This window comes from Hordeum vulgare, chromosome 5H, assembly GCF_904849725.1.
Source record: "Hordeum vulgare subsp. vulgare chromosome 5H, MorexV3_pseudomolecules_assembly, whole genome shotgun sequence".
Classification (NCBI taxonomy): domain Eukaryota; kingdom Viridiplantae; phylum Streptophyta; class Magnoliopsida; order Poales; family Poaceae; genus Hordeum; species Hordeum vulgare.
Genome location: NC_058522.1, coordinates 137,345,913 through 137,490,091, shown reverse-complemented (window position 1 = coordinate 137,490,091; position 144,179 = coordinate 137,345,913).

Below are 144,179 nucleotides of genomic sequence, written 5' to 3'. Positions count from 1 at the left end.
GATCAAAGAACACCGCATAAAATTGTATCACTACAACTATGATTTCAATGGAACATATTGAACCAATCAGATTTTCCAGATTGTGGAACACTATTCCAATCAGATTGTGTTCCCTTCAACTAATCAAAATTGTTTCACTACAACTATTTGAAGCGAACCAACTATGATTCCAATGGAACATATTAAACACTAGTTGATTCTAATATGATTTTTCAGATTATGGAACACTATTCCAATCAGATTGTGTTCCCCTTCAACTAATCAAAATTGTTTCACTACAACTATTTGAAGGGAACCAACTATGATTCCAATGGAACATATTAAACACTAGTTGATTCTAATATGATTTTTCAGATTATGGAACACTATTCTAATTACATTGTGTTCCCCTTCAACTAAACAAAATTGTTTCACTACAACTATTTGAAGGGAACCAACTATGGTTGAAACAAATGAACTTACAATGTCATTATCTTGGATCAAAGAAAGCCTCAAAACTTACCTCGCCCATTGGAAGATCAAGACATGGAGTGCAAAGCATAGTTGGATGACGGCAACACCGCTTTGATCGGCCGTGTACTCCAGATCAAGCCCCAAGAACTTCTCATGATCCATTGCGGCGTCAAGCCATTTTTCCTTCAACTGTTCAAGAAAAAACGGCACCTCCCTGCTCTCGTTCGTGTACACGACATCGAGCATGGTTGTGCCATGTGCGAGCACCTTTTGAAAGCGAGTTGGCATGGTGGAAGAAGAAAAGGGAAGAAGAGAGGAGAAGAACAGAGAGGGAGAGCAAGAGAGAAGAAGAAACAGAGAAATGGAAACTGTGCTTCGGTTCGTGCTTTTCATCGCCCGAAATGACGCGGGATGCAAACCGTTTGGGCCTTTAGTCCCGGGTTGAGCCACCAACCGGGACTAAAGAGGTATACCAACGGTTGCCACCACTACGGCAGGCCACGTGTTAGGCCTTTAGTCCCGGGTTGAGCCACCAACCGGGACTAAAGGGGGATACGAACGGTTGCCACCACCACTGCCCGCCGTGTAGCCCTTTAGTCCTGGTTTGGGACACGAACCGTGACTAAAGGCTCCTTACGGGCCGGGACTAAAGCCTCGAGGGAGGCATTGAGAATTGGGGCGACGTGGCCGGGCCTTTAGTCCCGGCCCAGAGGCAGGCCGAGACTAAAGGGTCCCGGCCAAAGGCCCGTTTTCCACTAGTGATTATATGTCCGTATATTCATCAAAATTGCATTGAACTTGACTATGTCATCCTCATGCATGTTAAAACCACTTACAACGATGTTTGCATTAAAATTGCCTAATGCCATATAAAACGGTTTATATTTTAACTAAATAATCATAGCTCCGAATAAAATGAACTATATGTAAATTTCTTAGAAAATGTGTAGAATAACACGGTGCAATTTTTTTCCTATTTAACACGGTTCTGAAACAAATTCAAAATTTACATATGGGGTCATTTTGGAAATGCTATATATTATTTCCGATCTTATTTAATAAGCCTGAATAGATAGTTTAATTAAGCTTCACCTTTGTTCATGATAACTAACATTTAAACTTGTTGGATAACTAAATGATAGTGAACTAAATAATTGAATGTGGAGTTTTGTTAATATGCAACTGGTTGCATATTGTGTTGGGAATATGCCCTAGAGGCAATGATAAAATAGTTATTATTATATTTCCTGTTTCAAGATAATCATTGATTAACCATGCTATAATTGTATTGAATGAAAGCATAGATATATGTGTGGATACATAGACAAAACAATGTCCCTAGTAAGCCTCTAGTTGACTAGCCAGTTGATCAAGGATAGTTAAGGTTTTCTGACCATATACAAGTGTTGTCATTTGGAGAATGATGTGATGGACAAGACCCAAATTATGAACGTAGCATGTGATCGTGTCATTTAGTTGCTATTTTTTCTGCGTGTCAAGTATTCATTCCTATGACCATAAGATCATGTAACTCACTGACACCGAAGGAATACCTTGTGTGTATCAAACATCGCAGCGTTGCTGGGTGACTATGAAGGTGCTCTATAGGTATCTCCGAAGGTGTCCATTGAGTTAGCATGGATCAAGACTGGGATTTGTCACTCCGTGTGACGGAGAGGTATCTCAGGGCCCACTCGGTAATACAAAATCACATATAAGCCTTGCAAGCAATGTGACTCAAGTGTGAGTCACGGGATCTTGTATTATGGAACGAGTAAAGAGACTTGCCAGTAACGAGATTAAAATAGGTATAGAGATACCGACGATCAAATCTCGGGCAAGTAACATACCGAAGGAGAAAGGGAATGTTATACGGGATTATATGAATCCTTGGCACAGAGGTTCAACCGATAAGATCTTCATAGAATATGTAGGATCCAATATGGACATCCAGGTCCCGCTATTGGATATTGACCAAGGAGGGTCTCGGGTCATGTCTGCATAGTTCTCGAACCCGCATGGTCTGCACACTTAAGGTTCGATGATGTTTTAGTATAGTTGAGTTATATGTGTTGGTCACCTAAGGTTGTTCGGAGTCCCGGATGAGATCACGGACGTCACGAGGATTTCCGAAATGGTCTGGAAACGAAGATTGATATATAGGATGGTTTCATTTGGTAACCGAAAAGATTTCGGGCATTACCGACAGTGTACCGAGAGTGACGAATGGGTTCCGGGTATTCACCGGGAGGGGCCCACCCACCCGGGAGTGAGCCCAGTAGCACTAGGGTGGCGCACCAGCCCTTAGTGGGATGGTGAGGCCAGCCCAAGTGGGCTATGATGCAACAAGGATAAAAAACCAAAGGAAAGAGGGAGGTGGGAAGGAAGGAGTGGACTCCTTCCCCCAAAACTGAATTGGGGTGGGAGTCCACCTCCTCCCTTCGGCCGGCGCCCTTGGGGCTCCCTCGAGCCCCAAGGCTAGCCCCTCCCCTCCTCCTATATATATTGGTGGTTTTAGGGCTTTTGAGACACAACTTTGCCACGTGCAACTCAAACGTATACCACGTAGTTCTTCCTCTAGATCGGATTTCTGCGAGGCTCGGGCGGAGCCCTGCAAAGGTAGATCATCACCATCACCGACGCGCTGTCACGCTGCCGGAGAACTCATCTACTTCCTCGTCTCTCTTGCTGGATCAAGAAGGCGGAGATCGTCATCGAGCTGTACGTGTGCTGAACGCGGAGGTGCCGTCCGTTCGGCGCTAGATCGGAACGGATCGTGGGATAACGGTGATTTCAATCACGAAGCTGTACCACTACATCAACCGCGTTTCTTAACGCTTCCCGCTTAGCGATCTACAAGGGTATGTGGATCCAATCTCCCTCTCGTAGATGAACATCACCATGATAGGTCTTCGTGTGCGTAGGAAATTTTTTGTTTCCCATGCAACGTTCCCCAACATATTGAACTTCATTTAAAGTGTAGTGTTTGATTGTTGCACCTTGCCATGACATGCATATTTAAATATACATGAATCATTCTTGTTTGTGCATCATATCATTTGTATGTTGTAGTGTTTATGGTGTCATTTGTATGTTTCCGTATTTACTTCTCCTTGTTAGAGTTCCAAAAGTATTTCGTAGTGTGAGGATTCGTTTGACTATGTCTTGTTCATATTCTTCATGGATTCGATCTTCTTCCAAGCAGGATTGCAAGCAAGGTGACCATTACCTTGGATATCACTACTATGATTGCTATGTTAATTACCTCGTTTCTATCACTATGTCTTGCTACCTACCACTTGTTTGACAAGCCTCCCAAAATGCCATGATAAACCTCTAACCATTCACCTTTCCTAGCAAACCATTGTTTGGCTAAGTTACCACTTGCTTAGCCCCTATTATACTGTTGCTAGTTGCAGGTGCAGTTTGTTCCATGCTGGAAAACGGATATCTTGGGATATCACACTATCTTGATTATTTAATTAATTCATATATACACTTGGTAAAGGGTGGATGGATTGTCCATCTTGCTTGCTGTTTTGTTCCACTCATGCCACCCTAGTTTTCATTATACCGGTGTTATGTTCCTTGATGAGCGCTTCTAACACATGTGGGGGGTATTATGGACCCCTCATCATTCGTCTTAGGGTTAAAGTCCTCCAACAAGGAAACATTGGTACTACATTTCCTTAACTAATAAAACTTGCATAGGGAATGATCAACTCGTGGATAATTAATAACCACCAGGGCCAATGCTCCTCATGAGTGTTGGTCCAAATACCTACCAGTTGGCGGTGTCGTCTTGGTGTAACTCGTGTATCTCGCCATCATCTAATTCACATAGACGGTTGTGTCCTAAGAACGGGATACACGGCTCCTATCGGGTTTGTGGACACACCGGGTGGTGTTGCTGGTTTATTTTTACCTTTGACAAGTGGCTTGTCCATCGGGGTTCCTTAGCATCGTGCTATCATGTTGTGAGATTTTCCATCGGATATGTGTGGAATTTATGATGGACTACTTGGAATACCCCTGCAGGGTTAGATCTTTCAGATAACCGTGCCCACGATTATGTGGCTCTTGGAAATTTTTAATATCCTGTTGTAGAGAACTTGACACTTAATCCAATTAAGATACATGAACCAAGAAGATGAACACGATGGAGTTATGAATGGATCATAAGTAGGTGTTCAGGATCACTTCTTGATCATTACTAGTTCATGGCCGTTTGTGTGTAGATCAGTCAACTTATTCTTGTACTCATAAGTTAGCCACATATAATGCTTGGTTCTTGTTGCAACCTCATCACTTGACCATACCTCACCCATTAAAATTTTCTAGTCTTGATACCATTGGTAATGAGATTGCTGAGTCCCGTGGCTCATAGAATACTACAACAATAGGTGCACACATATAGTTAATGTGATTATTTGATGTGAGAGCGATGATTGTTCTATTTGGAGTTCTTCTTATTCTTCTTCTTTGATGATCATAGGATGGGTTCTGGTTTGGCAGCCTAGGAATAGCAGGGTGGAAGTCATCTTCTTTCATTTGTTTTCATTCGTAGTTGGATCCTGGTCTTGTTTATGATGATTGCTATGTATTGATGTATCACGATATTCATGTTCTAGCATGTGGCAAGTGTAAGCCAGTATCTTGTATTCTCTTCTCTTCAGTACATGTATTTGTAACTATATCCACCTTGTTAAAGCATCTCCTATATGAGGTTCTATCCCTTTTGAGACTTTCAAGTTTTTCAGTGATAGGACCGCATATTGGGTGTTACTTTATCTCTCCTTTTAGATCTTCAATGGCATTTTTGCGTGATCCTTCTCACATGATTGGGATCCATTCGATGTAATCGGGGGGTATGTTTGTTAGGACATGATGAATTGTCAATTTATGACCAGATTGTTCGTTGAAATCAATTAAATCTTTTAAGGTTTTTTAGTTGTATAATTCAATAGCTTTGCATGCTCTTCCATCCTTCTACCTTCATTGGACAAGCTCACTAGTTTCTACTTTAGAGGGAGTGGTTCTTTGTAGTGGGGTCACTCTTGTGCTGATCTAACCCAGTGATAAAAAGGGTCAAGATATGTATAGTATCGTTGCACTAAGGGAAAAACGATGGGTTTTCATCATATTCATTGTGTCCCTCCTGTCTACATTATGCCATCTCTCGTATTGGGATACTCTATCTCTTGAAAACTTAATTCCTTGATATGCATGCTGGATAGCGGTTTTGGGGAGGAATATTAGTAGTAGATGCAGTTGGCTTAGTGGTCTACTTATCACGTACTTAATGCATATATGATATTATGCCATGAATGTGTTGAAAATATGTCCTGGAGGCAATAATTAGTTGGTTATTATCATATTTCCCGGTTGATGATAAATGTTTATTATCCTTCCTATCATTGTATTGATTGGAAAGTTAGATGCATGTGTGGATACATAAACAACACTATGTACCTAGTGAGTTTCTACTAGATTAGCTCATTGATCAAAGATGGTTAAGGTTTCCTAACTACAGACATGAGTTGTCATTTGATAACAGGATCAAAACATTAGGAGAACTATGTGATGGAGAATACCCAACCATAAGTATAGCATTTGATCATCTCACTTAGTTTGTTGCTACTCCTTTCTTCATGTCAAGTATATGTTCCCAAGACCATGACCATTAGATCATGCAACTCCCTGACAACGGAGGAGTGCCTTTTGTGCATCAAACGTCACTTCGTAAATGGGTGTTCATAAAGGTGGTCTACAGGTATCTCCAAGGGTTTCTGTTGGATTGGCGTTGATTGAGATTGGGATTTGTCACTCTATATGACCAAGAGGTATATTGGGGCCCTCTCGGTAATACAACATCACAAGAAGCTTGCAAGCAATGTGACTAAGGAGTTAGTCATGGGATCTTGTATTGTGGGGACCGTGGTACCGGGGGTGCCCAGGCCCGTCGGCCTGCGGCCCCAGGCGCGCCACGAGTGCGCAAGCCTGGCTTGGCCCGTCGGCAGGCCCGACAAGGAAGACCCTTGCGAGGGCCCTCACCTCGCGAGGCGACCATCTGAGGATCGTTGCTAAGGACCACAAGAGGGTGTTAGCTGCAAGGATACGCCCTGAGGACACCCCTGAGACTCTCACAGGGCGGGCCCGTCGAGGACGGCCTCACAGGGCCCCACAACCCTGTGCCATGTGTGCGTGATGCAGGTTAAGCAAGCGGGGCAGGAGCGGTGCTAGCGGGCATGGGCAGGAGAGATTTCCACATTGGTGCCAAGGAAGCGGGGCCAGCTGGCGGGCTCCCAAAGCAACTCCCCAAGGTTTCCTATTTGGTGCAAGAGGACCAAGGCTGGGGGCTCGGCAGGACGGGGGTCACCCCCGAGCCCACCAGTGCGTCACAGAGAAGGGCTTTTGCAGGCGAAGGCCACGTTTATTAGGGCGGGCCGCAATCATGTCCCCTTTCAAAATGGCGTTGTGGCGACCCTTCCCACCGAATGTGTTTTCGAGGGAAGAGCACCAAGGCCAGCATAAATAGAGCCCCAGACTCTACAACAGGGATCTGCTCCCCAATACCTTCACTAGGGCAAGAACCCATCGTTCTACTCGTCTTCCACCTCAAGCAATCTAGCCAAGCAGGAGTAGGGTTTCACACTGCAAGGTGGCCCGAACCTGGGTAAATTGCTCATGTGTTCTTGTTTGCCTTCCTTAGCTCAAGTCGTCGGAGAGACGCCGTGAAGTTGAGAGGTAGAACAGGGTAGGAGCGCGAACACACCCGAGAGTTCAAACCTTTCTATGTCTGCGGAGCCCCAATTCCGACATTTGGCAAGCCGGGTAGGGGTGCACAGCTGTCCTCCGTCTCGAGTTTCTTCTCTAGCTCCATCGAACCCATACCCGATGCCCGCCGGACGTGTCCCAAGCGCTCAGTGCCACACAACCGTTACTGACACACTAGCGTCATGGCGACCACTATCATCCCCGTGCCACCCGGGTAGCAGGGCTTCTTGTGTCCCTCGGTGTGCCAAGGAAGTCGCCTCGTTGTGTCTCCCGCGGTGTCTGCCTCAGCCGACGTTCAGGTGGGGGATCTGAACACGCTAGACGGGCTGTTCATGGCGAGCAAACAGCTGTGTCACCGCCCGACGGCCGGAGGGTAAGAAGCTAGGGCGGACCCCATCGCAGCTCATCACAGTCACCAGCCAGGAGGGCCTTGGCACCCTACGTCCCGCTTTGGCCCCCAGCGCCAGAGGTGGGGGGCTCGTCTGGCGAGCCGCCTCCACTCCCGCACGGTGGCTCGCTCGGTCCTCAACCCAAGGGGCCCTAGTAGGTTCCGCCTTGCACCGTGCTCGTGGTCCTCCGGGTCCCGATGACCGGCTTCAGGCCATCGCTGGGCCCTTGCGGTTGCGTGCCAGAAGGGGCCAACGAGATGTTCTGCACCCATCACAAGATACACACCCACAACGTGGAGGACTGCCAGGCAATCGGGACCTCCCACAATAAGCGTGCCGCTCGACACCGAGACCGCGCCCGCCCTGCCGAACATGGAGGTGATTGTGCGGTGGCGGGAGGGGCAACGTCAATAGGTGCTGTCGACAGCCCCGCGGAGACAGCAGAAATAGTCTTCCCCAAGACGGTGCTCGGCGCGCGTACTCCCATGGCATGCGCCGCCACGACAGTGCAGCCCTGCCACCACGACCATGCCCCCCGGGAAGAGGGGAGTCGCACCGGATGCTGGTGTCTTGGGCCTTGTGCTCCAAGCCAGTGGTCGCCCCTTCGGCGTTAGAGTCACGGTGTGCCCATGTCAGATTGGGCTCGGGGGCTCCAGTATGGAGCCACCAAGTGTGGTCAGTATGATGAGGGGGTGGCTGGGGGCCCCGTGGAGGCGCGCCCTCTCGCTTGCCCCCACGGGCCGAAAGATGCCGAGCACCGAGGGCATGGGAGTTCGCCGCTCAGGAGATCAACAAGCTTCAAGGGGTGTGGGTCACGTGCACTGATGGGGTCATAGTCCTAGGGTAGGGTCATAGGCCTGTCCTACAGGTCCTACCCAAGGACTACCTCACGCAAGGGACAGGACCTTAAGTATGCCCGACTGTATTAAGGTGCCCCCATCATCCAGTCGGTAATGGGCCCAGAATCATCCAGTCGGAGACTAAGACTCGGAGGACACCGGACCTACCGACTGGATACACTCGGTGCGTCGTAACCTCCCTGGAGGGAAACTGCCGTACGTTTCCGGGTGCATTAACTAGCATTTATAGCATACGTTACCTGTAACGCATGCATTCAATCGCCACTACTCCACCCTTGAATTAGAACCGTTGTGGAGGGCAGCGCACTCTATATAAGCCTCCCTCCCCCACTGGTAAAAGGGTTAGAAAACATTGTACTCCATATTACACTCGGTAACAAGCTCCAGGAGCAGTGAGACGTAGGGCTATTACCTCCACCGTAGAGGGGCCTGAACTCATACAACCTCGCCGTAGCTAGGACTCTGCCCATCTCATTCGTACACTACACATCTACTGTCAGGCTTATACCCATGACAGTTGGCGCCCACCGTGGGGCAGGCGTCTAAGCGACTTCCGGCGAGTTTGCGACTACTTCCTTTCGTCATGTCGTCCGGTGGAGTTTCGAGCATGGATCACCAGATCCTCTTCGGTGCTCTCTCCTTCGTCGTCGATGATTCGGCGTGGCTTCGGGAGGCACCCCTTGACGTCGAGGCGCTTCCCCGTCGCGGGGCCACGCACTTCCGAGCCGGCGCTCGCGGCGTTCTTCTTCTCCAACAATCGGCTCCATTTCCGGATTACACCCTCGTCACTCGCCGCAATAAGCGGTCCCGCAGTCCGTGTCTCCAACGTTGGGTGCAGCATGCCCGAGTTAGCCAGATCGCGTCCTCTCAGGTGGCAGTTTTGGAGTCTGTTGTAGTAGCCCCACGCTCCCAGTGCTCGGACTCGGTTCCGACTGAGCTTCATACCGAGTACGTGGTTCGTGGGCCTGCAGCAGAAGTACACATGGCCCACTCCCATGAAGATCCTCGTCAGGCCGACCGAGGTGAAGTTGGCGAAGCATCCGGTGCGCGTCGTCCGCCTCGTCGTTCTGCCAGCCGACACACTCGGCGGAGCAACGTGGAGGTGTTCCGCACACCTCTCCTCAACCTGGCCGCGGCTGCCCAGATTGCCGATTCCCTCCAGCCGACTGATTCAGAGGCAGGAAGGGGAATCGAACAAATCCGAGCCCTGTTGCGCACGGCGCAGCAGCAGAATTCGGCAGTCTCCCAGTCACACAATCGGATCCACAATAGTTCCGTCCATGCAAACACGCATAGATCGGTTCACAGCCCTGGATCTCATCAGTATCGCCATCGCTCACGCACCCCTCCGCGGGGTGGGCCCTGCGGGTCCCGGCATCAAGATGATCGGCATTCAGTCGGCGACACTTACGACCCAAGACCCGACGCAAGGGTCCGAATCGCTCAGCGAAGAGTCGACAGAGGTCGAGCCCACCGCGATGGCCGCGATATGGACCGTCCGAGTGGAAGCAGGGCCATCGTATCTGGCCCCGAGTGTTTTAGTCGAGCCATCCGCTCGGCTGATATCCCGCCCAACTTCCGATTGGCTGCGGGAATCGGTAAATTCTCAGGGGAGTCCAAGCCCGAAACATGGCTAGACGACTACCGAGTGGCGGTCCAGATCTGAGGAGGAGACGACCATGTCGCTATGAAGCACCTCCCTCTGATGCTCGACGGCTCGGCCCGAGCTTGGCTGAACCAGTTGGCCCCCTCAAGCATTTACAGTTGGGCAGATCTAGCCCGAGTGTTCATCAGAACCTTCGAAGGAACGTGCAAGCGCCCAGCAGGTCTTGTGGAGCTTCAGCACTGTGTCCAGAAGCCGAATGAGTCTTTGCGAGACTTGATCCAGCGATCGACGACTCTTTACCACACGGTGGAGAACGTCACCGAGCATCAAGCAGTGTGCACCTTCGAGGCAGGCGTGCGGTACAGGGAGCTGTACTTGAAGTTTGGTCGAACCGGTGACATCTCCATGAGCAAGATGATGGAGATAGCAACTCGCTATGCAAATGGCGAAGAAGAGGACCGCATCCGGAGCGGCAAACACAAGATAGTCGGCGATGCCGACGGAGGTAACACTCGGAAGCAGAAACTGAAGGTTCCGCCCACACCGCAAGCAGAGGCTGCAGCTGTAACCAGCGCCAAATTCAAGGGCAAAGGGAAAGCGCAGTTCACCCCCAAGAAAAAGCCTTTCAACAATCCCATCCTGGACCAGCCTTGTCCAATCCATACGAAGATGGATGAGGAAGGTAACCCCATATACGCGAAGCACACCACTCGGCAGTGCCGTCTCCTGATCTAGGGGTTCAGCAAAGGGCAGCCGAGTGAGAAGAATCCTGAACAGGATGAGGAGGACAAGGAGGATCCGTTCCCCCAAGTCCATGCAACCCTCATGATCTTCGCTGACGTCGAAAGCAAGAGTCGACTGAAGCTAGTGAACAGAGAAGTCAACATGGCCGTTCCGACTGCCCCCAAGTTTCTCAAATGGTCTCAGACTGCGATTACCTTCGATCAGTCGGATCATCCAACACATGTCCCCACCCCAGGAAGGCAGGCTCTGGTCGTCGACCCGGTGGTGGAAGGAGTCCGACTGCGCAAAGTCCTAATGGACGGCGGTAGCGGGTTGAATATTATGTACGCCGACACTCTCAAGGGGATGGGCATTCCGATGTCCAGACTCAACGAGAGCAATATGCAGTTCCACGGAGTCGTCCCAGGGCGGAAGGCCAAATCACTCGGCCAGATCGCATTGGAGGTCATCTTCGGCTCCGACAAGAACTTCCGCAAGGAGAAGCTCACGTTTGAGGTGGTGGACTTCCAGAGCGCTTACCATGCAATTCTGGGCCGCCCGGCATATGTGAGTTTCATGGCACGACCGTGTTGTGTGTACTTGAAGTTGAAAATGCCCGGTCCAAAAGGCGTTATCACCATCACCGGCAACCGCCAGCGAGCCGAGGAGTGTCTGCAAGAGGGGTCGAGGATCGCCGACCAGCAGATGGCTGTACTCGAGCTCGAAGAGTACAAGAAGACAGTCGACCCTGCCGACTTAATGCGCTCAAAGAAGCCAGCTTCTGAGTCCGCGTTCTAGTCGGCGGGAGAGACTAAGAAGGTCAGCATCCAACCGACGGACGAGTCTGCCGCCCCGACGAACATCTCCACCACCCTGGATCCCAAAATAGGAAGCCGAGCTCACCCAATTCCTCCGTGAGAACTGGGACATCTTCGCATGGAAGCCATCTGACATGCCGGGTGTACCTAGGGAGTTGGCTGAGCACCGACTGCATGTGGATCCCGCTGCTCGGCCCGTCCGAGAGCGCCTGCGCCGGTCCGCCATGCACAAGAGGAAGGCAATCGGAGAAGAGGTGGCTAAGCTGCTAGCTGCCATATTCATTCGCGAGGTTCACCACTCCGAGTGGCTCGCCAATGTAGTCATGGTGCCCAAGAAGGACAAGTCACTCCGAATGTGCATTGATTTCAAGCACCTCAATAAGGTATGCCCGAAAGACCATTTTCCGCTCCCCGCATAGATCAAATTGTCGATTCGACTGCGGGGTGCGAGCGTTTATCATTTCTTGATGCCTACTCGGGTTATCATCAGATCCGTCTGTATGGTCCCGATGAGTTGAAAACAGCTTTCATCACCCCGTTTGGGTGCTTCTGCTACATCACCATGCCTTTCGGTCTGAAGAATGCAGGAGCTACCATTATGCGCATGATCCAAAAATGTCTCCTCGACCAGATCGGTCACAATGTGGAGGCATACATGGATGATATCGTAGTCAAGTCCCGCAAAGGTTCCGACCTGCTGACTGACTTGGCAGAAACATTCGCCAACCTTCGTAGGTACGATATCAAGCTAAATCCCGCCAAGTGTTCATTCAGTGTTCCCAGCGGAAAGTTACTCGGTTTCTTCGTTTCCGAACGAGGGATCGATGTTAACCCCGAAAAGATCGGGACCATCGTCCGAATGGAGAGGCCGGTCAGAATACACGATGTTCAACGACTCACAGGTTGCTTAGCAGCTTTGAGCAGGTTCATCAGTCGACTCGGTGAAAAACACTTCCTCTGTACCGACTCATGAAAAAATCAGATACCTTCGAGTGGACAGACGAAGCCAAGTCGCGTTCGACGACCTCAAAGTCCTACTTTCCACCCAGCCGGTTCTTACTGCTCCACTCAGTAAAGAGCCCCTTCTTCTGTATATCGCGGCTACAAATCAAGCCGTCAGTACTGTTCTTACAATCGAGCGAGAAGAAGAAGGCAAAGCATACAAAGTTCAGCGGCCAGTGTACTACGTCTCCGAAGTCCTGACACCTTCCAAGCAGAGGTATTCCCATTATCAAAAGCTTATCTATGGGATCTATATGACTGCAAAGAAGGTGGCTCATTATTTCCAAGACCACTCGGTATCTGTCGTTTCTGATGCTCCATTGTCGGAAAGTCTCCACAATCGGGACGCATCAGGCCGAGTGGCGAAGTGGGCGATGGAGATGCTGTACTGCGACATCAAGTTCGGGGCCAACAAAGCTATTAAGTCTCAAGCCCTGGCTGACTTTATAGCAGAATGGGTAGAACAACAGCAACCGACTCACATCTACTCGGCTCATTGGACAATGTTCTTTGATGGGTCTAAGATGTTGAATGGATCCGGCGCTGGTGTTGTGATCGTATCACCAAAGGGTGACAAGCTCAAGTATGTGCTTCAGCTACACTTTGATTCCTCTAACAATGAGGCAGAGTATGAAGCTCTTCTCTACGGATTGCGCATGGCCATCTCACTCGGCGTCCGTCGCCTGATGGTCTACGGCGATTCAGATTTGGTGGTCAACCAAGTGATGAAAGAGTGGGACGTAAGGAACCCCACTATGACAACCTACTGCAATGCAGTCAGGAAGCTGGAGAAGAAGTTTGAAGGTCTAGAATTTCATCATGTTCCAAGACTGAAGAACCAAGCGGCGGACGAGTTGGCGAAGCTCGGATCCACTCGGAGACCCGTCCTGAGTGATGTCTGCCTCGAGCACCTCCATCTTCCTTCAGTCAAAGAAGATCCCTTCACGGAAGAGCCAGTACAACCCAAGAGCGCAACAGACCCGACTGAAGTCGATGTGCCTGCTATGGTTGATCTGGTCACAGAGATTCTGGTAATCATTCCCGATTGGACTGTGCCGATTATGGCATATATCCTAAGACAAGAACTTCCAGAAGATGAAGTCCAAGCCCGACAAATAGTTCGCAGGTCGAAGGCGTTCACTGTCATTGACGGTCAATTGTATAAGGAGAGTGTTTCAGGCGTTCTCCAACGTTGCATTTCCCCAGAGGAAGGGCAGTTGATCCTAGAGGATATCCACTCGGGAACCTGCGGCCATCATGCTTCTTCAAGAGCAATCGTCGCCAAGGCGTTCAGGGCTGGATTCTTCTGGCTCCAGGCTAACGAAATGGCCAAAGCTATGATCGATCGATGCGAAGGCTGCCAGTTCTACTCCAACAAGTCCCACAAGCCAACATCTGCACTAAAGACAATCCCACTTGTGTGGCCGTTTGCAGTTTGGGGATTAGACACAGTCGGACCATTCAAGATAGGCTAAGGAGGCTACACACATCTGTTGGTGGCAGTCGACAAGTTTACAAAGTGGATAGAAGCCAAGCCCATCAAGAAACTCGACGTCTCCACAACCGTGAAGTTTGTCACAGACATCATCTCCAGATTCGGAGTGCCTCACAGCATAATCACGGACAATGGGACAAACTTAGACTCGGACAGATTCAAAGGTTTCTGCGCGAGTCAAGGTATCCGAGTGGATTTTGCTTCCTTAGCACATCCGCAATCCAATGGACAAGCTGAGCGTGCAAATGGACTTATCCTTCAAGGTTTGAAGCCTCGACTCTTGCGGGAGATAGGACATGCTGCTGGTGCGTGGGTCACCGAGTTACCTTCAATACTTTGCGGCCTCCGCACCACTCCGAACAGATCAACAGGGCGATCACCGTTCTTCCTTGTCTATGGAGCAGAAGCGGTTCTTCCGAGTGACCTGCTTCACAATGCCCCGCGAGTCGAACTCTTGTCCGAAGCCGAAGCAGAACAAGTAAGGCAAGATGGAGTCGATCTTCTAGAGGAGGAGCGCGAGATGGCACTTACTCTTCAACAATTTATCAGCAAGATCTGCGACGTTTTCATGCACGACATGTCAGAAGCCGCACGTTCCAGGATGGCGATTTGGTGCTCCGAGTGGATCAGCAAAGACCACACAAGTTGGCTCCGGCCTGGGAAGGTCCTTTCATCATTTCAAAGGTGCTGAACAACGGGGCATACAGACTCTACAACATTCAGAAGGAGACCGACGAACCCCGCGCGTGGAACGGAGACCTCCTCAAGCGTTTCTATACGTGATCGCCGACTGAAGCAGTGTAACGAACAAGTTTTGGAGAAATAATATACAGGCATTTCAATTTCTTTTGCAGATTCAGAGTTCTTCTGTGGTTGCAGACTATGATCACAAAAAAAAAACTTAGCTGCGATCCCGAATCCCCTAAGTAACACCTACCTTCGAGTGTGCACTTCACGTCGCACTCGGGACTTAGCTGCGATCCTGCATCGCCTAAGTATTAACTTCTCCGAGTGTGCACTTCACGTCGCACTCGGGGACTTAGCTGCGATCCCGAATCGCCTAAGTAACACCTTCCTTCGAGTATGCACTTCATGTCGCACTCGGGGACTTAGCTGCGATCCTCCATCGCCTAAGTATTAACTTCCTCCGAGTGTGCACTTTACGTCGCACTCGGGGACTTAGCTGCGATCCTGCATCGCCTAAGTATTAACTTCCTCCGAGTGTGCACTTTACGTCACACTGGGGGACTTAGCTGCGATCCTGCATCGACTAAGTATTAACTTCCTCCGAGTGTGCACTTTACGTCGCACTCGGGGGCTTAGCTGTGATCCTGCATCGCCTAAGTACTAACTTCCTCCGGGTGTGCACTTTACGTCGCACTCAGGGACCTAGCTGCGATCCTGCATCGCCTAAGTATTAACTTCCTCCGAATGTGCACTTTACGTCGCACTCGGGGACTTAGTTGCGATCCTGCATCGCCTAAGTATTAACTTCCTCCGAGTGTGCACTTTACGTCGCACTCGGGGGCTTAGCTGTGATCCTGCATCGCCTAAGTATTAACTTCCTCCAAGTGTGCACTTTACGTCGCACTCGGGGGCTTAGTTGCGATCCTGCATCGCCTAAGTATTAAATTCCTCCGAGTGTGCACTTCACGTCGCACTCGGGGACTTAGCTACGATCATGCATCGCCTAATTATTAACTTCTCCGAGTGTGCACTTCACGTCGCACTCGGGGACTTAGCTGCGATCCCGAATCGCCTAAGTAACACCTTCCTCCGAGTGTGCATTTTACGTCGCACTCGAGGGCTTAGCTGCGATCCTGCATCGCCTAAGTATTAACTTCCTCCGAGTGTGCACTTCACGTCGCACTCGGGGACTTAGCTGCGATCCTGCATCGCCTAAGTATTAACTTCCTTCGAGTGTGCACTTCACGTCGCACTCGGGGACTTAGCTGCGATCCTGCATCGCCTAAGTATTAACTTCTCCGAGTGTGCACTTCACGTCGCACTCGGGGACTTAGCTGCGATCCCGAATCGCCTAAGTAACACCTTCCTTCGAGTGTGCACTTTACGTCGCACTCGGGGGATTAGCTGCGATCTTGCATCGCCTAAGTATTAACTTCTCTGAGTGTGCACTTCACGTCGCACTCGGGGACTTAGCTGCGATCCTGCATCGCCTAAGTATTAACTTCCTCCGAGTGTGCACTTTACGTCGCACTTGGGGGCTTAGCTGCGATCCTGCATCGCCTAAGTATTAACTTCCTCCGAGTGTGCACTTCACGTCGCACTCGGGGACTTAGCTGCGATCCTGCATCGCCTAAGTATTAACTATCTCTGAGTGTGCACTTCACGTCGCACTCGGGGGCTTAGCTGCGATCCTGCATCGCCTAAGTATTAACTTCCTCCGAGTGTGCACTTCACGTCGCACTCGGGGGCTTAGCTGCGATCCTGCATCGCCTAAGTATTAACTTTCTCCGAGTGTGCACTTTACGTCGCACTCGGGGGCTTAGCTGCGATCCTGCATCGCCTAAGTATTAACTTCCTCCGAGTGTGCACTTCACGTCGCACTCGGAGACTTAGCTGTGATCCTGCATCGCCTAAGTATTAATTACCTTCGAGTGTGCACTTCACGTCGCACTCGGGGACTTAGCTGTGATCCCGCATCGCCTAAGTACTAATCTTCCTTCGAGTGTGCACTTCACGTCACACTCGAGGACTTAGTTGCGATCCTGCATCGCCTAAGTACTAATCGCTCCTCCGAGTGTGCTCTATACGTTACAATCGGGAACTTAGCACTAATCATGAATCACCTAAGTCCTAATATTCTACGAGTACACACTAAGTGTTCAACTCCAAACAACATTCAAGCAAAAGAATAAGTGTTTTCATTGTGACTACCAGCAGTCTAGAAACGATAACGGACTCGGTGCGGATCAAGCTTACCCGCACCGATCTAAAAGTATGACGGCCAACAGAAGTGGCCAGAATATCTTACAGACAAACACTCGGCATACCGAGGATAGAGTTCGATCATGAGTCAGCTAGGCCCGCGTCAGGACTGGAGGGTTCCACAAAGGTATCCAGGTCGATTCCATCAGCAATGCGGGTCGCAGTCTCCAGGAATGTCTCCATGAAGTCTTCGAATTGAAGCTTCTTCGTGTTGGCGACTTTCAAGGCTTTCAGCTTATCTTCCCGAACTTCTTTGCAATGGACTCGGACCAAGGACAGCGCCACATCAGCACCGCAAAGCGCTGCCGATTTCTTCCAAGATTGCACTCGGCTCGGCACCTCCTCCAGTCGGCTCGTTAGGGTCTCCATCTCCTCCCGCGACTCGTCTTCCGGCCAAAGTTCCTTGTTAATTCGGCCGACGACTTCTCTCAGTCGACCGATGAAAGGACCTACTTTGCTAGCACGGATTTGTGCTCGAAGCAGATCCCGATTGGTGTCCTCACCGAGTGGAACTTTGTCCTTAACAGACCGTTCCACAGCCGTCGTTTCAGCTTCAGGGTCTCCGCAAAACTCTGCCACCAACAAGCAAGCAGGCAATGAAAACCGAATGTACGGCACACGATAAAGCCACTCGACAAAGCATAAGACTTACCAGCCAGACAAGTCATCATTTGCTCAGCCCAGTCGGTGACATGCTTCTCTTGAGCTATGCACCTTTTGTTCAGGACGCCCATCTGATTATGCAGATCGGTCCTATGTTTCCTCATCATCTGTGTCTCCGCCGTCAATACCCTGTTTGCCTCCCGAGCTTCTTCCAAGGACTTTTCTCGCGCTTCCAGAGCGTCCTTCATACCAGCCATGGCAAGCATTGCAGCTTCCAGTTCACCAGCATATTGATTCCTCTCCGCTCTGAGGGCTTTATACGAAGTTCCCATTTCACAAGTTTTCTGCACCAAACAAACAAAGGGCGGTCAGCAAGTTTATCAGTTCACACACTAAGTTTTTCAGACGCCTGCCGACGCAAGTAGTCGACAGCGGTCTCGGGGACTACACCCAGTGGGTTCACTGAGAGTGACCCCACTGACACGCACCTCAAGCAGGTCCGCCCTATTGAGGTGCATGTTTTCACCTACGCCTCCGAGGCTAAAACTACTCGACTTGTGTGTAGTTTACTCTAGAGACTCTTACCGCAAGAGTGCTCCGACTGCAGTAAATACTCGCACTCGGAATTCTTGTCTACGGACACGATAAACATAAAGGCCAAACGTATAAAGACAACTGTCCGTGCAAGCACTCGACAGAAGTCTCGGGGACTACACCCACTGGGTTCACTCGGAGTGAACCCATTGCAAGCTACAGACAACACCCAGTGGGTTACAGAAGAAAAGGAAGTACTTACTAGGTTACTTACTCGGATGTCATCGCGCAGCTCCAAGCTCCGCCGATATAAAGCTGCAGCGGAGTCATAAACCCTCTTGGCCTCTCTAGCCATCAGCTCCGCCTGAACCATGGTCCCCTTGACTGCTCCCACCTGCTCCTCCGGGACACACCGAATGTTGAATTCGGCGTTCGACGAACCGGGAATCGGGGGGAGATCCTGGTTCATCCCAAGGTTCGCCCCAGTAGGTTCCTCACCCGTCAGCGCCGGTTCAGTCGGTGGAGGCATTTCGTTTGGTAGAGCGTCGGCGGCAAGGGCGACGGCAGGAGGAGCAGCCTCAGGGACAGGCTCTTCGACGGGCTCCGCGGTCGGGTCAGCTCTCCCCCCTGACAAGACGAATAATGCAGTGCTTCAGAAGAAGAAAGAGATGGCGCAGTCTGCAGGAATAAAATACCCGACTCTCCCACAACGTACCTGGTTGTGATGAAACGACATTGTCTGCGTCCATGGGGTCGTCCCCTTGGCGAGCCGGCGAGGTCGCAGAAGTGGCAACCCTGTCGAGTGAAGACCATTCTACTTGTAAAACAAGAGTTCACTCGGTCAACAGAAAGGACCGAAAACTAGATTCGCTTACATGGAGGTGACGGGGATGGCCACCCTCATCCACAGTAGAGCCTTCCGAGGTTTAGACCCGCTCGATTTGGGCGCCTTGGAGGTCTGGCCCGCAGGTTCAGCGGCTGCGTCCCTGGCTCTTTTGGTACCTCGAACACTCGGTGCAGCCGGGGAAGCAGGCGGGACACTCGGCGAAACAGGGGGAATTGAAGGGACGGCAGACTCTTGCGGACGCCTATTCCGATGCTCTGGCCGCGGAGGCGGCGAGTCTGGCTCTTTATCCTTTTCCTCTTCCTCGCTGTTTTCCTCCTCCGACTCTCTGCTGTCGAAGATGTATTCGTCGCTCTCCACGCTTCCCTCCTGGCTGCCTTCTTCATCTTCCTCCTCCAGTTTCCCGCTCGAGACGGGGGAGAACCAGTTGGTCCACGCCTGCATGAAGTTCAGTCGAAAACGTTAAGCATCACGCGGAGATATAAATGAGTTGCTGAAATCAAGGCAGTTCAACGCAGTCGGCTAATGCTACTCACCTGATTCGATGGAGGGTTGTCCGCACTGTAAGGCGTCACTCGGCGGGCCCCCTTGGGATTCTCACAGGGACCCGTGATTTGGAGCACCCCTGAGGTCACCTTCTCCTCGAGAATGCCCTCCACGTTGGTCCGACTGGAGTCCTCGGGTCCTGCGTAGTGCCACATAGCGTGGTGGCGGGCTTGCAGGGGCTGGATTCGCCGACCGATGAAGACTTCCAGCAAGTCCATCCCAGTGACCCCCCTCCTAACAACATCCGCGAGTGCCTCAACCAAAGGCTGGATGTCTTTCTTCTCCGCTTTCGAGAGAGCGAGTTGCTTGGGCGGAGCAGGGCGGTCTAGACGGAATGGAGGCAGCCCAGTCGATGCGTTCGGACAGGCTATGTCCTGGCAGTAGAACCACGTTGACTGCGAGTTCCTAACCGACTCACTCAACTGCAGAGCAGGGTAAATACTCCGATTCTTCTTCTGAAACCCTAAACCCCCACAGAGCTGGAGGAGATGCGTCTTGTCATCCGATTGACTAAGACGTTTTATGGTTTGGGAGCGGACGGAAAAGATGTGTTTGAATAAACCCCAATGGGAAGGACAACCAATAAAGCATTCGCATAAAACGATGAATGCAGAAAGGTGTACGATGGCATTCGGAGGGAAATGATGGAGTTGTGCACCAAAATGATTCATGATACCCTTGAAGAAAGGGTGGGGGGCAGAGAGAAACCTCGGTGAATGTGGCTGAGGAGCAAGACGCGCTCCCCCTCCCGTGGCGCCGGGTCAACCTCGTCGTCCGCCGGCAACCTCCAAGACTTATGCACGAGCTGGCCGTGCTCTACCAGCTCCAGCAGGTCCCCCTCCGTCACTGTGGAGGGGAGAAATTCTCCCTGGATCCATCCCGCTTGCAATGGCCGCTGCCGATGCTAAGCAGCCGCCGCCTTGCCCTTCTTCTTCCTTGCCTCCATCTTGCTGGTCTGGCCCTTGGTCATGGCGGCGATGGCGAGCTTTCGAGAAGGATGGGAAGGGAAAGGTGTATGAGCGCAAGAGGTGGCGAGGGAGACGGAGCAAGCAAGAGCAGAAGATTCGGCGAGCGTAACCGAAGGGTCTCGTCGGCCAGAGTTAAATAGAACACCGACTAGGTCGCTGGCGAGCGGGCCCGAAATCTTATCCGCCCAACCAGCCGCGGCAATATCGGCGGAAGAGTTGAAGGCGCGAGCATCGAGGAGTCAGGCGCTACTCGAGCGCGCTGACGTAGCCCCCGCTAAGCGCGCGGAACCCGAAATTTGAGATCCCGGAAAATCCGCCGCTGTCAGTTGACCGGTCGTGTCAAAAGATGCCGCGAAGGCACTCGGTTCCCAACAGTCCGTTCCGCAAAACACATTCACTCGGATCATTGGCCAGGAGAGATAGAATGGATAGAGGCAAGCAGCGCCCAAGCCGAACCTAGTCCAGTCGGATCTGAGCATCGAGCACTGCTTTGACGTTTCAACCCCAATCCATTCGGGGACTAATGATGGGGTCATAGTCCTAGGGTAGGGTCATAGGCCTGTCCTACAGGTCCTACCCAAGGACTACCCCACGCAAGGGATAGGACCTTAAGTATGCCCGACTGTATTAAGGTGCCCCCATCATCCAGTCGGTAACGGGCCCAGAATCATCCAGTCGGAGACTAAGACTCGGAGGACACCGGACCTACCGACTGGATACACTCGGTGCGTCGTAACCTCCCTGGAGGGAAACTGCCGTACGTTTCCGGGTGCATTAACTAGCATTTATAGCATACGTTACCTGTAACGCATGCATTCAATCGCCACTACTCCACCCTTGAATCAGAACCGTTGTGGAGGGCAGCGCACCCTATATAAGCCGCCCTCCCCCACTGGTAAAAGGGTTAGAAAAACATTGTACGCCATATTACACTCGGTAACAAGCTCCAGGAGCACTGAGACGTAGGGCTATTACCTCCACCGTAGAGGGGCTTGAACTCATACAACCTCGCCGTAGCTAGGACTCTGCCCATCTCATTCGTACCCTACACATCTACTGTCAGGCTTATACCCACGACATGCACCCTGCGAGGTGTCGAGATATCGCGGGCTCGTGAACCCTTAGGAGTCAGCAGCCTCGGGATTCAGCCGTCCCTCACTGCGGGTAGATCCCCGAGGCACGTAACGACAAATCGCTTGACGCACCTGCGGTTTGGCCGCGAGGTGACTTTTAGGGTTATTCGGATCAAGCGGTTCCTAGTATTTTGCATCGCCCCAAACGGGTGTTCCCTGAGTATGTAATGAACTTGATTAACCTTCACTTGAGATGGTGTCCTTTGTGTGAATCTTAAGCTTTAGTGTCAAGTTGCCACCATGCAACGGAACTCTTCAGGCCACATGGGGCGTGATGGCTCTCACGCTTGGACCACGGGAGCGCAGCGCCGACATGCACATGTTCCATGCCGAAGCGCATGGAGGCGCCCAAGGCGAGCCTTCTGCGGATGGCCCCCTTCAGAAGCGCCCATGTCCCCAGGCTTGATGCCGTAGGCCTGGGAATGGAGAGTGGGTGTTGGGGATATTACCTGCGGTATGACCCGCCCTATTGGGCCGGGTCGGGAAAACGGCGACTCATATATACATGACCAATATAATCCTTGGTTTGGGCTTGGGGCGTATTGAGAGATTTTGTCAGAAGACCGCCAGAGCCCATGAGCCGGATGGCGGTTCAAGATTTACAAAGGAGATAAGTCGCTAAGGAGTCTTCCTTGGCTTGGTGAACACGACGACTTAGAGAGAAGGAAGGCCACGATTTGCAACGTGGCCATGACTTTGTAAACCTTGGGGCCTCGACCTGTATATAAAGGCGAGTCTCTCGGGCAGATAGATCACGTTAGAAATCATCGAGAGCTAGGTCAGACGAGTTATGCCCTCCTTGTAATCGAATCCACCATCAATATACACAAAGCAGGACCCATGCTTTTACCTCCAGACGAGAGGCCGAACCTGGGTAAATATGAGTCTCGCTTCCGCTCACCCCCTTTGAGTCGCCACCAAGGTGCGATGGCTCCTTCACTAAGTCCTTTCACGAGGACATCTGCTGTGACAAAACCACGACAGTTGGCGCCCATCGTGGGGCCTGCGGACGGTGGAGTTGAGTTCTCATAAGGAGCCCTTCTAGGGTCAGGAAGCTATGCGGTCGGTATCATGTCGAAAAGCCGCCGTGGAAAATACTCGCGGTGGGGGCCTGAGGTCGATTCAATCAAATATGTATACAGGGCCCCCTTCGTCAAGATCCACGTCTTCATCGACAAGATTGGGGCGCCCGTACCTGAGCCGGACACCTTCACCGACATCGTCGAGCCGGCCCGGTACGCCCATCCCACCAAACATCAGGTGAGGGGACGCCACGTTCTCGTTGGTTTTACGCAGGGAACCAACCTCCCAGACGGGTCGGTAATCGAGGAGATCACCGCCGTAAACTCGGATGACGAGTCATCCATGGGCGACACAGATTCAATCTACCCTCTCCACGAGGGACAACTCTGAGGGTTACCACAAGCAGTAACTTATGAGGACTTTGCGGGGCCACACCGACAAGTCGCCATCTACATGGCGGGGGCAGCGCCGCCTCAACGAAACTCGGCGGGTAACAATGAAGCTGGCACGTCGAGGAAGACTCCGGCTCAAGCCATGGGTGACCTGGCCGTAGAGATGGCCAAACTCATGGCAATCACTGTGACGGCGGAGAACCAGGAAACGGTCAACGCCAAACTCACAAAGCTAAGGGAGGATATGACCAAAATTCAGCGGGACGTAGAAGCGGAAGCCGCGAGGATAGCAACACAGCAGGCCTAGATCGCCGCGGAGACAGAGCGCTTGAATACAGAAGGCTAGCGGGTTGAGCGACAACAGCGTGCCTCCGATGCGATCCATGAGAGGATACATCACAGCCGCTTTAAACCCAACTCGCCTCTTCGATAGCCAGCGTACCCCCGGGATGGAACCTGATCAGCCTTGGCAGGTCGCCCCACGAGGCGACCCGGCTCGGCCACCGCCTAACCCGCAGCCGCCTCAGCCAACGGAGGCCCGTGCGCCCCATTTTCAAACACCATGGGGTCACTTCTCGAACCCCTTGGATAACGTATTGGGGGCAACCCACCACCTGGAATCTCTCCCGATTCACGGAAACTCCCCGGCTGAGGTGGAGGCGAGGAACGCCATCGAGATGCTGAAAACATCAGTTGTGCAGCATGCACAGCATTCACATAGCCGCGACCGTCTACACTCCACGCCTCAGGCGAGTCACACCAGGAGTCGCCATGATGACATGCCTACGGTGACCAGTGAGCAACGACGCTTGCCGTAGACCAATATGCCCGGGATGCTCGATACACGGGCTCAAGATCTTGTGGATGCGGCACGAGCTGCCCGCTTGATGGAAACAGCAGCTGCGGCGGGTTAGGGCTATCCGGCTTACGCCCTGCCTCCTCCCACATTCACCGAGATAGGCGGTAGGCACGTCGGGGTGGCCTGTCTAACGCCCGCCCTCCGTAACGAGCGTATGCTGAAGGATTTCAAAGGACCACGGAAGTTACCGAATTACACACCTGGGTCGTGGATTGAAAGTTACGAGCTTGCAATGGACACGCTCGACGTGAATGAGGCGGTCTCCGCTAAGTATTTCACCATGATGCTTGAGGGAACGACGCACACGTGGCTGAAAAACCTGCCGCCCAATTCCATCAACACCTGGTCCGAGTTGAAGAAACGCTTCATAAAAAATTTCCGAGGAACCTGTAAACGCCCGATGACCATCGTTGACCTACAGGACTGCGTCCAACGCCCGGATGAGTCGGCCCATCATTGTACGCACTGGGTTGCAGAAGTCATTCATTCATCAGATGGCATCTCGGCGGCTCAGGCAGTGCTAATTCTGGAGAAAAATTGTCATTACGAGCCTTTGGTGCTAAAGCTTGGGCGACTCAAGCGTAAGGTGCAAGACATGGGCGAGTTGATGGACACCCTGACCAGGTACGCCAAGTCAGACGACACTAAAGATCCTAGGGAAGATGATGACAAAGTTAGCACCGCCAGGAGAAGCGAGTCGTCAAAAGGGCACTCCCAGTTCCAAGGGCAAAGCAACCACAATCACGCGGGACAAAGTAAGAGGAGACAGCAGGAAGGCATCACAGACTTCGTCGCTAACAGTAACGCTGGCAATAGGAACCAACGCCAGAAGAAGAGGGACTTCAGTGGGAAGAAACCACGAAACTATCATGAGATGCTCAAAGGCCCCTGCCCGCAGCATGCTACAGCCGAAGGTCCGTCTACCCACTCTTGGGAGGATTGCTATGTGATGGAGGAATTCCACGCTGAGGCGCTCAAAAAAGGTCAGGGAGCTAAGCAAGGTGGACATCAGGAACAGTTCGGCACGCCCGGGCCACATCGAAGCTCGTTCAATGGGTTTCCTAACCAGGGCCCGCAGGGCGGGTCACAGTCTAATGTCGGGCAGTATCAGGTTCACAACAATCAGCGGTACAACGTGCAGGGTATGTTTCAGCAACCACCCCCGCAAGGTGATACCCAGCGGCATGATGACAACGGCGACTTTCAGAATAATCCTAAGCAGTTGAACAGCGGGCAGTATCACGTCTTCACCACTGGCACATGGAAACGGGACCGGAAAGTGAAACACAGAGCTTTTAGCGTGGTTGAGCCGGCGCTCCCTAGGTACCTCAATTGGTCTGAACAACCTATTATCTGGAGTAGGGAGGATCACCCGCCACGGGTTGATAATCCCGGCGACTTGGCATTGGTCGTAGCTCCCTAGGTCCGAGGCTACACCCTTTCCAAAGTCCTTATGGACGTCGGCATGATACGCCTCCGTCGTATCTACTTTTCCGAACTCTTTTGCCCTTGTTTTGGACTCTAATTTGCATGATTTGAATGGAACTAACCCGGACTGACGTTGTTTTCAGCAGAATTGCCATGGTGTCGTTTTTGTGCAGAAATAAAAGTTCTCGGAATGTCCTGAAAATTTACGGAGATTTTCTCTGGAATAAAAGAAAAATACCTACGCAAAGATCCACCGGAGGGGGCGTGCCAGTGGGCCACAAGCCCACAGGCCGCAGCCACCCCCTATGGCCGCGCCATGCAGGCTTGTGGGGCCCACGTGGCACCACCGCCCCCAAACTCAGCTCTATATCTTCCATTTCGCCTGGAAAAAAATCATAGAGAAGGTTTCATCGCGTTTTGCGATACGGAGGCGCCGCCACATCCTGTTCTTCATCTGGAGGGCAGATCTGGAGTCCGTTTCGGGCTCCAGAGAGGGGAAATCGTCGCCATCGTCATCATCAACCTTTCTCCATCAACTATTCCATGATTCTCTTCCTGGTTCATGAGTAATCTCATCGTAGGCTTGCCGGACGGTGATGAGTTGGATGAGATCTATCATGTAATTGAGTTAGTTCTTGACGGGGATTGATCCCTAGTATCCACTATGTTCTAGACTGATATTGCTACTACTTGGCTATGCTTAATGCTTGTCACTAGGGCCCGAGTGCCATGACCTCAGATCTGAACCTGTTATGTTGTCGCCAATATATGTGTGTTTTAGATCCTATCTTGCAAGTTGTAGTCACCTACTATGTGTTATGACCCGGCAACCCCGGAGTGACAATAGCCGGAACCACTCCCGGAGATGACCATAGTATGAGGAGTTCATGTATTCACCACGTGTTAATGCGTTGGTCTGGTTCTTTATTAAAGGAGAACCTTAATATCCCGTAGTTTCCATTAGGACCCCGCTGCCACGGGAGGGATGGACAATAGATGTCATGCAAGTTCTTTTCCCTAAGCACGTATGACTACATACGCAATACATGCCTACATTAGATTGATGAACGGGAGCTAGTCACATATCTCTCCGTGTTATAACTGTTACATGATAAATCACATCTGTCATACTCATCCTCACCGATCCACTGCCTACGAGTCTTTTACTACTGGTTCTCAGTACGTTACTTTGTCTAGGCTTGTCCCTTGCTACAAAAGGGATTGGGCCACTTTGCTACTGCTGTTACGTGTTACGTTGATGCTGCTGCTACTGCTGTTCCTTGCTACTCCGCTACTACTTGTGGCAAAACTCTGTTCGAGCCTTAGCCGGGGAAGCATTCTTCTCAAGAATAATCCCCCGTCAATGTGTTGGCGCCATTGATACAACAGTTAGGAATAGTCTGCCTTGTCAACAGATCGTTTCTGGCACCGTTGCTACCATACTACTTTGCTACTGATACTTTGCTTGTAGACACTAATATTTCAGGTGTAGTTGAATCTGATACATTCAGCTGCTAATACTTGAGAATATTCTTTCGCTTCCCGTCTTGGCGAATCAACAAATTTGGGTTGAATACTATACCCTCGAAAACTGCTGCGATCCCATACGCATGTGGGACATCGAGGCTTTTTCTGGTGCCGTTGCCGGGGAGGCACAACTATATTCTCTGAGTCACTTGGGATTGACGTCTGCTGATCACTATGAGGAATCCGAAAGATCCAAGAACTAAAATCCTACCTTCCACTACGAGGAGAGGTAAGGAACTGCCATCTAGCTCTGCACTTGTTTCACTTTCAGTTTTGAGTAAGTTTGCGACTTCACCTCCTGCTAGAAATCTTGATATGTCGCCTGTGCTTGATGATGCTCCTTCTACTGCCCATGATGCTATGCTTGATACTATGCCTGATGATGCTATGCTTGATACTATGCTGCTATGCCTGATACTACTTTGCCACTTGGTGCATTCCTTGATGCACATATTGCTAGAGTTGTTGCTAGATGTGATGATACTTATGAAATTGCTGATACTATTGAAGTAGAACATGCTACTATGCATGAATTGCCTGTTATGCCTGATACGCGCTATGTTATGGAGGGAGAGATAGCTGAGGATTTTCTTCCGTGTAAGGATAGCTATGATGTTGAGAAACTTCTGCGCAAGTGGAAAGAAAAATCTCTGAACGCTAGGATGAAATACGACCCGAAGTTTGCTACTTCGCCTATCTTTGTGACCGATAAGGATTATGAATTCTCTTTCGACCCTGAGTTAATCACTCTGGTCGAATCTGATCCTTTTCACGGTTATGAGTCTGAAACGGTTGTAGCCCATCTTACCAAACTGCACGATATAGCCACCCTATTCACTAGTGAGGAAAAGATCCGCCACTACTATATGCTCAAGCTGTTTCCTTTCTCGCTAAAGGATGATGCTAAGACCTGGTTCACTTCTCTTGCTCCTGGTGGTGTGCATAGCCTCTAGGATATGGTCTACTACTTCTCTGAAAAATATTTCCCTTCCCATAAGAAGCAAGCTGCCTTGCAGGAAATATACAACTTTGCTCAAGCTGAGGAAGAGAGGCTCACACAAGCTTGGGGGAGGCTCATCCAGCTACTGAATGCTTTGCCTGATCACCCTCTTGAGAAGAATGAAATACTTGATATCTTCTATAATGGACTTACCGATGCTTCCAAAGACCACTTAGATAGTTGTGCCGGTAGTGTTTTTAGGGAACGAACCGTAGAACAAGCTGAGATTCTATTGAATAACATCTTGTGCAATAAGAATGCTTGGACTATTCCCGAACCACCTCCTAAGCCAACTCCGAAGAAAAGAGGCATTATATTCCTTAGTCCTGAAGATATGCAAGAAGCCAAGAAATCTATGCGAGAGAAAGGCATTAAATCTGAAGATGTCAAAAATCTACCACCTATCGAAGAGATCCATGGTATCGATAACCCGATACAGGTAGTAGAAGTAAATTCTCTGCGTAGGTTTGATGAGAGTGATATTCCTTTTGATAAACCTGCTAGCTTATGCATGGATAAATTTGATAACTTTGTTGCCAAACAACAGAGTTTCAACGATTATGTTAGCATACAATTGGAAAAGAATGCTCGTATGCTTAGTCATTTAAGTGCTTGTGTGGACAGAAATGTCAATGATCTTAAGCTTTTGAGTAAACATGCCTCTATGGTTACTACTCTGGTAGAACAACTACTTAAAGCTCAGAATGACTTGCTCAATGATTTGAATGACAACTCCGTCAGAGTCGTTACTAGAGGCAGTAGAATGACCCAGGAACCTTTGTATCCTGAGGGTCATCCGAAGAGAGTTGTACAAGATTCTGAAGGAGTTAGCACTGATGCACCTAGTCATCCTAGAAAGAAGAAGAGAGATGATAGGAACCTGCACGCTAGCAACCCTGTTGTTGCTACACCTGAGAGTCCAAACGATGCCTCTGTCTCTAATGCTGAAACACAATCTGATGATGAACATGAGCCTAATGATAATATCAATAGTGATATACATGATGATGCTCAACCTAGCACCGAAAAGGATGTGAAGATTGAACCTGTTGATCTTGATAACCCACAGCCTCAGAATAGAAGATACGATAAGAATGACTTTGCTGCTAGGAAGCATGGTAAAGAAAGGGAGCCATGGGTTTAGAAACCCATGCCATTTCCTCCCAAACCATCCAAGAAAAAGGATGATGAGGATTTTGAGCGCTTCGTTGAGATGATCAAACATGTCTTTCTGCAGATGCGTTTGACAGATATGCTCAAAATGTCTCCGTATGCTAAGTACATGAAAGATATTGTGACTAAGAAGAGGAGGATATCTGATCTTGAGATCTCTGCCATGCTTGCCAATTACACTTTCAAGGGTGCAACTCCTAAGAAACTAGGTGATCCTGGTGTGCCCACTATACCTTGCTCCATTAAAGGCAACTACGTTAGAACTGCGTTATGCGACCTTGGAGCTGGTGTTAGTATTATGCCTCTCTCTCTTTATCGTAGAATTGAACTGGATAAGTTGACACCCACCGAAATCTCTCTGCAAATGGCCGACAAATCAACTGCTTTCCCTATCGGCATTTGCGAGGATGTGCATGTTGTGGTTGCTAACACCACTATCTTAACAGACTTTGTTATCTTGGATATTCTTGAGACCGATGCCATGGCTGTCATCCTCGGAAGACCCTTTTTAAACACAGCAGGGGCTGTTATAGATTCCAACAAAGGCAATGTCACTTTCCATGTCAACGGTAATGAGCATACGGTGCACTTTCCGAAGAAGCAATATCGAGTACATTGCATCAATGCTATCGAGAAGACTTCATCGATTCTTATTGGGAGCTTTGAGTGCCCTATTCCTCGTGTCAAGGTGAAGTATGATTTGCTTGTTGGGGAGATACACATCCCCATTGAGGTGACTTAGTGACTATTCGAAAATTCTCCGTTCTCTTTTGCGATTCGAGAAAGTTTTGTCGAGGGGATTTGATCAACCCCATTGACCGATTTCTTTCGATGACCATGAGATGGATGAATCGAGGAGTCACAAACCTCTGTTCCAAGCTGTCACTTTAGGTTGCTTAGAAGAAAAATGATAGGGTTAGTTTAGTTTTCCCTGTTTTCTGTCTTAGCGTCCGGTGGAAAAGTACCCCGAAAATAAAAGTTCTCTGAACACTGTGAAAATCAAGTATGATTTTTTCTGGAATATTTGAAAAATACTGGGACAAAGAGTATGTCTGGGGGCCACACCAGTGGGCCACAAGCCCTAGGGGCGCGGTCACCCCCCTAGCCGCACCACCCAGGCTTGTGGGGCCCACAAGCACCCCCTCCACTCATTCTTGCTCTCATACGCTTCTTCTACCTCCAGAAAAAATCGTTTCGCAGCTCAAACCCGTGTTCTTGCTCCTCTTGCTGGGATTTTCGATCTCTTTGCTCAAATCACCGTTCTCCGAACTATTTTGGGGAAATTACTCATTGGTAAGTGACTCCTCCATTGGTCCAATTAGTTTTTGCTCTAGTGCCTTATACTCTGCGTATTCTTGTTGCCTTGGTGACCATGTTCTTGAGCTTTGCATGCTGATTCTAGCTGGTCCCAAGTAGTTTTGATGCGTAATATGGTATCTAGGCACTTGTGGGAGTAGTTGCTACTAGTTTAGTTGAGCCTTGTTCAATTTTCCTTTGGGTCACTGAAAATTTCAGAAAAGGAAGATGTTCAAGAGAAACTATCATGGTGGTTCCTCAACCAAGAGAGGTCTCCGCCTTGCGATTCGGGAGCCTGATCCTTACCAACCTAGGGACGCGCAAGTACAACCATGTGAATGGCCTTCTGATGAATTTATGATTGAGGCGGGTTTCAAATATGAGTTTGATGCATTTGTTCGCAACGTCGGACTCGAAGAATTCATTCCGGTAAATGTGAACAGTATGTTGATCTCACTACCTCTTTTGTTCGTAGATTCAAATTTTCTGCTAGCCGTGAGCCGTCGGTACTGTTTGATCTCTATGATAAATCGTATACCATGGATTTAGAGGATTTCAGTAGAATTTGCAAAATACCTATTTGGGGTAACCTCAATTATCCTTCTAAATCTTTGGTTAGAGATTTTTGCGCTGGTATTACGGTTGGAGAAACTAGAGACATTACACAAGCTACCATGGGGAGTATTCATTTTCCTGCCTTGCATTACTTTGCCCTCTTCATAGGCGGATGCATTAATGGCAAGATTGAGCATTGTCACCTCTGCGCACCCGACCTTAGTATCCTTAAGAACGCAGTGATGGGTGACAAAAGCTTAACATGGGAGATATTATAGCAAGGAAGCTGAATAAGAATGCTATTGAAGGGGATTTCTTTGGTGGGATCTATGCCACTCGCATGGCAAATTTTCTTGGAGTACCCATCCGCGAAGGAGATCCCCCGCTCCATACCGCTTTCCTTGACCGTGTCGCTTTGACACGCTACCAATTCCTTGAGAGGGATGATGAATCCCTCCTATACCGATTGATATTTAACCGACAGCATGTTTTCCATATTACCCTTCCTGCTCCTACCTTCTTTGACTTTCGGGTAAAACAGTGATATTACATAACCAAAGGAGAGGCAGAGGAGTATAAGAGGGAGGCGACGACTGCTCGTCTCCATGAGGCAGCTATTCAGGCAGTGGCTGCAGCGCTCCCATATAACCCCGATTATGATTTTGGGTTTCTCCAGGACCATCCTTGGGAGTAGACCAAGTTAGGCCAAAAGCCTAAGCTTGGGGGAGTACGTGTTCTCACTGATTTTACATTCTTGCTTATGCTTTCACTTTGTTAGCCGGTGTTCACACTTTGCCACTGTATCATCCATGTTAGTTTATTTTCTTTTTCTAATTTTCTTTTCGTGTGTCTGTCTAGTTTGAAAAAAAAAACGAAAAAGATTTTATTTTTCTTCTTTTGCTTGTTGGGAGCTTTCCCATGTAGATAGTTTTCTTTTTCTTTGGGTCAAGGTAGAAGATATTGGTTACAATGTTTAGTGGCTCTTGCATGCATGCCTGTTTAGGTTTCAAAGAGCCCTATTACTTTGTCTTCTCCTTTGTGTTTGCCTGCAGATTCCAGCTTTAGTCCAATGCACAAGCACTCTTATTATTGTTCACATCATTCGGTTGTGCAAGTGAAAGGCAATAATGACGATATATGATGAAGTGACTGCGCCTGGAAAACCTGGTATGAACTCGATCTATTTTGTTTTTGTAAATATAACTAGCTCAACATGCCTGATTCAGCTTTGTTGTGAGAGAAACATGTTTGCAATGACAACTTAGAGATAATAGTTGCTTATGCCATGCTTACTTAGCTAGGAGCTTATAATGGTTTGTCTTGGTTGCCCACATGAATGTTGAGATGACTATGATGTAGTATGATAGGATGGTATCCTCCTTTGAATGATTCAAGTGGCTTGACTTGGCGCATGTTCAGGCATGTAGTTGAAACAAAATCAACATAGCCTCTATGATATTCATGTTCATGGTGATTTATGTCCTACTCATGCTTGCACTCAATGTTAGTTAATCTCAATGCATTTTGATGACTGTTGTCGCTCTCTAGTTGGTCGCTTCCCAGTCTTTTGCTAGCCTTCACTTGTACTAAGCGGGAATACTGCTTGTGCATCCACTTCCATAAACCCAAAGTTGTGCCATATGAGTCCACCATACCTACCTATGTGCGGTATCTACCTGCCGTTCCAAGTAAATTTGCATGTGCCACTCTCTAAATCTTCAAGAAATAATCTGTTTTGCATGCCCAAACCGTTCATGTGGTGACAGGGGGCTATTGGTATCTTCCATGCTAGGCGTGTTATCCTCGATATGTGTTTATTCACTATCATTCACGAGAAAGGGGCCGGTAATTGGAATTCCCAGTTCCATGCTCAAATCGAAAAGATAATTGCAAACAAAACTCCCCCAGGATTGATGTTGGTATGGATGGTACCCGATGATTCAGCTAGCCGTGGAGTGTGATTGATTGGTGGTGGGGGAGTCGCAACTTTACTTTTCTGTTTGGGAACCGCCTATAGCATGTGTAGAGTGGAAGATGTTGAGAACTCTTAGTCATTGCATTGACAATGAAAGCATGCCACCCAAAATTATTATCTCTATTTTAAAAGCTTGAGCTCTGGCACCTCTACAAATCAATACTTCCCTCTGCGAAGGGTCTGTCTATTTATGTTCCTGTTGAGTCATCCTCCTCTTACAAAAGCACCAGTTAGAGAGAACCTCTGTCATTTTTATGTTTTGTTTTTAAATGTGTTGAGTATGACTATGACTGGATCTTCGTTGCCATGAATTACAATGTTTAGTCAGCCCTTGGTCTTTGAAGGTGCTCTGCATTTATGTTTTGTGGTCTCAGAAAGAGCTAGCGAGATACCATCTATTCGTACTGCTTCATGTTGTTTTGATTGAAGTGTTGACACTTGAGGCTTATTATTATTTGCTCGCTAGCTGATTATGCCATTGATATGAGTTTACCATGAGACCTAGATGTCATTTGCTTATGTGGTTTGCCTGTGATCTTGCTGAAACTCTAGATATGAGTTAGACATAGTTGCAACAACAAGATCAAACAGAGTTTGTCAAAGTTTTTCTGTTGTCTCTTTCAGTTTGTCAACTGAATTGCTTGAGGACAAGCAAGGCTTTAAGCTTGGGGGAGTTGATACGTCTCTGTCGTATCTACTTTTCCGAACTCTTTTGCCCTTGTTTTGGACTCTAATTTGCATGATTTGAATGGAACTAACGCAGACTAACGCTGTTTTCAGCAGAATTGCCATGGTGTTGTTTTTGTGCAGAAATAAAAGTTCTCGGAATGTCCTGAAAATTTACGGAGATTTTTTCTGGAATAAAAGAAAAATACATGCGCAAAGATCCACCGGAGGGGGCGTGCCAGTGGGCCACAAGCCCACAGGCCGCGGCCACCCCCTATGGCCGCGCCATGCAGGCTTGTGGGGCCCACGTGGCACCACTGCCCCCAAACTCAGCTCTATATCTTCAGTTTCGCGTGGAAAAAAAATCAGAGAGAAGGTTTCATCGCGTTTTGCGATATGGAGGCACCGCCACATCCTTTTCTTCATCCGGAGGGCAGATCTGGAATCTGTTTCGGGCTCCAGAGAGGGGAAATCGTCGCCATCGTCATCATCAAACTTTCTCCATCGAAAATTCCATGATGCTCTTCATCGTTCGTGAGTAATCTCATCGTAGGCTTGCTGGACGGTGATCAGTTGGATGAGATCTATCATGTAATCGAGTTAGTTCTTGACGGGGATTGATCCCTAGTATCCAGTATGTTCTAGATTGATGTTGCTACTACTTGGCTATGCTTAATGCTTGTCACTAGAGCCCGAGTGCCATGATTTCAGATCAGAACCTGTTATGTTGTCGCCAATATATGTGTGTTTTAGATCCTATCTAGCAAGTTGTAGTCACCTACTACGTGTTATGACCCGGCAACCCCGGAGTGACAATAGCTGGAACCACTCCCGGAGATGATCATAGTATGAGGAGTTCATGTATTCACCGTGTGTTAATGCGTTGGTCTGGTTCTTTATTAAAAGGAGAACCTTAATATCATGTAGTTTCCATTAGGACCCCGCTGCCACGGGAGGGATGGACAATAGATGTCATGCAAGTTCTTTTCCCTAAGCACGTATGACTACATACGGAATACATGCCTACATTAGATTGACGAATGGGAGCTAGTCACATATCTCTCCGTGTTATAGCTGTTACATGATGAATCACATCCGTCATACTCATTCATCACCGATCCACTGCCTACTAGTCTTTTACTACTGGTTCTCGCTACGTTGCTTTGTTTAGGCTTGTCCCTTGCTACAAAAGGGATTGGGCCACTTTGCAACTGCTCTTACTTGTTACTTTGCTGCTGCTGCTACTGCTGTTCCTTGCTACTCCGCTATTACTTGTTCCAAAAATCTGTTGGAGCTGTAGCTGGGGAAGCATTCTTCTCAAGAATAATCCCCCGTCAACGTGCTGGCGCCATTGATACAACAGTTAGGAATAGTCTGCCTTGTCAACAAATCGTTTGTGGCACCGTTGCTATCATACTACTTTGCTACTGATACTTTGCTTGCAAACACTAATCGTTCAGGTGTGGTTGAATCTGACACATTCAGCTACTAATACTTGAGAATATTCTTTCGCTTCCCGTCTTGGCGAATCGACAAATTTGGGTTGAATAGTCTACCCTCGAAAACTGCTACGATCCCATACGCTTGTGGGACATCACGGCAGCAGCATTAACATTTTATATTTCAACGCCTTTCAGCGGATCAATTTCTCAGAAAGTGACTTGATGCCATCTTCCACGGTCTTTCACGGCATTGTTTCGGGTAAGTCGGCTTACCCTATTGGGCGAATCAAAGTTAATGTTGCTTTTGGCACGGAGTCCAATTACAGGAAAGAATCCCTCATGTTTGAGGTGGTGAAGGTCAAGAGCCTTTACCACGCGCTGTTCGGAAGGCCGGCTTACGCTCGTTTCATGGCCCGCCCATGTTACGTCTACCTCAATCTCAAAAGGCATGACCCTAAGGGGACCATCACAATTAATGAGGACAGAAAGATAGCTTAAGAATGTGAGGAAGGAGGCGCGACTTATGCCGAGTCGGCTTGCGCGGCCGAGGAGCTCAAGTTTCACCAAGCCAATGTTGACCCGGCAGATATGACACCGCTCAAGAGACCCACAATCGATTCAGAACCTCCCCTCAAGATTAAACCGACGGATGATATGAAGGTGATAGAGTTCACGCCTGGCGACTCATCCAAGCAGTTCACCATTGGGACGGGCGTAGATCCCAAATAGGAAAGCGCACTCATCGAATTCATCCGTGAGAATTGGGACCTCTTCCATTGGAAACATTCGGACATGTCTGGTGTGCCGAGGGAATTCGCTGAGCACCATCTTAATATTGATCCTAAAATAAAGTCGGTTCGACAATATCTTCGCCCGTTTAACGAAGAACGATGTAAGGCAATTGGGGAGGAAGTCGCTCGGCTTTTGGCCGTTGGGTTCATCATCGAGGTTTTCCATCCTGAATGGTTGGCTAACCTGGTCTTGGTGCTCAATAAGAAAGGCACTTTCCGCATGTGCGTCGATTACACCGACCTCAAGAGGGCCTGCCCAAAGGACCCTTTCGCCCTCCCTCGCATTGATCAAATCATTGACACTACGGCGGGTTGCGAGCAATTGTGTTTTCTAGACGCTTATGCAGGATAGCACCAGATCAAGATGGTTGTGGTGGATCAGGAGAAAACGTCATTCATAGCCCCCTTTGGAGCCTTTTGCTATCTATCCATGTCGTTCGGGCTCAAGAGCGCCGGGGCAACTTATCAGCGTTGCATCCAGAACTGCCTACACAGCCAGATCGGGCGCAATGTTTATGCCTATGTTGACGATATCGTGGTCAGATCCCAGAAAAAAGAATCACTTTTGGAGGACCTCAGGGAGACTTTTGATAATTTGCCTGTGTACCACATGAAACTCAACCCGGCCAAGTGTGTTTTTTGTGTTCCTGTTGGAAAGTTATTGGGTTTCCTGGTGTCAGAACGAGGCATCGAAGCTAACTCGGATAAAATTGAAGTGACCACTTCGCTAGGCAAGCCGACCAATATCAATCAAGTTCAACGCATGGCGGGTCGCATTGCGGCTTTAAGTCGGTTCATAAGTCGCCTTGGGGAGAAAGCCATCCCTCTTTATCAGCTGCTCAAGAAGACTGATCGATTTGTTTGGACAGATGAAGCCAACGAAGCTTTCGAAGCCTTGAAGCAACAACTAGCTAAGCCGCCCGTATTGGCTGCTCCAACTGACAAAGATCCTATTCTCCTATACATCGCGGCCAATTCTAAGGCGGTAAGCATGATAGCGGTCATCGAGCGCAAAGAAGAAGGAATGGAATACCCGGTTCAACGACCAGTTTACTTTATCAGTGAAGTCCTAACCCTCTCCAAACAGCTCTATCCACATTGGCAGAAGTTGGTCTTCGGGGTGTTTATGGCAAGTCGGAAATTGAAACACTACTTTCAAGAGCATCCTATCATGGTGATCAGTTCTGCACCCCTCGGTGATATCATACAGAATCTGGACGTGACTGGACGGATTGCTAAGTGGGCCATTGAGCTAGGTCATCACCATGTGCGATATACCCCTCGCACAGCCATTAAGTCTCAAGCACTAGTGGATTTCATCAACGATTAAACCGAGTTACATATTCTAGAAGACAGACCTGATCACACGTATTAGACTATCAATTTTGACGGGTATAGGCAGCTGGAAGGCTCGGGGGTTGGCGTGGTGTTGACTTCGCCTCAGGGTGACAAGTTTTGCTATGTCCTCCGACTCATGTTCCCATGTACCAACAATGCGGCGGAGTATGAAGCCTTGCTCCATGGGTTGAGAATCGCCAAAGAGATGAACCTCAGCCAGGTTAGATGTTTGGGCGACTCAGATCTAGTGGCACAGCAAGTTTCTGGCACATGGGATTCCAGAGATCCTCTGATGGCGTCCTACAGGCGTGCTGTGTCAGATGTGGCAGGACATTTCCATGGCTATCAGGTTGATCACATTGATCGGCGGCTCAACGAGGCATCAGATGCTCTCTCACGACTTGGCTCGCAGCGTAAGCCGGCTCCTCCTAACGTATTTTTGGATGTATTGCATAACACATCGGTAAAATTACCTTCAGAGGAAGACTTGGCAGTTCCTGATCCCGAGTCTCAACTTGTGGTGGTTGTCTATGCTACCCCGGATTGGGCGATCCCCTACATGGCGTATCTGGTGCGAGGCGAGTTACCTACCGACGAGTTGTTGGCCAGCCAAATCATCGGCCGATGCAAATCCATGATCATCCATAAAGGAGAGTTACACAAGTGAAGCACTTCTGGAGTTTTTCAAAAGTGTGTCTCTTCTGAGAAGGGGTGTGCGATTCTTAATGAGATTCATGCGGGCGACTGTGGTCATCACGCCGGGTCACACTCTCTGGTACCCAAAGCCTTTAGCATGGGTTTTACTGGTTGACAGCTCATGCAGATGCTCAGGATATAGTTCGCCGATGTGATGGCTGCCAAAACTTTGGACGTCAGATGCATGTGCCAGCTCAAGAATTACGGATGATCCCAATTACATGGCCGTTTGCGGTGTGGGGGCTGGACATGGTTGTCCCTTTCAAAATGTCGTCCTATAAAAAGACTCACTTATTGGTGGCAGTTGACAAGTTCACCAAGTGGGTTGAAGCAGAGCCGGTTAGCAGCTGTGATGCAGACACGGCCGTCAAGTTCTTGAAAAAGTTGATTTTTCGCTTCGGTTATCCTCACAGTATTATTACTGACAATGGCACTCACTTGTCAAAAGGCGCCATGCAAGAGTTTTGCGCAAGGGAGCACATTCGGCTTGATGTTTCTGCAGTTGCACACCCCCAGTCCAATGGACAGGCTGAAAGGGCGAATGAAGAAATATTGCGAGCAATCAAGCCCCGACTTATGGCACCTCTGGAACGTACCACGGGCTGTTGGGTTGAAGAACTCCCTTCAGTTTTATGGAACATCAGAACCACCCCGAATCAATCTACTGGTTTCACACCCTTTTTCATGGTCTACGGAGCAGAGGTAGTACTACCAAGTGACATCAGACACGATTCACCACGAGTCGTTGCCTATGTGGAACAAGACAACGAGTTGGTATGAAAAGATTCGTTGGACGCTTTGGAGGAGGAGCGTGATTTGGCCGCGTCACGATCGGTGATTTATCAACAAGACTTGTGACGCTACCACAGCCGTTATGAAGATATTCCAAGGCCAACAACAGAGGTTGAGACAACTCGCCCATGGAACATCGCCCACTTGCGGCCATACTATACTTAGAGCCACTGGCTCCTTACCTATGTTTACAATTTTGAATTTGTAATCCTTTATTTTATTTATAAAGCAATAAATCCGGCGCCCACGAACTTCGGGGTCCTTTGCCGTTTCAGCGTCTTGAAAGCATGAGTTTTTATTGTTCTACCAGTCGTCCAAGCATGGACGCTATCAGCATCAAAGAGCATAAGTCGCCACGTCGCTCTTATTTTAAAACTGGATGCTGATACACCAAAGAGGACCAAAGTTGCCACGCTGCACAGTTCAAACATGGGCACCTTATATGGTTTTGAGAATTAAGACGGCTTACTTGGGGGCTACTAGCTCCCAAGTCGTTTTGCAGTAAGAGCGGATACCCTTCTGCAATCCTATGTCTGGGGTTTCTCTAATCATAGGTCACTTGGGGGCTTCCACTCACTAAGTTCAGCGTGAATACCCTCTTGGCTAGCGAAAAATTAACGCATTACAATGGTTATATTGGACTGTGTGTTTGACGACTTGCCCTATGGTCCCATGTACTCTTGGTGAGTCAATCCACTTTTGGACCCTGAACTTTCCTTGGTTAAAACATGAAAGGTACTCGCGAGAGTCGACGCATGGAAAATAGACAAACCATGGGTTCACTGAACCTGCTTCACCGAAGCTTGACTTGCGCCTGATCAGCCGGTCTAAACAAATAAAGGTTGTTGGAAAAGCCTTCTTGGGGTAGCACTAGAGTTTTGCAAACTCGTCCTATCCCGTCGTAACTCATTGAGCCGACGAACTTTATGACTATGTTTGTGGCATCGCCCAATGGTTTCAGAAAATTTCTATAACCCGTTGCGACTCACCGAGCCGGCTTATTGTTTATAACCCGTCGCGACTCACTGAGACGGCTTATTGTTTTCTCTGATAAACAGGGCAAAGGACACTTTTTGTCAAGACATGACAAAGCATTGGGAAATGCGATTCATATTAATGAAGGCTGAAATTTCCAAACACAAATTGCAAGGTATGGTTATCATACTATTTTCCTGCATCCTAAGACTATTACATGGCTCACCAGGCCATACTGGGCATCATATCCCGGTTAAAAAGGGATCAAAATATTCTTGGAGAATTGATTTCATGACATGTCAGTTCAAGCCGCCTCCGGGTCACCCTGCTTCGAGCTTTCGCCGTCTTTGATCTGTAAGTCGCCGAGTTTCCAATTGCAATTGGTCAAGGTGACGAACTCGTCTTCATCACTCAAGATGGCGGATAGATCAACGTCAAAGTCAAAGGGATTCTTACGGCGTTGTGGAGTCAGGCTGGTGACTTCATACGAAGGAGGACTCACCTTTTTGTTGCTTTCATCATAAGCCGCCTCGTATTTGCCTAAGTCTAGGCTAGCTGCTAGCTGAGTCGCCGTGGAGCGAGACTCTTTCACACAACGATGATAGTCCTCCTCGGTGAACTCCGATGCATCATCTTTTAACTCTCGAAAGCCAACAGCTACTTCCTCCGGCTTAAGTTCGGGAGCATAGGCCAGACACCGGCTTAGGGTGGTTAGTGCTCCTTTGCGGGCGGCTGACCTTTTTAATTCTTCTACCTAAGGCGGCAATGTTGACATGCAACCCAGCATGTGCTTGATGGATTTTATGAGCTCCCTGTTGCCCATCACGACCTTCATAGTCATCATGCCTCCCGTGTATAACTACTCTGTGAAAGTATAAATTGCCTTCAGCTTCAGAATACAGTCATTTTGCAGGGTGGCGGCTCATGGACCTACGAATGGCAATGTGAGATAATTAGCATTTGCAATATGCTTTGCAGCATTTTTCAGAAGAAGGGAATTGACCCTTACCAAACATGGATTGGATCATGTTGGAGATATGATGCTTTAAGCTGGAGAATTCTTGAAGAGCGGCTTTTAGCTTTTCTTCGGCTTGTTCCGCCCGTTTCAAGATGGCGGCTTGTTCAGCATGGGCCTTCTCTTCAAACTTTTGGTGTTCAGCTTTTATCTTCTCCATATCAGCAAGGGCTAGACGAAATTTTTCTTTAGACTTAGCCCGAGCATCCTGCTGTTCGGCTAAGCTTTCTTTTAAACCGACCAAGGATGAATCGGCCCGAGTTAAGGATTCCTGCAAACAAAAATTGGGGAAGCAAGTTTTAGGACCATTACAAGCAACATCCCTGACACTTGGGGGCTAATGTATGACTTAATTCTTTTCAAGTCATACCATCATTCAAGACCCGACTCATCTTTCAAAAGATGATCTGGCCCTTGGGGGCTACATGTTGAAGAAATTTTATATTCAAAGAGCCGACTCATCTTTCAAAAGATGATCCGATCCTTGGGGGCTATAGGTTGAAGAAATTTTATATTCAAAGACCCAGCTCATCTTTCAAAAGATGATCCGGCCCTTGGGGGCTACAGGTTGAAGAAATTTTTTATTCAAAGACCCGACTCATCTTTTAAAAGATGATCCGGCCCTTGGGGGCTACAGGTTGAAGAAATTTTACAAGATCCGGGTCATCTTTTAAAAGACGACCCGGCCCTTTGGGGACTATAGGTTGAAGAAATTTTACAAGACCCGGCTCATCTTTCGAAAAGATGACCCGACCCTTGGGGGCTACACATTGCTCGGTGATGCAAAAGTACGATTCATCATGGATGACCCGGCTTTTTGAGGGCTAATGGGAGGATATATTCATAAAGATAAAGATGGCATACCTCATGTTTAACTCGCATCAAGTTAGCCAGGCTTTTCTCCATCTCACGGCTTGCTTCCAGGTAGCTCACAAAACCGGAATATAACTCTTCAAACTCCATGTTTTCATAATGAGGAAGTTTCAGCTTGGTAGTATCCTTCTCTACAAATGTTTGGGTATCTTTTAGCGTATGTGTGGTTAACACCGCAGTTGCAGGTTTAGAGTAACCAATACCAGGAACAATGACTGCGTCCGGATCTTCAGGCGTCTTAGCTGAACTGGGCGGGTCGATGTTTTCAATCACCTCCTTCTGAGGGCTTGAAGGCTCGGCCCGAATATCAGGAATGCCATCAAAAGTATCGCCCTGGATTTCAGTTGGATCTTCTGGAGCCTCTGGATGGAGGCGCCTTTACAAGACATTTCAGCAACTTTGGGAGCTGAAGATGAGTCGCAAGTCTTCCTCTTCTTTTCTTGCGCTCTGAGAAACAAAGGTACCAATGTTGGAACAAAAGACATTGATGATTGAAAGAACATGTTAGTAAAGATATTTACCCCTGAACACGAATCATCGGGGGGAGAGTCGACATTGCTTATTCGCCGGACGAAGGAGGTGAAACCTGATGAACAAGAATTCAAGGATTGAATAAATTGCGAGAATATCTTACACAAGAAGGAAAGGATACTCGCGAAAACATACCTCGCTTTGCCATTTTCGACCAGTTGCTCTTTCAGGTAAGCCAGACACTAGGTCTCTAGAATGGCTTCGAGTATGGCGTTTAGGTGTGTAACTTGCCTTCTTCAAAAGGAAATTGGGGTCCAGATGAGCAACCGGGCCTGGCCGGCATGGGGAGGGAAGAAGTTGAGTCGGAAGAAATGGATATTACCTCGACATCTTCATCCTGGCTCTCATAGTCATCATCCTATAAACAAAAGGCGGTAAAGCGTAATACAAGTCAAAATGAAGCAATAAAGACGAGGAATTTTACCTCTGACTCCTCTTCAATAGCACGAGACTCGCCAACGACAGATGACTCTTTGGCTGCAGCTTTTCCTTTGCTCTTCTTCTTGTTCTTCGTCTTGGAGGGAGGTTTGGTTGTCTTCTTGACGATAGTGTTGTTTCTCCGGGTACAGAACGCCGAATCCCTCTGATTAAACATGATGAAAGGCTCAGAACCATAAATATAGATGAGTACATGAAAGAGTTACATTTTGGAGCTGGGTTGTTTACCTCTCGAGCCGGGTTGGTGATACAGAAGGGTTTGAGCCCGATTTTGGAGCAATTTTCAATAGGCTCGCCACATAGCGTCTTTATGATATTGACAATGTCTTCTTCCGAGAGCCTTACATTTTAAAAGCATTGGGGGTGGTTCAAGTTGCCATCATACTCACACATCAAACCATTCCGACGGCTTAAGGGTAGAATCCTCCATTCTACCCAACAGCGGATTAAGTCGATGCCGGTAAGACCGTTGGTGGTAAGAACCCTCAGCTTTCCAAAGATGGGAACGAATGTGGCTTCTTCTTTTTCAGTCAACTTTTCAGGCAACTCGAAATCCATAGGTAGGCGATCTTCCCTGAAGCCTGGCAGAGGGTTCTCGTTGGGTGGAGAAGTGTCACGGCAGTAGAACCAAGTCTTCGCCCAGCCATTAGGATGACTAGGCAAAGTGACTGCCGAAAACCCGCATTCACGACGCCGCTGAATATTGACTCCCCCAGTTCTAAGCTAGTGTCACATCCCTGGTATTCCCTGTTAGGGTTTAACAACTTGTGTCATGTCTTCTTTCATTGCATCCAAGAAATGTAAATGAACCCAAAGGAAGTGGTGAAATCCAAAGCAAAACCCTAGCCACTCCTTATTCAGAATAAATCCAACCATTGTCAAAATCAATGAATCCAAAATGGCCATAAGAAAAGTTCATCTTTTCTGATATATATATAGAAAATAAGATATCACAGATGAAACCTATTTTCAAAATACTATTGGCATTTTAAATTTAAGTTAAAAGCTACTGAAATCAATTATATATTTGATTTCAAATAATTCAAAGTTTCCAAAAATGTTAAAAACTTTATGAGTGGTTCGAAATATTCCAGCTAACACTCTAGTATTTTTCAAACTATTTTAGGAATAGTTTGGAGCCAAAAATAAAACAAAACAATATCACAAATAATAAAACAGAAATAGAAATGAGAAAAAAGGGAAATAAGCTTACTTGTCGCACACCTGAGGCCCAGCCCACCTAGCGCATGTCATCTTCCTCCATGCCAGCGAGCAGCGGGAGGTGGCCGCCGCTCGATCCGGCACGGCCACGCACATGTGCATCCGCCTGGCTGCTGCGTCGCGCTGGCACAACGGGGATAAGCTCCCCGAGGCCTCCCCATGCTCATCCCCTCCTAATTCCCCCATGTTCTCTCTATCCCTCTCAGCCGCCATGACCGCAAGCTCAAGCTTGAGCTCGCCGTCACTCCTGTCCCTCTCCCTCTCTCCTAAACCGCGCAACAGCTTCGCCGTGATCCGCTGAAGCTCTCCAGCTAGTCGCGCAACGCCGAGAGGCTCTGAAATGCCGTGAATCCATCGTCTTCTTCCTCGGGTCACCGGAGCTCGCCTTCGTCGTTCTCCCTCCTCAGGCCATCCCCGCGCCCACTCTCGACGCCTCTGCACTCCCCGTGATCTCGGGGTCCTTTCCCCTAAGTTTTCCCCCTCGATCCCTTCCTCTAGGCCTCGATTCCACCCCAGCCCGACGAGATCCGCCGCGGGACTTCGTCGCCGGTAGCTCTCCGGTGATCGGCTGGTCATTCTGAGGCCACCAATCGGTTCAGTGCGTCAAGTAGATGCCGTAGGAGCCCAGTCCCGCGCGTGATGCCCTCTGTTTCGATGACCCCGATGATGCCCGAGCTTCGGCCGCCGCCAAGCTCGTCGCCGGCGTCATCTCTGGCCATCTTAGCCTCGGGTCTTTGCAGAAATGGAACCGCGGCTGTGCGCTGGTTCGTTTGGTGCCCTCCGCCGTGCATTTGGTCGTCGGAGATGCAATCCCGAGCCCCTCCGCTGTTCTGGTGGTCGCCGGAGGCTCACCGCTGGCGAGATCGACCTCGCCGCCGGTGGAACTGACCCCCTTGAGCCTATGACAGGTGGGGCCAGCCCCGAGGCTAATTAGGATTAGTCTAATAAAAACGATTAATTAAATAAAAACTTAAACAGACACTGACATGTGGATCCAACCCTGATAATTAGTAAATTAAGTTAAATTTAAACTAAAAACTGGCCAGAGTCACTGACCAGTGGGTCCCCCTGGTCAGGTTTGACTTTCAACGGCCAGTTGGACTTGCTGATGTCATGCTGATGCAATAAAGACTTTTCTGTTTAAAAATAATTCCAGAATAAGTTCATAACTTTGGAAATTCATAGAAATTTGAATATAACTCCAAATTTGACAAATAATATATGTAGATGGATCAGAAAAATTCAAGGAATCCAATGGTGCTATTTTCATGCATGAAAAACAAAGTTATGAAACAGCATCAGGTCAAATCATTTAAAAGGATTTGATAAATTATAATTCAAATGATGTTTGAATTCTGATTTCAAATCAAGATCACCCCAAAGGGTTCTGCTAGTCATTTCAAACCATGCTACATTGCATTTCATGCATCATTTTGTTGCATATGTTTGATATTGATTGATTGTTGTTATTCCGGTAGGCTCCGCCCCTCCGGATACGTCTGATTATCCGATTGATGGTTATCACCCCTCTGCTGAGCAACAAGGCAAGCAACCATTTTGATCATCCCGATAAATCCCATGTTCTCGCTCCTGCTCTTATTTATTGCATTAGGATCAAATGCTTTATCTGCTCTTGCCACGTTAGTTGAACCCACTTCCTTTGCATGACCTCTCATTGTCACGGTAAATAGGTGAACCTTGCAACCTAGCATACCTGGTAGATGCTTGAGCCATCATGTGCCTTATCCTGCTATGCATGATATGCTTAGAGTTGTGTATGGTCTGTCATCTGGGTGATGAACAGGATCGTGAGAATGTGTTCAGTAGGTAAAGGTCGTATGTTGAACCTGATTTGGTAAAGGTACCGGTGAAATGCTATGTAGGAGTACATGGCGTGTTGTTTCATTGGAACTGTCCTTAGGAACTGAGTTCCGTGTATGTAATCCAAGACGAGATACTACCACATGTTGGGCCCTGAAATATGACCCCGCTCGACTTATTAATCGCTTAGTACTCGGTCCAGGAGATGCAAGTAGTTTTTGGTGTTTATAGTCATGCTGGAGGCCGTGCGTAGCGCTGACCTTAGAGGTGGGCTATGATGCGGTAGACAGTGGCACGGTGTACCAGGTGGCACCCGGATGGTGGGCTTGGGAACCCTGCGCACATCGTTTGGGGCCGTGGCGGAAGCCTCGGCTGGACTTCCGTGCGGGTTACCCTCAGATAGGCGATAGACCTGGACTAAGTATTAGCGTGGTTAACGGTCGTGGCCGACTCCCTCGCTGGGCTTCCGCTTGAAGGTTGCCGAGGTGCATGACGTGCACATGGCGATAAGTGGCGAGAGCGTTTGTGAAGAAGTACACCCCTGCAGGGTTATGATCTATTCGAATAGCCGCGTCCGCGGATATGGACTACTTGGAAACATATGTTGTTCATAGACAACTATAATGGCTACTCATAAAATTGTCAAGATAAGCGTGAGTGTCGTGGACGGCATTTCTGTAGGGAGACGGAATGATTCCACGATGGAGTATTGTTGTGGTGTTAGTGGACTCGTGTGCGAGAAATCAAAGTTGTCAAAACTATTTGAAAATGCAAGTTGCCTAGCCAAGAGTCAAATGTTGGCTTTCCGCATGAAACCCCACAACTCCTTGATGATACATTGCATGAGTAGATAGATTATCCTAAAGTCTTGCTGAGTACTTTTGTACTCATGTTTGCTTAATAATTTGTTGCAGAGGTTGTTAATGACCCTAATGGAGGGTTCTACCTAGACATCGACGACGACGAGTAGCTGGTATCCCAGCTACGATTTGGCCCTAGGATGGATCTGTAGATAGTCAGGCCAGGTGCCTTTGTCTTTCCATCTGTCTGTACTCAGACAGTTTTAAATCTTTCGCTGGCTTGTAAGACTTGTGTGTATGAATTATGATGATGGGTCGTATGAATTATGATGATGGGTCGTGAGGCCCCTATCTGTGTAATATTATGTGTGAGGCTCTTCCGAGCCTTCTAAATAAAGTTTGTATGTTTATGGTTATGTTGTGATGCCATTGATGTATCTATGCATATCGGTATGCCATGCGTACGTATGTTCTACTTGATATGTATGGGGTTCGAATACCTAGTCGTATGCCTTAGTAGCACTCCTTACGGGGAAATGCCCCTTTGTGATTCCATCGAGCCATGGTAGTTCGCTACTGCTCCGGACACATTGGTTGACCGGCATGTGTCCTTCTTAGTTGTTGTGTCTGTCCCTTTGGGAAATGTCACGCGTATGTAATGGAGTCCTTGTAGCTTGCTACGACTCGTCTACATTCGTTGATGACCGACACCTGCTTTGCTGGGTCATGTATGCATGTCCATGTACGGATCTGCCACTTTAGTTTATGACTAGACCTGTCGATCCGGGTTCTTTGACATTGGATTGCTAGAGACACAATTGCATACGCGAGTCAAAAGGCGCAAATGGTCCCGGCTAAGGTAAGGCAGCAGCCGTGGGGACAACCATGCGTGAGAGCGCAAAGAGATGCGATGTGTTACAGGCTGGATTCCTATGGCTTAGGATCGGGGTCCCTACAGCTAGGTCCATGGGGAAATTCTGTTTTGCAGTTCAGATAGAAAACATTCTGGAACAATAGCACGGTGGGCTCGATTTACGGATAAGCTTCACAGAAAACTTGAAACTGGCAAAGATTACTGATGGAATTTGGTCCCAAATCTTGAGGATGAAGGTGGAAGAAATGTAACGCCCCGGACACACCCGCCGGCGGTCGTTACTCTTGGGGGGGTCTAGACTGGCCCCACATATCAATACTAGTATTTTCTACGCACTTTGTCCTCACTCATGCGCACCCGGGATCAACTTCCCAGTTGGTCACCCATCCTAGAACTACTCCAAGCCAAGCACGTTTAGCGTAGGAGTTCTGTTCGAATGGGCTCCCAGAAATGAAGGAATTCCTTATTGATATGAGTAGTCTATCATCCCTAATAAGCCAGGCTATCACATACACCACCACTCAGAGGAACCGACGTCCTCCTCGGGCCACAGGAGCGTTCCCTCTTGGTACAAATGTCTGTGCATCTAGTCCAGTACATGTACCATGTCGTGTGCCACGACGGGTCACAAACGTCATGAACAACATGACCGCACACCTGTCCGCAAACATCTGTGTAACCGCGATGGTCGGCTCTGATACCAAACTTGTAACACCCCGGACACACCCGCTGGCGGTCGTTACTCCTGGCGGGATCTAGACTGGCCCCACATATCAATACTAGTCTTTTCTGCGCACTTTGTCCTCACTCATGCGCACCCGAGAGCAACTTCCCGATCGGTCACCCATCCTAGAACTACTCCAAGCCAAGCATGCTTAACCTGGGAGTTTGTTCATGCTTAACCTGGGAGTTTGTTCGAATGGGCTCCCAGAAAAGAAGGAATTCCTTATTGATATGAGTAGTCTATCATCCCTAATAAGCCAGGCTATCACAAGAAATGCAGGGCGTCTCTAATAAACTTTGAGCCGGGCGGCTTGAAACCTCGCTCCAAGTGATCAGCAAACACGACTACCTCTCCTTCGGCGGGTTGGGGAATTGTTTCCCCGAAGGCAGTCCGCCACCCAATAACTTCCTTGGGATCTAGATTACCCGTTTTTACGAAGTTGTCAAGATAGGCATCATTGACCTATGTTGGCAGCCAGTTGCATTTCGAGATAGCACCCATAACTACAAAAGGAAAGAGAAGGGCGGGTTGTCAGGAACTATGGAACGGCGACACGCCAGCCAAAATGATCTATGGTATATCTACCGGGATATTACAAGTCGCCAGCTAAATAATCAACGATGTATCTACCGTGATATTCTAACTCACCATGGCAAAGGAGACGGGTTACAGTTCTAAAAGGGTTTCTCCTTAGGGATATTCTCGATTGGAGGACAAACATGTTTCTAATGTTAAGCAATAATCTATGGATCTACGGGCGTTTTCAATGGAGGAAATAATGTTGGCTGAAGGATCGAACACCGCAGAACGACACTATGAAAAATGGTGTGTAGATCTATGAGCGATGGAGGAACAACAGATTTATAAGGGAAATGATGAAAACTACCACGATTATCATTTCATATATGGGTCTATGATACCGCATCAAGATGGGCTAAAAGCGAGAGATTGCGGTGTTCATGGAGTTCGTGTGCTGACCTAAGAAGTACAAGGATTCGGATCTACTCTTAATGGGAGAAGGGGATTTATGTGAAGGAAGGAGATGCCAAGCGAGGATCGAGGAAGTCCCACGACGGCGACCGTGCCCTCGAATGGCTCGGGAAGCGGCTGGACGGCAACGACCTGCGACGAGGTTTCGGCTGCGATGAAATGGTCGAGGTGCGGCTGGAGAAGACGACGCGTCTGAAAGAAGTAAGTGGGGGTAGGTGGCATTGCCTTCCCACTCCCGCGCGGCTATTTAAAGGCCCAAGGCAAGACAAGGAAAAAGCAGTAGACGCGGAAATCGAGGCGACGGATTGAAACCTGGAGATGATGGCGCCTAAATTTTCAGGATGACAAGATAAGGACGAAAAAGGATCCGTTAGAAAGTGATGTCATTTGAATTCCTGGAATATTGGAGAAGGTGACGTCGACGACAAATGACCTGGCGACTCAAGCAAATTGAGGAAGCTGGTGGCTTGTTATTCATTGAAGGAGAGATGGAAGTGAGATGACTCGCCGAGGATAAGAGTGAAGATTTGTTGGCATGAATAAATTCAAGTCAAACTAGGGCCTAATGTTGGGGATATTACCTGCGGTATGACCCGCCCTATTGGGCCGGGTCAGGAAAACGACGACTCATATATACATGACCAATATAAGCCTTGGTTTGTGCTTGGGCCGTATTGAGAGATTTTGTCAGAAGACCGCCAGAGCCCATGAGCCGGTTGGCGGTTCAAGATTGACGAAGGAGATAAGTCGCCGAGGAGTCTTCCTTGGCTTGGTGAACACGTCGACTTAGAGATAAGGAAGGCCACGATTTGTAACGTGGCCAGGACTTTGTAAACACTGGGGCCTCGACCTGTATATAAAGGCGAGTCTCTGGGGCAGATAGATCAGGTTAGAAATCATCGAGAGCTAGGTCAGGCGAGTTACCCCCTCCTTGTAATCGAATCCACCATCAATATACACGGAGCAGGACGTAGGCTTTTACCTCCACACGAGGGGCCGAACCTGGGTAAATCTGAGTCTCGCTTTCGCTCACCCCCTTTGAGTCGCCACCAAGGTGCGATGGCTCCTTCACTAAGTCCTTTCACAAGGACATATGCCGTGACAAAACCACGACAGTGGGGGACCCTTCAGAAGCATCCATGTTTCAAGGCATGACGCCGCACGCCTAGAGATTGAGGGTGGGGCCCCCCTCAAGATCGTCCATGTCTGCAAGCCCCGCGCCACTCGCGTGGAGACGAAGGGTGGGAGCTCGGAGTCAAATTATCGGAAGTCTATCCGTGACACTCTGACGTAAGAATGAGTGGGTTGTATACGCCCAGAGCCTCCTAAGTGTAAGCCCACGACAATCCGCGTCGTGGCATCGGTGGAGGGATCCTCCCATGCCCAATTGGAAGTCCCTATGCTCATTTTTGGCAGAATGACTGTCGAACTACGACTATGCCAACACCCTAGTGACGGCCCCTTGAATCACGCCTGGGGAACGATCGAAGAAGACGTCCCATGGGCCTTAACTAACAGTTCTTTTAGGTTGACCCGTGCTGGATACAATACTCACATTTATTTCTAGGTTGACCCGTGCTTGACATGGCAACCGCTTTTCTTCCTATCTTTCTTCAACTTGTCATCGATCTCACCATGCTGACCCGTGCTAGATACGACAGCCGCACCTCTCCTTTTTGGGCTCGCAAACAAGTTAGCCTTGGGTTTTTTAGTGAAGGTCTTGGTCTTCTGGTTTTTTTGGAGTTTCCATGGTTTTCTCTCTTCTTACCATGCCCACACCCGACGGAAGACTCATCATCATGCTGGGGAGAAGATGACGAAGATTTCCCGCCGTGGCACGCGCCTACCGGCTCTATAAGGGCCTCACGCTCACGAGGGTTGTGCAGGGTGTCTTGGCATGGGTTTGCCCTAGTGTTGTTGGGTGCCTAGGGAACTGGGTTCTGGCTCGCAGGCACACTCCACGTGCGCGTCACTTTTTCAAGGCCCTAGGGGCCTATACTTCTCGCGCAACGCCCAGATGTAAGCGGACAAGCGCACACCATCGAGACAAGGGGTCTTCTCCGCATGACCTCCCTCTAGGGGCCTCACGAGGCGGGCCCCGCAATCAGCAACCACTCGCGTGATCAGCCCATGTGAAGAAGGCAAACCCTTGAGCATTGTGCCTTGGGAGCCCTCATACCCACGCTCGGGGGCTGGGCCCGAATGGAGTGAGGTGTTAGAGTGACCATGGATGATGTGTAAGCTCGATAGGTACTACCAAGGAGAAGTTTATTTTTGACCTAAAATAGCGTTCAAATCAGTTTGACGTGTGAAGGATATAACCCCTTTTACATGCCCCACGGGGCCAGCGTGTTGCATTATAGGAAAAAGAAGGTGACACAAAAGAAGGATGATCGAGTTCTTGAAGCACCATCGCGAGGCGACTCGGGCGGGGCCCTTGCAAGGGTATCAGCCTCGCGGGGCCGTGATACGACTCCATCGTATCTAATTTTCCAAACTATTTTGCCCTTGTTTTGGACTCTCATTTGCATGATTTGAATGGAACTAACCCGGACCGACGCTGTTTTCAGCAGAATTGCCATGGTGTTGTTTATGTGCAGAAATGAAAGTTCTCGGAACGTCCTGAAAATTTACGGAGAATATTTCCAGAAAATATGAAAAATACCTGCGCAAAGATCCACTGGAGGGGACGGGCCAGTGGGCCACAAGCCCTCACGCCGCGGCCTCCCCCCTGGTCGCGGTGACCAGGCTTGTGGGGCCCACGTGGCTCTGCCGCCCCCAATTCCAGCGCTATTTATTCCCTTTCGTCCCGGAAAAAATCAAGAGAGAAGATTTCATCGCGTTTGCAATACGGAGGCGCCGCCACATCCTGTTCTTCATCTGGAGGGCAGAACTGGAGTCCTTTTTTGGCTCCAGGACAAGGAGATCGTCGCCATCATCATCATCAACCTTCTTCCCTCTCTAATTCCATGAAGCTCTTCATCGTTCGTGAGTAATCTATTCGTAGGCTCGCTGGACGGTGATGAGTAGGATGAGATCTATCATTTAATCGAGTTAGTTTTGACGGGGATTGATCCCTAGTATCCACTATGTTCTGAGATAGATGTTGCTACTACATTGCCATGCTTAATGCTTGTCACTTGGGCCCGAGTGCCATGATTTCAGATCTGAAATTATTATGTTGTCACCAATATATGTGTGTTTTATATCTGATCTTGCAAGTTCTAGTTACCTACTATGTGTTATGATCCGGCAACCCCGGAGTGACAATAACCGGAACCACTCCCGGTGATGACCATAGTTTGAGGAGTTCTTGTGTTCACCAAGTGCTAATGCGTTGGTCCGGTTCTTTATTAAAAGGAGAATCTAAATATCCCGTAGTATCCATTTGGACCCCTCTGCCACGGGAGGGATGGACAATAGATGTCATGCAAGTTTTTTTCCCTAAGCACGTATGACTACATACGGAATGCATGCCTATATCACATTGACGAATGGGAGCTAGTCACATATCTCTCCATGTTATAACTGTTGCATGATGAATGGCATATGACAAATCACCGATCCATTGCCCACGAGTTTCTCCCACTGATGTTGTTACTTGCTTTGCTCTGCTGCTGTCACTACTGTTGCTGCTACTGTTACTTGCTCTCCTACTGTTACTACTGTTGCTGCTACTGTTACTTGCTGCTACTATTACTTGCTTTGTCCTGCTGCTGCTGCTACTACTGTTGCTACTACTGTTACTTGCTGCTGCTGTTACTTGCTACTGCTGCTACTTGCTACTGTTGTCATTATTGATGTTCCTTGCTACTGCTGTTACTCGTTACACTGCTACTAGCTACTACAATACTTTTCTGGCGTCGTTGATACAACCGTTAGAAATAGTCTGCCTTGTCACCAAATCGTTTCTGGCATCGTTGCTATCATATTACTTTGCTACTGATACTTTGCTTGCAGACACTAATCTTTCAGGTGTGGTTGAATCTGACACATTCAGCTGCTAATACTTGAGAATATTCTTTCACTTCCCATCATGCGAACCAACAAATTTGGGTTGAATACTCTACCCTCGAAAACTGCCGCGATCCCACACGCTGGTGGGCCATTGCAAGACAATTGCTAATTGTTGAGCAACTGGAAGCAACTCTTTTCTGGCGCTGTTGTCGGGGAGGCATCAAGTCAGGAATAGTTGCACGTCAACAACATTTTTCTAGCGCCGTTGCCGGGGAAGGATAGCTATATTCTCTGAGTCACTTGGGATTTATATCTGCTGATCACTATGAAGAATCTGAAAGATCCAAGAACCAAAGTCTTGCCATCAACTACGAGGGGAGGTATGGAACTGCCATCTAGCTCTGCACTTGATTCACCTTGAGTTATGAGTAAGTTTGCGACACCACCTACTGCAAGAGATGCTATGCCTGATACTGCCAGAGATGCTATGCCTGATACTGCCAGAGATGCTATGCCTGATACTGCTAGAGATGCTATGCCTGATACTGCTAGAGATCCTTTGCCTGATGATGCTAGAGATGCTATTTTGCCTGATGATGCTTTGCTTGATACTACTAGAGATACTACTTTGCCTGATATGCCACTAGGGGTATTCCTTGATGCTCATATTGCTAGAGTTACTGCCAATGCTCGTGATGCTTCTGAAACTGCCGATACTATTGAGATAGAACCTACTTTTGCTCCTGCTAGATATAGCTCTCCTAGATATGAATTGCCTGATATACCTGAGGGTTATGTTATGGAGGGAAAGATAGCTGAGGATTCTCTTGCGTGTAAGGATGCCTATGACGCTGAGAAATTACTTCTCAAGTGGAAGGAAAAAACTCTGAAAGCTAGGATGAAATACGACCAAAAGTTTGCCACTTCACCTATCTTTATCACCGATAAGAATTATGAGTTCTCTGTCGACCCTGAGATAATCTCTCTAGTCGAATCTGATCCTTTCCACGGTTATGAGTGTGAGACGGTCGTAGCCCATCTTACCAAACTACACGATATAGCCACCCTTTTCACTAGTGAGGAGAAGATCCGCTACTACTATATCCTTAAGCTGTTTCCTTTCTCTCTAAAGGATGACGCTAAAGCCTGGTTCACTTCTCTTGCTCCTGGATGTGTGAGTAGTCCCCAAGATATGGTCTATTACTTCTGTGAGAAATATTTCCCTGGCCATAAGAAGCAAGCTGCCTTGCAGGAAATATACAACTTTGCTCAAGTCAAAGAAGAGAGTCTCCCACAAGCTTGGGGAGGCTCATCCAGCTACAGAATGCTTTGCCTGATCACCCTCTTAAGAAGAACGAGATACTTGATATCTTCTATAACGGACTTACGGATGCTTCTAAAGACCACCTAGATAGTTGTGTCGGTTGTGTTTTTAGGGAACGAACTATAGAACAAGCTGAGATTCTACTGAATAACATCTTGATCAACGATAATGCTTGGACTATTCCCGAACCACCTCCTAAGCCAACTCCTAAGAAAAGAGGTATTCTATTCCTCAGTCCTGAAGATATGCAAGAAGCCAAGAGATCTATGCAAGATAAAGGCATTAGATCTGAAGATGTCAAAAATCTACCACCTATTGAAGAGATCCATGGTCTCGATAACTCGATACAGGTAGTAGAAGTAAACTCTCTGCGTAGGTTTGATGAGAGTGATATTCCTTTTGATAAACCTGCTAGCCTATGCTTTGATGAATTTGACAACTTTGTTGCCAAACAACAGAGTTTCAATGATTATGTTAGCAGACAATTGGAACAAAGTACTTGTATGCTTAGTCATTTAAGTGTTTGTGTAGACAGAAATGTCAATGATTTGAAGCTTCTGAGTAAACATGCCTCTATGATTACTACTCAGGCTTAAATCTCAGAATGACTTGCTCAATGAATTAAATGACAACTCTGTCAGATTCATTACTAGAGGAGGCAAAATAACTCAGGAACCTTTGTATCCTGAAGGCCATCCTAAGAGAATTCATCAAGATTCTCAAGGAATTAATGCTGGTACACCCAGTCATCCTAAGAATAAGAAGAAGGATGAAAGAAACCTACATGTCAGTTCACCAAATACTGTCACAACTGAAGAACCAAATGATATTTCTGCGTCTGATGCAGAAACACAATCTGGTGATGAACATGAACCTGGTGACAATATGGACAGCGATGTTCATAGTAATGCTCAACCTAGCAATGATAAGGATGTGGAGATTGAACCTACGATTAATCCTGATAACCCACAACCTAAGAGATACGATAAGAATGACTTCACTGCTAGGAAGCATAGTAAAGAAAGGGAGCCAAGGGTTCAGAGACCTATGCCCTTTCCTCTTAAGCCATCCAAGAAAAAGGATGATGAGGATTTTGAGCGCTTTATTGAAATGATAAACCCGTCTTTCTGCAGATGCGGTTAATTGATACGCTCAAAATGTCTCCATACGCCAAGTACATGAAAGATATCGTGACTAATAAACGGAAGATACCAGATCTTGATATCTCCACCATGCTTGCCAATTACACTTTCAAAGGTGGAACTCCTAAGAAACTTGGTGATCCCGGAGTGCCCACTATACCTTGCTCCATTAAAGGAAACTACGTAAGAACTGCCTTATGTGACCTTGGAGCCGGTGTTAGTGTTATGCATCTCTCTCTCTTTATTGTAGACTTGAACTGGATAAGTTTACACCCACTGAAATTTCTCAACAAATGGCCGACAAATCAACTGCTTTCCCTGTCGGCATTTGCGAGGATGTGCCTGTTGTGGTTACTAACACCACTATCTTAACAGACTTTGTTATCTTGGATATTCCTGAGGACGATGCCATGGTTGTCATCCTCGGAAGATCCTTTTGAAACACTACAGGGGCAGGTATAGATTGCAACAAAGGCAATGTCACTTTCCATGTCAACCGTAATGAGCATACAGTGCACTTTCCGAAGAAACGATATCAAGTACATTGCATCAATAATATCGAAAAAACTTCATCGATTCTTATTGGGAGCTTTGAATGCCCTATTCCTCGTGTCAAGATGAAGTATGATTTGCTTGTTGGGGAGGTTCATATCCCCATTGACATTACTTAGTGTCGATTCAACAATTCTCTGTTTCCTTTTGTGATTTGAAATTTTTTTGTCATGAGGATTTGATCAACCCCATTGACGGATTTCTTTTGATGACCATGAAATGGATGAATCAAGGAGTCACATACCTCTGCTTGAAGCTTTCACTTTCTGTTGCTTAGAAGAAAAATGATAGATTTAGTTTAGTTTGACCTGTTTTCTGTTTTAGTGTCCCGGAGAAAGGTACCCAAAAAATAAAAGTTCTTCGATGGTCGTGAAAATCAAATATGATTTTTTCTGGATTTTTTGAAAAATACTAGGACTGAGAGCTGGCCTCGGGGCCATACCAGTGGGCCACAAGCCCTCTCGCCGCGGCCTCCCCCCTGGTCGCGGCCAGCAAGCTTCTGGGGCCCACAGGGACCCCCTCCACTCATTCCAACTCCCATCCTCTTCTTCTACCTCCAAAAAAATCATTTCGTGGATCAAACCCGTGTTCTTGCTCATTTGGCTGTGATTTTCGGTCTCCTTGCTCAAAGCACCATTCTCAGAACCGTTTTGGGGAAATTACTCCTTGGTAAGTGACTCCTCCATTGGTCCAATTAGTTTCTACTCTAGTGCTTAATCCTTCACGTATTCTTGCTACCTTGGTGACCCTGTTCTTGAGCTTGAAATGTTGATTTTATCTGGTCCCAAGTAGTTTTAGCGCGTGATATGGCCTCTAGGCACTAGTAGGAGTAGTTGCTATGAGTTGGGTTAATCCTTACTCACTTTTCTTTCGAGGTCTCTAAAAATTTCAGAATTTTTCAGAGTTAGAAAAGGGAAAAGATGAGGAGGTTCTTGAGAGGCTCTTCAAGCCGTAACCCCAAGGAGGATGAGAAGAACCACCCCAAGTACGTGGTTCCTCGAGTCACAGAAGTTCGAGCGTGCGAGTGGCCAAGTGATGAATTTTTGCGCGCTGCTGGTCTTTATGAAGACTTTTATTACTTGGTGGAGAACGCAGGTCTTACCGCGTTCGTTGAAGATAAGTGCCCACAATACCTCCTCCTCACCAATATTTTTGTTCAAAGCTTCAACTTTTATCCGAGGAAGAATCCTCCTATGGTTGAGTTCATGTTATACGATATCCCCCAGTGCATGACACTACAGGATTTTTGCAATGTACCAAATTACCTTATGTTGGGGAAATTCATGATCCTCGTCCACGGGACTTGGAGGATTTCATAGGTACTATTGTTGTTGGAGAGGAGAGAGGAGTGTCTCGCGCTAGAATTGCTAGCATACATTTTCCTGTGCTTCGGTACTTCTCATTATTTGTGGGAAAATGTTTGATTGGCCGTGGGGAGGCTGGATCACTTAGCTCTCCAGACCTTGCGGTTTTGCACGAAGGCCTTTATAACAATAAGACTTATAGCCTAGGTGATATAGTAGCTCAGCGGTTGAACACAAACCGTTCCAAAGGTGTCGTCTATGGAGGTATCTATGCTACTCGTCTTGCTAGACACTTTGAGATACCTATTAGACTTCGCGAGGAAGAAGAAATGCCTCTTCCTGAATAATATCTAGATTATGACAGCATGGTTCGCCATAATTTTCTGGATAGAGATGCTAGTAGATGGATGATTTATAACCTGGTATTTAGTCTGGGTACTCGAGAGACTATTACTTTGCCTGATCCTTCTTTGTTCAACCTTTATGTAGGCAGGTACACTATTATGCCCTCAGACATCTACGCATATTGGGGCTTCGCCCAACCACAGGTGCCCAAGCTCGAGCCGCCAGTCGAGTACCAGACGCTAGTTTATAAGTGGGACCCAGAGGAGCTCACACAGCAGTGGCATCCACAGTCCGCTCCGGAGTATCCCGGAGCTGGTTATTTCCCTCCTTGGGAGTAGATCAAGCTAGGCCAAAAGCCTAATCTTGGGGGAGTACGTGTTTGCACCAACTTTACATTCATGCTTATGCTTTCACTTTGTTAGTGGGTGTTTACACTTTGCCACTGTATTATCCATGCTAGTTTATTTTCTTTTTCTTGTTTTCTTGTTTTGTGTCCTTTTGAGAAAACCCAAAAAGATTTTCTTTTCTTCTTTTGCTTGTTGGGAGCTTTCCCGTGTAAATAGTTTTCTTTTTCTTTGGGTCAAGGTAGAAGACCATGGTTACAATGTTTGGTGGCTCTCGCATGCATACCTGTTTAGCTTTCAAAGAGCCATATTACTTTGTCTTCTCCTTTGTGTTTGCCTGCAGATTCAGCTTAGTCCAATGCATGAGCACTCTTATTATTGTTCACATCGTTCGATCGTCCAAGTGAAAGGCAATAATGATGATATATGATGAAGTGACTGAGACTGGAAAAGCTGGTATGAACTCTATCTATTTTGTTTTTGTAAATATGACTAGCTTTTCATCCCAGATTCAGCTTTGTTGAGGGAGAACCATGTTTGCAATGACAACTTAGAGATCATAGTTTCTGATGCCATGCTTAATTAGCTAGGAGCTTATAATGGTTTGTCTTGAGTGCCAACATAGATTTTGAGATGACTATGATGTAGTATGATCGGATGGTATTCTCCTTTGAATGATTCAAGTGGCTTGACTTGGCGGATGTTCATGCATGTAGTTGAAACAAAATCAACATAGCCTCTATGATGTTCGTGTTCATGGTGATTTATATCCTGCTCATGCTTGCACTCAATGTTAGTCAAACTCATTGCATCCTGATGACTATTGTCGCTCACTAGTTTGTCGCTTCCTAGTCTTTTGCTAGCCTTCACTTGTACTAAGCGGAATACAGCTTGTGCATTCACTTCCATAAATCCAAAAGTTTTTCCATGAGAGTCCACCATACCTACCTATTTGCAGTGTCTACCTGCCGTGCCAAGTAAATTTGCGTGGGCCATTCTCCAAACCTTCAAGAAATAATTTGTTTTGCATGCCAGAACCGCTCATGTGGTGACTGGGGGCTATTGGTATCTTCCATGTTAGGCATCTTATCCTCGACATGTGTTTATTCACTGTCATTCACGAGAAAGGGGCCGGTAATTGGAATGCCCAGTTTCACGCTTAAATCGAAAACATAACTGTAAAACAAGACTCCCCCCGGATTGATGTTAGTATGGACGGTACCCGAGGATTCGGCTAGCCGTGGAGTGTGATTGATTGGTGGTGGGCGAGTTAAAACTTTACTTTTCTGTTTGGGAACTGCCTATAGCATGAGTAGCATGGAAGATATTGAGAACTCTTGGTCATTGCGTTGACAATGAAAGCATGCCACCCAAAAGTATTATCTCTGTTTTTCAAGCTTGAGCTCTGGCACCTCTGCAAATCAATGCTTCCCTCTGCGAAGGGCCTGTCTATTTATTTTCCTGTTGAGTCATCCTCTTCTTATATAAGCACCAATTATAGAGCACCTCTATCATTTTTATGTTTTTCTTTTGATTGATATTGAGTATGACTATGACTGGATCTTTGTTGCTATGAATTACAATGTTTAGTCAGCCCTTGATCTTTGAAAGTACTCTGCATTTATGTTTTGCGGTCTCAGAAAGAGCTAGCGAGATACCACCTATTCATATTGCTTCATGCTTGTTTTGATTGAATTGTTCGTATCTGAAACTCATTATTATTTGCTAGCTAGATGATTATGCCATTGATATTAGTTTACTGTGAGACCTTTGTGTCACTTGCTTATGTGGTTAACTTGTGATCTTGCTGAAATTCTGGTTATGAGTTAGACATAGTTGCAACAACAAGATCAAATAGAGTTTGTCAAAGTTTTTCTTTCTCTTTCAGTTTGTCAACTGAGTTGCTTGAGGACAAGCAAGGTTTTAAGTCTGGGGGAGTTGATACGTCTCCATCGTATCTACTTTTCCAAACTCTTTTGCCCTTGTTTTGGACTCTAATTTGCATGATTTGAATGGAACTAACCCGGACTAACGATGTTTTCAGCAGAATTGCCATGGTGTTGTTTTTGTGCAGAAATGAAAGTTCTCGGAACGTCCTGAAAATTTACGAAGAATATTTCTGGAAAATATGAAAAATACCTGCACAAAGATCCACCGGAGGGGACTGGCCAGTGGGCCACAAGCCCTGACGCCACGGCTTCCCCCCCTGGCCGCGGCGACCAGGCTTGTGGGGCCCACGTGGCTATGCCGCCCCCAATTCCAGCGCTATTTATTCCATTTCGTCCCGGAAAAAATCAAGAGAGAAGATTTCATCGCGCTTGCGATACGGAGGCGCTGCCACATCCTGTTCTTCATCTGGAGGGCAGATCTGGTGTCCGTTTTGGGCTCCGGATCAAGGAGATCGTCGCCATCGTCATCATCAACCTTCTTCCCTCTCCAATTCCATGAAGCTCTTCATCGTTCGTGAGTAATCTATCCGTAGGCTCGCTGGACGGTGATGAGTAGGATGAGATCAATCATGTAATCGAGTTAGTTTTGACGGGGATTGATCCCTAGTATCCACTATGTTCTGAGATTGATGTTGCTACTACTTTGCCATGCTTAATGCTTGTCACTAGGGCTAGAGTGCCATGATTTCAGATCTGAAATTATTATGTTGTCACCAATATATGTGTGTTTTAGATCCGATCTTGCAAGTTGTAGTTACCTACTATGTGTTATGATCCACCAACCCCGGAGTGACAATAACCGGACCCACTCCCGGTGATTACCATAGTTTGAGGAGGTCATGTGTTCACCAAGTGCTAATGCGTTGGTCCGGTTCTTTACTAAAAGGATAACCTTAATATCCCGTAGTATCCATTTGGACCCCGCTACCACGGGAGGGATGGACAATAGATGTCATGCAAGTTCTTTTTCCTAATCATGTATGACTACACACGGAATGCATGCCTACATCATATTGACGAACGAGAGCTAGTCACATATCTCTCCGTGTTATAACTGTTGCATGATGAATGTCATCTGACAAATCACCAATCCATGGCCTACGAGTTTGTTCCACTGCTGCTGTTACTTGCTTTGCTCTGCTGCTGTCACTACTGTTGCTGCTACTGTTACTTGCTCTGCAGCTGTTACTACGGTTGCTGCTACTGTTACTTGCCTTGTCCTGCTGCTGCTGCCACTATTGTTGCTACTACTGTTACTTGTTGCTGTTGTTACTTGCTACTGCTGCTACTTGCTACTGCTGTCACTATTGATGTTCCTTGCTACTGCTGTTAGTCGCTACACTGCTACTACCTGCTACAATACTTTTCTGGCACCGTTGATACAACCGTTTGAAATAGTCTGCCTTGTCACCAGATCGTTTCTGGCACCGTTGCTATCATATTACTTTGCTACTCATACTTTGCTTGCAGACACTATTCTTTCAGGTGTGGTTGAATCTGACACTTTTAGCTGCTAATACTTGAGAATATTCTTTCACTTCCCGTCGTGCGAACCAACAAATTTGGATTGAATACTCTACCCTCGAAAATTGTCGCGATCCCACACGCTGGTGGGCCATTGCAAGACAATTGCTAATTGTTGAGCAACTGGAAGCAACTCTTTTATGGCGTTGTTGCCGGGGAGGCATCAAGTCAGGAATAGTTGCACGTCAATAGGCCCGCAGAATCATACATTGTTGGGGGCTTCGTGGCGCCTCCGATGACTTCACGGGGAGGATGGCCAAGGAAACACGAGGCTGGAAGATGCTCGAGGTTGGCCGGCTCCGAGGCATGGGCCATAGCCCGTAGGCCCGACCCCATGTGTGACATCTTATCGGGGTCTTCAGCCACTTCACCAAGACCTCCGGGGGTAGGGCCCTCATGCGGGGCCAAAGCGCGACCTAACGAGCATGCAAAATCTGGATCAGGGCGCCTTGCGGCGAGGCCCCTTGAAACAAGGCACAATGCGAAGCAACCGCCTATCTAGGCAGGGCTAGGTACTGAAAAGTGCTCGGGGGCTGATGGCCCGCGGCCCCGATGCGCGTCAAGTATGGGGGCTCAGGAGCCGCATGTTGTGGGCCCTCGCTGGCCAGCGCACACGAAACGCACGAGGAAAAATGGAAGACCTCACAAAAGGGACAGAGGCACTCCAAGGATAACAAGCAAACGCTACTCAAGTCGAAAGTATGTCACAAAATGTGTGACCCCCCTGGGGCCAGGTGGTTCTTTGGTGCCACAAGAAAAGTTGGGAAATCTTAATTAGAGGAGGCGTCATCTTCCTCGTGGCTATGAGAAGCCGCGGCGCCAAGGTTGTCTCTCCCCTCAGAAGGCACCGCTTGGATGATCCGCCCGACCAGCGACTACACATGCTTGTGAACCTCATCCCTGATGGGGCTCCAGAGCTCCGCGAGCACCTTCTCCATCGCACGGGGAAGGTCCAATGCGGGGTCATGGCGGCGCAGATTAGAGAAGACGTGTGTGAGCGCGTTGCCCGGTAGATCGCTGGCGCTGGACACGATGTCTTCCTCCACCTTGGAGACGCGTGACTCTAGCGCCTCCACCATCTTGAGGAAGAAGTTAGGGGTAGCCTCTATCGTCGTGCGCTTGCATCAGCATGGGGGCATCCCTAACAAAGAGGTAGAGCGTGCCGCGCACGCGACACACCAGCCCTAGGAATTGTTGGGAGTGTTGCGCCTCCATACGCCGCACGTGCGTTGTGTCGTCTTTGGACGCCTGCACGACATCGATGGCTTCACCGACCTAGGCCAGAAGCGATTTCAATTCCTCCTTGGCTTCCCCCTCGCTCTTGAAGGTGGCCTCCAGGGCGGCTTAGGCACCATGCAGGTGGGCCCTAAGCATGCTCACCTCCTCTTGCAGCACGACATACTTGAGCTGGAGGCAGGTTTCCTACCTCGCGAGCTCGTCGTGGTACTCCTCTAGGGCGGCCTCCCGCTCTCGAGCCACCTTCGCATATACATCGTCAAAAGCGTCCTCACGCGCCGTCACAAGTGTGGCCTCATCGAGGAGAACACACCCTTCTAGGGCCACGAGGAGCTCGCGCTTCGCCTCGTGATTGTGGGTGATCCAGGCGGCCTCCCGCTTGGTGAGGGCCACGATCGCCTCCCGCTCAATGATGGCCGCCTCCTTGAGGACTAGGTCTGCTCCATACCTGGGGCTCCAAGAGGTGAACATGGCGGCATGGGCCGCGCGCCCCAAGGGCTTTGCCATTGCCCAAGGGGAGTGCGGACCATCCGAGCCCTTCCAGGCCAAGTGCAGAGAAAGAGTCCTCACCAACTAGCAGAGCGCGAGGGGCCGCCCCCGACAGGGCATCCCTGCGCCTCTTGGGTGCGGGCGTCCTGGAAAGCCCAGTGACCAGATTCATCAGACCAGACAGGACATGCAAGGGAAAGCGATAATGACAGCGCACTTACTTGTGGCTAGCGGCCAAGTGCCAGCGTACTAGGATTGGCCTTGGGGGCTGGTCCTCGTTGCCCCCGGGGATGACGGCGGCACCGAGGGCCCCGCCCACGCTTCGGCGCTCATGGCATCCCTACTAGCCGACATGGAAAGGAGGGGGAAGGGAAGAAAGTTGTGTTTGCACAAGGATGGCACAGGAGCGTGGGAAGAAGGCAGACAGGCGAAGCTATGTGGTGGCGGCTCCACCCATTGGGTGCGGTGATTTTGTAGGCACCACCGCAGTGCCCTAGGCACCGTGGAAGGTGGAGGCCACACATGCCCTATTGAGCTCCACGTGCCAAGCCTGGCCCACGGACAGTTGAGGCTCGCGTCTCCTCGTTCCTCCAATGAGCTGGCTCGCGCATGTCGCACGCCCACGGTCAATCTTATGCGGGAAGGATGGCGGAAGTGGGTGGCGCTGGTCAAGAGAGCAATGATGGTAGGCGTTGCGTGCAGGCTTTACATCAACTCACTCGGGGCGGTTCCCAAAGTGCTACGTGAATGAGAAGAGTCCCATGATGCATCGGGTGCCATGCGATGAGACTGGCCCGCAGGCGGTTGGGGCCCGCATCGCTTCGCCCCTGATACGTCTCCAACGTATCTATAATTTTTTATGGTTCCATGATATTATCTTGTCAACTTTGGATGTTTTGTATGCATGATTATGCTATTTTATATCTTTTTTGGGACTAACCTATTAACTGAGTGCCAAGTGCCAGTTCCTGTTTTTTCCATGCTTTTGACCCTTTTCAGAGAAGAATATTAAACGGAGTCCAAACGGAATAAAACCTTTGGAATGATTTTTTTCGTAACAGAAGATACACAGGGAAGTTGAGAACCAAGGCAAAGGACCCCGAGGGAGATCACAAGCCCCCTAGCCGCGGCCTGGGGGGCGCGCCTACCAGGCTTGTGGGCCCCACATGGCTCCTTTGCCCTACTTCTTCCGCCTATAAATTCCCTAAAAATCCAAAAGTGCCAGAGAGAGCCACGAAAATACTTTTCCACCGCCGCAAGCTTCTGTCTACACAAGATCCCATCTGGGGCACGTTTTGGAGCCCTGTCAGAGGGGGATTCGGACACGGAGGGCTTCTTCATCAACACCATTGCCTCTCCGATGATGCGTAAGTAGTTCACCACAGACCTTCCGGTCCATAACTAGTAGCTAGATGGCTTCTTCTCTCTCTTGGATCTTCAATACAAAGTTCTCCATGATCTTCATGGAGATCTATCCGATGTAATCTTGTTTTGCGGTGTGTTTGTCGAGATCCGATGAATTGTGGATTTATGATCAGATTATCTATGAATTTTATTTGAGTCTCCTCTGATCTCTTATATGCATGATTTTGTATCCTTGTAATTCTCTTCGAGTTGTGGGTTTCATTTGGCCAACTTGATCTATAATTCTTGCAATGGGAGAAGTGCTTGGTTTTGGGTTCATACCGTGCAGTGTCCTCACCCAGTGACAGAAGGGGTAGCGAGGCACACATCGTGTTGTTGCCATCAAGGGTAAAAAGATGGGGTTTATATCTATTGCATGAATTTATCCCTCTACATCATGTCATCTTGCTTAAGGCGCTACTCTGTTTGTTATGAACTCAAAACACTAGATGCATGCTGGATAGCGGTCGATGCGTGCAGTAATAGTAGTAGATGCAGACAGTATCGGTCTAAATTTCTCGGACGTGATGCCTATATGTGTGATCATTGCCTTAGATATCATCATGACTTTGCGTGATTCTATCAATTTCTCGATAGTAATTCGTTCACCCACCGTAATACTTGCTCTCATGAGAGAAGCCTCTAGTGAACACTATGGCCCCCGGGTCTACTTCACATCATATTTTCAGCTCTACACTTTTACTTAGATGCACTTTCCACCTTCAGATCTCACCTTGCAATTAATCGTGAAGGGATTGACAACCCCTTTATAGTGTTGGGTGTAAGTTTGTTTGTGTTTGCGTAGGTACATTGGTGACTTGTCTTGATACTCCTACTGGATTGATACCTTGGTTCTCAAACTAAGGGAAATACTTACTGCTACTGTGCTGCAGCACCCTTTCCTCTTCAAGGGAAAACCAACGCAAGCTCAAGAGGTAGCAGCCCCTCCCACCATGCAAAGTCATGCACGACATGTGCCCGGGGGCTACTGTTGGGCCCCTGTGACCGGGGTGCCCACGCCCATCGGTTGACGGCCCCAAGCGCGATGCAGTAGCGCAAGCCTTGGTCGTCTCGTCGACAAGCCTGACAAGGAAGACGCTCGCGAGGGCCCTCGTCTCGCGAGGCAAGCATCTAAGGATCGTCGCCAAGGACCAAGAGAGGGAGTTCTTTGCAAGGACGCGCCCTGAGGCCACCCCTGATACTCATGCAGGGCGGGCACGTCGAGGGCGTCCTGGGAGAGCCGCACGTCCTTGTGCCCTGCGTGGGTGGTGCAGGTTGCGCACGCGGCGTAGGAGCGGTGCTAGCGGGCACGGACAAGAGATCTTTCCACTTTTGTGCCAACAATGCGGGGCTAGATGGCGGACTCCCAAAGCAACCACCAAAGGTTTCCCATTTGGTGTGAAAGGACAAAGGCTGGGGGCTTGGCAGGACGGAGGTCACCCCCAAGCCCACCTGGGCATCATGGAGAAGGGCTTTTGCAGGCGAAGACCACCTTTCTCAAGGTGGGCCGCAGTCATGTCCCCTTTCGAAATGGCCATTGTGGCGAGCCTTCCCGCCAAATGTGTTTTCGTGGGAAGAGGAGCTAGGCCAGCATAAAAGAAGGCACGACCTCTATAGCAGGGATTCAGTCCCCATTACCTTCACTAGGCCAAGAACCCACATTTGTACTCGTCTTCCACCTCAAGCAATGCAGCCAAGCAGGAGTATGGTTTTAGACCGCAAGGTGGCCCGAACCTGGGTTAACTGCTCGCGTGCTCTTGCTTTCCTTCTTTATGTCGAGCCATCGGAGAGTTGCCGTGAAGTTTAGAGATAGAACAGGGTAGGAGGAGCGCACCCTAGGGTTTGAACCTTTCTAGGTCCACGGAGCCTCGATTTCGACATATATTTCAGAACGAGTAAAGAGACTTGTCGGTAATAAGAATGAACTAGGTATGGAGATATCGATGATCGAACCTTAGGCAAGTAGCATACCACTAGACAAAGGGAACTAAATACGGGATTGACTGAAACCTTGACATTGTGGTTCAACTGATATTGATCTTCGTGGAATATGTGGGAACCTATATGGGAATCCAGGTCCCGCTATTGGTTATTGGACGGAGAGGTGTCTCGATCATGTTCACATGATTCTCGAACCCGTACGGTCAGCATTCTTAACGTTCAGTGACGCTAGAGTAGTATTAGCATATTCAAGTTGGATACTGAATGTTCTTTGGTGTCCCGGATGATATCACGGACGTCACAAGGAGTTCCGGAATGGTGTGGAGGTAAAGATTTATATTTGGGAAGTCTGGTCGCCGGAAAAGTTCCGCGCATTATTGCTAACGTATCGGGGTGCCAAAAGGGTTTCAAGGGTCCACCTGCATCGTGGGCCCACATGGGCTATAGGGGTTGCACCTTGGTCAATCTAGGCAATGGGAACCATCCCCTAGAGGCGCATGAGGCTTGGGGGCAAGAGTCCCAATGGGACAAGGCACCCCTAAGGTGCCTTGGAGGAGGGGGACTCCTCCATTCCTTGTGGAGGGAGGACTCCTCCCTAGCCGCTGACCCACCTTGAAGGAGGGGCCAAGGGCTGCACCCCACCACTGCCCCTTGCCTCATATATATAGTACAAGAGAGGGGAGGCTGCACACAACAATACCCATGCTATGCCAGCAGCCCTCTCCCTCCCGTTACCGCATTCCTCGACACATCGGTTTTTTAGTAGTGCTTAGTGAAGCCCTGCGTAAACCTACACCACCACATCACCACCACGTCGGTGTTCTCGTTGTGATCCCATCTACTTATCCTCCCTTTCTTTCTGGATCAAGAAGGATATGTCATTGAGCCATATGTGTGCTAAACACGGAGGTGTCGTCCATTCGGCGTTGGATCAGATTGGATCGCGATTGGATCATGAAGAGTATGACTACAGCAACCGCGTTATATACGCATCCGCTTAACGGTCTATGAGGGTACGTAGACACACTCCCCCCTCTCGTTGCTATGCATCTTCATAGATAGATCTTGGGTGTTTTGTAGGATTTTGTTGTTTCCTATGCAACATTCCCGAGTACAATGATCATAGCCATGAATATTGCAATCTGATCAATTACCCAATTGTAATTTGTTTACCATTCCATTTGCTTGTTCTCGAGAGAGATGTCGTTGATCATATGGCCCCCTCGGTCTATTCTCCATGCTGAATTGTTCTACACAAATTCTCCTTTTTATTTTCCATACTATTTTGCTAATATATATCTCTATCATTTGCATTTAATCCTGTACTAAGATAAGGGGCTTGACAACCTTCTTGGAGTGTTGGTAGCAAGTTTGTGTTTGTCTTATGTGCATGTGTTGATCATGTTTTTCTATCTTGGGATATTCCTACTAGATTGATAAACTTGGTTCTCTAACTGAGGGAAATACTTTATTGCTATTCTACTTCACCCTTCTTCTTTGAGGAATCCCAACAACTCCTACGGAGTAAGCAAAAGATTTCTAGTGTCGATGTCGGGGAGTCTTCTACTATCAAAACACATTACTTAATCATTAAATATATTGCCTAGTTATGCTATATTTATCATTGACAAACAAAAACAGAAGAAAAAATATGTTGGATATGGATCCTCATCCACTTGCTAATCCTTCAAACTTTCTCCATGTAGTAAACCAATAGCTAATAACAAAGAGGTTATGAAAGAAAAGTCTATTGGGATATGCTCTTTAAAATAAAAGTTTGATTGGAATAAACATGATAATCTCTATGATTCAAGAAAATAAGATGACACGCTTGATAAAAAATATAATTTTTTGTTATGATACTACATTTGTAGACACTATTGATGATGATGTTGTTGTGCCTACTAGTTATTATGATGAACATGATTCGAGAAATAATTATGATAAATCTTGCGATCTTGAAAAAAAATATTTGAGCCTCATAATTAATTACATTATTGATAATGATACTATTGAAAGGGTTTGAAAGAGTGTCAAATTTACATAAAAACAACCCTAGATGATCAATGAGTATATGATATTATGATTATTTTTATCGATGTGGGTTTGGAGAGGTCATGACTTTAATTGATGTTAATCCCACTATCTTGGAAGATTATAAAATTTATATGCATGTAGATCACGAAGAGAATATTTTATATGATAGGTACATTACTGAATTTGCTGATGATCCTACATATAGTTATTGTGAGATAGGAAAGTACGGTTATAGAAATCCTCATGTTGCTAAACCACCTCTCTTTATCATCATAGTTTTGAATTTGATCTCTTCTCTCTCGATCCTGCTAGGTATCGGTTGCCATAATCAATTATTTCGTTACAAGATGCCTATGCATAGGAAGTGGGTCACACTTGATTGTACTTGTTACATGTTATATGATGCTCTCTTTTGTGTGTTAATTCTTGTTTTCTTGCGAGCATCATTAAAGTCTCATGTCTATCTTAATGGCTAAAAAGAAAGAGCTTGCGCAAGACAACCCGGATTTTGTGTCTCAGCATGATTGTTGCTAATATAGTAATTATGTTTTAATCTTTTCTTCTATTTTTGTATAAACTGTAGCCTTTGGGATGTTGCAATGGCATGTTTATTAGGTTCTATACAGAAACAAATACTTTAGCCTCGAGTGTTTAAATTTTTGTTTTGTACTAGAATGTCATCAATTCCTACAATTTTGACGCAATACTAAATTGCAATTTTTTTGTTACTTTCGAATTTTTTGTAAATTTTGGAGTTACATAAGTATAATATTTTAGATACTTACATAATCATTATTTCATTCCCAAGTATCCCCAAGGTAATAACTAAAGGAGACCAACTATCTAAGCATCGGGATGCCCCGGAAGGATTCCCCTCTTTCTTCTCCAATAACTATCAGTATGTCCCGGTTGGAGCTATGTTTTAATTTGTTCACATGCTATGTTCTTTTGTTGCAGCATATGCTTATTTTATTTTAGTTTTGTTTGCTAGTCTACACAATCATTATTTTATGATCACGCTTCTCTAGTAGACACACATCAGTCTTATATTTATACGATGTTCATTGATCTTTACTTATATCTTTCGGAGTTGAGGCTTTTGTAGAATTTTCTCTTGCACTTAACTTATACATGTTAGAGGACGGTGATATATTATGTTTTTATGGACAATATTAGGACTCTCTTACCTCTCTTATATCTTATTATATAGTTTAATAGTAATTGGTAATGTGCATGAATTATGTGTTGATCCTAAAAATAGTAGGTATGTATTAGTGGTATAATAAAAACTTGCATGAACTTGATAATTGGGTTCTTTGCCAAAATTTTGGGATAAGGCATGAGTAATAAATTTATGTGTAGTTGAAAGAACTTATTCTAATTAGTGGAAAGATGGCATACATTCATACACGTTAATACTTGTCATCATTGAAGTGAAACTAGATCTTAGGGGTCTAAATTAAAGAACATTGTAAGTAAGTGCTAATTGTAAACTGCATTGGGATTTTCCCCAAAGAGGATAGTAGACGCGGCATAGTAGAGATAAGTATTTCCCTTAGTGTGAACCAAGGTTATTGAACCAATGGAAGGACAACACAAATGCCCGTCTTCACCACCGACACAACAAAATAGCAAACAAAATAACAAACACAAACGCGGTCAATAGGGTGGTCAAGCCCCTTAAACTCGTTATTTGCAAGCGATAATTAGTGATAGATAGATAATATACATATAAAATAAAATAAAAGTGGTAAAAGAGCAGCAATAATTTTAGTGTTTTTGTAATATTATTTATGAAGACACGGGTGCCATAGTTTTCGCTAGAGGCTTCTCTCTCGAAGAGAGCATATTGTGGGTAAACAAATTATTGTTGTGTAATTGATATAAAAGCACATAGTTATGAAGTATTTATTCACAGAGATGATCACACATATAGGAATCATATCCATAAGCAAGTATACTGACTCCTGCCTGCATCTACTACTATTACTCCGGTCATCGACGACTATTCAACATGCATCTAGAGTATTAAGTAAAAACAGAGTAATGCTTGAAGCAAGATGACATGATCTAGACAAAGTAAAATAAATGGATATGAATGAACCCCCACTGTTTTACCTTTAATGGAAGCAATACAATATGTGTCATGTCCCACTCTATCCCTGGGATTGAGCACCGCAAGATTGAACCCATCACAACACACTACTCCCACTGAAGATAAATCAATCTAGTTGGCCAAACCAAACTGATAGATCAGAGATATATACAAATCTACCATAATCATGCATATGATAATTCATAGATGAGTCAATTTATTTTCATGAATAGTCTAAACATAAACCCGCAATTCATCAGAACCCAACAAACACACCGCAAAGAGGATTACATAAGATAGATCACCATGGAAATCGCGATGATCTTTGCATTGGAGAATGTAGAGAGAGATAGCCATCTAGGTACTAACTACGACCCCACAGGTCTGTGGTAGACTATCCACACATCACCATGGGATAAGAAAGGTTGATGTTGAGGCATTCCATGATCGATTCCCGTGTCACAGGGCACCAGAACAGGGCTCGAGAAGGGATCACGGTGGAACAGAAGCTTGTGGCGACGAAAAAAGAATGTCGTGTGGATCTTTGGTATTTTACCAACATAATATAATTTATACGAGTGGAATTAGATTAGCATGCGTCACAAGGTTATCCCAAGGCATGAGGGCATGCCCATCCCCTAGACACGCCATGTTGGCTTGGCACCACCTCGTCCAAGTAATCATCAAAAAGTTTTGTTGCATTTGGACTCCGTTTGGTACTGGTGCCGTGAAAGGCCAAAAACATGCAAAAAACATCAAGTGGCACTAGGCACTGAGTTAATATGTTAGTTCTAAATAATGATGCACTTCTGTAACACCAAAAATTCTTAAAAATTAGGACAATGTAGGGAATTTGTAAATAAATCTTGTGTAAAAAATGAGACACTTTTGACGCTTCTCTCATTTTTAGAATTGTTTCTACTGAATGCAAAAGTTTCTGTTTTTAACAAGATCAAAGCAACTCACACCCCCACATGATCCTAAAGGTTTTACTTGGCACAAACACTAATTAAAACATAAAAAACAATCATACAATAGCATAATTGTGCAAACACTCAAGAATAGAAAGCAAAAGTAAAAAAATAATTTTATTCAATGGGTTGTTGCCCAACAAGCGCTATCGTCTTACGCCTCTAGCTAGGCATAAAGCATAGATTCAAGTATTGTCATCTTTGTTGGTCGCTCCATAGGTTACCCTCATGATTGATTCATAAGGTAATTTAATCTTAGTTCTCGGGAAGTATTACATGCCCTTTCTTAGTGGAAATTAAAATTTAATATTCCCTTATTTCATATCAATCACGACCCCTATAGTATGCAAAATTTAATATACCCTTATTTCATATCAATCACGACCCCTATAGTACGCAAGATGGATTGAAATCAATATCAAGAACAATAAAACTCTATGGCACATAATTCCTAATTTCAAGAATAAGAACATCATTAATTCTTCCCATGGTCCTTTTAATAGTCGAATCCGTCAAGTGCAAATTGAGAGAACATTCTTCAATATTGGTAAGACCAAGCACATCACAAAGAGATTTCCGAATCGTGGAAACACGAGCACCCAAATCACATAAATCATAGCACTCAAAATTTTTAATGTTGATCTTAATGGTGGGTTCCCATTCATCGTATAATTTTCTAGGAATTGAAATATCTAGTTCTAACTTTTCTTCCAAAGATTTTGTTACCGCATCCGAAATATGTTTAGTAAAAGCTTTATTTTATTCATAGGAATTGGTTGAATTTATCATAGATTGTAGCATAGAAATACACTCAGACAAAGAGCAACTATAAAAATTTAAAAAAAATCCGACATAGTGGGTGCATCACTAGCTAAAGTTTTGACCTCTTCAATCCCACTTTTATCAATTTTGTTCAATAGGATTTTCACCCTCCAAATCATGGGAACACCCTCTAGCTAAAGTTGACTCTTCTTTAGTTACTTCATCATTAATTTAACATTACTAAACAAGGAAGCAATAGAAGAAACACCAATCATTTTAATCTCTTCATCATTTTTATGAAAGCAATGTGTAAACGCTCTTTCTAGAAATTCTATTTTAGCTCTAAGCATAGTGATTATTTTCTTACTTTCATCTATGGAAACATATAAAGCTTTAATTGGTTCATTAATATCAACCTTAGGAAAAAAAATATTCTTGAGATTTTCTACATCGTGAAAAATTCTATCAATGCTTCTAGACATATCATCAATCTTATACAACTTTTCTTCTATCATAGTATAGTATTGAAAGCATTTTGCACATTGATGAATTCCTTAATATTACTCTCAAGATCAGAGGGCATCCTAGCATTATTATTATGATAATTACCATAATAATTACCAGAATTATTTGAAGAACTTCAAGGATACGGCCTAGGTTTAAAATTGTTCCTATAAGCATTATTATTGAAGTTGTTTCGTGAGACAAAATTAACATCTACGGGATCATTATTTTTCTCAATCAAAGTACACAAAAGCACATTATTAGGATCAATACGAGCATGCTTACTAGCAACCAATTTCATAAGATCATCAACTTTGTCACTCAAAGCATCAATTTGTTCAATAGAATTAATTGTCTTATTAGTGGGAGCTCTTTCAGTATGCCATTGTGAATAATTAGCCATAATATTATCAAGAAATTTAGTAGCATCACCCAAAGTAATTTCCATAAAAGTACCTCCTGCGATGGAATCTGAAAGATTTCTAGAAACAAAATTCAATTCCACATAAAAAATTGTATGATCATCCACAAATTCAAACCATGAGTTGGGGAATTTCTTATCATCAGTTTCATCCTTTCCTAAGATTGGTAAACATGCTCATGCTCAAGTTGTTTAAAATTCATAATCATTTCTAAGATAATAATTTTCGCAGGAGGAAAATAATTTGTGATAAAAGCATCTTTGCACTTGTTCTAGGAATCGATACTATTTCGTGGCAAAGAAGAAAACCAAATTTTAGCACGATCATGCAAAGAGAATGGAAATAATTTCAACTTAATAATATCATTGTCCACATATTTCTTCTTTTCCATATCACACAATTCTATGAAAGTGTTTAGATGGGATGTGACATGCTCATTAGGCGTATCTAAAAATTACTCCTTCATAACAAGATTCAACAAGACCGCATTAATATCATAATACTCCCCACTAGTGGCGAGAGGAGCAATCGGAGTGCTAATAAAATCATTGTTATTGGTATTGAAAAAATCACACAACTTATTGTTTTCTTGAGTCATCATGACTATGCAAAGAAGAACGCAAACAAACAAAAGATCCGACAAGAAAACGGCAAACGAAAATAAGGCAAATGAAAAGGCATTTTTTGTGAACTTGGGGAGAGGAAAATAAGAGGAAAATGGTAAATAATTTAATTGCAAGGAGATGAGATTTTGGGTGTAGGAACCTCATAGATCTTGACTTGATATTACCCGGCAACGCGCCAGAAATCGTGACTCATCGCTGATTGCGTTGGTTTCCGCCCAAGCTTAAAGGGTGATGTAGCACAATGACGACAAGTATTTCCCTCAGTTAAGAAACCAAGGTATCAATCAAGTAGGAACATCCACAAGACTATGTAAGCAATGCCTGCACACAAATAACTAATCCTTGCAACCCAACACGTGTAGGGGTTATCAATCCCTCCTGGGTAAAGTAAAAGGATATATTGATAGATGCAAATAAAGTGATGCCAAATAAAACAAAACAAGGTATTTTGGGGGTTTATTTGATAATATAGATCTGAAAATAAAAGAGCAAATAAAATGGAAACGAAAAAAGTAAAATAGAGATTGCAAATAGATGATGTGAAATAGACCGGGGGGCGTAGGTTTCACTACTGGCTTATCTCGAGAAAATAGCAAATGGTGGGTAGACAAATTACTCTTGGGCAATTGATAGAAGAGAAAATAATTATGACGATATCCAAGACAATGATCATGTATATAGGCGTCACGTCCAAGACAAGTAGAGTGAGTTCTACCTGCATCTACTTCTATTACTCCACACATTGATCGCTATCCAGCATGCATCTAGTGTATTGAGTTCATGGAGAAATAGAGTAATGCCTTAAGAACGATGACATGATGTAGGCAAGATCTATTCATGTAGGAATAGACCCCATCATTTGATTCTTAATATAAATGATACATGCATGTCATGTCTCCTTCTGTCACTGAGATTGAGCACCACAAGATCGAACCCATCACAAAGCACCTCTTCCCATTGCAAGATAAAAGATCAAGTTGGCGAGACAAAAACCAAATACCGGAGAAGAAATGCGAGGCTATAATAATCAAGAATTCATATAATTTCATAGATTTGATCATAAACTCTCAATTCTTCAGATCCCAACAAATATACCGCAAAAGATTGAGTTACATCAAATGGATCTCCAAGAGACCATTGTATTAAGAAGCAAAACGAGAGAGAAAGTCATCTAGCTACTGCCTATAGACCCGTAGGTCTGATATGAACTACTCACGCATCATCGGAGGAGCACCAATGAAGATGATGAACCCCTTCGTGATCATGTTCCTCTCTGGAACGGGCTCGAGATTGGATTTCACGGCTTCTACAACTTGCGGCGGATGAAATGAATTTTCTTCCCCTCCTCTAGGGTTTATGTAATAATGGGGTATTTATAGAGCTTAGAGATGGTGGAGGAGGTGTCCGAGAACCCCACTAGCTACCAGGGTGCGCCACGGGCCCTGGGCGCACCCTGGTGCCTAGTGGGCTGCCTGGACCTCGTCTGGTGATCATCATGGGTTCCCAAGTTTCCTTCTAGTCCAAAACAATTCTCAAAAAAGGTTTGTGGCATTTGGACTTAATTTGTATTGATTTCCTGTGAAGGAAAGAAACAACAAAAAACAACAACTAGCACTGGGCACTATGTCAATAGCTTATTCCCAAAAAATGATATATAGTTTCTTTAAAATGATCATAAAACATCCAAGAATGATAATATAGCAACATGGAACAATCCAACATTATAGATACATTGGAGATGTATCACACCACATAAGTCATGTGATGTAACGGTGAAATGTGCATGGCAGTATATCTCGGAATGGATATGGAAATTCCATGATAGGTAGGTATGGTGCCTATTTTGAGGGAAATATAATGTGTCTTATGTGAAACATAGTGTATCTTGTCGCAGGGTTTGGATGCACCGCCGAAGTTTGCACCGATCCTCAAGGTGAGAATGGGCAATGCACGGTACTGAAGAGGCTAGCAAATATGGAAAGGTGAGCGTGCGTACATCAATGGATTTATATTAGTCATAAAGAACGCATATACTTATTGTAAAGCCTTATTAGTGCTCTTGAAAAAAAGTACTACTCGCATGCCCCAAGGGAGGAGGTTGTTAGGAGTTAACCATCGCACGCCCCAACCCGAACGAGACTAGGATTTCAACGAGGAATTAGAATAATCACACATCATCACCATGCCATAACAATTATTTACATGAACAACAAGTTAACACCCTTTAACTTGGTATTTCTATTAACCAACAACCATGTAGTGAGGCCCTTTCATATTACAACATTAATCTCATTAACCCACAATTTCTCTTTTGTGTGTTACATGGAAGTTTCTATTATAACAACCTTGAATACCTACCCTTTTTGGACTAGTCTTATAACCCATGCAAATTACCATTGCCCCTATTAGCATCTCAAACAAATATAAGTGAAGAACTAGAGTGCAATTATTTCTATAAAATATACACGCCACCATACTCAAAAAGATATAAGTGAAGTACTAGATCAACTGCTTAGCTCAAAAGATATAAGTGAAGCATAGAGAGTATTTCAATAAATCATGGTGAACAAGTGTCTCTCTCAAATAGATGCGTCAAGCAAACAATTATATTGGAAAATTAAAACAAAAGCAAACTATAACACACGACTCTCCAAGAAAAACACATATCATGTGATGAATAAAAATATAGCTCCAAGTGACATACCGGTGGAATGGAGATGACAGAGTGGATGCCTCCTGAGGCATCCCCAAGCTTAGACACTTGATTCTTCCTAGGATATTACCTTGCGTTCCTTGGGCGTCCCCAAGATTAGGCTCTTTCTACTCCTTATTCCTTCATCCATCATGATAGCACCCAAAACTTGAAAACTTCAGCACACAAAACTCAGTAGAAACCTCGTGAGATCTGTTAGTATAATAGGCAAATCATAAACTTTAGGTATTGTTACAAATTTATTTTTTTTAATTATTGCATAATTTTTTTGTATTCTATCTTCTCCATGGCTTATACCCCTTGATATAATCGTTAGCATCATCAAAACAAGCAAACTATGCAAGCAAAAAACAGAATATGTCTAAAACAGAATAGTGTGTAAAGAACAGCACTAGCACCATACTTCTATAACTCCTAAATTCTGAAAGATTAGTAAAACCTGAGGAATTTGTATATCAATTTTTTGTAAAAAATTAAGATCAAAAAGATGCTCGAGTAAAATCACGTAAATTCTGCAGACAATGTAAAAGTTTTTTTATTTTGCACAAGATCAAATCTACGTATCATCCAAATCATCCCAATGGCTTTAATTTTCACAAACACTAATCAAAAATAAAAAACATAATACTTACAGTATAAATAATCATGTGAACATAAAATAACAGAAAGTCGAACAACAAAATAAGATAACTATTGGGTTGCCTCCCAACAAGCGCTATCATTTTACACCCCTAGCTAGGCATAATGCATAGTTTCAAGTGTTGTAATCTTCGACATTTGCATCTTGGGATGTGTGTTCATGAGGATTCAAAGACAATAGGAAACACATCATCTTGTAGTAATATAGCATTCTCAATGCTACTTTCCTCAAAATCATCTGTATTCTCTCTCACTATCCAAGAATATTTTTTATTAATAGGATTTAAAATTTGTTGGATAATATATTTTAGAGGAACTTCCTTCTTGGTATTTTTCATCAGATGTATCACTACATGAATCAACTTCTTTGTCGTCTGCCATAGTAGACGAGAAAGTACCAGGTCATTGACGGCAAACACCTATGTCGTCTACTGGCTGACGGCCCCATTTTAGGCATTGAAAGTCAAAGTCTAGACATTGTTTGCCGATGGCGGAGAGGCAGCGGATGACAAAGATCTTTGCAGTCTGTATTTCTAAACCAGCAGACGGCAAAGGGGCTAAACAAAAAAGCTTAGTTGTCAACCCCATTAGGTGGCTAAGTGCTTCCTTTGCCGCCAGCAACCACATGCCTATCTTTGTCATCTACCTTGCTTGGTCTTTGTCGTCTGCCTGCAGGCCTGCCAACGCCAACTCATTTGCCGTCAACTGCCATGTGTATCCCTTTGTCGTCTTCCAGCCCTGGTCTTTGTCGTCTGCCAGTGGGCCTGCCAACGCTAGCCCCTTTGACGTCTGCCAGACCATGCCTTTGTCGTGTGCCCGACCACGACTTGGCCATCTGCCAGCCGATGGCAAAGTGACCAAATGGGTTAAACCTGATGCTCTAGGTTGCACAGGTTACTACCACGTGTCAGCTTTGCCATCAGCTCGCGGATGGAAAAGGCCTTTGTTGTTGGCTAGCACACGACAAAGTGCATATATTACCTTTGTTTTATTTTTTCTGTTATTTCCCTGCATTTCACAGCACATATCAAATATATATAGGTCACATCACATATATGATGTATAGTGAGCTAGGCCAGATCGAAATAACCCATACATACAAAGTTTAACACTATTCATCCATATATACATACATATTGTTCCACATTGTTCATCAACACAAATCAAAACCAAAACTAAAACACTCCACCAATGTCAACTGCCATGTAGTAAATCAAATATGCAAAATGGGAATAAGAATTTTAGAAGAAGAAGAAGAATAAAACTAGAAGAAGACGAAGAACGGTATATGATATTTTGGATCTTATTATGTCATTTTGGAGGATAAGCTAAGTATATGACATTTATGAGCTAAACAAGGTTATAATGCCATTTTTGACCTAACTAAGCTAATTATGTCACTTTGGAGGAAAATAAGGAAAGTATATGCACATTTATGAGCTAACCAAGGTAATTATGTCATTTTTGACCTAACTAAGCAAATTATGTCATTTTAGAGGAAAACAAGCTAAGTATATAACATTTATGACCCAACCAAGGTTATTATGTCATTTCTGACCTAACTAAGCTAATTATGTCATAAATTAACTAAATAAGCTAATTATGTCATTTTGGAGGACAATTAGCTAAGAAGAAGAAGAAGAAGAAGAAGAAGAAGAAGAGGAAGAAGAAGAAGAAGAAGAAGAAGAAGAAGATGTGATCAAGAAGATGAACAAGAAGAAGAAGAAGAAAACTATAAGAAGAAGATAAGACTAGAAGAAGAAAGAGGAGAAGAAGAAGATGATGATGATGATGATGACGTGATGAAGAAGATGAAGCAGAAGTAGAAGAAGACAACGAATACTAGAAGAAGAAGAAGAAGAAGAAGAAGAAGAAGAAGAAGAAGAAGAAGAAGAAGAAGAACAAGAACAAGAACAAGAACAAGAACAAGAAGAACAAGAAGCCGAACAAGAAGAACAAGAAGAACAAGACTAGAAGAAGAATAAGAAGAAGAAGAAGAAGAAGACTAGAAGAAGAAGGAGAAGAAGAAGGAGAAGAAGAAGAAGAAGAAGAAGAAGAAGAAGAAGAAGAAGAAGAAGAAGAAGAAGAAGAAGATGTGACGAAGAAGAAGAAGAAGAAGAAGAAGAAGAAGAAGAAGAAGAAGAAGAAGAAGAAGAAGAAGAAGAAGAAGAAGACGAAGAAGAAGAAGAAGAAGAAGAAGAAGAAGAAGAGAAGAAGAAGAAGAAGAAGAAGAAGAAGAAGAAGAAGAAAACTAGAAGAAGAAGAAAACTAGAAGAAGAACAACAACAAGAAGAAGAACAAGAATAGAAAAAGAAGAAGACTAGAAGATGAAGGAAAATAAGAAGAAAGAGAAGGAAAATAGCAAGAAGAAAGAAAGGAGAAGCTCATTTTTCTTTTTTTTCTTTTTTTTCTTCTCTTTCCTCTTCCATTCTTTCTTTTTCTTTTATGCCATTGAGCTTATTATGTCATTTTGGTGGAAAATAAGCTAAGTATGTGACAATTATGAGCTAATCAAGGTTATGTGCCATTTTTGACCTAACTAAGCTAATTATATCATTTTAGAGGAAAACAAGCTAACTATATGAAATTTATGAGCTAACCAAGGTTATTATGCCATTTGAGACCTAACTAAGCTAATTATGTCATTTTGGAGGGAAATAAGCTAAGTATATGACATTTATGAGCTAACCGAGGTTATTATGCCATTTTTGACCTAACTAGGGTAATTATGTCATTTTAGAGGGAAACAAGCTAAGTACCAATCATGAGTCGGGTGGACTCTTTGTTTAGTGTTGCCACGGGAAAGGCATTGTTCGGGTGCTTACCTTGGGTATGTAATATACCGCGAGTCGTGGATGACACGGAAGTTCCCCGACTCTTATGGGTACAATGTGCAACCTCTGCAGAGTGTAAAACTATTCGAATAGCCGTGTCCATGGTCAAGGATAGTTGGATGACTGCTCTTGGGCTATGTCCATATGTTCTTGCATAAACCAAATGTGTTTGTGAGTGTGTGTGAAAAATGTGATGGTGTGAGAAAGATGATACTTGAGCTAAGTCAGAGGACTTGGTATGGGAAATGAACGTGGGACGTTCAACCCCTTCTTATGATGATAACTATAACTTGTTCATATGGATATCTACGACATGTGCATGCTTTTAGAAGATTGATCATGTCATTGCACTCAAAATTAGCTTCCTAAAAACTTACCTACCTAGGGCTATATCATGTATTATTATTGCCTTGTTACACATCATGGGTTGCTTGTGTGTACATTCAAAGTACTCATTTGCTTGCCACTCATTATTTAGTTGGCCACGCATGGAAGGGAAGTAACATGGATAGTTTGTTGGTGACGAACACAGGAACGAGGATGCTTCCCAGTCAGAATGCATGTAGGTTAAGGAAGATCGTTCGGGCTCACTGGCGGGGGGATAACCCCGGGGTAGGCCAAACGCAAGGACTCCTCCAGCACCCTTCGAAAAACATATACAGGACGGCCGGCTCCTCGTGGAGGACGGCTGCGCATGGCTGGATGCACGTTCGAGACGGCTCGGGCGAGGCGCCCCCCCCCCCTCTAACTCGACTGCGCCCCGATAGCCCGTGGGTGAGCCCGAGTCACAGTGTCGTGATAGATGCCCATAAGCGGCAGAAGCGCAAGAGAGACGCCTCCGACTAAGAGAGAAATAACAAGTGTATGTATGTATCCCCTATCCTTTTAGGCTTAATGAATGCAGCGGATGCCAAGAGCCGACGTTTGGGGCATACCTTTTTGATTCCCTCAATCGTGCTATTTCTGGAGCAAACACCCCGGTCCGACTCCTCGGACCCGGAGGCTCGCTGGCTGGTCCAAGTCCTCTCTCCACTTTGTAGCCGGCTAAGTAGTGTGGGCCAAGCAAAAACCTACCACCTTGCCTAGCTTCACACCGGCTCCTGGTTGTCCGGCTAGCAAGACTCTCGAACGAAAAAGTTTGTCGCACATCAACGCCCCTACGAAGGAGCACCGGCTCAGGCTAGTCGAACCCTCTATGATTATTTTTAGCCGACCTCTACCGCACTCGCCCTAAGTTGAAATGTTCCCGCGGCTCCAAAGATCCACAGCCAACCCGCCCAAAGGCAGAAGCCGCTGTCGGACTGGCGGGGCAGAAGCCGGACGAGGGCAAGGTCTTGGAGGAATAGAAGCCAATGGAATAGAAAACGAAAGACGAGTGGACAAGCACAAACTTTAAAATCAAAGCATGCATATATTACAAGCAAGCATAAATGTCCCACGGCCACAAGTTCACTACGTTACACCCCCAGTGGCTGGAATTGCAAACTTAACAAAATTCAGGAAAAGAAGAAAATCTATTCGGCGACGGCTCCGCCCTTGGCTCCGGTGTCGCGTGTGACAGCCAAGGCGGACGCCTCGTAGACGGCTCCGGCCCCTCCCGCGACACCCGATGTGCATGCTCTGTATCCGGCTCCGTGCCTCCCGCATCGCCCATCGCGGCAGTGTCCTCCTCCATCTCAGGGTTGGCGTACATGGCACCACATGAGTAAGTGACCTTGAGCTCCGTCTCGACGCCGATGCCTTCATGGTCGTGGAGGGACAGCCCATACTAGGCCTCCGAAATCACGCTGCCATCGGCCCTCCACTCGGCGACGTACTCGTCCCACGGGGCAAACAACGATAGGTCGCTGGCCCGCAGGAGCAGTTCGTGTTCGACCGCCGCCAGCTCCGTCTCCGTGTCGGCACGCTGGGCTACAAGCAGGCCCAAGTTGAGGTCCGAGTACCATGACTTGGCAACCCGAAGCGCCATGTATGCATCGGCTTGCACCGCCGAGGCATGCCAGTCGCCCACACGGGCGGTCCCACCGTCCAGCCACCTCGACAGCCGGCTCATGGACTCCGGTTGCACCACAATAGCCAGAGCGCATGGACCAGGGCCAGCCTGGCCTCCTGGAGCCTTGCCAGGTCCCATTCCAGCTCCGTCGGGCAGGCTTTGGCGGTGATCCCCGACTCCTCCATGCTCCAGCCGGCGAACGCCTCAATCTGGGCGCCCGCCTCCCGCTGCTCCTGGGGGTGGAACACTATCTCCGCCTCCGATGCATCCTATGTCCTCGTAAAGAGGTCTGGGGAGGAAAGCAGGCGCGTGTCGTAAGAGACAAGGAGAAGAGAGAGAATTCAAATCAACACCAAGAAAGAAAAACAAGACGAAGAGGACTTACTGGAAAGGAGGGCGTCCACCTCGTGCGCCTCCTCCTCCAGGTCACGATCCCTGGTAACGTACGCCTTGACATGGTCAGCAAGCGCTGCCCATGCCACCTACGTCGCTTCGGTCTCCTCCACCAAACAGTCGTCCTTGGCCTTCAGGGCTGCCTCCTGAACAGCCTTCAGTCGCTCCTTTTCATCACGGTGGACCTGTTCCTGCCGCTCCAGCTCCGCAGTATGGGTCGCCTCCCACTGCTCCAAGGTCTGACGGTGGGTCGTTTCCTGCTGCTCCACGAGGTAGGCCGCCCCATGGTCCTTCTTCTCCATCTAGAGAAGATCCGCCTCCTGACGATGTGGGACACACTCCGCCTGTAGAGCATCACGCTGCTGGTCAGCTTGGTCTAGGCGGCTCCGAATATCGGCGAGTTGGCTCTCTGCCTCCTTGTGTCGGCCCAGCAGCACGTTGTGGGCGGTCACCCGACGGTCATGATAATCCTCCAAAGGAAAAAAGAAAGGTCCGATGCAAATAAGATTCGACCCGGCCGGTTTCCATCCATCCCAACTCTCAGGGGCTACACCCAATGGGTGCGCTCGCGCACCCCCACTGAAAGAAAAGGCCAAGGGTCGCTGCAAGTTGGACTCAACCCGGCTGATTCCTAGCCTGCCCGAGTCCCGGGGGCTACACCCAGTGGGTGCGCTGGCACGCCCCCACGGAAGGAAGGAGCAAAATTAATTTTCAACAAGAAAATTAAAGCAGGAGAGAACATACCCCGACCCACTTCTCGAGGTGAATCAGCCGCTCCCGCGTTGTCTAGGCCACCTGTTCCATGTAGCTGCGGCACTGGCCAAACTCACCATTCAGCATGGGGACCCTACTCACTGGAGCACCAGGGGATCCCCTCCCAAGGCTCCCACCGCCTGCGCCCCAGGTCTCCATCGGTCGGCTCCCGACGCTGGAAACAGCCCCAAAGGCGGCTGGGTCGCGCCCCCATACGACCATGGCACCAGCTCCCGGTGGAGCACTCTCCGCTGGCTCCGCATCCCCAGCCGGCTCCATCGACGAGTCGATCTAGCGAGTCATCTTCACCGCTGGGATCTTAATTCCCGGGGCCTCGCCTCCCTCTTTTGCCGCAGAATCCCAGGCGGCATCTACCTCGCCACCCGGGGCTTCCGTCCTTGGCGTCGGGACCTCAACCTCCAGCCTCTCCGGTGCGACGTTCGGCGTGACTTCAGGAGCCTCCGACGCGGTTTCGACCTTCGGCGGGGCCGCCTCCCGCCCCTCTGGCGCAGCATCAGACCCCTGGGGGTCCGCCTCGGGCGCCTCCGAAGCGTTGTCACACCCTCGCTCGGGTCCTTCCGTCGCCCTCACATTCGGGCGTTCCGCCTCCTGCTCCCGCGCGGGGTCGTGTGACCGCTTGGATCGCTTCTCCCTAGACGGCGGCTCCGCGGTGAAGCCATCCGGCTGCGGCTCCACGTGGCTCCCGTCGGCCACCATCTTCCGGGTTGCCTCCACCCAAGGGTGCCGCTCCTGCTCGATTAGCACCCGCTGCGCCGCCTCCATTTCGGCCGAGCCGGTGTGCTCCCTCTCGGAGCTTCCCCCTTCCTCCGTCGTCGCCGTTCGAGGCGACTTCGCCAGGGCACAAGGGGCCCCACTCGTCGCCTTCAGATGAGCACAAAAAGCCTTGCAAATAAAAGCAAAGGGGAACGTAAAACTTACCCGGTGCTCACGGGGACCGATCGTCTGGAAGGCCCAGATGACACAGTCCGACGTTTCTTCCCGCGGCCACCAGCCAGAGGCCCACCAGCTCCACGCTTAGGAGCCCGACGGGTCTGCACCGGCAACTTGCCTCTCCTCTTGGCCTCCGTCGCATATCCGGCCGAACCACGGCCGGCTCGGCGCAACCACCTCCTGGGCATGCTAGGGACGTCTTCCGGCACCTCTGAATCTTCCACGGTGGCTATATCACACGACTCTGATAACTCAGCATAGTCATCAGGCCAACCCACCAATACAAACTTAAGGGACTCCCCAACCGGATCGGATTCGTCCGATTCCGCCACGTCGCCCTCCAGCATCGCGTCTCCAGCGCAGTCCGCCACCCTCGGCTCCACCTCGTCGGCATCCTCGATCTCCTCCGGATCTGACTCCGAAAATTCGACAGCCGGTGGGTCATAGATCTGGAGCTGGGGAAATAGTTGCCACCGCATTTGGCATCCTGTGTCAAGCACAAAGCACAACAAAAACACCAAGGAAAAGGGGAGTCGGCGCGTCACTTACCATCAGAGCCGGATGGGCCCAGTTGTAGGGCATCCTGCCCCAGCTCCAGTGGTTCTCGTCCATTGGATTTTCGGAGATGAGGTTCACCAGTTGGGCCACCCGATACGCCCACAGGTCCTTCATCGAGAGCCGACACGAGTCGTGTCGGCTGCTCATATGGCAGATGAGGTGCGACCTGTACTGCAACAGCTGGATCTGGCACGACACCATGGTGGCCAGCAGATCCACCACTGTGAGGCCATCCATGTTGAATATATGCTCCAGCCGGCTGCACAGCACATCCACCTCCTCAGCCATGGGCGGCAGCTCTGCCTTCCAGTTCAGGTTCTCAACTGGCGGCGCATCGAAGAAGGCAGGCAGGTTGACGTGGTCATGCGTTGGGTAGAGGTTCTTCACATAGAGGAACCCCCTCTGCCAGTTCCTCACCGAGTCCTACATGGGGAGCCGCGGGAAGCCGGAGCGGTGATGCACGAGCGTCGCCCCGTAAGAAGTCATTTGCATCCCGCCGGTGGCCGGGTCCTTCACCAACGATTTCTTGAAAAAGAAAAGTTGGTGCCACAGGTCCAAGCACAACTTGATCCCCAAGAAACCCTTGCAGAGGGTGAAAAATGGAGCCAGCTGGAGGACGTCCTTAGGGGTGAGGTGATGCAGGTGCAAGCTGTAATGCATCAGGAAGCCAGAGAAGAAATGGCTCGCCGGCAGCCCAAGCCCTCGAGCGAAATGCTCGACAAACACCACCACCTCGCCTTCCCGCGGGCCCGGAGAGTTCTCCCAACCCAGGATGAGTGTGGCGATGAGCTCGGCCGACGGCAACTTGTGGCAGTGGCGGAGGACCTCGATGTGCTCCTCGACGATGTCGCTACCGTCCCAGACTCCACGGGTCAACGACATCTCCGGCAGCGATTCGGCGCGCGAGGTCAAGGGCAAAGAAGGGTTCAACGAGGCGCGTTGGGCAAACGGTGGCGACAATCTCGCTACCAACATCTCTCTCTCTCTCTCTCTCTATCTCTCTCTCTCTCTTAGGCCGAGAGGGGAGGCGCCGGAGAAGACATGGGCGAGGACGGGAGAGAAAATGGCTCCCGCGGCCTCTCCCCCTGCCCATTTAAACCCCACGCGGGGTAGTGGGGAGAGGATCCGACGCGCACATCCCCCACTACCTCTACATCGCGCGGGCGTCATAATTGCACCTCGGGAGAGCCAACCGATGCCCTCGAATCCACAGAAGATCCGCGCGCGTGGGCCGAGGCGGCCACCGGGCGGTCCCCGCTCAGTGGCCCAGTCTTGTCATGCGCGTGGCCTGTCAGGCCTCAGCCTGTGGGGCACCACACGTGGTGCCCTCCCTGTGCGCATGGTAGAGCTCAAGGCGGCTCGCGCGTCGGCCGGCTATGGCCTGGGCCGGCTCCAAAGAATCGGCAACAAGCTACAACCCCGCACCATGCAAGAAACAAAAACTAAGTCGGCGAGGTCCGCCACTCCGGGTCGGCGGGCCTCCCGTACTTCTGGGACTACTGGCGGGGGGATAACCCCGGGGTAGGCCAAACACAAGGAATCCTCCAATGCCCTTTGAAAAACATACGCAGGATGGTTGGCTCCTCGTAGAGGTCGGCTGCGCCTAGCCGGCTGCACGCTCGAGATGGCTCGGTTGAGGCCCCCCCTCTCCGACTCGACTATGCCCCGCTAGCCAGCGGGTCAGCCCCAGTCACATTGCCCTGACAAACCACGTCAGAGGCATCATCACCAAAGGTACGGCTACAGTGTTTCAGGTACCGCTGACCTGACCGAGCGAGTCTACAGTGGAGGGGACGTGTCACTGAACTTCGCCGACTTCGACCAGCCGAGACGACACAGTGACGAGCATGCCCACATCCACTCCATTACCTACCCCAGTGTGGGCAATAGTGCAGCCTCGCCGTACGATGATCGAAGACGGCTACGCAAGGCAACGCGCATGCCACTGCTTAACAAGCACGCACCAATGGCGACGCTCGGCCGGTGGGCCCCTGCTTGCGACAAGACTTCTCTAGACGGTGGGACCCTTGGCCGGCTTCACAGGCTGCCAGTTGGGTCCCACCGATACCTTCTATTCCTATTGTAAGCTAGGGGGTTGGCCTATAAAACCCCTGGCACCCCCCAATGTAGCGGTCGGCCAATCACACACACACATACGAGGGGGGAAAGAGAGCTCTCCGCTTCTTCTTCTTCCTCTGGCATACAGCTCTAGGAGCATATGGTGTCTCAAGCCGGATCATCAACCAACTCAAGCAAGACTAGGGGCGTTACCTCCCACGGAGGGGCCCGAACCTGGGTATTTCGTGTGTCTCACACCGCTCGTTCCAATCCCATTTCCGAAGCCCAACGGCGTCCTTTTGGTCCCAACCACGTACGATTAGCCACCCCATGGCATCTGTCGTGAGAAAACGACGACACTCCCGCTTTCGATCAAGATTTCTGCTACTAGTTATGTTTGGTATGTCGGCCTTCGAGGCCCCATCTATGTAAGACTTGACCTTAATGGTCTCTATTTGTATCAGACGGTGTGTATGGATGTAAGACTCTTGTTATTCAGCTTTTGTGTGTTCAGTGAGCATTGATCTCTGGGATCACTGTACACGTGCATTCGGTGAACACGACTTATAAGTCGGGGTCCCCACAGAGTTGCTATCAGAGCCATCCTGACTGTAGGAAGCTTTAGTTAGCATGGACGCCAGATATGATAAACCACCTTTTGAAACTATACCTAGTACCTATACTTAGGAGTTTCTGCACTTCTTACCTCTTCCACTCTACTTCAAAGCATTACTGACACCCCCCCTAAACCTTGTAGATGGTCGTCGTACCCAGAAACCTCCTAGCATCCGGCTTTCCAATACTCCCTGAGGACAGCCTGGAGAATTGCCAGTTCTGTCGATCACCCATTTTCCTCTACCACAAGCACTGGGTCGATGCCACCATGAAGGAGTACCACATTGATGTGGTATCGAAGGAAAACGACTCCCCGATGAGTTGGTTCTTTGAAGGACCATAGATGGAGACATTGGCGCTAGCAGTTGAACAGTTGCATGGAAGGCACTCATCCACCTTCGGGACACCGTTCCAGAGATGGCTGCTGAGCTGCCTACTTGCCACTTTCCGTTTTGGAAGGATGATATTGGCGAGATTTGGACGTTGACCCCATCCCCTAAGGATGGAACAGCACTCACATTCGAGACCTACTTCAGCCTCTCCGCCGACAGTCTAGCTCACAACCTGATTAAGGAGTGTGTGAGGCTCCACGAGGAACTTCACAACACTCGTGAGCTACTCCGACTGGCCAAGGAAAAGTCAAACAAGATCAAGAAGGATGGAGCCTTTGAGGGACGACCATCTATCGCTTACACAGGAGGAGTACCCAGCCGCAGATGCAGCCACACGACGTCACTGCATGAGTGCAAAGGAGTATCATAAGCTCTTCACCGTTCCATCGGTGAAGCATCGTCGGGATGAACCTCTTCATCTTCCGACACCCTCGATGGGAGACGATGACCAAGAGGAAGACCTAGAGGAACGTGAGTACGAGACTGAGCACTCCACCACTTGAGTCCAAGAACACACTAGGGTAGGATAAGTTATGTATCCCTCATGCAAAGTCGAGTCCGTGTAATGGTTCTATGAAACCATGCGTGCTTGTTGTTTGTTTTACTGTTTGTGTTTTGATGCAAGTCCCGCTTTTGCCTTAGGCAACATGTAAGTGACTACATTGCCTACCTTATCTTAATGATATGTGTTGGGTCTTTTCGACCTTTGATTGTCAAACTTGCACTTTACCAACCCCCATAGGCGTGCATTTTCTCTCATTGCTTTATCTTGCCTATATCAGTTGTTTGACTCGGCTGCTCCAAACAGGATGGTGACTGCAACTCGCACCAGCACTTTTGGCAACCCCAGCACTGGCAACTCTAGACGGCAGTCGGAGACCGGTGGGTCTACTCAAGCTGGAAATCACCCGGAGCAGCCACAAGGCGACATGCCCCTGCCACCACCTCCACCATAGAACATGACCATATCTCAGTTTCTCCAAGTTCTCCGGGAGGAGCGCCAAGCCAACTCTGCCGCTATTCAGCAGATGGCCCATGCCCTTGTGAACAACCAGTAGCAAGGCAGGAACGGCAATGGTTGCTCCACTCTATCAGAGTTCATGAGGGATTCGACCCCAACCTTAACCGAGACTGTTGAGTCTTTGGATGCTGATGACTGGACCCGCACCATCGGGATGTATTGGTCAACTGCAATGAGGATCATGAGAGGGTTCTTTATGCCTCTCACTGCCTCAGAGGTACTCCCAGAGCTCGGAATGGATTCAAGGTCATGCAACGTGACCGTGTGATCACCTGGGCTGATTTCAAGCAAGGGTTCCGCACTGCTCACATGTTTTCTGGGATTATGTCTATCAAGAAGCAAGAATTTCAAGCGTTGAAGCAAGGAAGTAGCTCTATCAAGGAGTACGTGCAGAAGTTCTACATTTTTTCAATGTATGCACCTCAAGACATCAGCACTCAGGCAGCCAATATAGAACGTTTCATTGAAGGCCTCCAGCAAGCCTTGCAGTATCAACTTGTTGTCTGCGACTGCAGACTTTCTTCGAGCTGGTGAACAAGGCTCTTATGCTTTAAGACAAGCCTCATGCCATGGAGGACACTCACAAGTGCAAGATGATCAACAAGAGCAGTTCCAACAACCAGGAACCTCGCCCGTGGCAGCCAGCCCGAGCAAATCCGACTTATCGACCTGAGCAAGTCAAGCCCCTGCGCCTCATCCGAGCTACCGGCCGCAGCAGTATGCCTACCCCAGGCCGGCATACAAGAATCCCAACAACAGTGGTGCCAACAGCAGCTACTCTGGTAAGGTCGCCTATTTTGGATGTGGACAGCCTAGGCACATCTCGAGGTTGGGCCCCAACAAGAAGCTCGATGCACCACATCTCAATGCGCCAAATCAAGGACAAGGTCATGGAGCGCCACCCAGGAACCTCGCTCCCCGCAACCATCCCAACTATGGCAAAGCTTGTGTGAACCACGTCATCGCCGAGCAATCCCAGGAAGACTCGGATGTTATACTGGGTACGTTCCTTGTCAACTCAACCCCGGCAATAGTTCTTTTTGATTGTGGTGCTTCGCATTCTTTTCTTACTCACAAGTTTGCACTATAGAGTGGTATGAAGCCCACACCTTTGGGTAGTCTGGTGATGGTACTAATCCCGGGTGCAGTATTAAGGTCTAAGATAGGATGTAAGGGAGTTGGGATAAATATCAATGGGGTAGACTTCCTCACAGATCTTTGATGTCTACTACACAACCTTCTTCTTGTAGACTCGTGTTGGCTTCCAAGCGCAGAGTTTCGTAGGACAATAGCAAATTTCCCTCAAGTGGATGACCTAAGGTTTATCAATCCGTGGGAGGCGTAGGATGAAGATGGTATCTCTCAAGCAACCCTGCAATCAAATAACAAAGAGTCTCTTGTGTCTCCAACACACCCAATACAATGGTAAGTTGTATAGGTGCACTAGTTCGGCGAAGAGATGGTGATACAAGTGTAATATGGATGGTAGATATAGGTTTTTGTAATCTGAAAATATAAAAATAGCAAGGTAACAGATAGTAAACAGCAAGGAAAATGTTGTATAAATGCTTGGAAACAAGGCCTAGGGTCCATACTTCACTAGTGCAAGTTCTCCCAACAATACTAACATAGTTGAATCCTATATAAATCCCTCACGTGCGACAAAGAGTTCACTCCAAAGTCACAAATAGCAGAGAACAAACGAAGAAATTATTGTAGGGTACGAAGCCACCTCAAAGTTATCTTTTCTGATCAATCTTATGAGCTATCCCTATAAGTGTCATGAACAGCCCTAGAGTTCGTACACAAATAACACCTTAAGATACACATCAACCAAAACCCTAATGTCAGCTAGATACTCCTATGTCACCACAAGTACCCATGGGCATGATTATACGATATGCATCACATAACTTCAGATTCATCATGTTCAATCCAACACAAAGAACTTCAAAGAGTACCCCAAAGTTTCTACCGGAAAGTCAAGACGAAAACATGTGCCAACCCCTATGCATAGATTCCCAAGGTCACGGAACCCGCAAGTTGATCACCAAAACATACATCAAGTGCTTCAATAGAACATCCCATTGTCACCACAGATATCCCATCGCAAGACATATATCAAGTGTTCTCAAATCCTTAAATACCCAATCCGATAAGAAAACTTCAAAGGGAAAACTCAATTCATCACAAGAAGATAGAGAGGGGGAAAATCCATATGATTCATCTATATTAATAAAGCTCGCGATACATCAAGATCGTGCCATCTCAAGAACACGAGAGAGAGAGAGAGAGATAGATTGAACACATAGCTACTACAACATACCCTCAGCCGCGAGGAGGATTACTCACACATTGTCATGGTGAGAAAGAGAGATTTGTTGACGGAGAGGTGCAGCCCCGAAGAGATGGAGGAGATGGCGACCACAGCACGACGACGGGAGACAAAGGTGGCAACGGGCGGAGGACCCTTGCCCCTCCTTCTTCCTTGGTATTGGTGCTGCAATGGAGGAGCCTCTCCCCTTCTTGGCGGCTTCCAAAGGAGAGGCAAATTAGTGGCTCTTGGTGGTTCCACCAAAATTAGGGTTTCTCTGTCCTTATATGTGCCTCTGTGGTGCTCTATGGCCCTCCGATGGATGGACCCTTGATCCAATGGCTCTCGGGCACCTCTAGAACCCTTGATCCTTAAATACTCAATCATGTCAACAATTCTCGTGATCCCGTAATCACATATTGTCCTTCAGTAAGACGGGTCTCCAAATTGCATACGAACTCTGTTTTGGAGGAATTTGTAGTCCAGAGTCAAAATTCCCCACACTTTCCTAGTTTTAGCTTTTTCCATTGGCATATTCAGGGGTCAAACTGATGATCTCTAAAAACTTTCTGTGGACAGATATCAGGAGAGTGAGAGTCCTCCTCCAAGAAGGCTCCTTTTGCGTTTTTTCGACAATTTCTAATTAATTCCTACAAATCAAAGCGTGAAACAAGAACTTGTGCAATTTTTCAACCATTAATAGGTTAGTCCTAAAAAATAATATAAAGTTGTAGTAAAATGATTGTAAAACATCCAAGAATGATAATATAACAGCATGGAACAAGCAAAAATTATAGATACGTTGGAGACGTATCAGCAACCCAAGCTTAATTCCTACTCGTCCTTGAGTGGGTAAATTATAAAAACAAAAAAATTGATGGGGAATGTTGCGTAACATGTTCATCAAATTATTTTCTTCTTTGTATAGCATGGACATTTGGACTTCTAAGTGATTCAAAGCAATAGTCTAGTTTTAACATAATGACTTCAATACTCAAGCATGTCAACAAGCAACCATGTCTTTCAAAATATCAATACTAAATAAACTTATCCCTAGCCCATAATGTTCAATTATTGATCCATTAATGAGACACATTCAAATATTAGCTATTCCCAATGCTCAAGTACGATCATAGTGTTCCCTAGTTGGTGCTTATAAGAGAAGATGGAGACTCAAAGCAAAAATAAAATATGCATAAAGTAAATAGATAGGCGTTTCGTAGAGGAAAGTAGGTATTTGTAGAGGTGCCAGACTCAAGGTTTAAATTGAGAGAGAAAAATTATTTTGAGTAGCACGTTTTTCCTATCAACGAAAATGACAAAGTAGCTCACAATACTTTCCATGCTAGATACATTATAGGCGGTTCCCGAACAGAATGGTAAAGTTTTTACTCCCCCTCCACCAATCAATCACACTCCACGGCGAGCCGAATCCATGGGTACCGTCCATACCAACAACATTCCTGGGGGATTTTTGTTTCATTATATTTGATTTGATTTTTGAGCATGGAACTGGGCATCCCGAATACCAGACATTTTCTCATAAATGATAGTGACTCAACACATATCGTCAGAATAACCCACCTAGCATGGAAAAATGTTGGATACTCCCCATCGTTTCATGAGCGGTACGGGCACACAGAAGAGAAAAATTATTTTGAAAATTTAGAGATGGCTCATACGTCTCCAACGTATCTACTATTCCAAACTCGTTTACCCTTGTTTTGGACTCTAATTTGCATGATTTCAATGGAACTAACTCGGACTTACGTTGTTTTAAGCAGAATTGCCTTGGTGTTATTTTGTGTAGAAATAAAAGTTCTCGGATTGACCTGAAAATTTACGGAGAATATTTGTGGATTTAATAAAAATACTGGCGAAATAATCTACCGGAGAGGGGCCACCCCAAGCCACAAGCCTGCAGCCCCCCCCCCCCCCCAGGTCGCGCCCCCTCGGCTTGTGGGGCCTCTGAAGCTCCACCGACCTATTTTCCACTCCTATATATTCCCATCTACGAACAAAAAACAGAGAGAAGAAATCATCACGTTTTACGATATGGAGCCGTCGCCACCACCTGTTCTTCCTCATGAGGGCAGATCTCGAGTCTGATTTGGGCTCCGGAGAGGGGAAATCGACACCGTCGTCATCACAAACCATCCTTCATCACCAATTTCATGATGCTCTCCATCGTTCGTGAGTAACTCCATCATAGGCTTGCTGGACAGTGATGGGTTGTATGAGATCTTTCATGTAATCGAGTTAGTTTTTTAGGGTTTGATCCCTAGTATCCATTATGTTATGAGATTGATGTTGCTATGACTTTGCTATGCTTAATGCTTTTCACTAGGGCCCGAGTGCCATGATTTTAGATCTGAACCTATTATGTTTTCATGAATATATTTGTGTTCTTGATCCTATCTTGCAAGTTGTAGACACCTATTATGAGTAATGATCCGCATCCCCCAGGGTGACAATAATTGGGATTCTTTCTGGTGATTAACATAATTTGAGGAGTTCATGTATTCACTAAGTGCTAATGATTTGGTCCGGTTCTCTATTAAAAGGAGACCTTAATATCCCTTACTTCCCATTAGTACCCCGCTTCCACGGGAGGGTAGGACAAAAGATGTCATGCAAGTTCTTTTCCATAAGCATGTATGACTATATATGGAATACATGCCTACATTACATCGATGAATTGGAGCTAGTTCTGTATCACCCTATATTATGACTGTTGCATGGTGAATGCCATCCAACATAATTATCCATCACTGATCCATTGCCTACGAGCTTTCCACTTATTGGTCTTTGCTAAGTTACTTTTCCGTTGCTATTGTTACGATCACTACAAAACTGCTACTATCACGTTTTCCACCGTTACCATTACTTCCATACTATTTTGCTATTAAATACTTCGTTGCGGATATTAAGTCTTTCAGGTGTGGTTGAATTGACAACTCAGCTTCTAATACTCGAGAATATACTTTGGCTCCCCTTATGTCAAATCAATAAATTTGGGTTGAATACTCTACCCTCGAAAACTGTTGCAATCCCCTATACTTGTGGGTTATCAATGGCACATACAAATTTGCTTGGAATGGCATGGAAATACCGCATATAGGTAGGTATGGTGGACTCATGAGGCATAACTTGGTTTAAGGATTTTGGATGCACAAGTAGTATTTCTACTTAGTACAAATGAAGGCTAGCCAATAGATTGGGAAGCAATCAAACCAAGAAACAAAAATTAAGATAAGTGAGCATTGACTCATAACTAACACCGAATAATGCACCACAGTAGGATGTAACTTCATTGCATAACTATTGACTTTCGTGCATGCATAGGGAATCACAAACCTTAACACCAATATTCCTACTTAAAGCATAATTACTCACTAACATGACTCACATACGACTATCAAGCTGCCTTGCAGGAAATATTTAACTTTGTGCAAATTGAAGAAAAGAGTCTCCCACAAGCTTGGCGGAGGCTTCTCCAGTTACTTAATGCTTTGCCTGAGCACCCTCTCAAGAAAAAAAAAATTTGATATCTTTTATAATGGACTAACCAATGCTTCTAGGGACCACCTAGATAGTTGTGTTCGTTGCGTTTTCAGGGAACGAACTGTTGAACAAGTTGAACTACTATTGAACAATATATTGAGCAATGGTAATGATTGGCCTATTCCCAAACCACCTCCAAAACCAACTCCGAAGAAAAGAGGTATTCTATTCCTCGGTCCTGAAGATATGCAAGAGGCAAAGAAACTATGAAGGAAAAAGGTATTAAACCTGAAGATGTTAAGAATCTACCACCTTTTGCAGAAATACATGTTCTTGATAACCCGACACAGGTAGTAGAGGTAAATTATCTTCATAGATTTGACCAAGGTGACATACCTTATAATAAATCTGCTAGCCAACGTTTGGATGAATTTGATAACTTTGTTGTTAAACAAGAAAATTTCAATGCTTATGTTAGTAGACAATTAAAGCATAATGCTTACATGCTTGATCGCTTGGGTGAATACATGAGTAGAACTGTTAGTGACCGTGGTATTATTAGTAAACATGCTTCCATGGTAACTACTCAAGTAGAACAGGTACTTAAGGCACAAAATGATTTGCTCAATGAGATGACTACTAAGAACAATGATCATTCTGTTAGAGTTGTGACTAGAGGTGGTAAATGACTTGGTAACCTTTGTATCCTAAAGGCCATCTTAAGAGAACTGAGAAAGAATCTCAGAGAGATAATATTGATGCACCTGGTCTTCCTAATAAAAACAAAAAGAATGATGATAGGACTTTGCATGCTGCTAATGAACCTGTTATAGAGTCACATGAACACGCAGAGGATACCTCTATTTCTCATGCTGAGACAGATTCTGGTAATGAACATGAACCTAGTGATAATATTAATGATGATGTTCATGTTGATGCTCAACCTAGTAATGACAATGATGTGGAGATTGAACATGATGTTGATCTTTATAACCCACAACCTAAGAATAAAAGATAGGATAAAAGAGATTTTGTTACTAGGAGGCATGGTAGAGAAAGAGAACCATGGGTTCAAAAACTCATACCCTTTCCTCCGAAACAATCCAAAAAGAAGGATGATGAGGATTTTGAGTGTTTTGCTGAAATGTTGACACCTATTTTCTTACGTATGTGCTTAACTGATATTCTGAAAATGTCTCCCTATGCTAAGTACATGAAAGATACTGTAACTAATAAAAGAAAGATACTTGAAGCTGAGATTTCCACCATGATTGCTAATTATACTTTTAAGGGTGGAATACCAAGGAAATTAGGAGATCCCGAAGTACCTACTAAACCATGCTCCATTAAAGGAAATTATGTTAAAACTACTTTATGTGACCTTGGAGCTGGTGTTAGCGTTATGTCGTTCTCTTTATATCGTACACTTGATTTGAATAAGTTGACACCTACTGAAATATCTCTCCAAATGGCTGATAAATCAACTGCTTTACCTATCGGTATTTCTGAGGATGTGCCTGTTGTGGTTGCAAACGTTACTATCTTAACGGACTTTGGTATTCTTGATATTCCCGAGGATGACAGCTTGTCGGTCATCCTTGGTAGACCTTTTTTGAATACTGCAGGCGCTATTATTGATTGCAATAAAGGCAATGTCACTTTTCATGTCAATGGCAATGAGCATACGGTACATTTTCCAAAGAAACAACCTCAAGTTCATAGTATCAACTCCATTGAAAAAATTCCAACGTTCATTATTGGAGACTTTGAATTCCCTCTTCCTACTGTTAAGAAGATATATGATATACTTATCATTGGGGACATGCATATCCTCATTAAGGTAACCTAGTGCTATTTGAAAGTTCTCCGGTTCGATGTCATTCGAAAAAAGTTTGTCAATAAGATTTGATCAACCTTATTGATGAATTATTTTTGATGGGCATGAGATGGATGAATTTAGAAAGCACAAACTTTTGTACCTAACTTTTTTATTTTTTGTTCTTCAGTTTCAATTTAGTAAAAAAAAGTTATTATTTCCCTGTTTTCCGTTTTACCCGCGCAATAGAAGATATCCTAAAAAATAGAAGTTCTCAGTACTCCCTGAAATTTAGTATGATTTTTTCTGGAATATTTAAGAATTTCTCGTACTAAGAACACATTAGTGGGTTGCACAAGTGAGCCACAAGCATACAGGGTGCTGCCACACCCCTGGGCACGCCCCTGGCTTGTGGGTCCTACGTGGTGCCCCTTCACTTATCCCACTACCCATCCACTCCTTCTTCCTCGAGAAAAAATCCCACCATTGCTCAAACCCGTGTTTTGGCTCATCTTGCTGCCATTTTTGATCTCCTTGCTCAAAGCTTCATTGGCAAAACTATTTTAGGGGGTTGTTTATAGGTATGTGACTCCTCCAATGGTCCAGTTAGTTTTTGTTCTAGTGCTTTATATATTGCAAAATCTTGCTGCTGTGGTGACCTTGTTCTTGAGTTTGCATGTCAAATTTGTAGGGTCCCAAGTAGTTTTGATGCATGATATAGCTTCTAGGCACTAGTGGGAGTAGTTGCTATTGAAAGGATCGATATGGTTGGCTAGAGGGGGGGTGAATAGACAACGACCACTTTTTAATTAATCTTAGCAAGTTAAGGTAAACACTATGCGGGTTCACAAATAATATGACAATGAGGTGCACCCTATAGAATCTAACAACGAGAGCTATTAAGACAACTAAGATATAGTCACAAGCAAAAGAAAATACAAAGTAAAGGATAGTGATAACCACAAGTGGAACCGATGGAGACGAGGATGTGTTACCGAAGTTCCTTCCCTTTGATAGGAAGTACGTCTCCGTTGGAGCGGTGTGCAGGCACAATGCTCCCCAAAAAGCCACTAAGGCCACCGTATTCTCCTCACGCCCTCGCACGATGCAAGGTACCGTGATTCCACTATAGGTGCCCTTGAAGGCGGCGACCGAACCTTTACAAACAAGGTTGGGGCAACTCCACACAAAGCTTGGAGGCTCCCAACTAAACCACGAAGCTTCACCACAATGGAATATGGCTTCGAGGTGACCTCAACCATCTAGGATGCTCAAACACCCAAGAGTAACAAGATCCGCAAGGGATTGTTGGGGGAATCAACATTTCTCTTGGTGGAAGTGTGGATCTAGGCCTTCTCAACCAATCCCTAAAGAATCAACAAGTTTGATTGGCTAGGGAGAGAGATCGGGCACTTTTGAGCTTGTGGAGCAACAATGGAGCTTAGAGAGGTAAGAGATAGGGTTCCTCAGCTAGAAGAACCCTTTATATAGTGGGGGGGGGAATTCAGACCGTTTTCCCACTCTCTGCCCGAGTTCCAGCGGTACTACCGCTGAGCAGGAGCAGTACTACCGCTGCCTGGCGGTACTACCGCTGGGCCTCCAGCGGTACTACCACTGACACCAGCGGTACTACCGCTGGCCCCTTGGTAGTGCACAAGCACTACTACCGCCGGGAAAGTCTTCGCAAAAGGGTCCGTCCACGAACTACCGCTAGGTAGGTGGAACAAAGCACCTGGAGCGGTACTACCGCTGACCAGGGGCGGTACTACCGCCAGCTAGCGCTACTACCGCTGGCTGCAGCGGTACTACCGCCAGCTAGCGGTACTACCGCTGGCTGCAGCGGTACTACCGCTAACAGTCCAGCGGTACTACCGCTGGGGACCATTTTGCAGAGATACTCAAAACAAATAGGCGAGGGCCGCTCCAAAAGATAAGGAAAGGGAGAATGTAAAGCGTACGTGTGTAAAGATAGATTCCACCCAAACCTTTCCACTATGGATCCCCTCTTAATAGTACGGCTTTCCTAAGACTCAAATAAAGAGAATCGTAGAGAGAGCCGTGCTTCCGTTCCAGGAGAGAGGAGACGTGTCGTCTTGTGCCGTTGACGTGTGTTATCTGAAACCTTGACACACACGGTTAGTCCTGTACGGTACTGTCATCAATCACCAAAATTACTTAGGCATAAACTATGCCCCAACAATCTCCCCCTTTTTGGTGGATTGATGACAATACCGGATTTGCACAGAGAATAATATGAGAACAAAAAGATAGAGATATATGACAATACGGGGCATATGACTCACAGCATATGATGGAAAAAATCTCACATAAGATCATGTCTCACAAAAGATAGCAAACGAGAATCAAACCAAGTTCGAAGCAAACCATACGAAATAAAGCAAAGCAATGCAAAGTTCGAAAATGGAAGCCGCAAATCCTAGACTCTCTCCCCCTTTGGCACAAGACACCAAAAAGGGGCACACCTAATGCCAAAGGTAACTACTCCTCGTCTTCAGGATCACCAGACTCATCTGTCCCCTCCTGGTCGGTCTGCTCCTCCTCTTCCGCCTCATCGCCAGACCACTGGTACCCCTGAGCATGCATCCAAGTGGCCTCAAGAGTGATGTCGTCCTCTGAGCCGCTGGAGATGTCCACATCCAAGGTCCTGAGAACACGCTTATGCCTCTGGCGGCTCTGCTTCTGAGCCACGTGTGTCTGGTACTGACCCTTGGCCTGCATAAAGAAAAGTGTATTCATCTTGTCCTGCAGTTTGATAGCCCAAGATGGCATGGCAGACGAGCGGGACTGAGAGGCGGTTCCTCTGTCAGCAGCAGTCTCTGTATCAGTATCCATGTGTTGAGAAGATGTAGATGGGTTGGCCCACTTGTCCTTGACGCGAAGCCTGATCGGGTCATGCACAATGTAATCAGACTGAGCGTAGAGCAGCTCCTCCGGAAAAGCCTCTTGCCACTTATGGCTGATGTATGCGAACAGGTAAGGCCCGTAGATAGGAACCTTACGCATGATTATGCAGTTCCAGAGCTCTGTGAACATCACATCAGAAATATCCAGCTGAGCAGACTCCTGAGACATAGCCTCCTCACAAAGTAACAGCATCTCAGCCAAGGAGCCATGGACCTCATCGAAGTTACCACTCCGAGGGAAGAGGGTGTTGCGAAAGATCCGATGCATGATGTCCAGGTGCTTGGGAAGCACCCCCTTCCTTAGATACAGTGTCTGCAGTCTATCCTTTGCGGGGGCCCTATCGGTGGGGGCTGCAGCATGAGGACGCAGCCCAAGAGGAGTGTCAGCACCCTGAAAGTCAATGTGAAGGAACTGCATGAACTCAGTCCACGAACCGGTCATCTTCTTTGACCCAGTCATCCACACCATGGAACGTTGTTCATCAGGAGAGAAATGGACTGTGACATAAAACTGAGCAACTGCAGTGGGATCAAAGTCCGTCTTGAAGGTGATGATGTCTTTGATGCCCAGTTTGTCAACCAGAGAGAGGGCATCACCAAAGTAGTCCATGTTCCGCTGAAGATGTGCCAGATCAATCCACTGAACAGAGACATAGTTCTTCTTGAAATGAGCAATAACATCCCGATAGATCCTGCACTGGTCCCTTGCCAGACATGGTCAACACCCTCGATCACATCCCTCTCCTTGAGATAGTGGTTCTTGGTGCGAAATTGCAGAAAGTCCTTGAGGGACATTGTACGGACATTGACCCTCTTGTCCTTGTGAGCGACCTTCTTGAAGGACTTCTTCTTGGGAGGCAGACCAGAGGTGGCAGACCCCTCGGGCGCCTCTGGATTGCGATACTGTTTGGACTGCGTGTCCCGTGGGGGGTTCGAACGGCGAGAAGAGCCACCTGTGACACAGACCACATAGCGAAAAAGAGGCGACAAGAAGAGTCAAGGCAATGAATCTTGAAAACGCAAAACAAGTAAACACGCATTGCTAAGCAAAAACAACCAGAAAAATACATAGTGAACGCTCATGGCGGTAGTACCGCTAGCCCTGGCGGTAGTACCGCTGGGGCCTAGCGGTAGTACCGCTAGCCCTGGCGGTAGTACCGCTGGGGGTCATAGCGGTAGTACCGCTACCCCCTGGCGGTAGTACCGCTGGGGTCCTAGCGGTGGTACCGCTACCCCCTGGCGGTAGTACCGCTGGGGGTTTGACTTTCAGATCTGACATATAAAACTCGTTTTCGAGGGCATGGGCTGAATATGAACACTAAGACGTACACCCCAGCCCTAATGTCATGAGGAACACTTAGTACCAAGAGATACATACATGCCTAGGCAAGAGAGAGCACATTTTAGATCTAATCCAAAAGTTCAAGTGTTCGATCTAAGACGAGTAAATCCTAGGGCATGGCAGCAAACTCAACAACAAACCATCGGACCTATACTCCCCTCAAATATTTCCTTCATGCCATCCAAGAACTAGCCATAGGATCAAAAATATGAATCCAATCCCCAATGCTCCTAACCCTAGAACACGAACAACAACCAAATAGAAGAAGGGGGGGCTTTACCGGGATTCATGGCTCTTGGAGGAGGAAGAAGAGATGAAGCAACCCTTCCACACCAACGGGGAGAAGGAGCTCCACGAAGTGAGATCCAACCAGGGAGTTTTCGGGCTAGGGGAGGGAGGAGCCGCGAGGAAGAAGAAACAGATGAGAAAATCGGGCTCCCCCTCCCTTTATATAGCCCAAGGGATACGGGCCAGCGGTAGTACCGCTGTGGCCCTAGCGGTAGTACCGCTAGCTGGCGGTAGTACCGCCAGATGCAGCGGTAGTACCGCTGGGGTCCTCGCGGTAGTACCGGTCCCCCTGGCGGTAGTACTGCTCCCCCTTGAAACCCTAGAAATTTTCTAGCCTGTCGTGTTAGATTTTGAATCCTGGCAGTAGTACCGCCATACCTGGCGGTAGTACCGCTGGGGTTCTGGCGGTAGTACCGCTACCCTGGCGGTAGTACCGCTGGGGTCCTGGCGGTAGTACCGCTGTACATGTTTCAACACGGCTAAGGAAAAAGGGTGAACTTGGGCACATGACAAGTGAGTAAAAAGAGATAGCATCCAAGAGAATGTACTGACTTGTCATTGTATATCCTCTCCTTTATACGCAAGAGAGGATGGAGGGGCGGTGGCCGAGGCCACCTATGTTTGAGATAATGGTATGACACCGCGAAGAATTATCCTTGGGTTCATGACCAATGCTCGTCTTTGAAGCACAAGTGCCATTTGACAATGGCTAAAGTGAAAGACTAGATTGATTTACGCATAATGGGGGGAAGGAGAGTTCATTGAGAGAACAACACTCCCCCTATGTCCATGCCTACATCTAGACCAAGATGGAATGTAAAAGTGAGGTGCAATATGCCTAGTTGCAATCCACATTACTTGAATCAATGATATTTAGCTCATGCCTTAACTCCCGGAACCTTGCTTCATCTAGAGGCTTAGTGAAAATATCTGCAAGTTGCTCTTCAGTGTGGATGAAGTGAACCTCAATATCACCTAGCTTGATATGTTCACGAATGAAGTGATAACGAATATCAATATGTTTGGTTTTGCTATGTTGCACTGGGTTGAGGGAAATCTTGATGGCGCTTTGATTGTCACATAGAAGAGGCACTTTGTCACAAGTGACACCATAATCCTTTAAAGTTTGCCTCATCCATAGCAATTGTGCACAACAACTTGCAGCTGCCACATACTCAGCTTCGGTGGATGATAAGGAGACACAGTTCTGCTTCTTTGAAGACCAACTTACCAAAGAGCGGCCAAGGAATTGGCATCCTCCAGACGTTGACTTCCTCTCCACACAATCTCTAGCCCAATCTGAGTCAGAATAGCCAACTAGATTGAAGTTTGCTCCTTTGGGATACCAGAGGCCAAAGTTTGGGGTATGAGCCAAATATCAAAAGATTCGTTTGACAGCCATGTAATGACTTTCTTTTGGTGCGGATTGAAACCGTGCACATATCCCTACACTCAACATAATATCCGGTCTAGATGCACAGAGGTAAAGGAGGGATCCAATCATGGAGCGGTATACCTTTTGATCCACTACTTTACCATTGGGATCACTGTCAAGCTTGCATCTGGTTGGCATGGGGAACTTGACCGGTTTGTCATCTTCGAGCTCGAACCGTTTGAGCATGTATTGAGTGTACTTGGCTTGTTTGATGAATGTCCCTTCTAGACCTTGTTTAATCTCGAACCCGAGGAAAAACTTCAACTCACCCATCATGGACATCTCAAACTTCTCAGTCATTAGTGCAGCAAATTCTTCATTGAATGAAATGTTAGGAGAGCCAAAGATAATATCATCAACATATAGTTGGCATATGAACAAATCCCCTTTAACCCTCTTAGTAAAAAGAGTGGGATCAATCTTCCCAATTTCAAACCCACGATCTTGTAACAACTCAGTAAGGTACTCATACCACGCGCGTGGGGCTTGTTTAAGGCCATAGAGTGCCTTATTGAATTTGTACGCATGATTGGGGAGCTTGGGATGTTCGAATCCCGGGGGTTGTTTGACATATACCAACTCATTCAAAGGACCATTAAGAAATGCACTTTTCACATCCATTTGCTGTAATTTGAAGTTATGATGAGAAGCAAATGCAAGTAACATGCGAATAGATTCTAGAAGAGCAACAGGGGCAAAGGTTTCACCGTAGTCGATACCCTCGACTTGGGAGTAGCCTTGAGCCACCAATCTTGCCTTGTTTCGAATCACAATTCCATTTGCATCTTGCTTGTTCTTAAATATCCATTTGGTCCCGATGACATTATGTTCCTTCGTTGGCCGAGGCACTAAATCCCAGACTTGGTTGCGCTCGAAGTTGTTAAGTTCTTCGTGCATGGCCATAAGCCAATCCTCATCATCGAGCGCTTCCTGTACCTGTTGAGGTTCACAATACGAGACAAACGCGTGATGCTCACAATAATTCCAAAGCTGTTGACGAGTAGATACTCCCCTTTTTAAACTGCCAAGAACATTCTTCATAAGATGTGACTTGGCTCTCAGCTTGTTCGCATTCTTGGCTGCTCGACGCTCCAAGAGTTCTTCATTTGATAACGGAGGAGCATTGACTTGTTTCTTTTGTTTGCCCTTGCGTCTTGAGCCGGTTGTTGGAGCTCCAGACGGGAATTGTGAGACAGTCTCCTGATCATCTTGTCCTTTGACTTGAGTAGGTTCACTAGTTTGATCTTGTATTAGTGGTTGCTCTTGATCTTGATCTTGTGCTGGTTCAGGGTCTTGGAGTAGAGCTTGAATGTCATGGGGCATATCACCATTGTTAGGAAATTGATCTTGACCGTGAGCTTGATCAACTTGTTGAGAGTCTTCTCTTTGTTCATCGGAAGCGTGTGGGGCTTGTGGGGGTGATGGGTCCACTTGAGTAGAGCATTGTCCTTCTCCTTCGGCCACAAGGGGTTCCTCAATGGGGAGTATTTGACCAATCCCCATTCTTCTTATGGCTTCGGGAGGAATTTCATCACCTATATCACAAAGACCACTTTGCTCCACTTGGGAGCCATTATTTTCGTCAAACTCTATGTTACACGTCTCCTCAATTAGTCTGGTGGACTTGTTGTGGACACGGTAAGCATGAGAGTTTGTAGCATAACCAACAAAGATACCCTCATGTGCTCTAGAATCAAATTTAGCTAACCGAGTTCCCTTTTTAAGAATGAAACACTTACAACCGAATACCCCGAAGTACTTGAGATTGGGTTTGTTTCCATTTAGAATCTCATACGGAGTCTTGTTCAAGCCTTTGCGGATGTAGAGCCGATTGGACGCATGACATGCTGTGTTGATGGCCTCTGCCCAGAAGTTGTATGGAGATTTGAATTCTGCCATCAGTGTTCTTGCAGCGTCTATCAAGGTCCGGTTCTTCCTTTCTGCCACGCCGTTTTGCTGAGGGGTATATGGTGCAGAATATTGGTGCTTTATTCCCTCATCACCTAGAAACTCGTCTAGGGTGTAATTCTTGAACTCGGTGCCGTTGTCACTCCTAATCATCAAGATCTTTGCTTCATGTTGACGTTGCGCTTCATTAGCAAAGTTGATGACCGTTTGTTGAGTTTCACTCTTCCTTTTGAAGAAATATACCCAGGTATATCTTGAGTAGTCGTCAACAATCACTAAGCAATATTTTCTGCCTCCAAGACTATCAAATGTTGGAGGACCAAACAGATCCATATGGAGAAGTTCCAATGGCCTCTTAGTGTAGATAAGAGTCGTTGGACGATGAGCAGTTTCATGAATCTTTCCTTCAATGCAAGCACTGCAAACACGATCTTTAGCAAAGCTCACATTTGTTAGTCCACGAACATGGTCCCCTATCAGAAGACTTTGCAAAGATCTCATATTGACATGAGCTAAACGGCGATGCCAAAGCCAGCCCACGTCAACTTTAGCCATTAAACATGTCGCAGTCTTAGTGGGTCGCTTTGAGAAGTTCACCACATAGAGACCATTTTCGACATGTCCAACATAGGCTACTTTAAGAGTCTTGCTCCTTAGGAGGACCACAGTGTCAATATTAAAGAATGTGGAAAAACGCATGATTGCAAGTTGACGAACCGAAAGTAAATTGTAGGCAAGTGACTCAACAAGCATGACCTTCTCAATAGATAAATCTTGAGAGACGACCACCTTACCAAATCCCAATACCTTTGACGAGGATGCATCGGCGAATTGGACATGGGTGGGCATAGATGGAGAAGGATACACATCCACCACTAAGTCCTTGCTTCCGGTCATATGATTTGTTGCTCCACTATCAAGCAACCATGACACTCCATCGGAAGAAAACTCCTGCAATAGATCAAGGCTTGGTTTTAGGTACCCATTTTTTAATGGGTCCTTTCATGTTAGAGAAAAGGGTCTTAGGTACCCAGATAGCCCATTCAATATCTTCATCGTAGGAACCAACAAATCTGGCATAAACATGCCCATCACTAGCACAACATAACACATAAGAGGAATTGAGTTTGCCGGTTGTGTTAGTAGGAGCGGTTTTGCCCTTCTTGGGGTTCCCATAGTCCACCTTGTTCCTGTTCACCTTCTCAGTCCCCTCACCCTCTTTGACAAAGATGTCCATGAGGGTGAGAGATCGTTTGTCCTTGTTCTTCCTTTTACCTTTTGACTTGGAGGTAAGTCCAAGTCCTTCCTTTCCTACAACACCATTTTGAGTGCTCAAGAGATCGTTCAGACTCTTCTCACCTTGTCTGCATGCCACAAGGCCCTTCTCAAGTTTCTCCTTTAACTTGGCATTTTCCTCCACAAGATGAACATGCTCACAACAGGGGTTAGTTGCACAAGTATTATCAATTAACACAAAGGGAGAACAAGTAGAGATCTCCTTGGTAAGCTTTGCTTGGAGTTGATCATGAGACTCTTTCAGAGAGAAATGAACACCTTTCAAGGCTTTGTGGGCCTTGTCAAGTACGTCAAACTCTTCTTTGAGTCTGTCACGGCCAACCTCAAGAGCATACTTTTCAGATTTAAGCATGCGATTAAGAACAACATCATGATCTAGTTTCTTTTGCGTTTTAGCGCAGTCATCGTTATATGACTCCTCAAGAGCCAAACGAAGAGCATGCTCTTCTTCTAGAGCACTAGATAATTCGGCAATTTCATCGGCATAGTCACGGCTATGTCCCTGAAGCTCAGAGATGGTCTCCTCATGAGACTCAATGAGGTCAGTGGCCTCACCAAGTTGTTCCAAGAGAGCAACAAAGTGCTTCTTGGGTTCTCCCTTAATAGTGCATAGAAACTTATCAAGATCATGCTCATTAAGTTCTCCAACATCACTATCTTCTACACAATTTAACAATGAAGGAGCAGAAGCAATATTGGTCTTAATGATGGGAGTTACCTGATTGGTACCTTTTGCCATGAGGCACTTGGTGATGTGGTTCTCGTTGGGGGCGTTGAAGAGAGACACCTTCTGGGAAGAGGTAGTGGCAATAGCAACAGTTGCCGTTGCCACTGTATCATCCTCATCACCATCATCATCAGAAGGATACTCCTCCAGGGCCATCATCCCTTTTGGGTGAGGTTTCTTCACAAAGTTGTTCTTGATTGGAAATGATTTGATTTTGTCTTTGCGAATGAGCTTGCCTCCGTTGTCTTCCCTCTTCTCATAGGGACATTCTGCCACGAAGTGACTCACGTTGCCACAGTTATAACATGTCCTTACTCGTTGTTTGGGTTTGAATCCACTCGAGTTGTTCTTGTTGAAGGTGGGTCTTGAGTTCCTTTTATTTCCCCAGAATTGCCTTGATGCAAGAGCCATGTGCTCATGATAGGCATACTTTGTGTCTTCAGGGCAGCTCTCCTCTTCCTCATCTTCTTCTTCTTCTTCAAGCATTGCTCTTGCTTTCAACGAAAGGTTGGGTGAAGTGGTTTTTGATCGGACACGAGCAAGTGCATTGCCGGCTGTTTCGTTCATGATTGACATTGCAATGAACTCATCTAACACTTCACTGGAAGACAAGGAGTGGAAGTCTGGCCGCTGACGAATGACAGATGACATGGCTTTATTGAAAGGCATGATGGCTTTGAGAAACTTGCGCTTGACCCATGTATCATCTACATCCTTACTCCCATGATCCTTTAGTGCCACAGCAATAGCAGTCACCCTCCGATAGAGATCACGAGGGTCCTCGTCTTCCTTCATCACAAACTCATCGGCCTTATCAAGTATCACTTCATAGTTGGATCGTTGAATACTTGAGCTTCCCTTGTATAGCACCATAATATGCTCCCAACAATCCTTGGCCAATGTGAAGGGACGTAAGTGGGGAATATCTTCAGGTGGCACAGCAGACTGGAGAATAAACAATGCAGAGTGATTATATTGATTGTCTGCATCTTCTCTTGGAGTGAGGTTGCTTGGGTCATGGGGATAATATCCTTGCTCGATAATTCTCCACAAATTTGTTGAGCTGTGATTCAAATGAGACTTAATAGAAAATACCCAGTTAGCAAAGTCACCTTTCACAATTTAGGAGGAGGACCAACAGGATTAAGACGAGGTGCTAGAATGGGTCCTCCATAGGCCATGGGAGGTGGAACTGAGGCATATGTTCCAATCCCATCCTTTTCGTGAGGTGAAGACGGTCGCATACATTTAGCCGCTTCCTTAGAGGAGTTGGCCTCCGAATCGGAAATGGTGGGTTTAACCACTAAAGCCGGTTCGGGTGAACTTTTAAGACCCTCAATTAATTCTTTAAGCATGGTTTTGACTTTGCTCGTCAAGGACGTCTTGAGGGCTGCCATAGCCGTATTCAAGTCGTCCCTTGTGACCGAAGTCAAGTCCATGTCCTCGGGTTGCCCATGGTTAACTTCCTCTCCGCATTCCATACTCTTCGGGTGGTTAAACCCTTAATAAAGAGACGTGGCTCTGATACCAATTGAAAGGATCGATATGGTTGGCTAGAGGGGGGTGAATAGACAACAACCACTTTTTAATTAATCTTAGCAAGTTAAGGTAAACACTATGCGGGTTCACAAATAATATGACAATGAGGTGAACCCTATAGAATCTAACAACGGGAGCTATTAAGACAACTAAGATATAGTCACAAGCAAAAGAAAATACAAAGTAAAGGATAGTGATAACAACAAGTGGAACCGATGGAGACGAGGATGTGTTACCGAAGTTCCTTCCCTTTGACAGGAAGTACGTCTCCGTTGGAGCGGTGTGGAGGCACAATGCTCCCCAAAAAGCCACTAAGGCCACAGTATTCTCCTCACGCCCTCGCACGATGCAAGGTACCGTGATTACACTATAGGTGCCCTTGAAGGCGGCGACCGAACCTTTACAAACAAGGTTGGGGCAACTCCACACAAAGCTTGGAGGCTCCCAACTAAACCACGAAGCTTCACCACAATTGAATATGGCTTCGAGGTGACCTCAACCGTCTAGGATGCTCAAACACCCAAGAGTAACAAGATCCGCAAGGGATTGGTGGGGGAATCAACTTTTCTCTTGGTGGAAGTGTGGATCTAGGCCTTCTCGACCAATCCCTAAAGAATCAACAAGTTTGATTGGCTAGGGAGAGAGATCGGGCCCTTTTGAGCTTGTGGAGCAACAATGGAGCTTAGAGAGGTAAGAGATAGGGTTCCTCAGCTAGAAGAACCCTTTATATAGTGGGGGGAAAATTCAGACCATTTTCCCACTCTCTGCCCGAGTTCCAGCGGTACTACCGCTGAGCAGGAGCGGTACTACCGCTGCCTGGCGGTACTACCGCTGGATGCAGCGGTACTACCGTTGGGCCTCCAGCGGTACTACCGCTGGATGCAGCGGTACTACCGTTGGGCCTCCAGCGGTACTACCGCTGGCCCCTTGGTAGTGCACAAGCACTACTACCACCGGGAAAGTCTTCGCAAAAGGGTCCGTCCACGAACTACCGCTAGGTAGGTGGAACAAAGCACCTGGAGCGGTACTACCGCTGACCAGGGGCGGTACTACCGCCAGCTAGCGGTACTACCGCTGGCTGCAGCGGTACTACCGCTAATAGTCCAGCGGTACTACCGCTGGGGACCATTTTGCAGAGATACTCAAAATGAATAGGCGAGGGCCGCTCCAAAAGATAAGGAAAGGGATAATGTGAAGTGTACGTGTGTAAAGATAGATTCCACCCAAACCTTTCCACTACGGATCCCCTCTTAATAGTACGGCTTTCCTAAGACTCAAATAAAGAGAATCGTAGAGAGCGCCGTGCTTTCGTTCCAGGAGAGAGGAGACATGTCGTCTTGTGCCGTTGACGTGTGTTATCTCAAACCTTGAGACACACGGTTAGTCCTATACGGTACTGTCATCAATCACCAAAATTACTTAGGCATAAACTATGCCCCAACAGCTATAAGCTTTAGTTGAGCTTTGTTCATTTTTATTTTGAGTCACTAAAAATTTCACATTATTTTTCAAAAAAAGAAAATTGTTAAGGAAAATATACCAAGGTGGTTCCTCAAGCATGAAGACCCCGAGACTCGCGATACGTGAGCCCAACCTTGAACACCCAAGGGAAGCTCAAGTATGGCCTTGTAAATGGCCATCAGAATCATTCATGGTCCAGGCTGGATTCAAGGAAGAATTTTTCGCGTATATACCAAATGTTGGCCTTCAAGATTTTGTTTCAGACCAATGCAAGCATTACTATCAACTCATTGATTCCTTCGTGCGGAGGTTTAAATTTTTGTCCATGCGTAACACGCATTCCGTTTTATTTAATCTTTATGATGAATCTTACACTATGGACCTAGAAAATTTTAACCATGCATGCAAGATTCCACAATGGGGTAGCTTTAGTGATCCTCACAAAGCTGAATATAATGATTTTCTTGCTAGCATCACTAGAGGAGAAACTAGAAATATTACACAGGCTACCGTGGGGAGCATTCATTTTTGTGCCATACATTATCCTACTTTGTTCATAGGTAGATGTGTTAACGGTAAGCATGAGCGCAGCCACCTTTGTGTACCTGACCTTAGTATTCTTAACAGTGCGGTCATGGGTGATAGACGATATAACTTAGGAGCTATTATTGCTAGGAGGCTACACAAAAATGTTAAGGATGGAGATTTCTTTGGTGGAATTTATGCCACCCGTGCAGCCAATTATCTTAGGATACCTATAAAGTAAAATGATATTGAGTTACCACCTACTTTTCTTGATTACGAGGTTATGGTGTGCTACCAGTTCGACAAGAGAAATGAACAACATCTCCTATATCGACTAGTCTTTAATAGACAGCACGCTGTCCATATTACCCTTCCTACTTCTACCTTCTTTAACTTTCAGGAAAAACAAAGGTACTTCATAACCACAGAGGAGGCAGATGAGTACGAGAGAGAGGCGACAGACGCTCGCCTCCATGCTGAAGCCATTCAGGCGCAGCTGCCGCAGCCCTATACAACCCCAACTATGACTTTGGATATTATCTGGGCTAGCCATGGCCCTAGACCAACTTAGGCCAAAAGCCTAAGCTTGGGGAGTACGTATTTCTCACCGACATTACATTCATGTTCACACACACACACATTCCATTTGTCGGTGCTCATACTTTTTCATTGTACTATCCATGGTAGTTTATTTCTTCTTTTCGTTTTCTTCTTGTGTTGTTCATTAACCTTGAGAAAATCGAAAAAAATAGGTGTAGCTTTACCTTCTATTTGTTCAGTTGTAGTGTTAAAATAAAATCCAAAAATATTTTTTGTTCTTCTTTTGCTTGTTGCGGGCTTTCCCGTGTAAATATTTTTTTCTTTCTTCTTCGGGTCATAAGGAGAAGACCATGATGACACGCTGAGTCGCTCTCATATTCATTATCGTTTATCTATCGGAGAGTCCATATTACCTCATCTTCTCCTTTGAGTTATTGCTTGCAGATTCTAGCTTAGTCCTATGCACGAACAGTCTTATTATTATTTTTCACATCATTCGGTCGTGCAAGTGAAAGGCAATAATGACGATATATGATGAAATGACTGGAATGGAGAAAAGCTGGTATGAACTTAACCTATCTTTTTTTGTAAATATGATTAGCTCATCGTTCTGGATTCAGCTCGTTATGGATTGAACATGTTTGCAACGACAATTAGAGATTATAGTTACTTATGACATGCTTAATTAGCTAGGAGCGAATAAAGGTTTGTCTTGAGTTCTGACATACATATTAAAATGGTTGTGATGTAGTATGATAGAATGGTATTCTCCTCCGAATGATTCGAGTGACTTCACTTGGCACATGTTCATGCATGTAGGTGAAACAAAATCAACATAGCCTCTATGATGTTTATGTTCATAGTGATTTATATCCTAATCATGCTTGCATTCAATGTTGCTTAATCGCAAAGCATGTTTATGACTGTTGTCGCTCTCTAGTTGGTCGCTTCCGAGTCTTTTGCTAGCCTTCACTTGCACTAAGCGGGAATACTGCTTGTGCATCCATTTCCATAAACCCAAAGTTATTCTATATGAGTCCACCATACCTACCTATATGCGGTATTCACCTGCCGTCCTAAGTAAATTTGCATGTGCCATAGTGTAAACCTTCAAATAAATATTTTGTATTGTACGCCCGGATCACTCATGTAGTGACTAGGGGCTATCAGTATCTTCCATGCTAAGTGGGTTATTCTCAAGATATGTGTTGATTCACTATCGTTCATGAGAAAGTGGCTGGTAATCCGGGATGCCCAGTTCCATGCTGAAAAGTCAAAACAAATTTAATGAAACAAAACTCCCCCAGGATTGATGTTTGTATGGACGGTACGCCATGGAATGTCATTGATTGGTGGAGGGGGAGTAAAAACTTTACTATTCTGTTTGGCAACCGCCTATAATGTATTTAGAATGGAAGATATTGAGAACACTTATTTGTTACGTTGACAATGAAAGCATGCCACCCAAAATTTTGATTCATCTCTGTTTTAAAAATCTCGAGCTCTGGCACCTGTGCAAATCAATGCTTCCCTCCGCGAAGGGCCTATCTATTTTACTTTATTGTTGAGTCATCCTCTTCTTATAAAAAGGCACAAGTTAGAGAGCACCCCCGTCATTTGTATGATTTGCTATTAAGTGATATTGAGTATGAGTATGACTGGATCTCTTTTACCATGAATTACAATGTCTAGTCAGTCCTTGTTCTTCGAAGGTGCTCTGCATTTCTGTTTTGCGGTCTCAGAAAGGGCTAGCGAGATACGAGTTTATCATATTGTATTATGATTGTTTTGATAAAATTGTTGTCATCCGAGTCTTATTATTATTGCTTGCTAGTTAATTATGCCATTGATATAAGTAAACATGAGACCTAAGTGTTATTGTGTGTGTGGTTAGTCCATAATTTGAGTTGAAAATCTGAACATGAGTTGGAAATATTTACAGCAACAAGATCAAACAGAGTTTGTGAAAGTTTTTCTTTATCACTTTTAGTTTATCAACTGAATTGTTTGAGGACAAGCAAAGGTTTAAGCTTGGGGGAGTTGATACGTCTCCAACGTATGTACTTTTCCAAACTCTTTTGCCCTTGTTTTGGACTCTAATTTGCATGATTTGAATGGAACTAACCCGGACTGACAATGTTTTCAGCAGAATTGCCTTAGTGTTATTTTTGTGGAGAAATAAAAGTTCTCGGATCGACGTGAAAATTTACGGAGAATATTTCCGGATTTAATAAATAATACCGGCGAAAGAATCTACCGGAGAGGGGCCACCCCCACGCCACAAGCCTGCACGGTGCCCCCTAGGCCGCGTCCCCTGGGCTTGTGGGGCCCCTGAAGCTCCACCGACCTATTTTCCACTCCTATATATTCTCATTTCCGGAGAAAAAAATAGAGAGAAGAAATCATCGCGTTTTATGATACAGATCCGCCGCCACCACGTGTTCTTCCTCGGGAGGGCAGATCTGGAGTTTGATTTGGGCTCGAGAGAGGGAAAATCGACGTCGTCGTCATCACCAACCATCCTTCAGCACCAATATCTTGATGCTCTCCATCGTTCGTGAGTAATTTCATCGTAGGCTTGCTAGACGGTGATGGGTTGTATGAGATCTATCATGTAATTGAGTTAGTTTTGTTAGGGTTTGATCCCTAGTATCCATTATGTTCTGAGATTGATGTTGCTATGACTTTGTTATGCTTAATGCTTGTCACTAGGGCCCGAGTGCCATGATTTCAGATCTGAACCTATTACGTTTTCATGAATATATTTGTGTTCTTGATCCTATCTTGCAAGTTGTAGACACCTATTATGATTAATGATCCGCATCCCCCAGGGTGACAATAACTAGGATTCTTTCCAGTGATTACCTTAATTTGAGGAGTTCATGTAGTCACTAAGTGTTAATGCTTTCGTCCAGTTCTCTATTAAAAGGAGGCCTTAATATCCCTTAGTTTCCATTAGGCCCCGCTGCGACGGGAGGGTATGTCAAAATATGTCATGCAAGTTCTTTTCCATAAGCACGTATGACTATATATGGAATACATGCCTCCATTACATTGATGAATTGGAGATAGTTCCGTATCACCCTATATTATAACTATTGCATGATCAATGCCATCCAATATAATTATCCATCACTGATCCATTGCCTACGAGCTTTCCACTTATTGGTCTTCGTTAAGTTACTTTTCCATTGCTATTGTTACGATCGCTACAAACCTGCTACTGTCACGTTTGCCATCGTTACTGTTACTTCCATACTATATTGCTACAAATAATTTTCTACAGATACTAAGTCTTTCAGGTGTGGTTGAATTGACAACTCAGCTTCTAATACTCGAGAATATACTTTGGCTCCCCTTGTGTAGAATCAATAAATTTGGGTTGAATAATGTGCCCTTGAAAACTGTTATGATCCCCTATACTTGTGGGTTATCAATGGCAGATACAAATTTGCTTGGAACGACATGGAAATAACGCATATAGGTAGGTATGGTGGACTCATGAGGCATAACTTGGTTTAAGGATTTTGGATGCACAAGTAGTATTTCTACTTAGTACAAATGAAGGCTAGCCAATAGATTGGGAAGCAATCAAACCAAGAAACAAAAATTCAGATAAGTGAGCATTGAGTCATAACTAACACCGAATAATACACCAGAGTAGGACGTAACTTCATTGCATAACAATTGACTTTCGTGCATGCATAGGGAATCACAAACCTTAACACCAATATTCCTACTTAAAGCATAATTACTCACTAACATTACTCACATATTACTATCATCATGTTTCAAAACTATTACAAAGAATCAAGTTTAATTAACCCATGATCTTCATGAAAGTTTTTATTATATCCCTCTTGGATATCTATTACTTTGGGACTAGTTTCATATATTTCTATTGCCCTTTGAACATGCTCAAACCAATTTAAAGGAAGCACAGGAGCATAAAGATTTCATTCCTCAAAAAGGTATAAGTGAAGCATTAGAGGAAATGACAAGCTACTCACAAAAGATATAAGTGAAGATCAATGAGTAATCAAACAATTAAGGAGCTATCTAAGGACTCTCTCCCTCAAAATAAATATTTTCAGATCTGAGTATTTTATTTAAATAGCAAACAAAATAAAAATAGCATTCTAAGAATAGGAAGCATCATGTGAACGAATAAAAATTTAGGCTCAACATAGGCTAACCGATAGTTGACGAAGAGAGGTGGGATGTGTAGCATCCCCAAGCTTAGATGCTTGAGAGTTCTTAAAATATTTACTTGGGGTGCCTTGGGCATCCCCAAGCTTGAGCTTTTGTATCTTTTTCAATCCCCTCGTATCCCAGTTTCACCTATTCTCATTAACTTCATCCACTCAAAACTTGAAAAGAACTCGTAAGATAGGTTAGTGCACATGATAATAAATAAACTCTTTATGTACTGCCAAGACAAGTTGCATAATAATTGCAAACATTATATATTGTTTACTATCATTTCCACAATTTAGATCTATCAATATAGGCTATGGAAACTATAGGATAAGTAGATAACAAAATTATGACAGCAATCTGTCCAAACAGAACTGTTTGTAGAAATTTATGAAAACAGTGTACTTCTGTAACTCAAAAAATTATGAAAATTTACGACATACTATAAAATTTATATGAAAACCCTGTTTAAATGTTTCAGAAACTTTCCACGTTCCAGTAAAATATGAAAACTCAAACACTACAGCACCAGTTTCTGTTTTTACACAGCACCGACCAAAGCAGGCAATGCAAGCATCCTAATGCAATTATTGGAACTTTTTATTGAAAAAATAAAAACTCATATTATGTGACGAATAAAAATATAGCTCCAAGTAAGATATATCGATAATGTTGAAGACGAAAGAGGGGATGCCTTCCGGGGCATCCCCAAGCTTAGGCGATGGAGTCTTCCTTGGATATTACCTTAGGATGCCTTGGGAATCCCCAAGATTAGGTTCTTGTCACTACTTACTCTCCTCATATCGGTGTCTCACCCAAAACTTAAAAACCTCAATCACACAAAACTTAACGGAACTTTGTGAGATGGGTTAGCATAATAAATAATGATCATTCACTTAGGTACTGTCAAGACAAGATTCATAATTGTTCCAACATGATACCTACTGTATTCTACTATTCCCATAATTTATATCACTGAATATAAGCTATGGGAACACTAAAACAAGCAAACTATGCATGCAAAACAGAATCTGTCAAAAAACAGAACAGTCTGTGAAGATCTGTAGTGTAACCATACTTCCTTGTATCTAAAAATTCTGAAAAATTATGACAATCCAGAAAAAAATTATATCAACCATGTATCAGAAATTTAGGTCGAAATCACATTCGATTTAATTTACAAAATTCCTGGACTAAGAGCAAAAGTTTCTGTTTTTGCACAGAATAAACTCAACTATCATCCACACTAACCTGAAGGCTTTACTTGGCACATTATTGAAACAAAAGCTATAAAACATTATTACTACAGTAGATTAATCATGTGAATACATCAAAACATAAAGTAAAAGTGTTGGGTTGTCTCCCAACAAGCGCTTTTCTTTAAATTCTTTTAGCTAGGCATGATGATTTCAATGATGCTCACATAGGAATAATAATTATAACATGCAAAAGAGCATCATGAATCTCATGACAAGCAGATTTAAGTCTAACCTACTTCCTATGCATAGGGATTTTGTGAACAAACAATTGATGGGAGCAAGTATCAACTAGCATAGGAAGGCAAAACAAGCATAACTTCAAAACTTTGAACACATAGAGAGGAAACTTGATATTATTGCAATTCCTACAAGCATATGTTCCTCCCTCATAATAATTTTCAGTAGCATCATGAAGAAATTCCACAATATAACGAGCACATAAAGGATTCTTTTCATGATCTACAAGCATAGAAATTTTACTACTCACCGGATAAGCAAATTTATTCACAACAATAGTAGTGGGAGCAAACTCAACAAAATAACTATCATGTGAATCATAATCCAATTGAAAATTAAAATCATGATGACAAGTTTCATGGTTATCATTAATCTTTATAGCATACTTGTCATCACAATAATCATCATAAATAGGAGGCACGCTTTCATCATAATAAATTTTCTCATCAAAACTTGGGGGAATAAACATATCATCTTCATCAAACATAGCATCCCCAAGCTTGTGGATTTGCATATCATTAGCATCATGAATATTCAAGGAATTCATACTAACAACATTGCAATCATGCTTATCATACAAAGATTTAGTGCTAAAATTTTAATAAATTATTATTCTAACATTGAAAAGATGAATCATATAAGGCAACCTCAATTCCATTTTTTTGTAGTTTCCCTTTATAAAACCAAACTAGTGAAAAACAAGAAACTAACAGTTTTAATTGCAAGATCTAAAGATATACCTTCAAGAACTCACCTACCCCACAACGGCACCAGAAAAGACCTTCGTTGATGGGATGTGAGTACCGCTTACCTAACCTCCCCAGCAACAGCGCTAGAAAAGAGCTTGATGTCTACTACATAACCTTCTTCTTGTAGACTCGTTTTGTAGGGCCTCCAAGCGCAGAGTTTTGTAGGACAATAGCAAGTTTCCCTCAAGTGGATGACCTAAGGTTTATCAACTGTGGGAGGCGTACGATGAAGATGGTCTCTCTCAAGCAACCCTGCAATCAAATAACAAAGAGTCTCTTGTGTCCCCAACACACCCAATACAATGGTAAATTGTATAGGTGCACTAGTTCGACGAAGAGATGGTGATACAAGTGTGATATGGATGGTAGATATAGGTTTTTGTAATCCGAAAATATAAAAAAAATCAAGGTAACAAATAGTAAATTGCGAGCAAAACGTTGTATAAATGCTTGGAAACAAGGCCTAGGATCCATACTTTCACTAGTGCAAGTTCTCCCAACAATATAACATCGTTGAATCATATATAAATCCCTCACGTGCGACAAAGAGTTCACCACAAAGTCACAAATAGCGGAGAACAAACAAAGAAATTATTGTAGGTTACGAAACCACCTCAAAGTTATCTTTTCTGATCAATCTTATGAGCTATCCTTATAAGTGTCACGAAGAGCCCTAGAGTTCGTACTAAAATAACACCTTAAGATACACATCAACCAAAACCCTAATGTCACCTAGATACTCCAATGTCGCCACAAGTACCCATGGGCATGATTATACGATATGCATCACATAATTTCAGATTCATCATGTTCAATCCAACACAAAGAACTTCAAAGAGTGCCCTAAAGTTTCTACCGGCAAGTCAAGACAAACATGTGCCAACCCCTATGCATAGATTCCCAAGGTCACAAAACCCGCAAGTTGATCACCAAACATAGATCAACTGGATCAATAGAACATCATATTGTCACCACAGATATCCCATCGCAAGACATGCATCAGGTGTTGTCTAATCCTTAAGGACTCGATTCAATAAGAAAACTTCAAAGGGAAAACTCAATTCATCACAAGAAGATAGAGAGGGGAAAACTCCATATGATTTATCTATATTAATAAAGCTCGCGATACATCAAGATCGTGTCATCTCAAGAACACGAGAGAGAGAGATTTAACACATATCTACTAGTACATACCCTCAGCCCCGAGGAGGATTAATCACACATTATCATGGTGAGAAAGAGAGATTTGTTGATGGAGAGGTGCAGCCCCGAAGAGATGGAGGCGATCTCTAAAAACTACTTGTGGAGAGATTTCAGCAGAGTCGGAGTCCTCCAACAAGGCTCCTTTTGCTTTGTTCGACAATTTCCAATTAATTCCTAAAAATCAAAGTGTGAAACAAGAACTTGTGAAATTTTGCAACCATTAATAGGTTAATCCCAAAAAAAATATAAAGTTGTAGTAAAATGATTGTAAAACATCCAAGAATGATAATATAACAGCATGGAACAAGCAAAAATTATAGATACGTTGGAGACGTATCACTCTTATCATCCTGAAGTTGCAAGGCTTGGATGTGATCCTTGGCATGTATTGGTTGACCAAGCACCAAGGCTTGTTGGACTCTGCCAAGAGGACTATTACCATGACTAACAGCCAGGGAGTTGAAGTCAAGTATGTTCCCAACCCCGCCTCCATTCAAGCCCCTCAGGTTAGTTGCTTCTCGAGAATTGAGTTGGACCAAGTGCCAGTGGTATGTGAATACCCCGATGTCTTTTCTGATAAGCTACCCGGAATGCCTCCCGACCGCGACATTGAGTTCATTATTGAACTAATGCTCAGGGCAAGACCCATCTATAAGAAGCCCTACAGAATGGGGTCCAAAGAATTGGGTGAGTTAAAGAGGCAACTGGCTGAGCAGCTCAGGAAAGGATTTATTTGCCCTAGTGCCTCTCCTTGGAGATCATGTGTTCTATTTGTGTCCAAGAGGGACGGAACTATCACACTCTATATTGGCTACCGTTCTCTCAATGAAGTCACGATAAAGAACAAGTATCCACTCCCCAAGATCGGAGACTTGTTCGATCACTTAAATGGTGCCAAGGTGTTCTCGAAGATCGATCTCAGGTATGGGTACTACCAATTGAAGATCAGGCCCGAAGATATTCCAAAGACAACATATGTAACTATGGCTTGTACGAGTGCACGGTCATGTCATTTGGGTTAACCAATTCCCCATCCTACTTCATGTACCACATGAACAAAGTCTTCATGGAGTATTTAAACAAGTTTGTCATTGTCTTCATCGATGACATACTCGTCTTCTCCAAATCTGAAGAAGAACATGAGCAACACTTAAGGATGGTCCTGGATAAGCTTCGAGAGCACCAACTTTATGCCAAATTCAGAAAGTGTGAATTCTGGCTGCGTGAAGTTGGATTCTTGGGTCATGTGATGACAACATGAGGATTGTCGGTTGACCCTTCCAAGAATGAAGCCGTGACGAAGTGGCAATCTACGACCAATGTGAAGGATGTCAGTAGCTTCCTCGTACTCGCAGGATACTACCGCAAGTTCATTGAAGGATTCTCAAGCATCTCCCAACCAATGACGCACCTCCTGAAGAAGGACAAGAAGTTTGAATGGACGCCGAATTGTGAAGAGAGCTTCCAGGGACTCAAGAAGAGGTTGACAAAGGCCCCAGTTTAGGACACCCCCGATATTCACAAGGAATTTGTGATATATTGTGGTGCATCAAGGACCAGGCTTGGTGGTGTCCTCATGCAAGAAGGCAGGGTCATAGCATATCTGTCCAGACAACTACGCCCTCATGAAGAGAACTACACAACTCATGATCTTAAGCTGGTGGCAGTGGTTCATGCCTTGAAGACATGGCGACATTACCTTCTGGATAAGTGATGTGAGATATACGCTAACCACAAGAGTTTGAAGTATAGTTTCACTCAAATGGAGCTGAACATGAGGTAGCGAAGATGGTTGGAGTTAATCAAAGATTATGACCTCAGTGTTCAATACCACCCTGGAAAGGCCAATGTGGTAGCTGATGCCTAGAGAACAAAGGCTTGTTCCTTGAATACTATGATCAAGGAAAGGATACCCACCTTGTATGAGGAGCTTGAAAGCTTCGGATTGGAGCTAGCCGCACGAGGATTTCTGGCCAACCTCGAAGCGAAGCCTACATTGATGGACGATATCTAGGAAGCTCATAAGGGACACGAGAGCATCGAAGGCATCAAGAAGAAGATTAACAAAGGCAAAGCCCAGGATTCTCAGGGGATGAACAAGGAGTTGTATGGTTTGGGAATCGCATTTGCGTACCCAATAAGGTTGAGCTCAAGAACCTGATCTTACAAGAAGCCCATAAAAATTCATATTCCATCCATCCTGGAGGAACCAAGATGTACCAAGACCTCAAGGCAATATTCTCGTGGCATGGCATGAAGAGAGAGATAGCTTCTTATGTCGCTAAGTGTGATGTATGCCAGAGAGTCAAAGCTGAACAACAGCAACCCGCTGGACTGTTACAGCCTCTCAAAGTGCCAGAATGGAAGTGGGACAAGGTCGGGATGGACTTCATCACCGGTCTGTCCAGATCAAGCAAGGGACATGATTCCATTTGGGTCATTATCGATCACCTGACCAAGGTAGCCCACTTCATCCCTGTCAATACGACCTACACCGGCAACCAATTGGCCAACCTCTACATCGATCGGGTTGTGAGTCTACACAGAGTTCCAAAATAGATCGTATCAGACCGAGGGACCTAGTTTACCTCAAGATTCTAGAACACGCTCCAAGAAGCCTTGGGAACAAAGCTATCCTTTAGCACCGCTATTCACCCCGATTAAGGCAGACAAAAGGAATGAGTAAATTGGATACACGAGGACATGTTGTGCGCTTGTGTTTGGGCATATGAGCCAAGTGGGAAGATTGTTTTCCCTTTGCCAAGTTCTCCTACAACAACAGCTACCAGTCCAGTCTGCAGATGGCACCATTTGAGGTGATGTATGGATGCAAGTGACGCACTCCCCTCAACTAGTCAGAAACTCAAGAAGGACTAATCTTTCAACATGATGTTCTCCATGAAGCACAAGAGAAAATTCAACTTATTAGGGAACGTCTGAAGACCGCCAAGTAAGACAGAAGAGCTATGCGAACTCACACCACCAAGACATGAGTTTCCGTGTTGGGGACTATGTCTATCTTCGAGTCATGCCTATCAAGGGAATGGAGCGCTTCCACGTCAAGGGAAAGATCGCACCAAGATACATCGGCCCCTTCAAGATCTCCGATAAATGAGGAGAAGTTTCTTACCAGCTAGATCTACCTTCCGAGCTTTCGGATGTGCACAACTTTTTCCACGGGTCACAACTCCGGAAGTGCCTCCAAATTCCCAACCGTCCGGACGTCTACAAGGACATCGATCATCACGCCATCGACCTTCAGCCAGACCTCACTTATCGTGAGAGACCAATCCGCATCTTGGAAGGAGCCGAGCGTTCCACCCGAAGTTGCACCATCAAGTACTTCAAGGTCCAGTGGAGCAACCACACCGAAGCACAAGCAACATGGGAGCATGAAGACTACCTTAGATCCGATTTCCCTTATCTCTTTAGCGCTTAGCCTAGGAATCTCGGGGACGATATTCTTGTAAGGGGGTAGGTATGTCACACCCTGTGTTTGCGCCACTTTGCCACATTATGTTTTTACAAAATTTGGAACCAATTAAAACTTTTTGAGTGATTGTGATGATTGATTTGCTTGTAACATGCTAATGTAATTTGTTGTGTTTTAAGTCACCAAAATTATTATTATCTCCAAAACTCCTCTCCTTGAACCCAAATCCTTGCCAATGACCATGCCATGTGTATAGGACCAGAAAATATTTTTATACAATATTATTTCAAAAAAAGGGCGTTTATTTATGTTAAGGTCTTAAAAACCCGTGACTTGGGATTTGTACTACAAGTCCTTAATTTAGGAGGGATGTTTTACCCCAAAGACTTTATTTGGATTCTATTATCAAAAAGACTTCCCAAAACCACAAAATAATTATTATAAAATTTATTTTCCTATTTTATTTAAATACCTTTTTTAAGGATGCCACACCAAGTTGTGCATTTGTGGGAGTTGATTTGGTCACCCAAGTCCATAGGAATCTGATTCTGTCTATTTTTGGGAATTTTCATGTTTATGTTGCTTGCTCAATGTAGCGACCCGACTCAAGACGAGTCAAGCCTCTGTGTTTCTGTGCCATCCCTGGATCAGTATGCTGGCACACACAGTACATCGATGTATATATCAAAGTGCAATCACATGTAAATAGCGTAAAACTGATATATACCTTAAATATCTCAGCGGAAGCAGTCAAGGGAGTGGAGTCCCAATAAAAACCAACGGCAAGTTGAGTGTAGACCGTAACCTTGAATCGTACTCTTACTCGTCGAAGAAAAATATCTGCAACATAAGACGTTGCAGCCGTGTAGGTCAGCATATTGAATATGCCGGCAAGTCACATAACAGAGGGGTGAAAAGTAATCAACTATACTATATGCATATATGGCAGGTGGGGCTATAAGTTTTTAGCGAAAAGCAAGTTTTCTACTACATCAAGAGAGGGCTAAAAGAAAAATGTTACTACTTTGTTGGTTGTTAACGAGATGGTTCCGCCAACCAGTTCTCGTACCCGAGTTGTCAATAATTACCCTCATCAAATATATTTAAAGGTGTTGAGAAATCCAGATAACTTCAGTTCCTTTGGCTCAAGTTGTCCATGACCGTGGACACGGCTAATCGATTAGGTTTGAGTACTCTGCAGACTTTTGCACACGTTCCCCACAAGATTTGATCGCCTCCGAGTATGTCCTCGCACTTTAGGGTGTTTGAAGACCGGATGATCAAAACATGGTCTTTCAACGGGTCCCTCTGAATCCCTGTCGGTGCCCATCCATTCCTACCGTTCTTCTACATCTGCTAGCACCGCCTGTCCAGAGTCGCCGCGTTGCCAACCAAGCTAGAGCCCATAATGACTTGTGGTTGTGCAGGTAAGCCTTGGGTCTTGAAAATATCCGTCCGTCTCTTTGAGCCTGGGTGAAGCTTTCCGCAGGATGTCATGGCCTCTCCAGCATCCCGGGTCATCCACTGGGTTCTCCAGGGAGCCGATCAACCGTCCTTCACCCAGAGTTGCATTGCGTCCGAGGTCTTGAAAATCTTGTCTTAACCGGTCTTGATTATTTAATCAAACTCGCATCACTCGTGTTATGCACTCAACCGAAATCCCGTCTACTCAAGCATAGCAATATGAAATTTGTCGTCCCGGGGCCAAGTATCGGGGTTGTTGTGTGCCTACCACATGATGCTACAATCTATACTAAAATTTCCAAGTACCTACTAAGCATGCAATTGGGCATAGGATGGTAGAACTACGATGCATAAAACATAGGTGATAGTATGATCAAAGTGACTTGCCTGGTGATGTTGACGAAGAAGAATTTCTCGAGAAAATAACTTGATAGACTACTCTTCACTCTCCGATGAAATCTATATAACAAACATATCATTCACATAAGCACTCATACTAGCAATCATTCTAGCAATCAAAACAAAAGAGAGAGCGAAAAGGAATCCGGAGGAAACTTCAAATAAGACTAGGGAGTCTTCTACTACGTCAAACACTAAATAGTTTTTGTCTAACAGAAAATAATAACAAGGAACAAAGATATAAGTTTAACCAAGATAAAATAAAATATTTTTCACAAAACTATTTGAAAGTATTTCCAAACGGGATTTGAAACAGTGGAGAAACCAATTGCAAGTTACTAAGGAACTAGAATTGACTTCATGAAAACAAATAAAAATAAAAATCAAAACTTGTTGCAAACCTACTGTTATCTAACAGAAAACCAAATATAAACTTTCTTAAATATAAAAGAAACTAATTTAAAAACAAATATAGAAAAAGAAATAGCTATAATCCTAAAAGAACTAAAACAGAATCTGTTTTGGTAAAAAACCCAATTAAAAATATTTTAAAAAACTTGAAACTTAAACTACTGAAAGATATGATCAATAGGAAGCAGCAGCAAAAAGAATCAAATTAAAATCTATTTTTAAACTCCCGGAATAAGCAAAACAAGCTTTAATTCAAATCTGATCTAACTCAATTTTTATAAATCCAAACATAGACAAATTATATATCTACAAAAACTACATAAAATGTTTGATCCAACGCAAAAAGAATCACCTAATTCGGAGTTATAGACTAATAGATATGAATTTTCTAAGATTGCAATTTTCTGAAAAAACTGCAATACGGGATTTCGTGAATCTCACCATGGGTGACAGAGAGGAAGAACTCCGGCGAGGTAGCTGCTCCGGTGAGGTGGGGAGGTCGCCGGTGGGGAGGGGGTACAGCGGAGGGGGTCCCGGAGGCGAGGAAGGGGGCGGCAGGGGCTCCTGGGCGTTCTTCTGTTCGGCTCCTTGCAGGAACAACAATGGTGGGGGCGTCGTGGCTACAGGCAGGGAGAGGGCGAGCTGATGGGGAAAATGGAACGAGGAGAGGAGGGGCGTTCTTATAGGGGTGGTGGGAGGCTTGTGAAGGAAGTGTAGCCCGCGAATCGGGGGAGGGAAACTTCCTGGGAAGCTTCTGCCATGGCCACAGAAGGACGCTCGTGAGGAGGAAGAAGAAGGTGGGATTGGGCCAGATTGGTTTCCTAACGTGGCCCAAGTACATTCCTAAAATAAGAGAGTTCTTTCCCTTTTTATTAAAATAGGAATTAATACGATTAAAAAGAAATAGAATATCCTCGGAATATAGGGGTATAATATATTAAAATTTTCAGAAAAATAAATCCAAAAAGATGGGCATTTCTCCACTACCAAAATAAATACTTCAAAAAATGTTTTTTTAGAAAATCCCTAAATTGGTTTATTTTCTTTTTGCAAATATTTTTCAAATAAACCTTGGGTTTTATGGTCCAAATATTTCAAAGGAATATCCCCGGTTTGGAGGGTCATGTTCCTCCTCTCTTTCTTGCTTGGCAAGGATTATTTTTGGGGTATTTCTCGGGGAAGAAAAATATAGAAGCAAGGGAAAATATTTGAAAGAATTCAAATGCAAAACTCCGTTCAAATTTTTTATAGTTGAAGAGGTCATGTCATCTTCTCTCATTGCTTTTAATTGGATGAATTTGAATTTACCAGAGAAGGGTAAAGTCATTTCTTTCCCTATCATTCAAAAGTTTTTGAAAAGTTTCAAACTCCACTCAAGTTTCAATCACTCAATCAAACAAACAAACAATCTAATAACTAATAATTATTTTAACATTCCAAAATTTGGGATGTTACACTCAAATGAGCTGAAACTGGGTGAACACTCTTGGTATTTACCACAATTCAATCTTGTTAACTTTCATAGCATTTGGGTTGCCCAAACAATCATTAAACACCTTCTGTGAATAGGTAAAGTTGCTCTTTCACCCCTTCTTCTCCTCCCCTTCACTTAAACTTTTTACCATATCTTCTTCTTGTGTTCCTTCACCTCCAGTAAGTTTCCCACGGCCATAGCTCTATTATTGGTGGGGTAAACACCCATTTATCCTTCTAGACAACAGAAAACCAGTTCTCTCTCCACTCCTCCCTCTCTCTCTTCGATGGCCTCGAGAGTGCCCCATACCTCTTTCCCCATAGTTCACTCCCCCTTCAGCTTTTGGACATGAGTGGTCGCGCTAGCGGCATAATCATGTAGGCCAAAGCCGCGCTCTAGAGTACACCATAGGGCATCCGATGTTTGACCTTCCTCTCCTGCCCGTTTCCGACCGCCTCGAGCCCCTCCTGCATGCCAGTCGATGCGCATCGACGTCCCGGACACGCAAAGCCCATGTCCCCCTCGTCTCTCCCTCTATGTTCCGCTCCCTCGCACGTGCGCCATGCAAGACGAGAGCTCCAATGAGCAGCATCACACGCGCGAGTGCATGCCCCCCTCCCGTTTCTCCTCTTTCCATCCGCGGGCGTGGACCACGTCCACGACCACCACACGCACAACCCAAGGCACCCCCATGGGTCATGGCATCGCCCAGACCCCCTCATGATCCTAGTTCACAACAGCTCCGGCTACTGCTATAAAAGGACCCCCCCCCCACCCCAGGCCTCCCTCTCCTTCCCTTTCGCGCACACCAAGCCCAGTCGAACCGCCCTTCCACTCCCTCTCCATTTCCCTCTCTTAGTGCTCGGAATCAAGACGTCCGCCGCCGTTAGGGAGGTATAGAGCCCCATTCTGCCCCTCGACACCTCCTCTGTGTTCCCCTGTGGCCCATGGTGCTAACCACCCCATCCCGTGGATGTGTTGTAGGCAGAGCCGAGCCCCTCCTCCTCAAGCATTTTGGTCACAGCTCGGGCTCGACGCCGTGGACGGTCCGGTCACCTCCGACGACATAGCTCACCCCTCCCCTACTAGCGACGGTGCCCTGAGCAGGCTCCTGCCCTCAGCGCCCCGAACCGCTTTGTAGATCGCAGCCGGTGAGCTCCCCTCGCCCCTGTCGAGAGGTGGAAGATGCCGGTGGGTTGGGACCCGCGTGTCAGCCTCTCCCATCCTCCCTCTCCTTTTGCTAGGAGGCGCCCGCGTGCAGGTTTGAATTAAAACCTGTTGCGCGCACCCCTCGCCCCTTCGCCCCCGGGCCGATTTCTTTCTGGTGGCCTAGTTGTTGGCCACTTGTCGGCACGCACTGAGCCCCCCCCCTCCTTTTTTCTTTTTCCAATTGTTTATGTTTGCAAAAAATCCACACAAACAAATATGCATCCAAATCCAATTATTCTTCAACCACAATTTTTTTAATATTGTGTAGTATTTATTAATGCCACTTGTGTAATTTTTACAAAAAAGTTTACATTATTTTTTATTTTAAAAACTAGTTTTAAACATTTTAAACTTCTGTTAAAATGTTTTTCTCAACTTTTTACACTTCTAAAATAAAACCCAACAATTTTTACAATACCTACACTCACCCTAGTATTGTACAAAAATAGGTTGACATTTTTCTAAGTAAATTATTTTCTATGTTTTTGTCGTATTCTTATTTTGCCCATTAATATTGCAACTATAGAGTGCGTTGCTCATGAGGGATTTGGACCAGAAGACTTTGAAGACCCCGGAGACTTTGTTGAGCAAGGCAAGGAGCCCTTTGACCATGTCTAAGAAACCATTTAGTTTGCATGCCATATAGCACTATATTTTGTTGCATTTTATTCAGGATGAGTCAGTGACCACCTTGGTGGGTTGTCTGTGAGAAACTCCTTAGTGATACTTTCACTTGAGCATGACCCTACCACCTATGAGGGTTGTGCGGGTGGGAAGTAGTCAGGTTACTAGTAGTTGCTACACAAATGGGATGGGACTATGCATGGTGACAATGAAAGAAATGAGTTCAAGGGATTTTGGAAACCCCATCGGGTGCCACTAATGCCCGAGGGAGATGGCGTTGAGATAGGTGACCACTTGGGAAAGAAGTGGTGTGCTAAGAAAGGTTTTGTGTGTGCGACCGTTACTCCAACCTTACATGCGCGACCACAATACCCCTTATGGTATGGGGCTTTGTTGATTACCTTGATCGGTGCTAGCATAGAGCCCACATTACTAGTGGCGGGAGGGTCGAGTCACCCTCCCGAGACGGGGTCGTGCTAGGTTGGGCGACCATGAGATGTTTTCATAGGCACCGGGCACACCGTTGGTCCCTTCATGGACGGTACGATCTAGAGCAAGGCTCATATGATGTACATCAGGAGGGTTGTGTACCAATCGAGTGGACTCTTTGTTTAGTGTCGCCAGGGAAAAGGCATTTTTTGGGTACTTACCTCGGGTATGTAATATACCGCGAGTCATGGATGACATGGAAGTTCCCCGAGCCTTGTGGGTACAGCGTGCAACCTCTGCAAAGTGTAAAACTATTCAAATAGTCGTGTCCATGGTCGAGGACAGTTGGCTAACCGCTCTTGGGCTACATCCAGATGTTTTCGCATAAACCAAGTGTGTGTGTGAGTGTGTGTGAAAAAGGTGATGGTGTGAGAAACATGATACTTGAGCTAAGTCAGAGGACTTCGTATGGGAAATGAACATGGGACGTTCAACCCCTACTTATGATGATAACAGTAACTTGTTCATATGGATATATGCGACATGCTGATGCATGCTTTTATAAGATTGATCATGTCATTGCACTCAAAATTAGCTTTCTGCAAACTTACCTACCTAGTGCTATATCATGCATTGTTATTGCCTTATTCCACATCATAGGTTGCTTGCGAGTACATTCAAAGTACTCATTTTCTTGCCACTGGTTATTTAATTGGCTAGGCATGGAAGAGCATGAATATGGAGAAGAGTTCATTGGTGACGAACACGCGAACTAGGCTGCTTCCCAGTTAGAATGCGTGTAGGTTAAGGAAGATGGCTCCGGCTCACGCTTTTGATCAAGATTTCCGCTGCAAGTTATGTTTGGTGTGTCAGCCTTCGAGGCTCTATCTATGTAAGACGGTATGTATGGATGTAAGACTCTTGTTATTAAGCTTCTGTGTGTTCATTGAGCATTGATCTCTGGGATCATTGTACACGTGCATTCAGTGATCATGACTTATAATTTGGGGTCCCCACAGCGGGCCATAGTCTTGCCGAGTACCCCAGAAAAGGGCCTGGTAGGCTTTAGCTAGCCGTGCGGCACCTGAAGAGCCTTGAAAACCGCGATGGAAATGACGTTGAGCCCGGTGCCCCCATCAATGAGGGTCTTGGTGACAGCAACCCTGTCGATGGTGGGGGTGCACATCATGGGGGAAGCGCCCACGGCTACCGAAGACACGAGGCGGTCCCTCGCGCCGAAGGTGATGTCGTGCAGTGCCCCAGCATGCCCGGGCACGGTCCCCTGGAGCCCCACATTCTCTCTCCCCTCGAGGACCAAGTTCTCCCTATGGAAGGACGGCTTGGAGTGCCGCCCATCACCCGGTGTCTCGGCTCCGCCTAGGATGAACGCGACCTCGCGCCGTGGTGCTACCATCAGCCACACGCGCGTCGTGCTGATCCACGCCCATGCTAATGCCTCGGGAGCCGCGCTCCATGCCTCCTACATGCAGCAAGGGGAGAAAGGCGATGGAGGAGGCGCCTTGGCCCCTCCGGGAATGGCGGTGAGCCTGACACGCCGGCCCTATCCGGCTTCGGGCCCTACGCCCGTTAGTCGAGGATGAAGGGGGTCATGTGCCCCGAGTCACAACGTTTGCCTGTCCGCGACCGATGTGATGGAGGTGAGCCATGGCGCGGCCGTCGTCCCACTACTCGAGAAGACGCGAAGGAACCTGTCGTCCCCGAACGACGTGTCTGACAAACCCGACGGCTCCATTGCGTCGAGCGGCTGCTTGCTCGGCGTGCGGGTGGTGGGCATCCACCATGGATTCGGTGAAGCCTGACTCAAAGACAGAGTCGGAGAACGACTACGCTACCCTACTTGGCATGCCAAATGTCAGAATCGAAGCTCCGTGGACCCACAAAGGTTCGAACTCTCGGGTGCGCTCGCTCTCCAACCCTGTTCTACCTCTTGACTTCACTTCGACTCTCCGGCGGCTCGATCTGAAGGAAGCAAACAAGAACACGCGAGCAATTTACCCAGGTTCGGGCCACCTTGCGGTGTAAAACCCTACTCCTGCTTGTCTTGATTGCTTGGGGTGAAATACGAGTACACAGGCGGGTTCTTGACCTGGTGGAGATAACGGGGATCCGATGGTTCTCTCCTACTACAGAGGTCGGGCCTCTCTTTTATACTGGCCATGGTCCTCTTCCCCTGAAAATGCTCGGCGGGAAGGGTTTCCATAACAGCCATTTTGAAAGGCGACAGGACTACGTCCTGTCCTAACAAAGGAGGTCTTCGCATGCAAAAGGCCCTTCTTCGTGACGCGCTGGTGGGCTTGGGAGTAAGCTTCGTCCTGTCGAGCCCCCACCCTTGGTCCTCTCGCCCAATCAGGAAACCTTTGGGAGATGCTTTGGGTCGTTAGCTGGCCCCGCTTCCTTAGCACAAAAGTGGAAATCCCCCATGTTCATGCCCGCTAGCATCGCTCGTGCGCCGCCTGTGCAGCCTGCATCACCCATGTAGGGCACACGACCACGGGGCCCCCATCGGGCTTCCCTTGGCGAATCCGCCCGGGAGGGCCTCGGGGGTGGCCTCAAGGCACTCCCTCGCAGTGAGCACCCTCTCACGGTCTTGGACGATGATCCTCACATGCTCGCTTCACAAGGCTAGGGCCCTCGTGAGGGTCTTCCTTGTTTGGCGCGCCGATGGGCCGGGCCAGGCTTGTGAAGTTGCATCATGCCTAGGACCGCAGGCCAATGGGCCTGGGCATCCCCAGTCCCAGGGGCCCGACAAGTATACCAAGGACTTGATCAAAAATTCCAACCTGCAAGAGAGAAAAGTTATGAAAACTCTCATGCCTACTAGTGGACATCTCGACCTCACCAAGGAGGACGAACCGGTTGATCAAAAGGTCTATCGATCAATGATCGGTTCTTTTCTATATCTATGTGACTCCCGTCCCGATAGCATGTTGAGTGTTTGCATGTGTGTCCGATATCAAGCGGCACATAAGGAGTGTCATCTAAAGGTTGTGAAAAGAATTGTGAGATACTTGATACGTACACCAAACTTTGGGACATGATATCCCAAGGGGTCTTGTTTTAATCTTGTTGGCTATTCCGACTCGGACTATGCCGAAGACAAGGTTGATAGAAAATCCACTTCGGGTACATGTCAATTTCTTGGGAGGTCTCTTGTGTCTTGGTCATCCAAGAAACAAAACTTGGTATCTCTATCTACCACCGAAGCGGAATACATTGTCACTGGATGTGGGGACCCCAACTTACAAGTTGAGATCGTCGAATGATCGTGCTCAGTGATCCCAGAGATCAATGCTCACCGAACACACAGAAACTAAAATAATAAGAGTCTTACATCCAAGTACTGAATTATTACATCACATGACCGAATGGTCAAGTTCACAAGGTTGGGCCTAAGGCAAAATCATACTGATAAAACTAATAGCGGAAAACATAGGGGCTAAGCATGTGCCCATGCCATCAAGCCTACACCAACAGGCATTCTGACTCGGAAGCGTCCTATTTGCAGGAGCGTCTCCAAAGACATACTCACCTCCAAACTCTCGTCCCTCCATGTCTGGTCAATAACATAACCAGTGGCAAGCTAATGAGTACTTTGAATGTACTCGCAAACAACCCATGACATGAACAATGAAGGTGAAGGATAACAATAACATGCATCTTTGGTGGAATTCATCTTGGGGGATTGATCATGAAATATGCATTAAGTTAAAGAATTACTTTTGAATAACAGGTTACAGATATCAATATATCTGTCGAGGGCTGAACCATCCGGGATCACCCTATAAGCCAAGTCACCAAACTTGGTCATATCGTTGCTTTCATAATAACTCCCTTTTAGCACCACTCACACACACTTGGTTTATGCGGAAATAACTGAACGTAGTTTAAGCAGCACCATCCAGTTGTCCTTGACCGTGGACACGGCTATTCGAATAGTTTTACACTCTATAGAGGTAGTACGCTGGACCCACGAGATTCGGGAAACTTCCGTGTCATCCACGACTCGCGGTATATAACATACCCGAGGTAAGTACCCGATAAATGCCTTTCCCCTGACGATACTAGACAAAGAGGTCCACTCGATTGGTACCCAACCCACATGTTGTACGTCTTACGAGCACCAACTCTGGACAGTATCAACCATGTGGGGACCAACTGTGTGCCTGGAACTCATAAAAATGGCATAGTCGTCCTACCTGGCACAACCCCATCACGAGAGTGACCACACATCACTCCCGCCACTAGTAATGTGGCTCTTTCCTAGCACCAACCAAAGTAATTAACATAGCCCCGTCCCATAAGGGGTAACGTGGTCATATTGGTAAGGTTGGGACGGTTGACACATCATAAATCTAATCCCATTTCCGAAACCATACTCACTCAATATACCCGGTGCACCACTTCACCAAAAGTGGCCACCTATCTCATCATCACCCTCGGGCATTAGTGGCACCCAACGGGGTTTTCATAAACTCTTTGATTTATATCAACAACATGCTCATGCTATTTACTCTAGCATTACTTGTCAACATGATACTAGCTTGATCCTCAAAGGGTTGGATCAAGCTCAATGCATGTGCTCCGGAGGAGCCATCGGTAATATCACATCAAATGATTTACCGGCACTTATGATCATATGCAATGGAAATACTTGCTATCTTAACATGCAATATAACATATGCTTAGTCATGGTCAAAGGGTTGCTTGCCTTGGTCAGCTAGGTATCCGGGGTCTTCGAGGTCTTCTGCTCCGATTCCCTCGTCACACGGATTTTCTATCGTCGTCAAAAGAATAAATAAAAAATAGCTCACTCAAAAACAGATCACAAAGTTATTTTTTAAATGTTCTATATTACTGAGAAATCTAAGTTGTTATTTTGAAAAATATTTGCCTCTGTTTCCAATGAAGGAACATTTTTAAAATACACCAAATAGAAGCAAAACTATTCCAATTAGTCCTTTCTATTATTGCAAAACAAAATAGTTGTTTGAAAAATTCATCTCTAGGTCTTATTAAATACTACATATTTTTAGAAGAATAAAGTGGAAAATTTTTATTTTTACACTCGTTAAATGTCTTTATAAAAATCTTAGAAATCATATTTTAAAAATAAAAGAAAATGGGTTAAGTTCCTGGCCTGGCTCGGCCTGGATCTGGGCCGGCCCAAGGCCAGCCGACAGCCTGCCCAGGCATGCGCGCCGTCAGGTTTGAATCTGACGTGCGGGGCCCTACGGTCAGTGGCTGCGGGCAGCGCGGGGGAGGAGACTAGGCCACCGACAGGTGGGGCACACCTGTCGGGGTCGTCTCCTACCTCTGGCCAAAGAGGAGGAGGAGCATGCCGATGATGTTGCCGACGTTCTCAAGCCCCAACGAGGACAGAAATGGGCTCAGCATGACGCCCCCTACCTGCTGGTGGTCGAAACAATGTGGGAGAGGCAAGGGTTCGCCGGCGACGAGAAGGCCACGGTGTAGGAGTTTCGGGAGGTGGTCGAGGAGGTAGCTAGGGGCACGGAAATGGTCGGGTGAGTTGGGGGGAAAGCTTCCTGGGGTTGAGGGGATCAGTTTGGTGGGTCGAGGGACGCGGGAGCCATCGTGTAGCCGGAGATCGACCAGAGCTCTGAGCCGGAGGGGCCTGGGTCGATCTCGAGCACCGTGGCTCTGCTGGTTTGCTGGGGTGGCTAGGGAGGTGCTAGTGGTCGTGGTGAAGCTATCTGAGGGGTGCAGGAGCGAGAGGAGGGCTATAAATAGGCCCGCGACGGTGAGCCGATTCGGGAGCGCCGGTGACTCACCATGGCGCGCATGGGGGTGCAGGTAGGAGCTGGGGTCGAAACCACGGTCTCAGGACATGGTTTTGGACTGCCAGAACCATCTGCAGCAGAGGGAGAGATAGGGGAGTCGAGCCTCTGTGGCCGCACAACCTTAGCCGGTTCTGGTGCGCACGGGAACGCGTCGCACGAGCTCTAGCGCGGGAGAGGAGGGGCCCTAAGGGTTTCTTGACGTGGAGGGGTTGTCGGGGAAGAGGTTGGACACCTCGGGGGAGGCTGGAACTGGCCGAGAGTGTCGCCCCCACATCGGTGGATTCCTGTAGCGCGCCTAGAGCGCATTTTTGGCATGCTGGTGTGCTCTGAGGAACCTTGGACGTGTCTAGCATGTCCTGGCAGTGGTTGGGAGTGAGGCTAGCCGTTTGGGTCTCGTGGGAGCTTCGGTTGGTCAAGGGAGACAAGAAATACTGGTGTTGCCAGCCTTGAACTGAAGCTTAGATTGGGGTTTTTGGCATTTCCTCTTTGAACCAGAGAGGGGCCAGTTGACTGGGGTTAGGCATAAATACTGGCCACCTAATCTATGAGTTTGGAGCAAAGGGGTTGGGTTTAGCTGTGGCTAAGAGGGCTTTTTCCCATCTGTCAGAAGGTGCTCGGCAGTGGTTTGAGGGGGTTGCACCCCATCACTGGTGCTGCAACTCAACAGGTTTGGGTTTGGTGCAAAAACATGGGGTTTCACCAGGTTTGAGCTCCATTGGACAAGTTTAGCTTTGTAAACTTGAAAACACCACTAATTGACCAGATTTATCCCTTCCAAAGAGAGTGTGGGCAAACAAAGTCCCACAAATCCCATTTTTGGTGTGGAACCCTCATTTGGGGTATTAGGCACTCCTGCAAAGTTTCAGCATCATAGGGAAAACCTTGCTATGTAGAGTTACTCTAACTCCAATCTGGACAGAAAGGGTTTTGGGGTTATTTGGGGTCCTTAATCACCTTGGATCAAGGTGATACTTTATGTGGACACCAAATATGTCTTAGGGATACCACTTGAATTTTCTGGGATTTTATTGAGAATATTTCCTTTGGAAATATTTCAAAAGGTCAAAACAGACAAAAATGGCTTTCAGGGTTTTACTCAAATAATATAATAAAAATAGGGGTCTAAAATCCTATGTATGGAAAATATATGTCCTTCTAATCATCTCCAAATTTAATCAGATTTTTCTATGGCAGAAAAGTATTTTTCCATGTAGGAATACCAATTTTGGCCTCAGAAATGGACATGTAAATAAATTAGGAAAACAATTCTAAAAATAAATTTTTTTGTGGTTTTGGGTTATACAAATAAATTAAATGAGATCACCAACTTTGGGTAGAAACAAATCTTGCCATCAAGGGCAAGTAGTGCAACTCAAAGTAGGGTTTTACCATGATTAGAAACAAGAAGAAGGTATTGAAAACAATTCAATATTGTGAAATGGGGTTTTATCATCACATGATCATCACACAAGTCATTCCATGACAAACATGGCACTCACATCATTAGTTTTGAAAAATTAACAAGCTCAGATTTTTGCATTACAAAGAAAGTGGTAGCAAAAACAGGGTGTGACACTGGATCATGTTGTGCGCAATTACTATGAATGACGCAAACTCTTAAGGATTATGGCATTCATGTGAACATGTTCCATTGTTGTGTGACAATGAAAGTGCTATAAAAATTTCTCATAATCTCGCGCAACATTCTCAAACTAAACATATTCAAGTTCGATATCATTTCATTCATGATCATGTTTGTAAAGGAGATATTAATCTCAAACATGTTCGTACCGACAAACATTTGGCTGATATATTTACCAACCCACTTGTTTAGAAACTGCTTTGTCACTTGAGGAGTGAGTTGAACATCATTGATGCTTCAAACTTGAGCTAGACTCACTCGGATGCATGCAAGGGCACGAGCTTATATGATTATTCCATGATGCTATTGATACGACACTATCTTATATCTTGGAAAACTATGATCCCTTATATTGCATCTAACCTTTTGTAGGTACTTGGAAGAACTACACTCCCCAAGATTGCAATCAACTCACATAAAAAAGCAATCTTGTCATGTCCAAGTATCAACAACCCCTTCTCTCGGTATGAAGGAAGAAGAAAACAAAATCATATCCTTGACAACTAATTGATGAATAAATTCACACTTGTCATTTGGATATATTATTTTCTTCCTTGCATGACTAACCAATGTAGGTGAAAAGTGAACCAAAAAAACAAGGAGAGCTACCAACTCAAGATGGTCATCAACAACATTGAGCATCCACAACAAGTTCACCTACATGCCACATTATCAACATCATTCAAGGGTATGTACTCATATCCTTGATAAAGATTTACACCAAGTCATGAGGTAAAGCAACTCAAGTGATATGAAGACATTAAAATGCTTAACGAAAAATGTTACACCATTTTGCGCTTAACAATGAATATGACCTATGATCAAGCAATCTTGCTTGGCTCCTCAAGTCAATAAACTCTAATATAGGTAATCTAGTCATTGCCCAACATCTGGGTGAACTTTCTTGTATGGTTCATATTTTTGTTGCAAACTTACTTGGAACCATTCAATTCTCATCTAGTTGTGAAAAATCCTTGCAAATATTTTTGAAAAATTCTTGAATTTATCTAAATTTTTGGAGTCATTTCACAATTGGTATCCCATATTTTGATGTAGTTAAAGTTTTCGTTTGGAACTCGGTCTCTCTGAGTTGGGAAAATTGGTCCTACCCGTTTCTCCTAGAGGCCCAATATTCATTCCCGGTTCTACCGAACCACTTTGCCTCGGAGACTCTAAATTAATGTTATGTGTGTTCTTACTCATTTTACTGGATTAATGCCAAATAGGGACAGATTCTAGTGATCCCTCAATTTTTCAAGGGGGAGAAAAATTCAAAGGGGGAGAAACTTCAAATGATCCCAAAATATAAAGGGGGAATCATCTAGGATCCCTACTGAAAGGAGGAGAAATTTCAAGGAATCCTTATCTCAATGAAAGGGGGAGAAATTTCAAGGAACCCTTATCTAAAAGAAAGCGGAGAAGAATCAAGGAACCCTTACCCTCTAACCTTTTTGGAAATTAATGCCAAAGGGAGATATATATATATATATATATATATATATATATATATATATCAAATCTTCTAAATGCTTGTACCAAAGAAGGAGATATATCAAAGCTTGCACATTCAGAGGGGGAGTTATCATTAAGGAGGAAAGATATAAAAGGAGTTATCTAAGGTTATGCTTACGCTAAGGGAGAGAAATTTTTATTTGCATTTTATATTTCCAACTTTGGATTGAACTTGTCTCACCCTACATACTCCCAATATCTACATCCTATGATTTGGGGGAGAGGAAATCTTACATATTCATACTTTGGGGAGAAAGTTCTAAATATTCTTGGAGACATATCTATCATCAAATCCTATTTTCAATATGTCTCCATGTCTTGGTACTTTTGAAGCTCTTTGCATTTTTACAATAGAATACTCTTGTGTTATCTAACAATTGTTTTCTCAAGTGTACTCCTATTGTTAAGATGCTCAACAACCTCAAGGTAAGTATATGCCTCATATGCTTGGTCAGGATGATCTCTTGTCTCTTGCACATATTGTTTGTAAGAGTTAGTCTTGAACATGGAAACCCTTCATTCACATATTTTTTGATACATATAGACAAGATTTACATGAATTGTCTTGTCCTTTCTACTATGTGTGTGCCCATGCAGTCCAAAGCCAACATCTGCTAAAAGGGATTGCACACATTTAGGGGGAGCTAGTATTAATCATGTATCTTTCAATGTTGTCATATTCTTATACCTATACCTATTTGAAGATTTGATTGTATGTTATCATCAATTACCAAAAAGGGGGAGATTGAAAGCACACATTCTCCCTTGGTGGTTTCGATAATTCATGACAACATACATTGTCTCTTGGACTAATAGTTTTATCTAGCTTATTTCAGATATAGTCCACACAGAGGACTGGCTAAGGATTGTGTGGAGAATCACCAAGGAAGGAAAGGAATAGGATTGGCCAAGCTTCAAGCTACAAGACTCTACATTTTATATTTGTGAGAAATCACATTTGAGTCCATAGGAAAGCCAATAACATAAAAAGGGAGTGAGCTATCTACGATGATATGGTTGATCATGTGCTTAGAGATAACCACCAAAAATACTCTTCCATTCTCTGAGAGAGTTCTTTGTCCAAAGTAAACATCAAAATCGATGCCACCAAAAAATTCCATTCGGCCATACCGATTTCCCACGAGACAGAACCTTTGCCAACCCTAGAATCTTGGTACCACCAACATTCCTTTTGATGCCACCAAAATAAGGGACCAAGTTTGTCGTATGTCTTTTTCAAGAATCATAAATTCCAAGCTTTTTAATCGGTCTCATAGAGATTTAGAAACTGCCCTCGGTCACCCATATCGGTACCACTGAGATTCCTATATCGGTCTCACCGAAAATACAAAAGTTGCCACATTTTGTGCAAGTCGGTGCCACCGAGATTCACTTCGTTTCACCAAGTTGGGCAATAATGTTGTAAGGTTGGATTTTTGGAGATGCATATATATACCCATCCACCACCTCTCCTTCATAGAGGAGGTACTCAGAATGACACAACACTTGCCAGATTCATTTTTCTGAGAGAGAGCCACCTACTCATGTTTTGAGATCAAGATATTCCAATCCATCCATTTGAAACTTGATCTCTAGCCTCCCCAAGTTAGTTTCCACCCAAACAATCTCTTCTACCCATGCCAAATCTGTGAGAGAGTGATTGAGTGTTGAGGAAACTATCTTTTGAAGCACAAGAGCAAGGAGTTCATTGTTCTACCGCGTTTATTACCTTTTGGAGGGTGGTTCCTCCTAGATTGGTTAGGAGTCGCTTGGGAGCCTCCTACTTCATGGTGTGGAGTTGAACCAAGAAGTTTGTACAGGCAAGGAGATCGCCCACTTCATGAAGATCTACCTGGAGTGAGGCTAGTCCTTCGTGGACGTAAGCCATGATGGAATAGACAAGGTTGCTTCTCCATGGACCATTCGTGGGTTGAGCCCTCTTTGGACTCACGCGGCCATTACCCTCCGTGGGCTCAAGTCTCCATCAACATGGACATACAATAGCACCACCTATCGGAATCACACCAAAAATCATTGTGTCCATCTTTGTGTTTGATCTTCCTAAACTCTACTCATTACTTTACATGTGCATTTTGTTTGGGAACGTTGCATGGGAAAATAAATTACTACGCACATGAAGACCTATCATGGTGATGATCATCTACGAGAGGGAGATCAGATCCACATACCCTTGTAGATCGCGAAGCGGGAAGAGTTAAGAAAAGCAGTTGATGTAGTGGAACGTCTTCGCGATCCAAATCGTTGTCGTCCCATGTTCCATCCCGATCTAGCGCCGAACGGACGGCACCTCCGCATTCAGCACACGTACAGATCGACGATGATCTCTGCCTTCTTGATCCAACAAGAGGGGGCAGAGAGGTAGATGAGTTCTCTGGCTGCGCGACAGCGTGATGGCAATGGTGGTGGAGCTAGTCCAGCAGGGCTTCACCTAAGCACCGGTGAAAACTAAACTAGAGGAGAAACGGATCTAGAGAGAGGGTAGCACGTGGCAGATTATTGTTGTCTCAAAAACCCTCAAAACCTCTAGTATATATAGGAGGAGAGGAGAGTAGGCAGCCTTGGCCACTCCTCCAAGGAGAGGGGTCGGCCGAACCAAAGGAAGAGTCCACCTTCCATATGGGAAGGTGGACTACTTTGGGAAGAGTCCTCCTTTCCCGTCCTTTTAAAAGTTCTTTGCCTTTTATCTCTTCTCCTAGCCGCATGGGACTTTTAGAGAGGCTTTCGCCGGCCCACTAGGGGATGGTCCACCTCTTCTCACAGCCCACGAGGCTCTTGGGTCATCACACCCCTCCCGGTGGTCCCCCGGCACCCTCCCGACACTCCCCGTACACTACCGATGAGCCCGAAACTTTTCCGATGACCAAAACAGGACTTCCTATATATCAATCTTTACCTCCAGACCATTCTGGATCTCCTCGTGATGTTCAGGATCTCATCCGGGACTCCGAACAACATTCAGTCACCAACACCTATAACTCAAATATACAGAAACGTCATCGAACCTTAAGTGTGCAGACCCTGCGGGTTCAAGAACTATGTAGACATGACCAAGACACTCTCCGATCAATATCCAATAGCGGGACCTAGACGTCCATATTTGATCCTACATATTCTATGAAGATCTTATCGGTTGAACCTCTATGTCAAGGATTCAAATAATCACGTATATCATTCCCTTTGTCCTTCGGTATGTTACTTGCCCGAGATTCGATCGTCGGTATCGACATACGTATTTCAATCTCGTTACCGGCAAGTATCTTTACTTGTTCCATAATATAAGATCCCGTGGCTTACTCATTAGTCACATTGCTTGCAAGGCTTGTTTGTGATGTTGTATTACTGAGTGGGCCCCGAGATACCTCTCCGTCACACAGAGTGACAAATCTAGGTCTTGATCCATGCTAACTCAACTGACACCTTCGGAGATACCTGTAGAGCACCTTTAAAGTCACCCAGTAACGTTGCGACGTTTGATACACATAAGGCATTCCTTCGGTGTTAGTGAGTTACATGATCTCGTGGTCATATGAATGTATACTTAACATGCAGAAAACAATTGCAACAAAATGACATGATCATATGCTACGTTTATAGTTTGGGTCTTGTCCATCACATCATTCTCCTAATGATGTGATCCCGTCATCAAGTGACAACACTTGTCTATGGCCAGGAAACCTTAACCATCCTTGATCAACGAGCTAGTCAACTAGAGGCTCACTAGGGACATTGTTTTGTCTATGCATCCACACATGCATTTATGTTTCCATTCAATACAATTATAGCATGGATAATAAATGATTATCTTGAAACAGGAAATATAATATTAACTATTTTATTATTGCCTCTATAGCATATTTTCAACAGTCTCCCACTTGCACTAGAGTCAATAATCTAGCTTCACATCTCTATGTGATTTACAGTCTAATGAATCTAGCACCCATACAGTTCTCGTGTTGATCATGCTTTGCTCGTGGAAGAGGCTTAGTCAGTGGATCTGCAGCATTCAGATCCGTGTGCACTTTGCAAATATTTATGTCCTCCTCCTTGATGTAATCGTGGATCGCATTGAAGCGTCGCTTTATGTGTCTGGTCCTCTTGTGAAACCATGGTTCCTTGGCTAGAGCAATGGCACTAGTGTTGTCACAAAACAGATTGATTGGGTCCAGTGCACTTGGCACTACTCCAAGATCTGACATGAACTGCTTCATCCACACACCCTCCTTAGTCGCCTCTGAGGCAGCTATGTACTTCTCTTCGCATGTAGAATCAGCTATGACGCTTTGCTTGGAACTGCACCAGCTTACTGCACCCCCGTTAAGAATAAATACGTATGTGGTTTGTGACTTAGAGTCATCCGGATCAGTGTCAAAGCTTGCATCTACGTAACCCTTTACGACGAGCTCTTTGTCACCTCCATAAACAAGAAACATTTCCTTATCCCTTTTTGGGTACTTTGGAATATTCTTGACCATCGCCCAGTGCTCCACTCCTGGATCACTTTGAAACCTGCTTGTCATCCTTATGGCCAGGCTGACATCCGGTCTTGTGTACAGCATTGCATACATGATAGACCCTACGGCTGAAGCATAGGGGACGACACTCATCTTTTCTCTATCTTGTGTTACTGGGCATTGAGTCTTACTCAACTTTATACCTTGTAACACATGCAAGAACCCCTTCTTGGATTGTTCCATTTTGACTTTCTTCAAAACTTTGTCAAGGTATGTGCTTTGTGGAAGTGCTAGCACGCGCCTTGACCTATCTATATAGATCTTTATGCCCAATATGTCAGCAGCTTCTCCGAGGTCCTTCATTGAAAAACTTTTATTCAAGTAATCCTATACGCTTTCCAAAAACTCTACATTGTTTCGAATCAGCAATAAGTCATCCACATATAATATTAGAAACGCTATAGAGCTCGCACTCACTTTCTTGTAAATACAAGCTTCTCCAAAAACTTGTATAAACCCGAACGCCTTGATCACCTCATCAAAGCGCTGATTCCAACTCCGAGATGCCTGCACCACTCCGTAAATGGATCACTGGATCTTGCATACTTTGTCAGCATTCTCTCGATCGACAAAACCTTCGGGTTGCATCATATACAACTATTCCTTAATAAACATGTTAAGGAACGCCGCTATGACATCCATCTGCCAGATTTCATAATCGAAAAATGTAGCTATTGCTAACATGATTTGGACGGACTTAAGCATCGCTACGGGTGAGAATGTCTCAACGTAGTCAACTCCTTGAACTTGTGAAAAACCCTTTGCCACAAGTCGAGCTTTATAAACGGTCACATTACCGTCTGCGTCCGTCTTCTTCTTAAAGATCCATTTGTTCTTTATACCCTTCGACCTTCAGGTAATACTTCCAAAGTCCATACTTTGTTTTTATACATAGATCCTATCTCGGATTTCATGGCTTCTAACCATTTGTTGGAATCTGGGCCCACCATTGCTTCTCCATAATTTGCAGACTCATTGTTGTCCAACAACATGATTGAAAAGACAGGATTCCCGTACCACTCAGGAGCAGTATGTGCTCTTGTCGACCTGCGAGGTCCGATAGCAACTTGATCTGAAGCTTCATGATCACCATCATTAGCTTCCTCTTCAACTGGTATTGCCTCGACAAAAAATTCTTTCTGCCCTGTGCCACCATCTTGTTGAAGTAGAGGTTCCACAACCACATCAAGTTCTATCTTACTCCCACTCAATTCTTTCGAGAGAAACTCTTTCTCAAGAAAAGCTCTGTTCTTAGCGACAAACACTTTTCCCTCGGATTTGAGATAGAAGGTATACCCAACTGTCTCTTTTGGGTAACCTATGAAGACGCACTTTTTCGCTTTGGGTTCCAGCTTTTCAGGCTGAAGCTTTTTGACATAACCATCACATCCCCAAACTTTAAGGGTGTGTTTTGTTGGAGAACCAACTGTCATGGAATGGAATGGTTCCATTCCAGAGGAACGGGTCGGTTCCGTTCCTATGTTTGGTACGAGCAAAAAAGTGGAACGGGATGGTTCCGTTCGAGTGTTTGCTTGGAGGCATGGAATGAAAAATGGAATAACAAAAATTCAAAATTTCAGCAGCATTTCGTTTGTATTTTGAAGAAAAACAACACAACAATATATGTATTGACATGTAACACAATTTGCAGCAACATTTCGTTTGGTTCGTTGTGTCGCCGCGCCGGAGTAGCACCTTCTTCACCTTCTACCTGCAGATCAGGACATGGCAGGAATCAGCAGAGAGGGAGGGAGGGATCCGGCGGTGCAGCGCGGCAGCAGAGAGGGAGGGGGCGGCAGCGCGGCGCGACAGCAGAGAGGGAGGGGGCCAGCAGCGCGGCGCGGCAACACAGCAGAGAGGGAGGGGGCCGGCGGCGCGGCGACGCAGCGGAGAGGAAGGGAGAGGGTCGCTGGCGTGGCGCGGCAGCAGAGAGGGAGGGGGCCGGCGGCGCGGCGCGGCAGCGAGAGGGAGGGGGTCGGCGGCGCGGCGAGGCAGCAGAGAGGGAGGGAGAGGGCCGGCGGCGCAGCACGGCAGCAGAGAGGGAGGGGGCCGGCGGCGCAGCGCAGCAGCAGAGAGGGAGGGGGCCGGCGGCGCAGCTGGGGAAGGAGGAGCTCGAGCGGCGTAGGTGGGGAAGGAGGAGCTCGAGCGGCGCAGATGGGGAAGGAGGAGACGAGTTGCGCGAGAGGAGAGGCTCGTTCTGTGTGATTCCGTCAATTTCCTGGTACTAGCACGTTCTGGATCTGAGTGGAATATTCCCTAAAGTGGAATTAGTGGGTTCTGTTCCAGTTGGTAAACCAAACGCAGGAACGAGGACTAGGAACGGGTCCGACCCGTGACATTCCAGCCCATGACAGCAACCAAACACACCATAAGAAACGACAACTTTGGCTTCTTTCCATACCAAAGCTCATATGGTGTCGTCTCAATGGATCTTGATGGTGCCCTATTTAAAGTGAATGCAGCTGTCTCCAATGCATAGCTCCAAAATGACAACAGCAAATCAGTAAGAGACATCATAGAATGCACCATATCTAATAAAGTATGATTACGATGATCGTACACACCATTGTGCTCTGGTGTTCCAGGCGGTGTCAACTGTGAAACAATTCCACATTGTCTTAAGTGAGCACCAAACTCGTAACTCACATATTCACCTCCTCGATCAGATCGTAGGAACTTGATCTTCTTGTTACGATGACTTTTGACTTCACTCTGAAATTGTTTGAAATTTTCAAACATTTCAGACTTGTGCTTCATCAAGTAGATATAACCATACCTACTCAAATCGTCAGTGCAGGTGAGAAAATAACGATATCCACCGCACGCCTCTATGCTCATCGGTCCGCACACATCAGTATGTATGATCTCCAACAAGTCACTTGCACACTCCATTGTTCCGGAGAATGGAGTCTTAGTCATCTTGGCCGTGAGACATGGTTTGCATGTGTCAAGTGATTAAAAATCAAGTGACTCCAAAAGTCCATCAACATGGAGTTTCTTCATGCGCTTTACACCAATATGACCTAACCGGCAGTGCCACAAGAAAGTGACGCTATCATTATTAACCCTGCATCTTTTGGTCTCAATGTTATGGACATGAGTGTCATCACAATCGAGATTCAATATGAACAAACCCCTCACATTGGGTGCATGACCATAAAATATATTACTCATATAAATAGAACAACCATTATTCTCTGACTT